The sequence below is a fragment of the Schistocerca americana genome, chromosome 4 (assembly GCF_021461395.2).
Source record: "Schistocerca americana isolate TAMUIC-IGC-003095 chromosome 4, iqSchAmer2.1, whole genome shotgun sequence".
Classification (NCBI taxonomy): Eukaryota; Metazoa; Arthropoda; class Insecta; order Orthoptera; family Acrididae; genus Schistocerca; species Schistocerca americana.
Genome location: NC_060122.1, coordinates 105,502,573 through 105,646,751, shown reverse-complemented (window position 1 = coordinate 105,646,751; position 144,179 = coordinate 105,502,573). Strand labels below are relative to the sequence as shown.

Genomic DNA, 144,179 nt, shown 5'->3' with positions numbered 1-144,179 from the left:
TACCAGAGAGCGTCATATACCGATGCTGGTAGGTGATCTACATATTTCCAGCACATAGTGTGGAATTTACGATTACGACTGCCTCTCTTCCCCTATGTGCATGGCAGTCACAGAGCATTCTCATATTCATAGGATACTGTCAGAGACTGAAAGAGTTCCTCCTTGCAACACTGTCGCCGATTTAATTTGCGACTGACCAGCAGTAGGGGGGTGCCATACCCCGCTGCATTCCACGTCTCATGAAGGAACATATCGAGCTGAGTCTGCAACTGCTGTTCAGCGGACACTGTTCCCCACCAGTCTGACTTATGGCGCCCATCCAAGTGCACAGGATCTCTCCATATGCGCGCATGGCGAGGAACTTAGCACCCCTTATCTCTGTGATGTAGATATGAGATTCTTGTGGTGGGTGATGTAACGGATGGTTAAGAACGAATGTGTAGCTTAGGCGTGACGGAGCTCCAGACGGTTGGAGTTTGAACAGTGTACGTAGATCAACTGTGCTATCATCACTGGAGTCGGTACCAGGAAAGTTCTGGGAAGGGAGGGGATGGATTCTCCATGCATTATACATGGAACAGTGTCTAGAGCAACTTCCACAGTGGGCTACTCCGAGGTAGGGTTCTAAGGTGGATCCACCAGTTAGAGGACTGTTGATGGGAGCCTCCACAAGACAATCACAGACTCAGCTATACAGAATGTAAAAGAAACGCTCTGTATCTGTATAATATGTGGGTGTAAGTGACTGGATGCATTCCAGTAAAGTGCAATACTACACTACTGGCCATTAAAATTTCTACACTGACGTGCTACAGACGCGAAATTTAACCGACAGGAAGAAGATACTGTGATATGCAAATGATTAACTTTTCAGATCATTCACACAAAGTTGGCGCCGGAGGCGACACCTACAACGTGTTGACATGAGGAAAGTTTCCAACCGATTTCTCTTACAGAAACAGCAGTTGATCGGCGTTGCCTAGTGAAACGTTTTTGTGATGTGTAAGGAGGAGAAATGCGCACCATCACGTTTCCGACTTTCATAAAGGTAGGATTGTAGCCTATCGCGATTGCGGTTTATCGTATCGCGACATTGGTCGAGATCCAATGACTGCTAGCAGAATATGGAATCGGTGGGTTCAGGAGGGTAATACGGAACGCCGTGCTGGATCCCAATGGCCTCGTATCACTAGCAGTCGAGATGACAGGCATCTTATCCGCATGGCTGTAACGTATCGTGCAGCCACGTCTCGATCCATGAGTCAACAGATGGAGACGTTTGCAAGACAACAACCATTTGCACGAACAGTTCGACGACGTTTGCAGCAGCATGGACTATCAGCTCGGAGACCATGGCTGCGGTTACCCTTGACGCTGTATCACAGACAGGAGCTGCAGCGATGGTGTACTCAACGACGAACAGGGGTGCACGAATAGCGAAACGTCATTTTCTCGGATGAATCCAGGTTCTGTTTACAGCATCATGATGGTCGCATCCGTGTTTGCATTTAATATACAAAACAGCGGAACTGGGATGATCATGCATCATCATCGTGGATCTTTAATAGTATAAAAGGAGGTGTGACGGGAGCAGCAGGATACCTTGTTTTGTTATTACTGGAGAATTTTGACAATCTTGTTACAAATACTGGTAATATAACTTTCCTCGAAGACGTTATGCTCTTTAGCAGGATGAATTTAAATGTGCTTGCGTCCCATACAGAACCGTTTTGGTAAGAGTTTTTCGCTGTTTTCAGGGCTGTAGCACTGTCGAAAATAACATAAAAGTGGTTTAAATTGAGTCTGGGCGATCGGTAATATTCATGCAGTGGCTGTATGTAGAGCAGTCAGCGGCGGACAGGTGCAGTTCGAATGCATAAGATAATAACTGATCATCTATAAATGACGCTGCAGGGGAGAAGCATTCTGACGGTTGGTAGGGAAAAGGGAAACTCTCATGGCCAGGATGCTATTTGCAGTCAACACATTGACAAGTAACGAATAACTTTTTACTAGGGTTAAAAAAGTACCCGAAACCTAAGGTTTGTAGATGGCCCGTCAGGGTTGGGAGTACATACCATAGCTGCACGGTATAAACAAAAGTAGCGAAGCACATCTGATAAGAAATAAGAGCATATACTTAAGTGAAAATATCTGAGCAGCAACATGAATCAACTCTGTTCACATGTCAACTCCCTGTTGCAGATTCCTACACGATGGAGTGGAAGTCAGACGTGTAGAAGTGTTTGCAAATTTGAGTTTCCGTCAAGTGCATCACTACAGGAACCTGCAGACAAGCTCTCTGATGCATCTTAGCATCACACGGAAATTTTTCCAGACTTCGAGTTTCCGATGCATCAATCATCTGCACCTCACGTTGAGCCTGATCTAGGTATGAAGCGTGTGATACTATGCATTTCACGAGGGTCATATCCAAATTGCATGCATGTAGATCATCGGGAAGTGAGGAATTCTTCTGATTTTTTAATAGTATGGTGTATAAGACACGCAAATATCCTTGCATAAAATGAAACAACAGCAATATGATCATTTCCAAATGCAAAAGTTATAGAAACAAGCATGAAAAAATGACATAAAATTGATAGAATTCTAGGAAAACCTAATATAACTATGACAAATTAATAGGAACGTAAATTGAGGGTAATACGTAAAATCACAGAAAACTTTCAGAATTACGTAAATTGATTGAGAATACATAAAACTTGAAAAAAAAAAACGTAAAATGTGGTAACTGAGGCTGCCTGGTGTTACCTGGGCACTCAAGACCAAGAAAAGCTTAAAAATTACGCTCTGTCTGCATTCATTTTTAATTCCCCCCTCTCACTGTAAGTTATGTGTCTGTTCGTAACACATACTTCAACAAAGACGATATAAGTATTATACAGAAGCGCTATATTAAAGTAGGCGAAACACGGGTATCCCAATCCAGGGAAGAGTTCTCAAAAACGCAGTAGAATATAGATATTACCGAATCAGGGGTGGTTCTCACAAGCTATGTTATCCATAATATTAAGGAGAAGAATCAGCTGCCGGCCGGGATAGCCGAGCGGTTCTAGGCGCTACAGTCTGGAACCGCGCGACCGCTACGGTCGCAGGTTCGAATCTTGCCTCGGGCATGGGTGTGTGTCATGTCCTTAGGTTAGTTAGGTTTACGTAGTTCTAAGTTCTAGGGGACTGATGACTGCAGAAGTTGAGACCCATAGTGCTCAGAGTCATTTGAACCATTTTTGAACCAAGAATGAGTTTGTTTAGTGAGTTTAACGGACTTAAGGGATTTCCTAGCGTGTTCTGTAGGAGAGTGGACTGATGCCATATGTATATGCCATAGTAGTGTAAATAGCGGGTACACGAGAGACGTGATGTTTGGACGAAATGGATATATTGTCCTACACATGAGCGAAACTGCCGAACATCAGACTATGACTTCATTGTGCAAGAGGAAGGCTACCAGGGCCGTGATAATGCTTCTGTAAACATAAATAAGACAGTTAAATCTCCCTTGGCTGCTGACCATGGTGTTTACTCCACACTATGTTCATTGCGCTGGAAATAAGTAGGTCACTTACCACATCGGTATATGACGGTCTCTGGTATACTTTAGTGCATATGTCCAAGTGGATGTACTGCATAGTCATCTAACTACTTCCGCAGTCTAGTATATATGGTACTGCGAAGTAATGGCGGGGGTAGGGGGGGGGGGGGTGTTAGCGATGATGATGTTATTGAGAAGAATTCTGCTGTGCCACTGGCTGGCGTTGAAATTACGGAGAAACTGGAAAAATTGCTAAAATTGATCGCGCTATCAACTGTGGTGCTTATTACAGTACATCGTCGTATATCAGCACTGACTTTTTCACAGCATCTGTTCACTGGTCCGCTGTTGATTAGTATATAGTGATTGACTGACAACACTGGTTTTAAATGGACAGATCCTTGGTGGAACATGGACATTTGCTTCTTGGTACTGAGAAACCTGTGGTAACTCAATGCATCAACTAAGCAATGTATTCATTTAGTTTTTCTTCGTTCCACTTCCTAGTGAGGCACGGCCGCATCCGTCAAAACCGCTACTACTGCAAATACGCATGACTGACGCGGGAAATGTGACAGAGGGCACTTACGTGGAAGACTTAAAAAAGATGTATAAACTGGGTCAATTTCCTAGGAGACATAACGGCAGTCTCCCGACTTCGTTCTACTTGGTTCATCAGCAGTTCGAGCGGCGGACACACATCCCTGATACCTTAGTATTGAGGAACAGCTCGGCCACATCTTAAAACACCAGAATAGTGTAGAAACAGTGATCGTTATGACAGGGGCAGAAAACTTGCGGGGTGGTTGCATGTCTGATGTTGGTTATAATCACACTTTCCCCATTTAATAAGTTATGGTACGGAAACTAATTACTGTATGAAGACCAAATTTGGTAGCATTAATGTAAGGGACATGGGGAAGAGAAATCAATTCAGCCAAAACACTTTTAATATGCTGCTACTGTATATCTTACCATTACATGCTGGTACCATTACTGCTTCAAAAGGGACTCAATATGGCTCCCTTCAGTGTCCAGAAGAGTCTGAAAGCGCACGATTGCATTCTGCACTGCAGAATGAAGCATATCTATAGGCATGTTGACTATCTCTCTTTATACGCTGCGCTTCAGGTCAGCACATGTGTGAATGTTCCTCAGGTAAACCCTTACCTTCAGACAACCAGAAATCCCAGGGAGTGAGGTCAGGTGATCATGTCGGCCAACGATTGGGAAACGATCGGATGACAATTCGATCGGTTCCAAATGTGTTTCGGAGAAGCAGGCTAACTTCAGAAGCGATGTGCGGTGGGGCCCCATCTGGCATGAAAACTGTTAAGCTCAATGCGTCTTTCTTCCTGTAGGGCAGGTATGAGATGCTGGCGAAGCATATCGCAGTAGCGCTTGCCAATCACATTGCACGTCTTACGTTCTTGAGTGCCAACCTGTTCAAAAACAATGGGCCAGTAATGAACATAGCCGTGAAGCCACACCATACGGCGACACGTTCACCATACAGAGAAACTTCATGCACAGTGACTACTATACGTGAAAATCCCCATGCTCGGATATTCTGTGTGTTCACCTCACCCATCAGAGGAAAACTTCATCTGCCCATAGGATAGTCCAGGGTCAGTCCTCGTCAACTTCAATCCTTGTGAGAGAGTGGAGAGCGAAGTCAACACCTCTTTGCGAATCCTGTGGTGCAAGCTTCTGTACCATATGGATCTTGTATGGATATCATTTCAGGTGGTTCGAAGCACTTTCCGTACAGTGGATCAAGCAATGTTCAACTGTCGTGACACAACACGCGCACGCCCGACGATCGGGAACTGCGCGCAGCGTTGCCTGCCATAGCAACAGCGATTTCGTCAACCACCTGTGGTGCTGTTGTTGATACTTCGTCCGGGTTACATGGCCGTGGTCCATGGAATTCTTCTATTCCTAACATTTCGTCCAAAACTACGTTGGACATCTTCAGAGGTATGGCTGGTCCTGCTGAGTCAAATGGTTCAAATGGCTCTGAGCACTATGGGACTTAACTTCTGTGGTCATCAGTCCCCTGGAACTTAGAACTACTTAAACCTAACTAACCTAAGGACGTCACACACATCCATGCCCGAGGCAGGATTCGAACCTGCGACCGTAGCGGTCACGCTGTTCCAGACTGTAGCGTATAGAACCGCACGGCCACATAGGCCGGCCTGCTGAGTCAGTCGGCAGGACTCAGCAGGACCGGCCATACCTCTGAAGATGTCCAACGTGATATTGGACGAAACGTTAGTAATAGAAGAATTCCATGGGCCAGTTCTCCAGCTGATTCGAACTTCTTCATCATGCTCCACACACCAGATGTGGAGGCTGCTTTGTCAGTGGCTATCGAGCGTGCAGGGTGCAGTCGTCTGCATGTTGTGGTTCATGTAGGCACCAATGGTGACCCTCGGTTCGTACAGGCGGCTGACTGACGGAGGTGGTGAAGACTGCAGGCCTTGTGCACGGGATGCAAGCATAACTCGCAATTTGCAGCATCGCTCCCAGCATTGATCGGGGTCCTTTGGTTTGGAACCGAGTGGAGGACCTAAACCAAAGGATTCATTCACTCTGTGATGGTCTCGCTGCAGATTTCTAGACCTGCGTTATTGTGGGCGGATTTGTACCATTCCCCTTGACAGGTCAGGTGTGCATCACGTTAAGGAAGCAGTTACTTGGATAGCAGGGTTCTTGTGGCGTGAACATGAGGGTCTTTTAGGCTAGGCAGTAGTTTGAGATGCCCTGACGAACATTCACTATTCGATACGCAGCAAGGGAAGTCAAACGGCTTTCAGTAAAAGACCATTCAACCGTTGTAATTTTATCAGTAAACTGTTGAAGTATTCATAATGAAGTTCCCTAATTTATTGTCCTCCAGGAAAGTTCATGAGCGCAAATTTTCCTTGTGACCAAGTGCTAGCTGAAACCTGAATTGGAAGACTGTCAGATATTTAGTGAGTCATGGAACGTATATCGGAAAGACAGATTAGTGGCCATGGTAGGGGGAGTATTCATTGCAGTGGACAAAACCATTCTCCGTTTTGAGATCGGAGTGTGACAGTGAAGTAATCTGGTCGCATATAACAATGTAGATGAAACCCAGTTAATTGTTGGATGTTTTTGCTGGCCACCCGATTCCGCTATGACAGTTCTAGAGTCCTTCAAAGAAAGCCTACGGTCAATAGCCTGTAACTACCCAGCTCATGCAGTAGCAGTTGGGTGTGACCCTCACCTACCGAGTATAGACTGGGATGTCTACGGATTCATTGCCGGAGATACAGACAGACAGTAATGAGAAATACTTTTGAACAGCTTTTCTGGAAACTGTCTTGAGCAGCTAGCTCGGTAGCCCACATGCCACAGAAATACACTCCTGGAAATTGAAATAAGAACACCGTGAATTCATTGTCCCAGGCAGCCTCGTGAAGCTATGCAGGTGCTCGCTTCCGTGAAGGAACACGCTGTTACTATCGGACTAAGCAACGTCTGGCGTCTTCGCCACATCGATCCAGCAGCTGGCATCAAGTTAAGTAAATCAAGTCCTACCAACGATTAGTGAAATATAATGATTTACAAAACATTATTCAGTATTATTCAGAAGTCATCATTCAAAACAGGAGTTAACTATTGGAATAGCATTAATGCATAAGTCATCACTCAGTATTACTCAGAACTCATCATTCAAGTGACATAGGACATATTTAAAATTTAACACATTGTAACTATTACTCAAGGTCCGTAGTCGACTAATACATAGACATAATGGATTCAATAGAACAGAGAAATTTGCATTATATTTAGAACTAGAAATATATTTTAAACTGGTAGCATTATTTGGTTGTATAGTGGTAATAGTTGGGAGTGGTAATAATTTTCTTTTTTTTTTTTTTTTGCAAGCTATGTATTGTGTTGGGATCGATAATAAATTGCTGGGGCATGAAAATATTTTGCCTTTTGACTTATTGCTGGAAATAAGGATTAATAACGTCATTCGTGATGAGTCAGCTGTAGCAAGGTTATGAAACAAGTAGAGTATATGTGATCACATTCATGAATGATACACACAAATGGGTAAAAAAAATGCAAGTATTAGAACAGGTTTAATAAGTAACAGGTTTAGTAAGTATCATGAAAAGCTTCTCCTGGAAAAAATACAAAGTGGATTATTGAGCTGAAAGAAGAAATGCATGTTATGCTGAAAAGTAGTGAACTTCGAATTAACAGGTAATGAAATGTGTAATATATATATATATATATATATATATATATATATATATATATATATATATATGTTCTCTAGCTGTCCTTTCCAAAACCTTCAGTCATCATACCATGCGACATAAGACATACTGTCAAAACGAACTGCAACAAATACCTAAATAACTACATAGCATTTCTTAACTAACAGTAAATATATGAACTTCATCATTATTTTCATCTGCAAAGAAAAACTTAATTATCCATATCACCATAATTCCATTATTATCATCACCTGTAAAGAAAAACTTCATTATCCATATTAGCATATTCTGCATTATTATTCATCACCATTCATTATCATCTACAAAAAAGTCACTTCATTATTCATTATACAACTATTCATAGTATAGAATGGCTTATTTCTACCATATTTCATCACAAAAACTAAGATGTGTAGTTCTGTCTGACAGTCTGCATCAATCGCCCCGTATTCTGATAGAGAAAAAATTAGTTAAGACTGCTATCATACGATGTGTATAGTATATTCTTGTTAATGCTTGTTAATTCTGATCCATTTACTCTTCGTGACGAGGTATTGTATCTTCTTTCGGTCATTCCGAAGGTGAAATTCCCATTTCTGTTTAATGTATTTCTTTTACACGTTATTTATTTCTGAAAATAATGAACAATGATAAATGTCTTGCATTTAAATCATATACCCATTCAATAAAAGCTGGTTTCTAGTGATATAATTGAGCATACAGGGTAGCATGACAGAAAACGTAATATGTCAAAAAATATAGACAGGGTTCAGATGGAAAAATGTACACAGATTATCGCAATGTAGCAGCAAAAGAAATGTAAAAATAGTCACGATGTTGAGATATCATAAGGCAAAATGTCAAAGTCAACTGGTGTTTGTTATATCTTAAAGATTACATAGTGCATACAAACAAAACAGTAAAACAATCATACATACATAAAAAATGGAAAATGTGCACGGTCTGATGTGTAACAATAAGAAATGCCTCTCTTTGTTCAGCTTGTATGTTGTGTAGTTGTTAGAGTGTACAACATTGGGGTGAGGAATGCTGCGAATTCGATATGGACGTGCATATAGAAGCTCAAATTTACTACACCTACCTTTTCCTCTATTAGATAAATAATGTGTGCGTACTAATATCTTCTGTGCAATGTGAAAGTCACGGCGTGTACAAACCTGTTTTTGCTGTCTTCTCCGGCGCTCTCCGGCACGTTTGATGTTGTTCAGCGCAATGTCAATTATTTCATGGTGTCGTAGTCGACGAGATGTAGGAAAGGTTACTAATTCTTTAATTTTGTTAGGTGGTTCAACATTTTCAGTATAACAGACGGAGATAGCATAGTAGATTCATTTGGTATGGAATTAATTACATCCTGGCATGAGAGTATGTGTGTGTCCCAATCAATACGTTTTTTATGGCAGTATATTCTACATAGTTTACCAATTTCTTTCATTAATCGTTCACAAGGGTTCGAAGAAGCATGGTACCTGGATATATAGATCGGAGAAATGTTTCTAGCTCGTAACATACGAGTCCATATAGCAGATCGAAACTGTGATCCATTGTCGGAAATTACTTTCAATACATGTCCTACATGAAATAGAAAATGTTTTGCAAATGCTTTAGAAACAGTTTTAGCAGTAGCTTGGCGTAACGGAGTGAAGGTAACAAATTTTGAAGTGAGTTCAACAGCGACAAAGATGTAGCAAAAACCTCTATTAGTTCTGGGAATCGGACCAAAAATGTCTACAGCGGCCATGTGTCTCAATTTAACAGGTACAGTGGGATGTAATGGAGGAATATGGGAAGTCGTATCTGACTTAGCTTTCTGGCAGATTTTACATGACGCTAAAACTCGTCGAATACGTTCCTCGATGTTGGTAAAATAACAGTTCTGTCTGAGTATAAGAAAACATTTTCTGGCTCCGTAATGTGCGTAACTTAAATGAGTATACCAGATTAATTTGTTAACAAGTTCGTCAGGAATGCATAATAACCAATTGTTGCTGTCAGGGTGAGAGCGGCGAAACAGAATATTATTGCGTACAGTATAATGGTTTCTAATGGTAACATTATTCCAATCTTGCCAAAGGTGTTTAATTTCTTTCCATACGTTGTCTTTATTTTGCTCTTGTGCTATGTCTTGTAATGACGACGGAATGAAATTTTCAAATGCAACTTGTTGAATGTACATGACCCTGAAATTTGCTTTGCAGAAGTTGGTTGTGATGTCTTGCTGATTGTTACTGAGAGAACGGGAAAGTGCGTCTGCTACAATATTTTGTGTACCAGGAATGTGAACAATTGTAAAATTAAATTCCTGTGAATAAAGTTTCCATCTGCTTAATCTGTCGTGTGTAAATTTAGCCGAAAGTAAAAACTGTATCGATCTGTGATCTGTGTAGACGGTAGTGTGTCTTCCATAAAGAAAATGCCGAAATCTCGTAAATGCCCAAACAACACATCATGTTTCAAGTTCTGTAACAGAATAATTGCGTTCAGCAGGTGACAGAATGCGACTCGCAAAGGCTATATTTTTAATTACTGTAGTCCCATCTTCTTCAATTTCCTGAAAATTGTGTACGCCTAATGCGGTGTTAGAACTGTCGGTGGCAATGGAAAAATTTCTAGTAAGATCTGGGTGTGATAAAAGTGGTGCATTCAACAAAGCTTCTTTCAGGTTCACAAATTCAGAATGTGCTTGCTTATCCCAGGACTAAATAGTGTTTTTACTTGTCAATTGACATAATCTAGGGGTGTCTAAAACAGAGTAATGAATAAATTTACGAAAAAAGTTAATTAAACCCAAAAAGCTACGTAGTTGCTTCTTCGTCATAGGAACAGTAATGTCACGTAAAGCTTGAAGTTTTTCCAGGTCAGGCGCAATGCCTTCTGCTGAAATTACATGTCCAAGAAATTTTATAGAAATTTTGCCAAATGAAATGAAGTGCACACACACTGTAAAAATCTTTAATATTTTACAAGAACTGATTACCCTAAAAAAATGAAATAAAGTGCACACGCACTGTAGAAGTCTTTATCATTTTTACATAACATATCATGGAGTGAAATAAAGTGCACACGCACTGTAGAAGTCTTTAGCCTATTTAGGACAACTGATCTTGTTAACAAATGAAATGAAGTGCACACGCACTGTATATGTCTTTATCATTTTACAAGAATTTAAACGCACTGTATAAGTGTTTACCATTTTACAAGAACTAGGAAAGGAATGGGAAGGATTGCGTCATGGTTGTAGCACTTTAGGTTGCACGCAGTTGCACTGAAAGTCCGTATCTTTCTACAGAAGCACAACACCAAGTGAGACAATCTGAAGTTCTTTTCCCTGAAGTATTAATCAGTGTAGCCAAGACACTGAAACGTCGTATTAATATTCCATGTTATCATTTTGGTAGTACATTAGGTACACCAAACAGTGGAACCATAATAATATCTCCATCGCTCAAGGTGGTGGACAGCATGTCGTGTCAACACCACGTTCTTGTAAGGTACACCAACGTAGAATTAGGGCAAAAACCAAATATAGTGCTCCATGAGCATGAGGATAGACAGGACAAATGGATATTGCAGTAATTTCTGGTAATTAGGTCAGAAGGTGAAGGACATTAAATCTTATGCCAGACATCATTGATAATTACACTAGTCTATTAACTGATTTTTAAGTAATTCGTGGCACTCATCGCCCAGTTACTGAACATTTCTGTACCATGTATGAAGTATTACAGAATAATGTTCATAAGTTATCTGTTTACAGAGAACATTGGCACTCATTGGCCAGATACAAATCATCACAAGTCATCATTCAAAACAGGAGCTAATTCATATGTATAGCATGAAAGTGACATAATATAAATTTAAAATATAAGAAACAGTGGCATTCGTTGGTATTACAAAACATTTTTCATCATTCAAGTGACATATGACATATTTAAAAATAATTATTGGCACTCATTGGCCAGTAACTAAACATGTAGCAAGTATTGAATATTACAAAACGTTTTTCATCATTCAAGTGACATATGACATATTTAAAAATAATTATTGGCACTCATTGGCCAGTTACTTAAAAATAATTATTGGCACTCATTGGCCAGTTACTAAACATGTAGCAAGTATTGAATATTACAAAACATTTTTCATCATCCAAGTGACATACGACATATTTAAAAATAATTATTGGCATTCATTGGCCAATTACTAAACATGTAGCAAGTATTGAATATTACAAAACGCTATTCATAACTCATCTGATTGCAGTAATTATTGGCACTAATTGGCCATTTACAAAGTATTCATATAGTTTTACAAAACATTATTCAGTATTATTCAGAAGTCATCATTCAAAACAGGAGTTAATTATTGAAATAGCATTAATGCATAAGTCATCACTCAGTATTACTCAACTCATCATTCAAGTGATGTAGGACATATTTAACATGTAATACACTGTAACTATTACTCAAGGTCTGTAGTCGACTAATACATAGACATAATGGATTCAATACAACAGAGAAATTTATATTATATTTAGAACTAGAAACGTATCTTAAACTGGTAGCATTATTTGGTTGTATACTGGTAATAGTTGGGACTGGTAATATTTTTTTTAATTTATTAGCAGTGTATTGTGTTGCAATCGATAATAAATTGCTGGGGCATGAAAATAATTTTCCTTTTGACATATTGCTGGAAATAAGGATTAATAACATCATTCGTCATGAGTCAGCTGTAGCAAGGTTATGAAACAAGCAGAGTATATGTGATCACATTCGTGAATGACACACACAAATGGGTAAAAAAAAATTGCAAGTATTAGAACAGGTTTAAAGACTAACTGCTTATAGCACATTAATTTCATGAATAGCTTCTCCTGGAAAAAATACAAAATGGATTATTAAAGTGAAAGAAGAAACGCATATTATGCTGAAAAGTAGTGAGCTTCGAATTAACAGGTAATGAAATGTATAAAAAAATATATATGTTCTCCAGCTGTCCTTTCCAAAACCTCCAGTCATTATAACATGTGACATAAGACATACTGTCAAAACGAACTGCAACAAATACCTAAATAACTACATAGCATTTCTTAACTAATAGTAAATACATAAACTTCATCATTATTTTCATCTCCAAAGAAAAACTTCATTATCATTACTATCATCACCTGCAAAGAAAAACTTCATTATCCATATTAGAATATTCTGCATCACTATTCATCATCAATCATTATCATTTGCAAAAAAAGTCACTTCATTATTCATTATACAACTATTCATAGTATAGAATGACTTATTTCTACCATATTTCATCACTAAAACTAAGATGTGTAGTTCTGTCTGACAGTCTGCATCAATCGCCTCGTATTCTGAAAGAAAAAATTAGTTAAGACTGCTATCATACGATGTGTATAGTATATTCTTGTTAATGCTTGTTAATTCTGATCCATTTACTCTTCGTGACGAGGTAGTGCATCTTCTTTCGGTTATTCCGAAGGTGAAATTCCCATTTCTGTTTAATGTATTTCTTTTACACGTTATTTCTTTCTGAAAATTATGAACAATGATTAATGTCTTGCATTTAAATCATATACCCATTAAATAAAAGCTGGTTTCTAGTGATATAATTGAGCATACAGCGAAGCATGACAGAAAACGTAATATGTCAAAAAATATAGACAGTGCTTAGATGCAAAAATGTACACAGAATATCACAATGTAGCAGCAAAAAAAAATGTAAAAATAGTCACGATGTTGAGATATCATAAGGCAAAATGTCAAAGTCAACTGGTGTTTGTTATATCTTAAATATTTCATAGCGCATCAAACAAAACAGTAAAATAATCATACATACATGAAAAATGGAAAATGTGCACGGTCTGATGTGTAACGACAAGAAGAGCGACCTGCTAACCTTACCTTGCCGGGCACCTGCCAAGAAAAAATACGATAATCATCAGTAAGTAATCACATAAATATAATTGCATAAGTGGTCATAAAATGTGTAAGTTTATTTGGAAAAATGTGCACGGTCTAATGTGTAACGACAAGAAAAGCGACCTGCTAACCTTACCTTGGCGGGCACTTGCCAAGAAAAAATATGATAATCATCAGTAAGTGTTTATGTGAATATAATTGCATAAGTGCTCATAAAAAAATCTGCAAATGGCATTACAGTGTGATAAATCATAAAGTATATTCATTCAACAAAAGGTTTGACGTTGGAGACGTGGTGGTCCCTTTGGTTTTTCTGGTTCTCAAAGTTTCGACGTGTACTACATTGGGGTGAGGAATGCTGCGAATTCGATATGGACCTGCATATACACTCGTGGAAATTGAAATAAGAACACCGTGAATTCATTGTCCCAGGAAGGGGAAACTTTATTGACACATTCCTGGGGTCAGATACATCACAAGATCACACTGACAGAACCACAGGCACATAGACACAGGCAACAGAGGTTGCACAATGTCGGCACTAGTACAGTGTATATCCACCTTTCGTAGCAATGCAGGCTGCTATTCTCCCATGGAGACGATCGTAGAGATGCTGGATGTAGTCCTGTGGAACGGCTTGCCATGCCATTTCCACCTGGCGCCTCAGTTGGACCAGCGTTCGTGCTGGACGTGCAGACCGCGTGAGACGACGCTTCATCCAGTCCCAAACATGTTCAATGGGGGACAGATCCGGAGATCTTGCTGGCCAGGGTAGTTGACTTACACCTTCTAGAGCACGTTGGGTGGCACGGGATACATGCGGACGTGCATTGTCCTGTTGGAACAGCAAGTTCCCTTGCCGGTCTAGGAATGATAGAACGATGGGTTCGATGACGGTTTGGATGTACCGTGCACTATTCAGTGTCCCCTCGACGATCACCAGTGGTGTACGGCCAGTGTAGGAGATCGCTCCCCACACCATGATGCCGGGTGTTGGCCCTGTGTGCCTCGGTCGTATGCAGTCCTGATTGTGGCGCTCACCTGCACGGCGCCAAACACGCAAACGACCATCATTGGCACCAAGGCAGAAGCGACTCACGCAGACAACCCAAGACTACTGTCGTCACGCGCAGACAAGCGCAGACTCGCGACAAGCAACAACTAACTGCTCTCTGGTCAGAGACTCTCCTAAGTCTTGCCTATTGCAGGCAGCGCATATAGCGCATACCTCACCTCTTACAGTCTAAAGATTGCCGTGTGGTACCTTACAGGGCCACATAAGGTGCTCCATGTGATACTTGGGTTTTAATGAGCTAGTTCCCAATACATCATTCGTGTACGTGGTTGTGCTTAGAGGAATGAAATCAGTTTTTGTCAATTTTATCGAAGTAGTTTTCTGTATAACTTTGAGTATTAAGGTGAAGGAAGGGTTGTTTGGTTCCCTGCTGTCGCTTCTGATTTGTGTTTCAGAGATCAGATGCAGTGGGCCACCGAAGTGCAGAGCCTCCCCTTTTAAATTACTAGCGGGCGTACGGGCGGTGCACTTTGCCTGAGATCGCGTGTGCTGTTTGGTTCCGATTTCGGTGTTCCGAACGGGGTGGAACTGCAAACGGAGTCCACGTCTTAATTCGAAAATAAGTACTCAGTCGCCTACACCGTTCGTGGCCAAGTCGCGCCCTCACAATCTCGGGCCTCAGTTATTGTACAAACTGCAGTTTTTTAAAACTTGTGGTGGCTCTGCAAGGTTGCCCGGGTTAAATGTTTTAAATATTTGTCTTAATAATTTTGAGGGATTTCTAGAAGAATGTGTCTTAATTGAAACCGTTTTCTAAAATTGCGGTGCAATTCAGCCTTAGTGGCGTATGTTAATTTTGATGGGGAAATGACTTGGTAATTGTTGATCAAACCGTCTATAGCCTTGTAAAGTTGTCTGGTAATATCTTGCCCGGGCGGAGCGGTTTTCAATCTATGTGGAAATAATAATTGATTTCCTGGTTATTTGATGTAAAGTTTATTTTAGATGATTTACTTGGCCCGAGTGGCGGTTTTTTTAAATGTTTGCAAAGACATTAATTCACTTGTGGTTTCATATTACAAGCAGTTTGTGAAATTGGCCTGAGTGGCGGGTTTTTAAATGTTTTTAAAGAGATTAATTCATTTGTGATTTTATATAACAAGCAGTTTGTAAAGTTTGCCTGAATGGCGTTTCTTAAAGAAATTATTATCTGATTTATGATTTTAATTCTCTTAATGATTTATCTATGATGCAAATAAATATGTTGAAATGAAATGGTCACTGTATGGGTCAAGTCCTTCCACTCCCTTTATAGTAAAGGTTAAGGAAATTGCAGTTCACAACAGAAATAACGTACCAAAAGCGGAAGTGTGCTGGGCCCATAACCCAGACGTCCGTGGATCTAAACCACGCTCTGCTGGCCCAGGCTCCAAAGACAAACTTCTGCCAGAGGGAATCTATAGTGCCTAACCAAAGATAGCCCTGGCACCACTCCCGCCACGGCTCAATGATGTCATTTTTGCAAGTATGATTAGGAAAGTTGACAAATCAGCCAAGAAAGCTCGGAGAGTGTTTCTGCTAGACAGAGCAGATAAGCAGTTATTATCATCTCATTTAGACAGTGAATCGGCCTCACTTAATTCCAGTAAGATGGATGTAGAGGAACTGTGAGCAAAGTTTAAGCAGATTGTAAATCGTGGTCTGGAGAGCTATGTGCCTTGTATGTGGATAAAGGATGGTAACGACTCACCATGCTTTAACGACTTTCGGGTGATGCTGAGGAAACAATGGCTATTGCACTATCGGTTCAAAAAGAAACGCACAAATGACGACAAGCGAACGTTGGTTGAGATTTGTGTGTATGTGAAAAGATCTATGCGCGAAGCATACGACTACTGCCGTCGTCACACCTTAGCAAAAGGTCGGGCAGAAAACCCGAGAAAATTGTCGTGCTGTGTAAAACGGCTAAACGGATCTACGTCCCTTATTGACCAGTCTGGTGTGGCAGCTGAAGATACCAAAACGAAAGCTGAAGTTTTAAATTTCACATTCAAGATATCGTTCGCACAGAATAGGACAAACATACAGTCATTTGACCATCAGACAGACACCAATATGGACGACATAGTAATAAGCATCCTTGGTGTTGAGAAAAAAACTGCAAGATTTGAAAGAAAATAAATCACCTGGTCCGGATGGAATCCCAGTTCGATTTTACAAAGAGTACTCTACGGCATTGGCCCCTTACCTAGCTTGTATTTATCGTGAATCTCTCCCCCGTCACAAAGCCCCAAACGGCTGGAAAAAAGCGCAGTTGACTCCAGTACACAAGAAGGGTAAAAGAACGGACACGCAAAATTACAACCAACGTCCTTAACTACTTCTGGTAAACCTTCCGGGATGTAAGGTCGTGGTCCATGAAACTCTTCAGCTCCTAACGTTTCGTCCAGAGCTGCGCTGGACATCTTCAGAGGGGTGTTTCTCCTCCGGTGAGTCTTGCCGTCATGGACCACGACCTTACATCCCGGAAGGTTTACCAGAAGATATGTCATCCGGTCGTGAAAGCCTTCATCCTTAACTTCTGTTTGCTGCGGAATCCTTGAACATATTCTCAGTTCGAATATAATAAACTTTCTAGATACTGTGAAGGCCGTCCGGTGTGGCCGTGCGGTTAAAGGCGCTTCAGTCTGCAACCGCGTGACCGCTACGGTCGCAGGTTCGAATCCTGCCTCGGGCATGGATGTGTGTGATGTCCTTAGGTTAGTTAGGTTTAATTAGTTCTAAGTTCTAGGCGACTGATGACCTCAGAAGTTGAGTCGCGTAGTGCTCAGAGCCATTTGAACCAGCCATACTGTGAAGTTTATGTCCACGAATCAGCATGGTTTTAGAAAGCATCGCTCTTGCGAAACTCAGCTTGCGCTTTTCTCAGATGATACACTACTAACTATGGATGAAGGCAACAGGCTGATTTGATATTTATAGATTTCCAGAAAGCAATTGACACGGGTGGCCCACAGCAGGCCGCTAACTAAGGTACAAGCGTATGGAATAATTTCACAGATATGTCACTGGCTGAAAGACTTATTAAGCATTAGAACACAGTGTGTTGTCCTCGATGGCGAGTGTTCAACAGAGACAAGGGTATCGTCAGGAGTGCCACAGGGAAGTCTGATAGAATCTCTGTTGTTCCCAGCGATCAGGTGTCGAATATGAGTAACAGTAACAAGATACAAGATTACTTAGACAAAATATCCGGTTGGTGTTATGAATGGCAGCTGCCCCTAAATGTGGAAAGATGTAATTTGATGATCATGAGTAGGAAGATCACAGACGTTATTTGTTTCAGACACATTATTACTAGGGTCCTGCTTGCAATGCTCACGTCGTTCAAATATCTGGGCGTTACTAACGTCTCAAAGTGATTTGAGGTGGAACCAGCACGTGAGAACTGTGGTAGCGAAGGAGAATGGTCGACTTCAGTTTCTTGGGAACATTTTAGGAAACAGTGGTGGACCTATAAATGAGACCACATACAGGACATTATTCTTGAATGCTACTCCAGTGTTTGGGATCTATACCAGGTCGGATTGAAGGAAGAAATTCAGGGACAGGATGCTAGATTTGTTACTGGTAGGTTCAAATAACATGTTAAATGTTACTAGGATGCTTTGGAAACTCAAATGGGAAGCTCTGCACGGAAGGCGACATTCTTTTGGAGAAACACTATTCAGAAAATTTAGAGAACCAACATTTGTAGCTGACTGCTGAACAATTCTACTGCCACCAACAGACGCTGTGCAGAACCACCACGGAGATAAGATTCAAGAAAGTAGGGCTCATGCGGAGGCATGTAGACACTGGTTTTTCACTCGTTCTACTTGCATGTGGAAGAGGAAAGGAGACGGCTAGTAGTGGTGCAGCATACGCTCCGCCACGCACGGTTCGCTAGTTTGAGTATCTACGTAAATCTAGATGTAGAGCAAATTGCTTACGAAACTACAACACGAGAATCTGCTTCTATTGCAAATGATGAACTGTTTTGTGCTGTCTTCAAGTATGGGTGACAGAAACTACTTAGCAGGTCGGTAGAGGCGAGTTATGGAGCAAATATGTCAGCACACAGACGGTATTTGTTTTCGACGTATCTGTGAAATCTTACAAGGGATGCTCTGACGACATATGTTGCTTCATTTTTTTACATTTCGTAAACGCCAGCAAGATGTACCATTCCATTTCTAAATCCTGCCACAGTGTACAAAACATCAACTTCCTCTTGAATTGTTGCTTCTTTTGCCGAATGTAAATTAATCGGTTTTACTACATGTGAACAGATAGCGTGAAAGGCTATATTCCGTAATGTTATTTCTCATATCTGAAAAGTTTGTAATACTCACATCCATGACAATTTATTTACAAATACTGATCTGAATGGTCTCAAACCGTGTCATTTTGTCCATCAACCTGAAAGGCATCGGTTAACATATACGTTACGTTCGACTGTATATTTTCTTTCTTTGGAATTTAATTTTTCGATTCTTCTTTTCTCTAATGAAAGTTTCGAAATAACGAGAAGTTTTTCGATTTTTTTACGCAGGGTGGACGTATAGGATAGAAGTTAATACATCTCTCAGACGTATCGCAGTGGAGCTCATCTGTAATTGTCAGCAAGTGTGTAGTTTCTTTTTCGTCGCTGGATGACATAAAATAATGGGAGTTGGGGACAGACAGAGACAGAGAGAGAGAGAGAGAGAGAGAGAGAGAGAGAGAGAGAGATACGTCAATTGTATCCTCCAGTCAAACAAAAATGACTCAATAGATGCTGTTATATACTGATAATTCAGGCGTCTGAAATGAGTGTAATGCCCTCGTGCATGAGGAATGCTCTCAATATACACTCCTGGAAATGGAAAAAAGAACACATTGACACCGGTGTGTCAGACCCACCATACTTGCTCCGGACACTGCGAGAGGGCTGTACAAGCAATGATCACAGCGGACACACCAGGAACCGCGGTGTTGGCCGTCGAATGGCGCTAGCTGCGCAGCATTTGTGCACCGCCGCCGTCAGTGTCAGCCAGTTTGCCGTGGCATACGGAGCTCCATCGCAGTCTTTAACACTAGTAGCATGCCGCGACAGCGTGGACGTGAACCGTATGTGCAGTTGACGGACTTTGAGCGAGGGCGTATAGTGGGCATGCGGGAGGCCGGGTGGACGTACCGCCGAATTGCTCAACACGTGGGGCGTGAGGTATCCACAGTACATCGATGTTGTCGCCAGTGGTCGGCGGAAGGTGCACGTGCCCGTCGACCTGGGACCGGACCGCAGCGACGCACGGATGCACGCCAAGACCGTAGGATCCTACGCAGTGCCGTAGGGGACCGCACCGCCACTTCCCAGCAAATTAGGGACACTGTTGCTCCTGGGGTATCGGCGAGGACCATTCGCAACCGTCTCCATGAAGCTGGGCTACGGTCCCGCACACCGTTAGGCCGTCTTCTGCTCACGCCCCAACATCGTGCAGCCCGCCTCCAGTGGTGTCGCGACAGGCGTGAATGGAGGGACGAATGGAGACGTGTCGTCTTCAGCGATGACAGTCGCTTCTGCCTTGGTGCCAATGATGGTCGTATGCGTGTTTGGCGCCGTGCAGGTGAGCGCCACAATCAGGACTGCATACGACCGAGGCACACAGGGCCAACACCCGGCATCATGGTGTGGGGAGCGATCTCCTACACTGGCCGTACACCACTGGTGATCGTCGAGGGGACACTGAATAGTGCACGGTACATCCAAATCGTCATCGAACCCATCGTTCTACCATTCCTAGACCAGCAAGGGAACTTGCTGTTCCAACAGGACAATGCACGTCAGCAAGTATCCCGTGCCACCCAACGTGCTCTAGAAGGTGTAAGTCAACTACTCTGGCCAGCAAGATCTCCGGATCTGTCCCCCATTGAGCATGTTTGGGACTGGATGAAGCGTCGTCTTACGCGGTCTGCACGTCCAGCACGAACGCTGGTCCAACTGAGGCGCCAGGTGGAAATGGCATGGCAAGCCGTTCCACAGGACTACATCCAGCATCTCTACGATCGTCTCCATGGGAGAATAGCAGCCTGCATTGCTGCGAAAGGTGGATATACACTGTACTAGTGCCGACATTGTGCATGCTCTGTTGCCTGTGTCTATGTGCCTGTGGTTCTGTCAGTGTGATCATGTGATGTATCTGACCCCAGGAATGTGTCAATAAAGTTTCCCCTTCCTGGGACAATGAATTCACGGTGTTCTTATTTCAATTTCCAGGAGTGTACGAGGCGGTCTTAGGCGATCGCTTCTGTGGTTCTCTTTGTTCAGAGAGCCATCATTTACCTCGCTTTTTTTCTGTAGCCTGATAGAGGTACGGCATATTGTGTATGTGTAGGTTTTGTCTACATCAATATTACTGATTATCCAGGCCGCCTGCTTCGCTGGAGAACCTGCGTCCGACCGCGGAAAGTCTCCGTGTCTGCTTGCAGCTAAGGCAAAGGGTAGCGGCGGATGGTGGCCACAGCGGTCCCTTCCCACGACCAGCCGCATTACAAAAAGCGGTTTGGAGAGTTCTCTGGAATTTCTTTGTTGTTCCAGGGATTGAAAATCAGATTCACTGAACAAAGCACTCCATCTGACGCTGGGGTAATTCTCGTCAGATACTAGGAACGGAGCAGAAAAACACTTCTACCTCTGCCAGGGCTGGGGTAGGCAAGTCGCTCTTTGTCTGCTAATATACGCTGAGGAGATCAAATACTTACGGTGTCGAGAAAATTTCTCTCGATAGCTATGTGACGACACTACAATGCTTTTTCATTAATTTCCAATGTATGCTGCAATATGGTTTATTGCTTACGAGTAGTTCAAATGGTTCAAATGGCTCTAAACACAATGGGACTTAACATCTGTAATCCAGTCCCCTAGACGTAGAACTACTTAAACCTAACTAACCTACGGAAATCACACACAGCCATGCCCGAGCCAGGATTCGAACCTGCGACCGTAGCAGCAGCGTGGTTCCGGACTGAAGCGCCTAGATTCGCTCAGCCACAGCGGCTGGCGGTCTTACGAGTGGAAGAGGGTGGGTTGTGATTTGTTTCACATTAATTTCGATGTCTTTTTCGTATGAGAGCAGTTAAGCATTTACCACGAATTTCGCCGGCCATTGTGGCCAAGCAGTTCTAGGCGCTTCAGTCCGCAACCGCGCGACCTCTACGGAAGCAGGTTCGAATCCTGCCTGGGGTATGTATGTGTGTGATGTCCTGAGGCTAGTTTGGTTTAAGTAGTTCTAATATGTTAAGATCCATAGTGCTCAGAGCCATTTGAACCATTTTTGAACGATGAATTGTGTATGTGCACATCTGTCTGTGTGTGTGTGTGAGTGTGTTTGAAGCGTTAATGCTAAATAATATTATTTTCTTCCGAGACGAATGAAGCATTCTCCATCAGTTCTGGTAGCATATTTTGGTCTTCCTACACTTCAATGATGGTTTGCTGCCCTATCCATTCTTACTGTGTATCAGTAAACAAGCTACTCAGCAGTAATACCAAGTAATCTCTAGGGAGCAGTGAAATAGGACAAAGTTGCCGAGAAATAAAGACAGCACTGTTTATCTGAATTCCAATGACCAGGGCTGCAGGGTGTTTGTCGAGGAGGGCATACAACAATGCAGCAGGAGCATTCCGTCCAACACTCTGATCATCACATGTGCAGTTACTGTTTATTTTTTAGTATATGTCCTAATATTTTCGGGTGATATTGTGGATTTTTTTCCAGTGGGATAACACCAGTGGTATGACATCGTTAGTTTTTGAGATCTATTGCGATTTTAGGAGTTCCTCGTGTAGTGCTATGTATATTGATATGTAATTAGGAGCGATCATTATGATTGATTATGTAATTAGGATCAATCTTTACTTTGTTTCCCCATCCAAAATAAATAAAGTACAGTAACCTAATCTTCCTATCCTGCATTTGGACAGATACTGACCATTTCTCTATGTATGGGGATGGACTTGGGCATTCTGCACAGATGGACTGGGGTTTGCGTCCTATAAAGGGCGACTGCCATTTTGAATTATCTGCCACACAATGATATCCACTATTTACATGTCTAACTGTAAACAACACATGGTTAAAAATCGAAACCACAGTTATATTCATTGGAGGAAAGCTAACGTTCTTCCCCCAGTTCCCCAATGGGTTGTAATGTCTGCACAGCCTTGGGACAAATACATTCGCGCAATTTTTTTAAATTCCAGTCATTTCTTGAGTTCTAAATTCCCGCGAATAGGGGCGGTGGGCAGGGGGGAGGGGCGAGGAGGGGAAGGTGAGGAGGCAGGGGAGGCCAAATTTGTGTAATTAAATTGATTAAGCTGTGTAATTAAATTGTGACATTGCCACATGTACCACTACAACCCTTACCAGGCTGGCGGAGAGGTATAAAATTTGGCAACAATGCAGACTGCACTCATATCAGATTTGCTGTACTACAATCGGTACCTGAACATGCCACTATTTTGCGGGATGAATGGTGTAAGATTCTCTTAAAAAACACGCAGCATCATTATTTATCGATTCCGGGACGACTGCTATCGGTTTTGAATGGCAACGATTTTCCTACACCATATTACACGTGGTACTGTGCTTTGTTTTTGGTGTTTCCATATTTGTGTCGACCCCTTTGTAAGTAGAAGTTGAAAAATAATTTTAAATCATTCTTAAAACATTTGTACCAAGCTGTCGGCAGTTTAGTTCAATTAAAAAATGAAACAAAGCTTTTTCTTTCTTCAGGCATGATGTATTTGCGAGTGGACCTACTGTAACTGACTAATTTGTTTCTGTTTTTGAAGGCGGCATGATGGTCAAAGTCGCCTTTCACGTGTCTGTTGAGTGTGTATCGCCCGCTCGCTCGTCGAAAGACCCGCACCTAAAGACTAGTAAGTTGCACATGTTACACCAGTACCCAAGAATGGGAATAGTGATCCGCCTGAATCACATATCCATATCGAAAAGCTTCAAATGGCTCTGAGCACTATGGGACTTAACATCTGAGGTCATCAGTCCCCTAGAACTTAGAACTACTTAAACCTAACTAACCTAAGAACATCACACACATATCCATACCCGAGGCATGATTCGAACCTGCGACCGTAGCGGACGCGCATGTCCAGACTGAAGTTTAGAACCGCTCGGCCACCACGGCCGGTTATCCATATCGCTAACGTCAGTTTGCAGTAGGGTTTTGGATCAAATACTGTGTTTAAACTTTTTTAATTACCTTGTAGAAAACGATTTATTTACAAACGGCCAATACCGATCCAGAGAACGTCGTTCTCGCGAAACGCAACCAGCTCTTTATTTTCGCGAAGTAATGAATGCAATCGACAAGGGATGTGAAATTGATTACATATTTTTATATGTCCAGAAGGAATTTACACCGTGCCTCACAAGCGACTTCTTATCGAGTTGGGTGCCTATGGAGTATCGTCTCAGTTGTGTGTTTCGATTCTTGATTTCCTATCAGAAAGTCAAACTTCATCGCAATTGACTGGAATTCATTTAGTAAAACGGAAGTAATATCTGGCGTCCCCAGAGAAGTGTTATATTCCCTCTGTTGTTCCTCATTTACATGAACAAAAGTAGGAGACAATTTGAGGGCGCCTCTGATTGCTAGCAGATGATGTTGTCATTAACCTTCTTGTGAAGTCATCAGATGATCAAGACCAATTCTGTATAGTGCGAAAAGTGATTATTGACACTAAATAATTAAGTGTAAAGCACTAAAACTACCATAAGGAATCCGCTAAATTTTAGGTACACAAAAATAACAAAATCTGAACGCTGTAAATTCTGCTAAATACTTAAGAATTAGTATTATGAATAACTAAAACTGGTACAATTGAACCGTGGATTTAATTTCAAAATATTTTTTCTTAAAGAATTTACTTTATTTACTAGCGATTCATCAAGAACATTAACACATGTAATCACACTATGTGAACTTGGAAGTAGTTTGCCAATGGGTAACTGATGAACACACTTACCTTCAACAAATGGAAATTTTATTCCTAAAAACACTTTTCTTTAAAAAAAACAGATTTAAAAATTATAATCAGAAAGCACCCTCTAAATATGAAGTTACAATTTATTCAGAGGCAGAAATAACATTTTTAAATTAATAATATTTTATTTTATTTTATTTTATTTTATTTTTTTTTTTTTTTTTTTTTTTACAGTATGAACTTTCGAGCTGAGAACCTTGCCGCTCCCATTTAACACGGCCATAGTCACGACCGCTCACAACAAGACTACATTGGTGCAAATCTGCAACACACCAGATTACTTTAAACTAAAAATTTTAACAACTGACACAAACACATAAACTATGTACCCCGTCGGAGGGGTGAAAATGGTACAAAACACTCACATTAAAAAAAATTACTTGCCACCGAAAGTGCAACTTGTGTTCAAAAGAAAACTCTTACGGTGGAAGGGTGGCAACTTTATATACTAAAATGACCATTATATAAAAACCCATGAAATGCAGTCTTCCATAAAATGTACAAACATGCTCTACATTACACATATACCGCCTCTCAAGATGATAGGCAAGATATAAACATATTTCAGGACTTCGGCTTTTACACCTTAAGCAATAAATTCGTTAGCACCGAATCCAACAAACATGACAGAGGCAGCTATTGACGTATCGCAGATTGACAGGTGGATTACTGAACAACCCGAACCGCAGATTACTCTAACCCGCCACTACTCCACAAGGGAAAAACGGACCACCCAATTCATAAATAACCACCTTCCCGCGGGTGGGCAAACGGAGAAGAATGGTGAGACGACCCCAAAACAGAGCGGCTGCTGACCTCACCAAGAAAACAAGTAGAATTTAACGAGTAAATGAAACAACATATCTCCAAACACTTAACTTCTAATAAACTGCGATTTCTGGCTAAGACCTGGCGCAGCACCCCCAAAACGCTTTCCCGAACCGTCCGCTGCCAGCCGCTTGAACGGACGAAGGTAGGCGCGCCGATCTCCCGTCTCACGGCGTCGCAGCTCGCACCGGCGAGCCCGATGTCGTGGTTTGACTCCTGTTGCTCTCGTGTCGACCGTGAAGCCACTACCCGTTTCTATAAGGCGCGGCCCACTGGACTCACGTGGGGACCTCACATGCGCCGACGCTCAAGGCGGACAAGTCATTTTGTGTCTCAGTGCGCGACCGACCAACCTATCGATCCAGCCGCCAATGACCGTTACCCGAGCAACTCGAGCACACTGGCGGCCTAACGCACAGACTCAGATGCAGGAACTCAGCCCGGACCGGGTGACCACTAGCTGATTTCTGTTACTGGTGGAGTGGAAAGACTCTCTTTTCCTGGCTTTAAAGTTTGATCCAAACGACAGACATACTAGCACTCCGACGACGGACAGACAGTAACTGCCGGACAAATGTGAACGAGAGAGACCAGCAAATGGTGACGCGAGACTGACCCAGACTCACTCCGACGGACCAACCGCCACTGGCGAGCTTATAGCGCCCCTTAAATGCACGTGAACAGGCCACCTTTCCACTTTTCCACCAGAGGGAGACACCAAAGCTGCGATTGCCACAGTGGCGCCACCGCCAGAAACGGAGGGCGACTGCTTTACACTACGCGCTGCAGCGCGCTCTTCAAAACAGCAATTTTTACCACGGCTCAACGATCACATATGAAATGTTGAGGGGAAAGCTAAGCAAAGAGTGCGATTTATTAGCAGACAACTTAGGAATAGCAACAGGTCTACTAGAGAGACTGTTTAAGCTAATCTCGTTTGCCCTCTTCTAGACTACTGGTGTGCGTTGTATCCGAATCAGATAGGCCTGACACAGGACATTGGAAAAGTCTAAGGAAGGGCAGCACGTTTCGTATTACCGTGAAATAAGTCAGTGAGTGCTACGGATATGATACGCGAATTGGGGTGGCAGTCATTAAAACAAAAGCGTTTACGTTGCAGCAGGATCTTCTCATGAAATTGCTATCATCAACTTTTTCCTAAGAGTGCGAAAATATTTTTTTGGAGCCGCCTACACAAGGGAGAAATTATAGTCATAATAAAAGAAGAGAAATCGGAGCTCACATGGAAAGATTTAAGAGTTCGTTTTTCCAGCGCTCTCTTCGATAGAAGAACGGTAGAGATATTCATTGAGGAGCCAAAGAAACTGGGAGACCAGTCTAATATCGTGTAGGACCACAGCGAGCATGCAGAACTGTCGCTACACTACGTGGCATGGACTCGACTAATGTCTGAAGTTGTGCTGGAGGAAACTGACACCATGAATCTTGCGGGACTGTCCATAAATCCGTAGGTGTACGCAGTGTGAGAGACGGTGGGGGGGGGGGGGGGGGAGAGGGGTGGAGAACTCTTCTGAACAGCACATTGCAAGGCATCTTAGATAGGCCCAATAATGTTCATGCTGGGAAGTTTTGTGGCCAGTAGAAGTGTTTAAACCCAGAAGAGTGTTTCTGGTCCCACTTTGTAGCAATTCTAGACGCGTGGAATGTCCGATTGTCCTGCTGGAATTCCCAAGTCCGTCGGAATGCACAACGGACATGAATGACTGTAGGTGATGTCTCACCTGTCGAAGCAGTATAACGACGTATCTGGAGTCCCGTATCACTCCAACTGCACACGCCCCACCCCCACACCATTACATGGTCTCCACCAGCTTTAACAGTCCCTTGCTGACAAGCAGGGTCCATGGATTCATGAAGTTGTCTCTATACCCGTACGCATCCACCCACTCGATATAATTTGAAACGAGACTCGTCCGACCAGACAATATGTTTCCAGTCATCAATAGCCAAATGTCGGTGATGACGGACCCAGGCGAGGCTTTGTGTCCTAGGGCTGTCAAGAGTACACGGGTGGTTCTTCGGCGGCAAAAGCCCGTATCGATGACACTTGTTGACGGCCCAGCATTGAAATATGCAGCAATTTGACCTGTCGCGTTGACCTATTCGCTTCAATCGTCGTTAGTCCCGTTCTTGCAGAATCTTTTCCCGGCCGCTGTGATGTCGGATATTTGATGTTCTAACGGATTCCTGATATTCACGGTACACTCGTGAAATGGTCGTACGAGAATATCCCCAGTTCTCGCTACCTCGGAGATGCTGTTTCCCATCGCAAGTGCGCCGACTGTAACACCAAATTCAGACTCCCTGAAGTCTTGATAACCTGCCATTGTGGCAACAGCAATCTGTCTAACCACAGCGCCAGGCTCTTGTTGTCTTATACAGGCGTTGCCGAACGCAGCGCCGTATTCTGCCTGTTTACATATGTCTGTATTTGAATACGCATGCCTGTTCCAGTTTCTTAGGCGCTTCAGTGTAGCTTGAAGGTGATTCCATGTACCCTCTGCCAGGCACTTAATTTTGGATTGTAGAATTCTCATGTACATGTAGATGCAGACAAATAAAGCAGACTGCGCTGTGAGTGATGATCTGCTATGCAAATTCCTGTTGTGGATTTCCCGTCCTAAGTACAACTACGTACATCCACAATTGACAAACCACTATGAAGTGCGTCGCAGGGGTATGTACGAGTACAGTAATACCACAAGTTATGATTCTTTTCCTTTTCCGTCGCAGACTGTGCGTGTGAAGAACGATTGCTTAAATAACGCTGTGCGTGCTGTTATTAGTTCACACTTGTACTCACGATACCCGCGAGAGCGGTAAGTATGGGTATGAGGTGTTTTCTGGATTCTCCACTTAATACTGGCTGTTGAAATTTCGTAAGCAGGCTTTCTGAAGGACAATTTACGTCTCTCTCTTCAAGGGACTGCCAATACGGTTTCTACAGTATGGCGTGGCGATCGCCCTTTAGCCAAACCTGTGACCATCCCTGCTGCTGCCGCCGTTGTTTCTATGCGGTCAGTACTCCCGTCAGTCCTATTTTGTTTGGGTCTCATAATGCGTGAACAATATTCCGGCATGAGAGGCACAAATGATTTACAAGCAGTCCTCTCTGCAGATTGACAGCGTTTTCCCAGTATTCTGCCAATAAACCAATGTTTTCCATCTGCCCTACCAACGACTGTGCCGATGTGATTGTTCCATTTCATATCATTACATCTCGTTACCGGGAAATATTTGTATGAATGGGTTCATTCCAATACTGAGTCACTAATGTTGTACTGTTAGGATACTGCGTTTTCTTTAGTTTTGTGAAATGCATAATTTTACATTCCTGTAAATTTAAAGAAAGTCGCTAGTCTTTTCACCAGCCTGAAATCTCATCAAAAGTGGAGAGAATATTTTTTCAGCTTTTTCTCAGTCAGTGCTTCTTTATACACTCCTGGAAATTGAAATAAGAACACCGTGAATTCATTGTCCCAGGAAGGGGAAACTTTATTGGCACATTCCTGGGTTCAGATACATCACATGATCACACTGACAGAACCACAGGCACATAGACACAGGCAACAGAGCATGCACAATGTCGGCACTAGTACAGTGTATATCCACCTTTCGCAGCAATGCAGGCTGCTATTCTCCCATGGAGACGATCGTAGAGATGCTGGATGTAGTCCTGTGGAACGGCTTGCCATGCCATTTCCACCTGGCGCCTCAGTTGGACCAGCGTTCGTGCTCGACGTGCAGACCGCGTGAGACGACGCTTCATCCAGTCCCAAACATGCTCAATGGGGGACAGATCCGGAGATCTTGCTGGCCAGGGTAGTTGACTTACACCTTCGAGAGCACGTTGGGTGGCACGGGATACATGCGGACGTGCATTGTCCTGTTGGAACAGCAAGTTCCCTTGCCGGTCTAGGAATGGTAGAACGATGGGTTCGATGACGGTTTGGATGTACCGTGCACTATTCAGTGTCCCCTCGACGATCACCAGTGGTGTACGGCCAGTGTAGGAGATCGCTCCCCACACCATGATGGCGGGTGTTGGCCCTGTGTGCCTCGGTCGTATGCAGTCCTGATTGTGGCGCTCACCTGCACGGCGCCAAACACGCATACGACCATCATTGGCACCAAGGCAGAAGCGACTCTCATCGCTGAAGACGACACGTCTCCATTCGTCCCTCGATTCACGCCTGTCGCGACACCACTGGAGGCGGGCTGCACGATGTTGGGGCGTGAGCGGAAGACGGCCTAACGGTGTGCGGGACCGTAGCCCAGCTTCATGGAGACGGTTGCGAATGGTCCTCGCCGATACCCCAGGAGCAACAGTGTCCCTAATTTGCTGGGAAGTGGCGGTGCGGTCCCCTACGGCACTGCGTAGGATCCTACGGTCTTGGCGTGCATCCGTGCGTCGCTGCGGTCCGGTCCCAGGACGACGGGCACGTGCACCTTCCGCCGACCACTGGCGACAACATCGATGTACTGTGGAGACCTCACGCCCCACGTGTTGAGCAATTCGGCGGTACGTCCACCCGGCCTCCCGCATGCCCACTATACGCCCTCGCTCAAAGTCCGTCAACTGCACATACGGTTCACGTCCACGCTGTCGCGGCATGCTACCAGTGTTAAAGACTGCGATGGAGCTCCGTATGCCACGGCAAACTGGTTGACACTGACGGCGGCGGTGCACAAATGCTGCGCAGCTAGCGCCATTCGATGGCCAACACCGCGGTTCCTGGTGTGTTCGCTGTGCCGTGCGTGTGATCATTGCTTGTACAGCCCTCTCGCAGTGTCCGGAGCAAGTATGGTGGGTCTGACACACCGGTGTCAATGTGTTCTTTTTTCCATTTCCAGGAGTGTAGATAATGGATTACCTGTGTCTGAGGTTTATATTAATATCCCTTGACAGGTTATTAACATGTCTTAGGTCCTTTAGCGCCAACCTATTCAAATACAATGGGCCAGTGATGAACATAGCCGTGAAGCCACTCTATACGGCGAGACGTTCAGCATACAGAGAAACTTCATGCACAGTGACTATACGTGAAGATCCCCATACTCATAAATTGTGTGTTCACCCCACAAATCAGAGAAAAACTTCGTCTGCCCATAGGATAGTTCAGGGCCAGCCCTCCTCAACTTCAATCCTTGTGAGAGAGTGGAGGGTGAAGTGGCTTCACGGCTATGTTCATCTACAGCTACATCTACACACATACTCCGCAATCCACCATACGGTGCGTGGCGGAGGGTACCTCGTACCACAACTAACATCTTCTCTCCCTGTTCCACTCCCAAACAGAACGAGGGAAAAATGACTGCCTATATGCCTCTGTACGAGTCCTAATCCCTCTTATCTTTGTCGTCTTTCCGTAAAATACAAGTTGGAGGCAGTAAAATTGTACTGCAGTCAGCCTCAAATGCTGGTTCTCTAAATTTCCTCAGTAGCGATTCACTAAAAGAACGCCTCCTTTCCTCCACAGACTCCCACCCGAGTTGCTGAAGCATTTCCGTAACACTCGCGTGATGATCAAACCTACCAGTAGCAAATCTAGCAGCCCGCATCTGAATTGCTTCTATGTCCTCCCTCAATCCGACCTGATAGGGATCCCAAACGCTCGAGCAGTACTCAAGAATAGGTCGTAGTAGTGTTTTATAAGCGGTCTCCTTTACACTGGCCCATTGTATTTGAATAGGTTGGCGCTAAAGGACCTAAGTTACACTGTGAATAACAAAGGACCAAGTAAACTTCTCTGAGCACGCCTGAAATTACCACTGTATCTGTCAATGACTTTCCAAGCTAACATTATGATGTGTCTTGCCTACCAAGAACTACTCAAACCAGCCAAAATTTGTATTTGTTACTCCCATATTCCTATTTTTGTTGATAAACGGAGATCGTGATACAATCCTACTGGTGTGGTCCTGAGTCAGGCGGTTGCCGGAACTCACGAAATACTGAATCTATCCTATTTCCGTAATCTATGCCTTTTGACGACATTATATGACAAAAGCACAAGTTGGGTGTCGCACGATCGATGTTCTCTGAATTGTTACAGGTTGGCTTGGAGGACGGGCCGTGTTCCGGCCATGTTTTGAATACGCACGACTGTATCGACTTGTTCGGCTGTCTTTCCATTGATTCGCGACGAAAGATCGACTGAGAATACTAAGAGTCGTTGGATTAGAGGTGTCTAAACTAATAATGTTTGGTGGTTTCGGAGTTTATCCTTGTTTATTTCGAGCAATAAGTGAGTCCAGTGAAGCATATCATATGGTAGAAGTTCCCATTCTGATTCATTTCTCGAAATCTTTTTCGCCTGCCATTTGCATTCTGGCATGGTATGGTAGTGTAATCAGCACCTATAGTATAATCCAGTTTGAGAGGTCTTTCTGTCCGCACAATGGCATACTTAAAATATAATTATTTATAGTTAATATGCCCGTATTATTCCGTGCGAGTCTGCCATCATGTACATCGTAACAGTGCCTGACGAGCCTCTTAGGAAATAATAGAAACAAAAATGATTTTGAACTCAGAGTATACATGTTCTTCTTCCCCTGTTCCGTTTCGCAGATTGGACTTACATTCATAAAAAGTTTTGCAAGTGATAACCGAGGATACATTCATTCATACCCCTTTTCTGTACGCCAATTGTGGTAGCACACCAAAGTAACGCATATGGTTAATGAGCCTTATACATACACTACACATTCTAGACACAATTTTACGACCTTTGATGTGGCCGGCGGTGAAGAGTTGAGGACCTTGGTAAACGAAGACCTAAATTGCTTGGATGTAGATAATAGTTAAAAAAACTCAAGGTACACTAGATCCTATGTGATGCAAGGTGCCTGATGCAAAGTAGTCGTGTTTGTGGTAATATGTACGTCTTGGCCACAAATTTATGATCTATGTAAAGGACCATGCATTCACCTCAGTTTCTAGTGAATACCGCAACATAACGTAGGATCTCGTGTCCAGCTATGAATATAACATTTCGACCGTTACAGACGTGGCTCTCATCACTTGCCATAAAAGATTTTCCAACTAGACCGAAATGATCGCATCAGACAGGCAAATTCATAGCACACCAGCAGATAAATATACTACAAAAATGAATAAAGTGCATCAAAACATAGAGAAAATATACAAATATCTATTACACAGCAGCTTGGAGCCACAGTCACAAACGAGATATCAAACTGTAGTTGTAGATGTCACTGCTTGTCGCCTTGTAACAAGATATCAAATATAACCACTATTACAGATTTTAACTATGTCTATTCAATCAAATATGCAACAATTCTGAATCCTCCACTAATACAAAACTTATGAATATAGTATTATCTCCTGATGCACCACATTTTTAAAATTGTAAGTTAGTAAATGAAGCAGTTACTCTTCTCAGCCATGAATGAGGACGTATCTCATTCGCATATGAGGCAACCAGCGCTGAAAGCACCATCGGAAAGAACTCAAAAACACACTGAATTTAAGCAGACCACAGTCATGCATACTTAAGTATTTAATGATGTTCTGTTACTTAAAGCGAGTATCGTGTGCGTGCGAAATACGCATTTTTACTATCTTTTAATCAACCAATATTTGTGGCACAATACGTTAAGTCAGAAACTGACCACGCAGAGGGATGATCCTCTCATCACGTGTAAATTTGAGAAACGTTCTGCATTCAGCGTGGTCAAAAGAATCGCTTTTAAATACGAAACGTTGATAAAGAGTAAGTATAGTTTAAAATGTTCCGTCCATGTGCTGCTCAGTCTCCATATTACAACTTCGTCTTGTATCTGATACAGCTTCTCTGTACATCTTTAATCTCGTGAATGTCTGCAGATTCACCTCATTTGGGCAAGAATATACGGATTGACTATTACAAAGAAGAAAACGGCAGCCAGCCACCGTTAACAGTGCTATGTATGCATATAAATAGCGCCGTTACCGGCTTCGAAATGATAGGTGCAACTAAACGTGAACAGGTATGTGAAGAAGAACCGATCGGTTCGAAACCATCTGAACGTGGATAACAATCTGAACCTAAACATGTCGCTTGGAAATCAGTAACGACGTTATTTGTGCGAATAAACAGCATTATTAACCGTGGCTGGTTGCTATTTTCTTCTTTGAAAGAGTCAACCTGCATTTTCTACGCTGCCACGGTCCTACAATTTCAGTTTTCAACAGAACAGCACAAAGAAACAAAAATTCTTTACTTTGTTCACTTTCAGAAGTTTTACTAAAATTTAGTTACCGATTTTCTCTGTTGCCCAGTCAACCAGCGACACAGTTAAAACAGTCACCCAACAAACTCATGTAAACGTTAGCTTCTGCACCAACGGTTACAGGTAATGTTAATACCTTCCGATATGAATACACCATAAGGTAATTTTCCAGGAAATCGACGTTTCTATTTTTCGTCAACATGTGGGTTACAGTTCTTACCAACATTAGCAACATTAAAATTCTCTTTTGTAAATGAAAGTCGTCGAAGTATAACAAAAAAAGATAATTAGGTTTTTACTTTTAACTCTTCTCAAAATTAGTGTCTTTCATATGCATTTAACTAACTGATTATTCTTCCATATTAAGTACAACTATAAAACTTCATCTTTGGTGTCCAAGGTAGTATGCATCATATAATGAATATTAGTTAAGTTTCCACATCTACATTTACATAACGAACTAACTAACTCCGTCCGAAAAGGCCTTGGAAGGCCCAACGGTACCGGCCGGCCTTCCTCAGCCCACAGGCGTCACTGGATGCGGATATGGAGGGGCATGTGGTCAGCACACCGCTCTCCCGGCCGTATGTCAGTTTACGAGACCGGAGCCGCTACTTCGCAATCAAGTAGCTCCTCAGTTTGCCTCACAAGGGCTGAGTTCACTCCGCTTGCCAACAGCGCTCGGCAGACCGGATGGTCACCCATCCCATTGGTAGACCAGCCCGACCGCGCTTAACTTCGGTGATCTGACGGGAACTGGTGTTACCACTGCGGCAATGCCGTTGGCCTACATCTACATGGATACTCTGAAATCACATTCAAGTGTCTGAGGGTTCATCGAACCAGCTTCTCAACAATTCTGCCATTCCCATCTCGAACAGTGCTTGGAAAATACGAACACCTATATCTTTCCGCACGAGCTCTGATTTGCCTTATTTTATTATTGTGATCTTTCCTTCCTACGTTAATCGGCGTCGCCGAAATACTTTCGCATTCGGAGGAGAAATTTGGTGATAGAAATTTCGTGACAAGATTTCGCCTCAATGAAAAGCGCCTTTGTTTTAGTGATGTCCACCCCATATCAAGTCAGTGACACACTCTCCCCTACTTCGCAACAAGACAAAACGTGCTGCTCTTCTTTGAACTTTCTCGCTGTACTCTGTTAATGCCATCTGTAAGGATCCCAGACCGCGGAGCAATACTGCAAAAGAGGACGGACAAACGTAGTGTATGTAGACAGTCTCCTTAGTAAAATGTTCAAATGTGTATGAAATCTTATTGGACTTAACTGCTAAGGTCATCAGTTCCTAAGCTTACACACTACTTAACCGAAATTATCCTAAGGACAAACACACACCCATGTCCGAGGGAGGACTCGAAACTCCGCCGGGACCAGCCGCACAGTCCATGACTGCAGCTCTCTAGACAGCTCGGCTAATCCCACGCGGCAGTCTCCTTAGTAGATCTGTTACATATTCTGCCAATAAAACTCTGTCTTTGGTTCATCTTCCCCACAGCAATTTAAGTTGTTCGTGGTTGTAATTACTAGGTATTTAGTTGAATTTACGGGCTTTAGATTTGACTGATTTATCGTGTAACCGAAGTTTAACGGATTCCTTTTAGCACTCATGTGAATGACCTCACACTTATTTAGGGGTCAATTGCCAATTTACGCACAATACAGATATCTTTTCTAAATCATTTTGCAATCTGTTTTGATCTTCTGATGACTTAACTAGACGATAAACGACAGCATCACCTGCAAACAACCTAAGACGACTGCTCAGATTGTATCGTAAATCATTTATATTTTTCATAAAACATTTCAATTTCTTGTATTTCCACTAGCGAGGTATAGTGGTTGGCCACGTAATACATCATTCCGTGAAAAAGAATTTCATTCGAGGGTGACCAAAAATTAAAATGGACGTTATATTCGTTATTAATTCAGTTGTTTTACTGTAACACCATAGACGTCCCGCAGTAGTCACCGCTCACCAGATCTTCGCGACATACATACAAGAAGTATTGATCAGCTTCGTAGTTGAGACTAAACAAAAATTTTAATACAACTAAAGCTGAACTTTGACCAGGTAAACCTTATGTAGTGACGTACAGGTACCGTAGAGCTTTATGTAGGGTGCTTGTAAAAATTAGCACGAAATCCACGGAAGGAAGCACTCGTAATTTCCGAAGTACTACCAGCAGTAGAGCTAACATAATGACTGTGCGTAAGGACTGACAAAGAATGAATTGTCAGTGTCAACAAAATTCAACAACAGCGGCGTGCTTTAAGATATTACTTTATTTTATTCTGAAGGCTACCAGTATCGGCATTTCATTATGCCATCTTCAGGACGCTTATGAATTTTATTATCATTGACAATTACTTAATCAGCTGATGTCCCCTAGCACTGTAATCAGTGCTAAGTGACACCACCGGACAGGGGATGACCGGAAACTAGTGATTTGGAATCATAAGTCAGCTATATCCTGGGCAATGCGATGGAAGGGTTTATGTTTGACAAATATCTGGAAATCGTTACCTGCCATCATGTTTAGTACCACCAGTTTAGTAAGGAGGATGTGGTGCTACGGTATGGGCGTATTTTGCTTGGTTACGGTGTGGCCTCTCTACTCCGCTTAATGAAACATTATATGCGGAGGAATACGAACACATTTTACAACATTATGTACTTCGTATGCTAGAGGAACAGTTCGGAGACGTTGTTTGTTTTTATAAGCATGAAATAGCACCCTGTCATAAACCAGAAACTGTGAGGTATAACAAAATCGCCGTTCCTATGTGAACTTGATGGAACCTCTTGGGAATGAGACCACAGCATCCAACATCGCAACCCTCTCTCTGGTTTCAGTTCAGCTGAAAGGAATCCGGATACTTTTGGTCAGATAGTGTACACAGTGTCACAAAACATGTAATCTGCAAAAGTTTGCTGCAATGCTGTGCAACCTCTGTGTCACTGCACTTGTTTATTGTTAGGACCAGTTTTTTGTAAATTTGAATGGTGAACCATTTCGTTAATACTCAGTTGCTTCGCTGGAACGTCATCCGATGCTCGCTTGTTTAATGGTGAGCGACGAGGAGTCTATGGACTTACACAGTAAGTCACTAGTAGTAACGCTGCTAAGATCCTATGGGACCAAACTGCTGAGGTCATCGTTGCCTAGGCTTACACACTATTTAATCTAACTTAAACTATCTTACGCTAAGAACAACAGACACGCACCCATGCCCGAAGGAGGACTCGAACCTCAGACGGGGGCAGCCGCGCAAACCGTTTCAAGGCGCCTGAGACCGCGCGCCTTCTCCCAACGGCGGTAGTAAGGGATTTGTCCCGTTGTCGTGTAAGCTCTAATCGGCTGCGCCGTTTATATAGTTTACTTTCTGTGAGTGGTAGCCTCTGAACAACGCTTCGCGAGTTGGAAAAGTATACTGTCGCTGTGGCGATGGAATTCGGCCTTAAACTGATCCACAAACATAGAGCTAGTCACTGAATGGATTCCTCTGTGAATGAAAATTGTGTGTAGTTGAAGGAGAGAGGAAGAAAGGAAAGGAAAGGGAGGGATCACTGGTGTCAACTGCATCTGGACTCTAAGCGGAATCAGCGGCGGCGAGTGGAAAATGTGCACCGGACTGGGATTCGAACCCGGGATATCCTGCATACTAGACAGGTGCGCTATGCACTGCAACATCCGGGGAACAGCGTTATCGTAACTCCGTGGACTATGTCGGCAAGCCTCATGGCCAATTCACATTCCCATCGAGCGCCACCATATAGTTTGATTGGCCTAGCTGGGCAATGAGTCCACCTTTTTCAGCGCGGATGCACAAATATGTCTGAACTTGTGTGGAAATCTCAGAGAGCTAACATGGAGGAAATCGACATGGGTGCTCGGTGGCGTTGTGGATCGACCATGAGGCGTGTCGAGATAGTCCGCGCACTTACGATGACGCAATCTCACGGATGGCGCAGTGGTTAACAAGCAGGACATCCAGGGTTCGAATCAAGATGAGGAACACATTTTCACTTGTCGCTGCTGATTCCACGTAACGTCCCATGCATCTGACAGAAGGGATCTCTTCCCTGTCCTTTCCATTTTTCTCTTCTCCACCTTCAGCTTACGTCTAATGTGATGTCTATTCTTTCGGACATGTCCGAAACAAAAGACACCACGCACTCATATAATACACATTGCGTTGCATTTCAATTATGCCCTCTGAGGTGATCCGGTTGTATAGGTGACGGGGTAATCTGAAACAACAGGCCCAAGTGATCTTGGGTTAGCGCTCCTTCCTCAAATTCGGCCTATATTTACATCTGGAATGATAAAGATATTTTTAATCTATTTTTATTTCGCCGTATGGTCACTATGGACTCATGAAGAAACGTGTTATCATAGCCTTGTTGAGCACCAAAATGCAGATATCAAAAACGTGGTTTCAAATGAAACTTGTGGTCCTGTGGTTAAAGAGTAGCTGTTATTGTTGACTTCAGCTGCTCCTTAAGCATTCTCCATACCACAGTACAATGCAATATATGTAATTCTTCATTACTAAAATCATTGTAAACAGTGAATAATCAACAAGCAACCAGAAATTAAATGAACTACTGCTCATGTGCTAATATCCTAGTCTGCACAAACGTTTGATTCAACTATCAATATCCTTAAAATCTTCAGAAGATAATTGAAGTTCTTCTATATCAACGAAGTATTTTTGCGGATTGTATCATCAGGTTGCAACTGGTGCATACTCAACCCACCAGAAGAGTATAATGAAACCTAATTGTAAGTACAAGTTTGATACTGATTTCTTCCCAGACCTACGATATACCCAGATCACTGTTTATTGCACACTCACACACACACACACACACACACACACACAAGCACGTATAAATTATGACCATCTTAAGGGGATGTATGTCCTATGCCGCCAATTTTAATTTATCCAATTTTGTGATCCATTATCTTAGAAACTTTTTAAGACACCAACTTACAATTTTCCATAATTATTGAATGCACCTTTCTAGATAAACTGAAATAGAATTATTACTAAAATCGTATTATGGGGCATGTCATCTTTTTTTTTTTTCACTCAACTTTTTGGCAGAATTTCGTAAATAAATGAACATAAAAACAATACAACTCAGAATATTTTAATTATTCTAGTTCAATGTGTGTTGAATCTCACACTTGGAAGTTGTGAAAATTTCATATCTCTACCGTCAGTACTTTTTTAGAAAATGGTTCATTTTTTGAAAAAAATGTGGTTCAGAGAAGTTTAAAATTTTTTATTACAAATTCTTATACAGACTTGGATTTCTGCCTCTTTTATGTACTAGATTTGCCCTGGCCCAAAGTCTGTGTCTTCTTCAGTGTCACAACATTCCAGTGCTTTCCTCGTCCTTTTCTTTCTTGCTCCTTTTGTCATTTGCTGATAAGCTAACTCTGCCTCACATACACGAAACTCATCCAGTTCCTGTAGTCCTTTATCTGTGTTCTGTCCAGATATTACCCCTAACTTCTCCAGAACCTTACGTCTTTCATAGTTCCCACCATTAAAAGTTACTACAGCATCAGACACTGCTAACTTTAGAGTCATAAGGCCAACAAATACACTCCTGGAAATTGAAATAAGAACACCGTGAATTCATTGTCCCAGGAAGGGGAAACTTTATTGACACATTCCCGGGGTCAGATACATCACATGATCACACTGACAGAACCACAGGCACATAGACACGGGCAACAGAGCATGCACAATGTCGGCACTAGTACAGTGTATATCCACCTTTCGCAGCAATGCAGGCTGCTATTCTCCCATGGAGACGATCGTAGAGATGCTGGATGTAGTCCTGTGGAACTGCTTGCCATGCCATTTCCACATGGCGCCTCAGTTGGACCAGCGTTCGTGCTGGACGTGCAGACCGCGTGAGACGACGCTTCATCCAGTCCCAAACATGCTCAATGGGGGACAGATCCGGAGATCTTGCTGGCCAGGGTAGTTGACGTACACCTTCTAGAGCACGTAGGGTGGCACGGGATACATGCGGACGTGCATTGTCCTTTTGGAACAGCAAGTTCCCTTGCCGGTCTAGGAATGGTAGAACGATGGGTTCGATGGCCGATTTGGATGTACCGTGCACTATTCAGTGTCCCCTCGACGATCACCAGTGGTGTACGGCCAGTGTAGGAGATCGCTCCCCACACCATGATGGCGGGTGTTGGCCCTGTGTGCCTCGGTCGTATGCAGTCCTGATTGTGGCGCTCACCTGCACGGCGCCAAACACGCATGCGACCATCATTGGCACCAAGGCAGAAGCGACTCTCATCGCTGAAGACGACACGTCTCCATTCGTCCCTCCATTCACGCCTGTCGCGACACCACTGGAGGCGGGCTGCACGATGTTGGGGCGTGAGCGGAAGACGGCCTAACGGTGTGCGGGACCGTAGCCCAGCTTCATGGAGACGGTTGCGAATGGTCCTCGCCGATACCCCAGGAGCAACAGTGTCCCTAATTAGCTGGGAATTGGCGGTGCGGTCTCCTACGGCACTGCGTAGGATCCTACGGTCTTGGCGTGCATCCGTGCGTCGCTGCTGTCCGGTCCCCGGGTCGACGACCACTGGCGACAACATCGATGTACTGTGGAGACCTCACGCCCCACGTGTTGAGCAATTCGGCTGTACGTCCACCCGGCCTCCCGCATGACCGCTATACGCCCTCGCTCAAAGTCCGTCAACTGCACATACGGTTCACGTCCACGCTGTCGCGGCATGCTACCAGTGTTAAAGACTGCGATGGAGCTCTGTATGCCACGGCAAACTGGCTGACACTGACGGCGGCGGTGCACAAATGCTGCGCAGCTTGCGCCATTCGACGGCCAACACCGCGGTTCCTGGTGTGTCCGCTGTGCCGTGCGTGTGATCATTGCTTGTACAGCCCTCTCGCAGTGTCCGGAGCAAGTATGGTGGGTCTGACACACCTGTGTCAATATATTCTTTTTTCCATTTCCAGGAGTGTACATTTTTAGGCAAACGCCACCACACAAAACTATTGAAGGACATTCGGGGTCTTCCCGTGTAAACACTTCTTTAGTAGTTCAGGATTTGCCAGATCTCTGTAAATAGGTTTGATTGCCTCTATTACTGCCAAAGGAAGAGAACGTTTATGTGTAAATTAATGCAGGGTGCCAGAAAATTCAATTTTATTGTCGCATTTATCTCTTTATTTACGTATAAAAAGTTATAGAAGTTATTTTTCTACAAAAATAGCCGGTAATCACACTACTTTCAACGAAAACGTATCAGAAGCAAACGATTTATTAGTTTATTCGTAATGCCAACTTCTGAGATGTAGAAGTAGGCACAAACAAAGCAGTTCACAGCCTTCTAGACTATGTACTTCCCACGACATGACTGCTCAACTATGGCAGTGTATGCATAGCTGCAAAATTTGACATTCACACGTCAACATTCAAAATATTATTTAACGGTCTCACAATTATCTGATTTTACTACATTATATATCAAAATGTTCAGGAATGTCCAAAGTACATTATGGAGTAGAAAACAGAAACTGTCAATTTTCAACGAATTTTTTCCGTACAATGTCCCCTTAAAGCATGTTGGTCCAGTTTTTGAACGCAACGCAGCAGCAATTCTGCAAGACATGGATTCGAGAATCTCTTGGTGGATTTTCGAAGGTATCTGGCGCCACATGTCTATGCACCGGCCACGAATTCACTTTAATTACGGTCCGGCTGTCTGTGGGCGTGAAGCTGGCGCCCAATAGCGTACCTACTGCGTCCCATCGGGTACAGATGTTGTCTTTGGTGGCCAAGACATCAATCAGAGGTCACTAGTGCGCTCCTTAAACCACCTGGATTTTGTGACAAAGTCGAAAGCAAACCAGAAAGCTGCGGAGGCTCATAATGTATCAACAGGAGCCTTATATCGACTTGGGGGTCATTTTTATGTGATCGGTTTATTGGCAGATAATATACAAGGTGTTTCTGTAAGATCGTGCAGGAATTTAACAGGACAGAGAGGATGCTCCTCCGTTAAATTTATTTACATTAGCTACAGTTAACTGCAAACACAATCACTGACACAATGAACCTGCTGTTTGTACTATATGTTACAAAATGTACAGTAACTGACGGCCATCAACCTCAATGACTCCTCGGCCCTAGTCAGCCTATCTGGACGTGACCGCCGACCGACCAGCGCCACCCAGTGTGTCTGCACAATGAGACCGGAGGAAGTGTGGCATGGGCGAACAAGATTATGACGCACCCCGACGAATATCTCTGGTGTGTTTCGAATCACATCACAGGTAGATACAATCCTGGCAACTAGTTCCATCGCAATATCCACTGGGGTCTCATACACAAGTGACATTAGGTGCCCTACAGGAAATAATCGAGGGGATTCAGGTCAGGTGACCTCGCAGGCCATGGAATAGTACCTCCCCTTCCAATGCAGCGACCGGGAAATACAGCTTTGAGATGGCTGCAGTGCACCGCCATGTTGAATCCACATCCTCTCACGAACAGCCAAGGGTACATTCTCCGACAACTCAGGTAGAATGTGTTGCACGAACCTCAAGTACGTGTGTTCATTCAGACGGCTAGGTAGGTTTCCTAGTAATCAGGCTCGTCTTCCTTGTTTCCTTGCAGGAAATAAAAGAATATGCATGTAAACAAACAGCACAATACGTGTAAACTTGTACGCATGTAAATAAGCTCGAAAACAGTAATGCTAGACAAAGCGGTAAGCAATATCTCCTTAAGCTGGTTTCTCCCACCCCATGTTCTCGATCTCAAATTCTTGAGTGGAGCATTCTCCATGTCCTGTTACATTTTTGTACCCTCTTATGGAAACACATTGTACAAAGTAATACTTCATTCTACTGAAAATCGTTTTAAATGAAGGCAATGAATAAAGAAACAGTAAGAGGAACCGACTACGCAGTTAAGAGCTATATTGTCATATGCTGAAGTACTGGCAACTATCACTCTCATAGGAACAGTTGTCATATTGAGGAAATGTTCACGTTGTGCAAAACATTCTTCGGAAAATTTCCACATAGTCCATAGCTGTCAGGCACATCCGTTCATTAATGTGTTTGTGAAATGCAGATTGTTGTAAGAGTTAAAGTTAATGATCTGCTATTTAATAATAGCACTACACACTAGTGGCCACGTACATGTTTATACAGGAAGACGAACAAAAATGGTTCAAATGGCTCTGAGCACTATGCGACTTAACTTCTGAGGTCATCAGTCGCCTAGAACTTAGAACTAATTAAACCTAACTAACCTAAGGACATCACACACATCCATGCCCGAGGCAGGATTCGAACCTGCGACCGGAGCTGTCCCGCGGTTCCGGACTGAGCGCCTAGAACCGCTAGACCACCGCGGCCGGCAAAGAAGACGAACAAAGCTTCGTATTTATCGATCAGCCACTCAAAAAAACCACGCTGTGCGGAATTGTTGATCAACGTATGCTGTGTCAAATTGCAAGCCCTCATCGTTACCATTAGTGCTGCAAATGACTCACTTCAACACAGCACAGAGATTAAAGAAACCAACGACTCCACTTCGTCCGTTCTGTGGCACGCTTTGAGCGTTATTTCATGTAGAGATGGGGCACGTTTGATTTAGCATCTAGTGAGCAAAGGAGGTTCCTGTTAAACAAGGTCGTTCGCAGCTACTTCCAATCTGAACCTAATGATCGAAACTGTCAAGCATTTTCTGGAATCCGAGGTCAGGAATTCATTTTCTCGGTAAATGAACTACCCTCCCTTGAAATGAGAGTTAGCTTCAACAGTGTCTGCAGTGCACAGCCTGATACAAACTACCTGGACACCTATTAGAGAACATTAATATGTGATATGACTCTACCCTTCGCCCTTATGACCGCTTCAACTCTACTGGATACGCTTTCTATGAGGTATCTGAGTGTCTGTAGAGGAATGGCAACTCATTTTTCCTGAAGAGCTGATACCGGAGAAGATAGTGATGCTGGACGCAGGGGTCTGCAACGTATTCGACGTTCTAACTCGTCTCTAAGATGTTACAGTGAGTTCAGGAAGGGATTCTGGGCAGCCAGATATTTAAGGAAGGTTCCTGTCAACAAACCATTGCCTCAAAGATGCTGCTTTTTGACAGAATGCATTGTCATACTGATGAAAACAACTGTAGTCTCCGAACTGTTACTCTACTGCGCACTATGCTGCACAGTGTTTCTTATCCTTCTGCAGTTAGTATTTTCCTAAGCACAATAAGAGGACCATACCTAGCAGTAATAAAAACACTTATAACATAAAAACAATACCTCCATACCTCACTATTTGTATTACTCATGACGGCTGGTAGAGTTCTTCATACCATCGCAAACTCAGAACTCATTGCTACAGGGTACAGGGTGATTCATCGATCCAGATCACCCTTTTCTGTTCATCCATCATCCAGTGATGATGCTCTTTACACCATATCAAGCGTCATTTAGCACTGAGTAGAGAAATGTGTGGGTTACTAGAAGCTGCTCGATCGTTGTACCACTTTATTTATTTGTTTATTTCTTACACACAGTCGTTGTGTTAGCTGACGCTGACCTGCTGGCAGCAGTTTGAAACTCACGGGTGATTCCTTCCTTATTTGCTACCATCTTACATAATGCTCGACAGTTCCGTCAGTATATGATGTCTGTCTTTTTTGGCTTTGGTTGTATTTTCCACTTTTCCGCTTCACAATCACACGACCAACAGTCGAACTGGGCAGGTCTAGAAGCATTTAAATGCCCCTACTGACTCTGTTATTTAGGTGATATCCAAAGATCAGTCCGTGCTAGAAGGTAGAGTGCTTTCCTGGCAGAACCATTCTGCTGTCACTGCTTCCCGCCTCCGTTTGTACGACGGATCCGCTTGTCGTCCTATATAGTCGTTAATTCTTCATTACATAGGTTTATTCGGTACCTTTGATCGGACAGTTTATGTATACCTAAGCAGTTCACAGAAAAATACATTGCTTCATGTTGCGGGATCTTACTTGGAATTCAAAGCACAAACTTAGCAAATTGATTTAGACTTTATGTGAGAAACAGGGCAATTTTTCGACTTATTGTATGAAACGGGTTTAATTTCCTCCCATGATCCCAGTCAAGGAGGTACATATCATAACATGTATCACAGTGAAAGTCATCGGGCAAAATGCTTTAACCTCAAAGCGAACACTTGGAAAAGTAAGTTCACTTCCGACAGAAACTTTAGTCTTTTACAAACAGACAGAGAATTTATCACCTGGCTCTATGATTTTGAAATGGATTAGCTGAATTATTTTTTTTTATTATTGTTCTTCTGATTGCTTTGATACGACCCACGTCGTCATCTGTTCCCCTGCCAACCTCTTCATCTCTCTGTAGTACTTAACCTAACGTCGTTAATTATTTGTGAGATGTTCTCCAGATTCTCTCACGAACTACATTTTTGTCGTCTGCCGCTCCCTCTAATGCTATGGAAATTATTCACTCATCTGTTTAACTCGTGCGTCATATTCTGTCTTACGGTTTACAGATGTTACTTACCTTCCAGTGTGGGATCTCCTCGTTTTTTATTTTTTATTCGCAACATACTTGTTTAATACCACATTTCAAATCCTGAGTCCTCTTCTTTCTCCATTTCCCTACAGTTCGTAATTCACTTACATGCAATTCTGTGCTCTAAATGTTGATTCTCATCAAATTCTTCGGAAAATTAAGACCTAAATTTCACGCTAGTTTCACTTCTTTAACGAGGAATGTCGTCTTTGTCGTTGCTAATCTGCTTCTTACAGCCTCATTTCTTTGTCTGCCACGCGTTGTTTTGTTACTTCGAACGTAGCAGAAATCCTTCTATTGTTACGGAAGTGTTCACCTATTTTCACGTTATGTTCATTGTTTATCTCATTTCTGCTATCCCTCACTGCTTTCGTTTGTATCTCGCTTAACCGCAGTTCATATTCTATGCTTAGTAGATTGTTTGTTACGTTAAATGGTCCAAGCAATTTTCCTTACCATCATTGACGATGTAATGTATTCAGTGAATCTCATCACTGGTGTCGTTTCAGCCTCAGTTTTAATCGTCTGTTTTCCTTTTATTTCCATCGTCGTTTGTTTGAACAGCAGCGGAGAAGGCAGCTTCCCTTTCTTTCTCTCATGGTTTTCTTACAGTTGGGTACCTTTTAGATCACCAGTATTCTGTTGGGTTTCATGCGGACTAGAAGTAATTCCTCTTCCGTGCAACCTCTTCATCTCAGTGTAGCGTTTGCAGCCAACATCTACAAGTTCTGGCTGGATTTTTGTCTTTTTCTGCAGTTTTTACCATCTATAGTTCCCTCTGATACTTTGGAGTTACTCGTTTATGTCTTAATACGTGTACTATCATCCTGTCCCTTCTTCTTGTTAATGTTTTAGTCAAGTTCCTCTCCTCATCGATTCTGCGGATAAACTCATTTCTTATGTTAGCGGTCCCCGTAATTTTCAACACGCCTCTACAGAACACCTCAAACGCTTTGATTCTCTTCTTGTCCTGCTTCCCATAGTGCACGATTCGGTTGTAGACAGTGTTGTGCTCCACAAATTCTTACTCTGAAATCACTTCCTCAGATTAAGGCCAATGTATGATACTAGTAGGCTTCTCTTGGCCAGGAATGGCCTCTTTGCCTTTTTGATGTATTTTTCGTGTCATCTTTGCTCCGTCGATTTGTCTGTGAGGTAGCACATCTTCACTTCGTCTATTCCGTGGTCCTCAGTTTTGATGGTAAGTTCGTCGCTTGTCTCATTTGTGGCGTTCTTCAACTCTTTCGTCTTTCGTCAGTTTACATTGATAGTCTATGTACAGTTGACAGTTTATTACATTCAACAGGTCCTTACATTTACTCTCACTTTCTCTAACGATAGGGGTGTCATCAGCGTATCTAGTCATCGACATTCTTTCACGCTGTTTAGGCCGGCCGTTGTGGCCGAGAAGTTCTAGGCGCTTCAGTCCGGAACCGCGCTGCTTCTACGGTCGCAGGTTCGAATCCTGCCTCGGGCATGGATGTGTGTGCTGTCCTTAGGTTAGTTCGGTTTAAGTATTTCTAAGTCTGGGGGACTGATGACCTCAGATGTGAATCCCCATAGTGCTCAGAGCCATTTGAACGCTGTTTAACCCCAGTCTTGCACACTTCCTTTATTTGAACCACTGCTTCTTCAGTGTTTACCTGAACAGAGAGCTGCGTGCTGTAGAGCGCCACTTCCGGAGTTAGGGGAAGCGCGGCCACGTATCGAATTAATCCAGCGGATTAACGACGGGGACCGATGTACCGGCCAGATGGGAGGTGGCTTTTAGGCGGTTTCCCACATCCGATTAGGTGAATAGTGGGTTGGTAGACAAGTGTTGCCTCTGTTACACGGTTTGCAAACATTTCGAAAATGTTCTCATACTTTCAGAGGGGTAAACGTTAGACGCAGATAAGTGCTGGGTGAACCATCAATTAGGGCGGTTCACAAGCAACCACTCAAGTACACATGTTTTTCCAAAACGTTATAGTGGAAGTAGGGGCCAGGAGGTTCTGGTGAAATAACACACACTGCTAAAGATACCTTTTTATTTTAACTTTCTCAGTAATAAATTTATAAGTCTGGCATTTCTTTAAAAAAATAATTTCAAAAGAATTTCAAATAGCTTGACAATTTTGATTATGAAAGGGAGATTACCCGGTATACTAACAACTTGAGATTTTAATTTGACATATATATATATATATATATATATATATATATATATATATATATAAGACAACAATTAAAAAAACTCTTTTAAAAATATATCTATGTAAAGGATATTGCAAGGTTTGATTTTAACAATAAGAAGATTTTAAACTTGTTATATCAATAAGGGAACGATTCCAGAAAAAACTTTGAGTAGCTAGCTTGTACTAAGCAAAAATAGTTCTCTCGCCAGTTACATAACTTATATTTGTTACAAGATAAATGTGAATAAGCCAGCACACAAACTTTGAAATTACAGGCAGTTCCCCCCCCCCCCCCCCCCCAAAAAAAAAAAAAAAAATTCCTTATCTCGGTGAGGGAGTGAAACGTGTAAATGGGCCAAAATCGCAATAGGTGGAAGAGTTACTGGTGGTCTACAGAGCCATAGCAGATCAGCCCCAAAACTTCTATTACAAAACGCCACCTCCCCGAGTTACTCAAAACCAGAAAATGTAGCGAGTGCGGTGCCTGTACAGACTCTGAACCACAGAGACCCGCGACACCGACCCTAAATCACCCAATCGAGGTGTGAATGATAACAGCCAGACCAAGAAACAATTAACACATTCCCGCGATATATATATAACTAACTCTGTTACATAAAAACGGTACCCAGCTTCTCACACTCCACCCCAACGCCGGGATCACATTGCACTTCCAAATGCTCGTCAGAGTCAACCGCTGCCAGTGGTTTCAACGGCCGATAGGAAGACATAGAGCCCCACGCTCTGATCTCCTGCACCACGGCTTCTAAGCTTCATAAGCCACGTACATGCGGGTAAGGCAGACTTAGCCCCTGACAGCCAAGAGGTCGGCCAAAGCACGTGGCGAGCAGTTGATGACCCCCAACAGCAGGGCCCCGCTCGCGCCACCACCTCTCTCGGTCACCGCCCAGTACGTACTCCTCGATCGTGACGCGACCGTACACTTGCTCCACCTCCCGCCAGAGGGCGGTAGCGATACAAACAGCGCGCCAAACGGAAAGCGCCACCGCAAACACTAGGCGCGAAGCGAAAGCACTCCGCCTGGAGCGCTTTTCGAAGAGCCGGATACAGCTACGGTTCACAGGGTATATAAATTCCGTCCATGATAGGGGGAGGTGAAGGGGGGAGGGAGAGAAAATGAGTGGGATAGAGAGAGCATCAGACCACGTTCTGCTACAGACATCGGCAAATTCAGATTAAATTAACATGCCGACTTCGTGAAGATGTGGGATAAGGCGCGGGGTGAGAGGGGGGGGGGGTTGTTTAGGGGAAGAGACCAAACAGCGACGTCATCGATCTCATCGGATCAGGTAGCCGTCCATGCCCTTTAAAAGGAACCATCCCGGTATTTGCCTGGAGCGATTTAGAGAAATCACGGGAAACGTAAATCAGGATGACCAGGCGCGGGATTGAATTGTCGTCCTCCCGAATGCGAGTCTTGTGTGCTAACCACTGCGGCACCTCGCACGGTAAAGTTGGATAAGGGCAGGAAGAAGAAGAAGATTGCTTGTTCGGTGTGTAGACTGAACAGTAGGAACGAAAGAATGTACGGCGACTGGAACAGGACACGACCAGGAGATACTGGCCGACGGTGTCGATAGTGAGTCACCGAAAACCAGACAGACAACAACAGTGAAGCATGAACAACAGAGACAAACAAGACAGAATGACAAGTTTGGAGAGCGAACCTAACTGAGAGCCTAGACGTAGCAACATCAATATCCAGGCAACGCGAGTACAACGTACAGTACGAGAGCGCAGTGGGAACACGACTGAAGTCCGGGCCCCTGCGCTGCTAGCTTCACAGCGCTGGCAGCGGTGGCTCGTGCAGGAGGCGGGAGGAGGCAAACACAATCGCGATGATTGGTCAGAAGCCGTAGCACACGAACACTGGTGTTGTTATGTTCTTGTTAGTAGGTCCCACTTATGCATTACATATCTTATTACTAAGTTACGTTAAATGGAACTTTAAGATATTGTAATGCATTAGCAGCCAGTTTTTCTTAATCACGCTTTAGCTATGTAGTTCTTATCCCAAAAACTGTGTACAATCACAGTCTATGTACTATTGTGCTGTCATTGTCGTGCTGTTAAGTTAGTTGTAGGAAGAGACTTCAATCTAGCATCCATTGACTAGGAAAATTACGCGTTTATCACAGGGGGCAGAAACAAAGATTCGTGTGAAGTTGACCTTGAGCAATTAGTTAGAAAACCAACTCAATATGGGGACAAATTAGATATCTTGGCGACAAACACACCTGATCTTTTTGAGGAAGTTAATCTAAAAAAAGGTATTAGCTACCATAATGTCGCTGTGGCTTCTACGTCAGTGGAAGTTGCAAAAAAACAAAAAAACAGCGTAGAGTTTTCTTGTTTGGGAAAGCAAATAAAACTTTTGTTAAGGAATATCTTCATAGTCAGCTCCAAGCATTCACCGCTGGACACAAAGATATTGAGCATCTTTGGTCGGAATTTTTTAAAGGTAATGTCCACCATGTGCTAGAGAAGTATGTGCCTAGCAAAAGCATAGGGGAGTGAAAGGATCCACCTTCGTACAACAAACTTATTAGGAAGTTAAGTTTGTTGTACGAAGGTGGATCCTTTCACTCCCCTATGCTTTTGCTAGGCACATACTTCTCTAGCACATGGTGGACATTACCTTTAAAAAATTCCGACCAAAGATGCTCAATATCTTTGTGTCCAGCGGTGAATGCTTGGAGCTGACTATGAAGATATTCCTTAACAAAAGTTTTATTTGCTTTCCCAAACAAGAAAACTCTACGCTGTTTTATTAGGAAGTTGGGGTGTAAGGCTAGTTCGCGTCCGTAGTAGAATACTACACGTGCACCCTGGGTAACGCTAAATGAACTAGCACTAAAGGCAACCAGATAATCCTGTGCTGGATCTCCTGGTAAACACATCATGAGTGATACCGACCAAATGAACGATGAAGAATTGACTAGAGCACTCGGACCGTGCCTCCGAGTCTGCCACCTAAACATTGAAGGCATAAGTAGGAGCAAATGTGAATTTCTCCAGAGAGTTCTCACTCAGAACAAAATCGACGTAGTCGCGATACAAGAGACTCATGCGGAAAACATAGATCAGCTGGCCTCTAGAGGAAAAATCCCTGGATTCGAGATACTGGGAGCCACCTATCACCGTAATTACGGCGTGGCAACCTACATACGAAATAAGATAGAAAATGCTTCCCTGTGTAAGATATCTACAGACAACAACATACATGAAGTTGCTGTCAAAATTGGCGAGACCATTATAGTTAACATCTATAAGCCTCCCGGCTGTCCATGGCCTCCAGAAGTACTCCAAGAATATCCCCACCCTGCTGTCTACGTAGGAGACTTTAATAGTCACCATGAGAACTGGAAGTACGCACGAAACGACCAGAACGGTGAATCCCTGATGAGCTGGAGTGAGGAGACTAACACCCACCTGATTTTCGACGCCAAGGACCGCGGAACATTTCGATCAGCAGCATGGAGACGAGATTATAACCCTGATTTATGTTTTGTCACTAAAAACAAAAACAACCAACCGCTAGCCGCAACTCGTGAAGTCCTGTCTGATTTCCCACATAGCCAGCATCGCCCTGTTATCTTAAAAGTCGGAATTAACATCCCAATCATAAAATCCTTTCCTCGCCCACGATGGAATTTCCAGAAGGCAGACTGGGCCACCTTTGCAGAAAACCTTGACAAGTGTCTAGGTTGGATACCCCCGACTAGGGACAACTATGACAGATTTGTGGGAGCAGTCATCGCCACGGCTAAGAGGAATGTACCCAGAGGCTACCGGAAAGAGTACATCCCTGGCTGGAATGAGAGATGCGAAGACCTGTACCAGGAATTTACCAAAACCAACAACCAAGAAATCGCGGACGAACTGTTGCACAGCTTAGACGCAGCTCGACGGGAAAAATGGATGGACACCGTGGAGAATCTAGATTTCACTAAATCCAGTAGGCAAGCATGGACCCTACTCCGTAACCTGGGAGGCAGTAAACGTAAAATAAAAGACACCCACCCGATAACCCCTAACAAAGTGGCCACACATATAGTTAGAACCTCAAGAGCACCAAGGGACAGAACACACACCACGACCGTCAAACGTGAATTAAGATCCTTAAAACAAAGGGCATCGCCTACCTCCGAATTTTCACAGCCTATCACAGCGGAAGAAGTTGCAGCAGCCTTGTCAAAAATCAAAAGTGGCAAGGCTCCCGGCTTCGATGGCATCCACCCGGAATTCCTACTTCACTGTGGAAAATATACTAGAACATGGCTCGCAAACTTCTTAACAGATATTTTAGAATTGGGTAATATCCCACACCAGCTTAAACGAGCAAAGATTATAGCGATACTAAAGCCAGGCAAACCTAATGACATGCCCCAAAACTACCGCCCTATCGCTCTGCTGAACTGTGTCTATAAGCTGTTGGAACGTATCATCTACAACAGAATAAGCGGAAAAATTCTTGAAGTGGTACCGATTGAACAGGCAGGTTTTCGACCCAACCGCAGTTGCACCGACCAGATCCTCTCCCTAGCAACTCATATAGAGGCGAGCTTTCAGAAAAAACTCAAAACATCAGTAGCCTTTATTGACCTATCAGCCGCTTATGATACCGTTTGGCGACAAGGCCTGATATTTAAGTTGCTGCGGGTCATACCATGTAATAAGCTGGCCAACCTCATTGATAACATGCTCACAGATAGAAGTTTCAGAGTCATAATGGGCGACTTAAAAAGTGACCAAATGAAGCTCAACAATGGTTTACCACAAGGCTCCGTTCTGGCGCCATTGATGTTTAACCTCTACATATCTGACTTACCTGAAACCACTTCTCAAAAATTCGGATATGCCGACGACTGGGCAATAGCTGCAAGAGGCAGATCAATGGAGGCAACGGAAAACACATTAACTGCGGATCTAACAAAGTTGGGAGATTACTTCCGAAGGTGGAGATTACGGCCAAACGCAACAAAAACGGAGGTGACATGCTTTCACCTCGACAATGCCCAAGCAAAAAGAAAGCTCAACGTTCATTTCGAAAACAGGCAGCTAAACCATAACAATTACCCCAGATATCTAGGCGTCACCTTTGACAGAACCCTAACATTCAAGGAACACCTACGTAATACAGCCGCAAAACTTAAAACTCGAAATAATATCATACAGAAGCTATGTGGGACCACGTGGGGCTCTTCCGCGGCTGTGCTGAGATCTTCGGCTCTGGGACTTGTCTACACAACAGCAGAATATGCCGCACCGGTATGGCTAAACAGTAAACACACAGGCTTGATCGATGCTCAACTAAACTACACAATGAGGATGATATCAGGAACAATAAAGCCAACGCCTTTACACTGGCTACCTATACTGAGCAACATTCCCCCACCGGACCTGCGCAGAGAGAACGCTCTCTTACGTGAGTATGGAAAAGTGCTGAACAACGAGAAACTGCCAATCCATAAGGATGTTCTTGCCCTGGAGATGAACAGATTGCGCTCAAGACACCCCTCTTTAAAAAAGGCAAAAAATACGCATCCTCTCAACCCGGATTATGGCAACCTCTGGAAAATGCGGTGGAGAGAATCTGTGCCCCAAAACCTGCAGAATATGCCATGCATCAATGTCCAACCACCAGGATTCAATTTGCCAAGGAAAACTTGGACGACCCTGAATCGAATTCGGACAAACAACGGCAGATGTGCAGACAGCCTCCACAGGTGGGGTAAAATCACCACCCCGAGATGTGACTGCGGTGCGGACCGGCAGACGATTCGTCACATCGTGGAAGATTGCCCTCTGAGACGTTTTGCAGGAGACCCCAATGAGTTTCTGACCGCAACTGAAAGTGCAATAGATTATGTCACAAATCTGGATGTTTGTTTGTGAACTTTTGTTTGTTATATACACTATTTTTAAACACTTTTATATCTACAACTATATGTTACACACTGTGACTACTCTTTATTTCTGTGTCTTATGATTTTTATGTCTTTTCTATATGATGTGTTATATGCCATAAGCTAAATAAATAAATAAATAAATTAGGAAGTTACTGAGAAAGCAGATAATTTTTCACAGTCGTTTTAAACATAGTCACTGCCCCTCTGGCAAATAGAAATTATGCGAAATGAAAGCAGCTGTCAGAAGGACAATGAGAGGTTCTTTTAACGAATTTGAAAGCAATATTTTACCTGAAGATTCTAAAAATAGCCCCAAAAAATTTTGGTCGTGAGCAAAATCTATGAACGCTACAAATAATTCAGTACCTTCTCTTGCTGATAGTACTGGTAATGTAACTGATGATGGTAAACAGAAGGCCGAAATTCTAAACCTAGCTTTCAAAAACTCGTTTACGATAGAGGACTGAAGCACCATTCTCCCTTTCAATTATCGAACAAACGAAAGGATGGCTGACATAGTGTTTAGTGTATCTGGGATTGTAAAACAGTTAAGATCCTTAGACGCCAGGAAGACATCTGGCCCAGACGGTATCCCCATAAGATTTTATGTTGAATATGCTACAGACATAGCACCATTCTTATCCGGCATCTGTCAGAGATCATTGGAATGGCGGAATGTTCCACGGGACCGGAAGAAGGCCCATTTAAAAGCAATCTATAAAAAGGGTAGAAAATCGGATGCACAAAATTACCGGCCAATTTCACTGACATCGATTTGTTGTAGAACACGTATTTTGTGTTCAGACTAGACTCTGAGAAGCTCAACTGCAGAAACCAGCACGGTTTTAGCGAACAGCGATCATGCGAGACACAGCTGGTCCTCTTTTTGCATGATGTACAACAGGCTCTACATACCGGCTCCCAAGCTGATGCCACATTTCTGGACTTTCGAAAGGCGTTCGACTCAGTTCCGCACTGTCGCTTGCTGCAAAAAGTGCGCACTTACGGTCTATCCAGTGACATATGCGGTTGGATAGAAAGTTTTCTAACAGGCAGGGAGCAATATGTCGTCCTGAACGGGGTAACTTCAACAGAAACAAGAGCAACTTCAGATGTGCCCCAGGGCAGCGTAATAGGTCCTCTGCTTTTTACGATTTACATAAACGATGTGATTGATGGTATTGACAGCGGCCTTCGAGTGTTTGCCGATGATGCTGTTGTCTACAGGAAAGTAGTATCACACGAAAGTTGTGAACAAAACAATGAGGATTTGCAGAAAATAAATGCGTGGTGTAATGACTGGCAGTTATCTCTCAGTATTAGTAGGTGTAATCTACTGCGTATAACAAGGCGAAAATTCCCATTAATGTACGAGTACAAAATAAATGCCCAGTCTTTGGAAGCGGTAACGTCCGTCAAGTATCTGGGTGTGACTTTTCGAAATGATCTCAAATGGAATTATTAGATTACACAAGTAACGGGTAAGGCGAACTTTAGACTGCGGTTTATTGGTAGAATTCTGAAGCGATGCAGTCCTTCAACAAAGGAAATAGCTTCAATACGTTAGTTCGTCCAGTCTTGGAGTATTGTTCGTCTGTATGTGACCCTTACCAGTTGGGTCTCATTCAAGAGATTGAGGAGGTCCAAAGAAGGGTGGCAAGATTCGTAACTGGTATATTTAGCCATCGAGAGAGCGTTACAAATCTCATAGAAAGTTTGAAGCGGGACACACGTGCAGATAGACGGCGCTCTAAACAGAAGGGGCTGCTCACTAAATTCCGAAATCCGATCTTCACCAAGAATGTAGAGCATACATTATTACCACCAACTTTCAAATCGCGCAATGATCACCATTCAAAGATAAGGGAAATTAGAAGTACTGAGATGCTCAGACTGTCGTTTTTCCCTTGAGCGATCCGCGAGTGCAACAGAGAGGGGGGGGGGGTGAAATATGACTTTGGCGCGAATTGTGCCCTCCGCCACACACCGCTTGATGGCTAGCGAAGTATATATGTAGATGTAAATGTTAATACCCAGCGTAAAAATGACAGGCTGCTTCCTGCTCCGTAGTGGATCACGCGTATGGAACACGGTTAAATAGGTCGTTCTTAACTTTACAGAAAAAATCGGCTTTGAAGTTTTCCGACGGCCTGTTTTTGGTACAGTTCAAAAATAACAGGCGCTCGACGTTTAGCGGAATCAATATCGTACTAGATGGATAACCTACAGCAGTTCAGGGATTATTTGTTCGAGTCTCACCTTATTCATTTTTTTCGTTCAATTTGAAACACCCACATCTCGTAACTATAAAATTCATCATCATTATTTATGAATAACGCAAGTCTGCTTGGTTCTAATTACATTTTCGACGCGAAATTCCTGTTTTCATTTCAAATATAAATTCTTTATCATCGATACTTTATGAAACATTGTTAATAATGGCTGCTTTAATTAAGAAAACATAACAGTTAAATTTTTTAGGACAAAAATGAAAAATCAAATACTCTTTATTTGGACTATGTCCATTGTTTTATACCACACATGAACCAGAGTGGCAAGTGTCGAAGAAAGATGAAAAAGAATCATTTTCACAACATCGAGCGCACCACACATATGCTGCACTTTTACATTACAATATGAACACAACAGAACTTATCTGGACATTCAGTCCGAGAAATAACAAGACGGTTAAGCTTCCAGACGAACTGGAACTAACGCACGCAGCTTTTTCACATGTCACTGCCGAACGCTGGCGGGATATAGAACGGTACGTCGCAAAAGAAGAGGAGAAAATGTGGCGTCTTGGTGGCTTCGTGGATTCCGTTGTTGATCGACTCGTTATCAACGTAGCAGATGACAGTGGTAGAGCTGAAATGTATTTCTCGAATACGGATAAGGAAGGAGCTAAGAGATTACCAGACGACTGATTGTAATTAATACTTTCAGTAGCTTCAGTATTCTCCGAAATCTCTGCAGTGTGCTTTTGCTTCACACACATATCGCTCAGAAAAATCACCCTACATATAAGTTCAAAATTTTCATCACTCTTGTTATTAATTAGAATAATATGTTAGGTGAGAACGAAAACATTTTATACTTTCCGTATCGTCACCTATGACGTGTGATGTATTGCTGGAGTTTTGCTGAATATTCTTTCATTTTTTTTTTTTTAAATTAAATGACAATCGAAGCTACACTGAAGCCCCAAAGAAATTGGTATAGCTATGGGTATTTAAAATCAGAAATATGTAAACAGGCCGAATACAGCGCTGCGGTCAGCAACCAACGCCTATATAAGACAACAAGTGTCTGGCGCAGTTGTTATCGCTTACTGCTGCTACAATGGTAGGTTATCAAGATTTAAGTGAGAATCAATGTGGAGTTATTCTCGGCTCACGAGCGATAGGACACAGCATCTCTGAGGTACCGATGTTGGCTTTCCCCACCGACCATTTCACGACTGAACCGTAAATATCAGGAATCTGGTAAAACATCAAATCTCTTATATCGCTGCGGCCGGAAAAAGATTCTGTGAGAACAAGGCCAATGGCGACTGAAGAGAATCGTTCAAGCTGATACAAGTGCAACTCTTCCGCAAAATGCTGCAGATTTCAATGCTGGGCCATCAACAAGTGTCAGCGAACGACCCGTTCAACAAAACAACACCGATATGGACTTTTTTACCCTTCATGAGTGCACGACACAAAGATGTACCCATCGTCTGGGCCCGTCGATACGGACGTTGGACTGGTGAAGACTGGAAAGGTGTTGCCTAGTCGGACGAGTCTCGTTTCAAATTGTATCGAAGAGATGGTTTATGGCTATGGAGACAACCTCATGAATCCTTGGTCCCTGTATGTCAGCAGGGACTATACAAGGCGGTGGAAGCTCTCTAACGGTGTCGGGCGTTTGCAGATGGAGTGATATGGCACCCCTGATACGTCTAGATAGACTCTGACAGGTGACACATAAGCAAGCATCCTCTCTGATCACCTGTATCCAATCGTGTCCATTGTGCGTTCCGACGGACTTGGGCAATGCCAGCAGGACAATACGACATCCCACACTTTCAGAATTTCTACAGAGTGGTTCCAGGAACATTCTTCTAAGCTTGAACACTTCCACTCCCCAGACATGAACATTATTGAGCATATCTGGGATGGTTTGCAATGTGCTGTTCAGAAGAGGTCTCCACTCCCTCGTACTGTTACCGATTTATGACCAGCCCTGCAGGATTCAAGGTGTCAGTTTCCTCCGGCACTACTTCAGACATTAGTAGAATCCACGCCACGTCGTGTTGTGGCTCTTCTGCATGGTCGCGGGGCCCTTACACGACATTAGGCAGGTGTACCAATTTCCTTGGCTCTTCAGTGTACACTACTGGCCATTAAAATTGCTACACCAAGAAGAAATGCAGATGATAAACGGGTATTCATTGGACAAATATATTATACTAGAAATGACATGTGATTACATTTTCACGCAATTTCGGTGCATAGATCCTGAGGAATCAGTACCCAGAACAACCACTTGTGGCCGTAATAACGGCCTTGATACGCCTGGACATTGAGTCAAACAGAGCTTGGATGGCGTGTACAGGTACAGCTGCCCACGCAGCTTCAACACGATACCACAGTTCATCAAGAGTAGTGACTGCCGTATTGTGACAAGCCAGTTGCTCGGCCACCATTGAACAGACGTTTTCAATTGGTGAGAGATCTGGAGAATGTGCTGGCCAGGGCAGCAGTCAAACATTTTCTGTATCCAGAAAGGCCCGTACAGGACCTGCAATGTGCGGTCATGCATTATCCTGCTGAAATTTAGGATTTCGCAGGGATCGAATGAAGGATAGAGCCACGGGACGTAACACATCTAAAATGTAACGTCCACTGTTCAAAGTGCCGTCAATACGAACAAGAGGTGATCGAGACGTGTAATCAACGGCACCCCATACCATCACGCCGGGTGATTCGCCAGTACGGCGATGACAAATACACGCTTACAATGTGCGTTCACCGCGATGTCGCCAAACACTGGTGCGACCATCATGATGCTGTAAACGGAACCTGGATTCATGCGAAAAAAATGACGTTTTGCCATTCGTGCACCCAGGTTCGTTGTTGAGTACACCATCGCTGCCGCTTCTGTCTGTGATGCAGCGTCAAGAGTAACCGCAGCCATGGTCTCCGAGCTGATGGTTCATGCTGCTGCAAACGTCGTAGAACGGTTCGTGCAGATGGTTGTTGTCTTGCGAACGTCCCCATCTGTTGACTCAGGGATCGAGACGTGGCTGCACGATCCGTTACAGCCATGCGGATAAGATGCCTCTCATCTCGACTGCTAGTGATACGAGGCAGTTGGGATCCAGCACAGCGTTCCGTATTACCCTCCTGGAATCACCTATTCCATATTCTGCTAACAGTCATTGGATCTCGACCAACGCGAACAGCAATGTCACGATAGGATAAACCGAAATCGCGTTAGGGTACAATTCGACCTTTATCAAACTCGGAAACGTGATGGTACGCATTTCTCCTCCTTACACGAGGCATCACAACAACGTTTCACAAGGCAACGCCGGTCAGCTGTTGTTTGTGTATGTTGGAAACTTTCCTCATGTCAGCACGTTGTAGGTGTTGCCAGCGGCGCCAACCTTGTGTGAATGCTGTGGAAAGCTAATCATTTGAATATCACAGCATCTTCTCCCTGTCGTTTAAATTTCGCGTCTGTAGCAGGTCATCTTCGTGGTGTAGTAATTTTAAAGGCCAGTAGTGTATATTGTTTCTCTGGTCGTCTCTTTCTATGTCTGAACTGCAACCGCTCACATCGTCGCAGGTTAGTAAGACCAGCTGGCTGGCCAGTGCTGTTCAGGTTCAATGCACTGGCAAAGTTGTTGTCCCGCATTTGTCGCTCAGTCTATGTGCGTGAAACACAGCATGAAACGTAACTTTATGTTCGTACTGGACTGTACTGGACACAGCTTAGCTTCCGCTCCACGCGAAACAAAATCCAGTGGGATTCAAGCCAACGCGGAAGAATAAATGGCGTAATTTGTACATCAGGATTACCTTAACGATGAACGTAGTACAGGAGCGTCGCCTAGCGCCTGTCGTCTACGTCCATGCGCTCTGGCGGGGTGTCGAACTCATCGTGCCAGGATGCAAGTGGTAGCATCCCTGGCACACGCCATTTATAATAAGAGCTCTCCGTTCTTTTCTTTATTTGCAGCAATGCGTCGATTGAAAGCTGGGGAATAGTAATTGTGGAAAGAGGCACGTGGACGCCACTCAGTCGTCGCGTGGCATGCCGGGAGCGGAGGCTCGCCTGCACACAGCGCGGCGACCGCAGCTGACGTGTTGCGCACGGTAGCTGCCCACGCAATTACTGGCCCATTAATTAGCGCCGCAGCGTTTCCGGGGGCGGCGAGCGGCAGAGTGGCAGAGTAGCAGAGTAGCAAGGTAGCGGAGGACTCGGGGCAGCGTCCGGAGGAAGTGCGACCCGCCCGGGATTAAAACCCGCCTCCACCCACGCGCTGCGGACTCCGCTCTCCTTTCCGTTCGGTAATTAAAGCGGCTCCTCTGAGTGGAGGAGCCGTCCGGCGGAAGGAGAGGCGGAAACGGCGGATTAAAAGCGCGGCCACCGGTAACGCGCTCCCAGCTACGAGTTGGATGCCCGCGTGTCTCACCTCGCGGTCAGCGGCCGGGCGGTGGACACCGCGTCACGACCTCAATCCACGGTAACCTCAGCGCTTCAGGAGCGGGCCCCGAATTCGGTTCTGAGGGGGTCAATGTTCACTCTTCTTCTCGCCTACTGCCCACGCAAATAACTTGTGGTCACGCTCATTTTTACAGTACTGCTGGTGTCAGGTTTTTAATGATTAGAACTACAAAATATGTTAAAGGTTTTAATAAAATAAAAGCAACAGTCACCTCCGTGCTTAGTGCATTACATTTAAATAATCTACACGAAGACATAATTCAGGGAAGTAGAGCATTTGAAACATGTTCTTCCAAAAAAATGTATACAGGGTGCGTTAAAAAAATGTATACACACTTTGAACTGTAGTAGACAATTTATTCCCCTTCTACAAGATTAAATATGTGCGAGAAAATAATGTTATGTTTCTTCAACAGGTGGCAGCAGTGGAAAGGAAGTAACTGCAACATGGTGGACGTGCGTTTGAGCTTTGAAGCGCGGAAGCCGATAATTGGTACTGGAAGTTTGATAATGTAGCTGCGGTTCGAAGACAGTGCAGAAGTGAGTATGGTACAGAACCACCTTCAAGGTTAACAATTACAAGTCTACGAGACAAATTGGAAATTAATGGAACAGTGTGTGATGTGCATAAAGGTCGATCAGGGCGACCTCGTACAGCTACAAGTGATGATTCCACAACTGCGGTCTTGGAATTGTTTCAGCGTTCGCCTCAATAATCTTCAAGGCAAGCGGCAATGTAAGTGCTAGTAGTGTGATACGCATTCTGAAGAAAGGCAAGTTTCGTGTGTACATTCCAAGGCTGGTGCAACAGCTAAGTGACGACGACCCAGATCGAAGGTTAGTATTTTGTGAATGGGTTCAGGAGATGATGAGACGTGAACCGGGATTTATGGGTAGCATAATTTGTCGGATGAAGCCCAATTCATACTCAATGGAACTGTCAATAGGCACAATTGTGTGTACTGGGCTGAAAATAATCCTCACATTACAGTTGAAAAGGCTGTGAATTTGCCTGGTGTAAATCTGTGGTGTGGCTTGTCTGCAAGGGGACTCAATGGGCCTTTCCGCCTTGAAGGCACTGTTACTGGAGAAACGTACCTAACAATGCTTGCTGACTCCACATTCCCTGCCATTCGTGCATTATACGGTAATGACGAGTTTTATTTCCAACAAGATGGCGCCCCGCCGCACTATCATAGGGACGTACGAGCATACCTGGATCACAATGTGCCAGGCCAGTGGATAGGACGCAGGGGACCAATTCAGTTTCCTGCACGCTCTCCAGACCTCATGCCGCTGGATTTCTTCTTATGGGGTACAGTAAAAGATGAGGTGTACAAACGTAAACCACGCAACCTGGACACACTTTGGAATGAGATTCAGGTGGTGTGCGCAGAAATCTCATAGGACACTTTGTTACGATGTACAGAATCAGTGGTGACTCGTACTCAGAAATGTATTGATGCTGAAGGCCACCAGTTTGAACATTAATCACATTTGCAAACTACATTTATTTTTCCAATTGAACTTTAAGCTTTCCATTTCCAGAAATTTAACATTGTAGAACGGAAAATAAATTTTCTATGACGCTTCAAAGTGTGTATACATTTTTTTGACGCACCCTGTATATTCAGGTTGTTTCCGTAAGAGCGTGCAGAACTGTAACAGGACATACGAGGGTGAGTATATGAAAACCTTAAATATCTTTTAAAATATTATTTACTGTGCAGAAGTGGTACAAGGCTGTATCACTTTTCAACATAATCTCCCCCACGCCCAATGCAAGTCCTCCAGCGCTTACAAAGTGCATAAATTCATTTAGAAAAAAAATTCTTTTGGTAGTCCGAGCAACTACTCATGCACCGCGCCTCTTCATCAGAACGGAACTTCTTTCCTCCCATTGTGTCTTTGAGTGGTCCAAACATATGGAAATCACTTTGGGCAAGGTATGCTGAGTATGGTGGATGAGGAAGACATTCAAAATGCAGGTCTGTGATATTGCAACTGTTGTACGGGCAGTGTGGGGCCTAACATTGTCATGTTGCAAGAGGATACCTGCTGACAGCAATCCACGTCGCTTTGATTTGATTGCAAGCCGCAGATGATTTTTTAGGAGATCTATGTATGATGCACTGGTGACAGTGGTCCCTCTACGCATGTAATGCTCCAAAATGACGCCTTTTTCGTCCCTTAAGAGTCTCAGCATAACCTTTCCTGCTGATGGTTCTGTTCGAAACTTCTTTGGTTTTGGTGATGAGGAATGGCGCCATTCCTTGCTCGCTCTCTTCGTTTCCGGTTGGTGGAAGAGAATCGAGGTTTCGTGCCCAGTAACGATTCTTGCAAGGAATCAGTCACCTTCTCGTTCAAAGCGCCGAAGAAGTTCTTCACAAGCATCAGCAAGTCGTTCTCTCATTTCACTTTGTGAAACTGAAGCACCTCATTCACAATGAGGTGTGCTGACCCACGGCTAATATGTAAACATGCTGCAATGTCATTCAGTGTCATCCGGCAGTTTTCCTTCACTATGGATTCAACTGCTGCATTGTTTTGTGGAGTCACAACTCGTTGTGCCTGACCTAGACGAGGAGCATCTACCACTGAAGTCACACCATTTGCGAACTTCCTACTCCATTCGTAGACTTGCTGCTGTGACAAACATGCATCACCGTACCGAACCTTCATTCGTAGCCGGCCGGAGTGACCGAGCGGTTCTAAGCGCTACAGTCCGGAGCCGCGCAAACGCTACGGTCGCAGGTTCGAATCCTGCCTCGGGTATGGATGTGCGTGATGTCCTTAGGTTAGTTAGGTTTAAGTAGTTCTAAGTTCTAGGGGACTGATGACCTCAGATGTTAAGTCCCATAGTGCTCAGAGCCTTTTGAACCATTTTTGGAACCTTGATTCGTCGAAGAATTTCAATAGGTTTTACACCTTCACTACCCAAAAACCGAATAACAGAACGCTGTTCTTCCCTGGCGCAAGTCGCAAGTGGGGCGGCCATCTTTATACTGATACTGCGACGGTATGTGTGCATCTGCACTATGCTGCCACCTACAGGCCATTCTGCACGCTGTTTGTAGCACGCTTTCCAACTCACAGGATAACGGCGCGGAATTTCGACTTGTTATTAGAAAATTAAAGTTTTCGTTTGACTCACCCTCGTAGATTATGCTCCAGTGAATAACATGAGGTAGGGAACTCATTACTGCGTACATTGTGTAATATTTTATTTGTAGTTGTTACAGTTAACTGCAAATACCCTCACTGACACAATGAACGTAGCTTTCGTACTGTATCTTACAAATTGTAATGAAACTGACGGCCATCAACCTCAATGCAAGCATGACATCGGCCAACAAGATTCTGACGCACCCTGACAAATCGTGCGGTTCTAGGCGCTTCAGTCTGGAACCGCGTGATCGCCACGGTTGCAGGTTCGAATCCTGCCTCGGGCATGGATGTGTGTAATGTCCTTAGGTTAGTTAGGTTTAAGTAGTTCTAAGTTCTAGGGGACTGATGACCACAGATGTAAAGTCCCATAGTGCTCAGAGCCATTTGAACCATTTGAGCCACCCTGACAAATATCCCTGGCGTGTTTCGAATCACATCACAGGCAGATAAAATTCTGGCAGCTAATTCCACCTCCGTATCCAATGGAGCCTCATACACAAGTGAGTTTAGAGAGCCCCAGAGGAAATAATCAATGGGATTGAGGTCAGGTGTCCTCACAGGCCGTGGAATAGGACCTACCCTTCTTCGAATCCAGCGACCAGGAAATACAGTATTGAGATGTTGCGGACATCCACAGTAAAGTGAGGCGGTGCGCCGTCATGTTGTATCCACATCCTCTCACGACAATGGAAAATGTAAATACGATACAACAGAACCACCTTATGCACAAGTAAAGTAAACAGAACCTGCATCATGACATCCTAGTAAAATGCCTCGTCTTCTTTGTTTCCTTGTAGGAAGTAAAGAATGTACATGTAAATAAACATCACAGTACGTGTAAACTTGTACCCATGTTAGTTGTAAATAACCTGGAAAACTGTAATGCTAGGCAGAGCGGAAGACAAGTTTACTGCTATTGCTCCTTAAATTGGCTACTCCGGCCCCAGGTTTCCTACCGCAAAATGTTCAGTGGAGGATTCTCTATGTCACATTTTTGCACGATATATCAGGGTGTTCCCGTAAGAGCGTGCAAAATATGCGACGGATAAAAACTGGTACATCCTTCTACAGGTTTCCAGTTCACTCAAGATTTATTGTTGCAACACTGTATAAGCAGTGAATGAAATGATTACATGTACAGATCAATAGTACAAGCGTTTATGAAGTAACAATTACCGACAGACGCTGAAATACCCATGTTAGTACGTGGTGTAGCCCACACGGTCGGCAATGGAGGCGCTGACTTGGTCATCCAGTAGAATCGTACAGATGGCGAATACTGTCCTGGGATACGTCATTCCACACCTGCTCGACCTATTCTCGTAGATCTGCAACAGGTGTCGGTTGACACGTCGCACGCGTCACTTCTCGCACCATCATGTCCCACATGTGCTCGGTTGGAGACATGTTTGGAGACCCTGCTGGCCACGGAAGTTGCTGTACGTCTTGCAGAGCATGTTGAATTTCAGAGGCACTGTGTTGGCGAGCATTTTCTATTGGACCATGTGAGGTAACGGGCGAGTTGTGGCGCCCTGGAAATATTATATGTTCGGAACTGGGGCGGCCGCGCAGGGCGCTCGTCAAAGCCGCGGCCCGGCAGCAAACACGTGGCGCCAAACATTAGCCGGACGAGAGGGGTAGCCCCAGTGCATGGTCCAGCCGCGTGGCTGGGGATTCCGCTGTGACGAAGACGGTGCTTTGTGTCGATGAAGGAGATGTCTATGCCAGGAGTGCGGACTTTGTGAAGCCTTAATGGCGGACGTTGCACAGTAGCCAGATGAATCATGATACCTCAAAAAGAAACATGTACATTACTATTATTTGCACGACGTTTCTGATGGTGTAATCATATTATCAATATCTTTATTAGTTTAAAGTTTACTATCTGACGGTAAATTATACAAGTAACACCCAACAACGCATTTCCAAAATATAAACGCTTCATCCGATATTGTCGATAGTCGTGTCTTTAGAAAGCTGATAGTGTAAACCTCAATTGGTATGAATTACAGACATATAACTTAAATAGTACATGAGTTATTGGAAGTCAAAATTACCTATTACTATCGATCCCGTAAGGCCATAAGTACTCCACAATTACACGAACAAACGGTAGCAGCATGCTTATAAATATATTGATTCATCCAAATCTTTGTTAATATCCGATATATGCTATTCATGAAGAAACTGGTCAATTATTTATTCTGTTTTAGAAAGCACAGACATTAGGCTCCTGCACTACCTTGTGCTTTTTTTCTTTTGATATATTTTTGTTTAATTGTTTATGTATTTAATAAAGTGTGTTAGAGCGTGTTTATGGTCCAGCCGTAGGAATATTTATTTAACTTCAAGTTATTTAAATGTATCTCCAGTAATTCGTATGTGTTTTAATACACTACTGGCCATTAAAATTGCTACACCACGAAGATGACGTGCTACAGACGCGAAATTTAATCGACAGGGAGAAGATGCTGTGATTTGCAAATGATTAGCTTTTGAGAGCATTCCCACAACGTTGGCGCCGGTGGCGACACCTACAACGTGCTGACATGAGGAAAGTTTCCAACCGACATCTCATACACAAACAGCAGTTGACCAGCGTTACCTGGTGAAACGTTGTTGTGATGCCTCGTGTAAAGAGGAGAAATGCGTACCATCACGTTTCCGACTTTGATAAAGGTCGGATTGTAGCCAATCGCGTTTGTGGTTTATCGTATCGCGACATTGCTGCTCGCGTTGGTCAAGATCAAATTACTGTTAGCAGAATATGAAATCGGTGGGTTCAGGAGGGTAATACGGAACGCCGTGCTGGATCCCAACGGCCTCGTATCACTACCAGTCGAGATGACAGGCATCTTATCCGCATGGCTGTAACGGATCGTGCAGCCACGTCTCGAACCCTGAGTCAGCAGATGGGGACGTTTGCAAGACAACAACCGTCTGCACGAACTTTTCGACGATGATTGCAGCAGCATGGAGTATCAGCATTGAGACCATTGCTGCGATTACCCTTGACGCTGGCCGGCCGGTGTGGCCGTGCGGCTCTAGGCGCTTCAGTCTGGAATCGCGTGACCGCTACGGTCGCAGGTTCGAATCCTGCCTCGGGCATGGATGTGTATAGTTCTAAGTTCTATGGGACTGATGACCTCAGAACCTAAGTCCCATAGTGCTCAGAGCCATTTGCTCCTTGACGCTGCATCACAGATAGGAACGCCTGCGCTGGAGTACTCAACGACGAACCAGGGTGCACGAATGGCAAAACGTCATTTTTTCGAATGAATCCAGGTTATGTTTACAGCTTCAAGATGGTCGCAACCGTGTTTGGCGACATCGCGATGAACGCACGTTGGAAGCGTGTATTCGTCATCGCCATACTGGCGTATCACCCGGCGTCATGGTATGGGGTGCCATTGGTTACATGTCTCCGTCACCTCTTGTTCCCACTGACGGCACTTTGAACAGAGGACGTTACATTTCAGATGTGTAACGACCCGTGGCTCTACGCTTCATTCGATCCTTGCGAAACGCTACATTTCAACAGGATAATGCAAGACCGCATGTTGCAGGCCCTGTACGGGCCTTTCTGGATACAGAATATGTTCGACTGCTGCCCTGGCCAGCACATTCTCCAGATCTCTCACCAATAGAAAACATCTGGTCAATGGTGGCCGAGCAACTGGCTCGTCACAATACGCCAGTCACTGCTCTTATATGAACTGTGGTATCGTGTTGAAGCCGCATGGGCAGCTGTACCTGTACACGCCATCCAAGCTCTGACTCAATGCCGAAGCGTATCAAGGCCGTTATTACTGCCAGAGGTGGTTGTTCTGGGTACTGATTGCTCAGAATCTATGCACCCAAATTGCGTGAAAATGTAATCACATGTCATTTCTAGTATAATGTATTTGTCCAATGAATACCCGTTTATCATCTGCATTTCTTCTTGGTGTAGCAATTTTCATGGCCAGTAGTGTAGGTCAGTCAGGTAGGGCAATAACCGCTAGGCTGACTGTGCAGGAAATACTAGGACAGTGTGGAGCTGTTTGCGCGTGGTCGCGAGATATAGAAATACTTCTTAGTGCCGACTTGTGTACTGGCGAGATTTCCGTGTCTTCTACAGTGAAGACGTAGTGTGCGTTTATAAGTGAATGTCTCGCGAGCTGTGTTGTCGTTCATAACTAATTACGTGCAGTAGGTATCTACTGTTATCCAACTTATATTTAATTTAATTGCTGAACCATCGACACCAATAAGTGTTAGCAGAAATATATGGCATTTTCAAAAGTACTTCTGCTGTCGTACTCATCATTTAAACTCATTAAAATAGCACCAGCAGATTTTATTTAATTGCAATATTTTATTCATAAATTTCTATAGTAATTCGCAATTGCCGAGTGATAAAAACGTTTGACCATTCGATTTATGTCTGTACTCATATCGTACACTGTAGACTCAGCAGTATTTGACTTGTAATGCGGCAACTACGTATCCCTGCCCCTAGACAACGAAACCAGCCAAACTTTTAATATTGCAACTGTGAGTCTGAGGGTGCGTAGTTATTTTGGAAAGCCCGCAGTGGCGCCATACCATCTTCCTAGCGATCCTCAGGTGGCACTCTAGCAGTGCACGTCGATGCTGTGGCGTAAGTAGAAGGCGGGCTAGAGGTGTCCGTGGCTGTAGTACCATTGCTAATAACCAGTAAGCAATAGTTTGCGTTGACATGTCTAGTCTCACAAGCCCTCTTATCTGTGCTGCTGTAGCTGTATGATCTGCCTCTGCTGCCCTCACAATACAACGATCCTGACTGGAGTGTGTACTGTGTTTGCCTCCAGAACGGCGTCTACGGTTGTGAGAGTGTTCACGTGACCGCTGATACCAGCATCGTGGCACAACAGACGCAGCACTCTAAATTGTGCAGCAGTTCTCTGAAACGACCAACCAGCCACTTAGGAGGCCACGATTGGACCCAACTCCCTCAAATGCTGTAGGAAACACGTGACGTGCCTGCCTGTTTACTTCCCACGTTTATACCACACTGAGCCTTCTGGCAGTATTCCCTGTTAAAGGTTAGACACAGATGGCGCTCTGATAGCTATGGCATTATGCCATTTGCGGACAACGCTGATACCATTATCAGTACATCTACTATCCCCCAGGTGACATAGCCTAATAGCCTATGCTGTCATCGGATGAAAGTTGACGCCGTCTTTCCTGGTGCACTATTTTATTTTATTTTTTTTTTTTTTTTTCCGGCAGTACATCTATGAGGGACGTCGGAACGAAACTCGCAGTGATTTTAGCACCAAAAAGTTAAACAAAAAAAATCACAAATGAACTTACAACTTTACCTACTTTCCTACGTAATCACCGGCGTTTTCAACACGTTCCTCCCGTCGTGGTAGTAGGTTTAATATTCCCTGTTCGTAGAAGACCAACTGACTACAATTCAGCACCTGTTGCAAAGTGTTGGCAGGTCAGGAATATCTTCATGGGACGAAGCAGATGAAACTCCGGCGGTGCAAGGCCCGGACTGTATGGTGGACTCCGGAGCACCTCCCATGGAAATCTGGCAGTTTTCTCACGAACGGGAGCACCAGCATGAGGGTGAGCAGTGACATGAAGAAGTTTGACACTGTTAGCATTAATGTTGTCGCGTTGGTCACGAAGAGCACGACATAGCTTAACCAACGTTTTAGTAGTGTTCACATTGGTCCCGTGTTCAGGAAAACGCACCATGCATATCCCAGGATACTGACAAAAGCAATTTCCTGGCATACAGAATCACTCTCATATTTTTTTTTTCTTTTTCGTACTAGGAAACCTGCATGTTTCCGCTCCATAGAGGCCTGCTCGTTTTCAGGGGGTAGTGATATTCCCACGATTCATCACCAGTGCCATTTTCTACCAGAATGTCATGCCCTTCTGCAGAGGTACGCGGTAAGTGATCCAATCTTGTCATCATTCGTTGGCCCTTGTAGTTGTCTGTCAGGTTCTTAGGCACCCAGCGGGCACAAACTATACCAAATTTCAGCGTGTCATGAATAATATCACAGACAGCACGTAGGAAATATTTCACTGCTCTGATAAGGTTCGCAGTTGCACACGCTGTTCAAAATTACTGCCTCAATTTCTCCGACATTCTGGGCGTTTGCAGCTGTTACCGGCCACCCTCAGCATGGCGGATCATTGAGGTTCTCTCGTCCTTCTCGGAAGTATGCACATCACCTGGAGACGTTGCTATGGTTCATACAGTCGTATTCATACACACCACAAACCTCTCTGTCAATTTCACTCGGTTTATCCATTTGGCCCAGAAATATCGAACTACTAGCTCACGACAGTAACATGCGAGCCACGTTAGTTTCGTGGTTCAGATTCTCTCTCCAGGTCTGCATATGAAAAGAAAATAGCACAAACTACATCTTTGTGAAATTTCAACATTCCATCACATATATATTTTGCATGGGCAGCGCCTGATAGACGGAGAGGGTCCGACTGCCGATCATTTACAGTCATTCCACCAGCAAGCAGGTACACGGCACACGGCTCGTGTTGTCTATAGTTCAACCATGCCTAGACGGTCAGTACCGCTGTTCGATCTCGTCCAAATTGTTACTTTGTGCCAGGAAGGGCTCTCAACATGGGAAGTGGCCAGGCGTCTCGGAGTGAACCAAATCGATGTTGTTCGGACATGGAGGAGATACAGTGAGACGGAAACTGTCGATGACACGCGTCGCTCAGGGCGCCCAAGTGGATGACCGCTACCTGCATATTATGGCTCGGAGGTATCCTGACGGCAACGCCACCATCTTGAATAACGCTTATCGTGAGCCACAGGACGTGTTTTACGACTCAAACTGTGCGCGATAGGCTGCATGATACGCAACTTCATTCCCGACGTCCATGGCGAGGTCCATCTTTGCAACCACGACACCATGCAGTGAGGTACAGATGGTCCCAATAACATGCCGAATGGACCGCTCAAGATTGGCATCACGTTTTCTACGTTTTCTTCTCCGATGAGTATCGCTTATGCCGTCAACCAGAAAACCATCGGAGACGTCGTTGGAGGCACCCTGGTCAGACTGGAAGCCTTAGACATACCATCCAGCGAGTGCAACCAGATGGAGGTTCCCTGATGTTTTGGAGAGGGATTATGTGGGTCCGACGTACGCCGCTGGTGGTCATGGAAGGCGCCGTAACGGCTGTACGATAAGTGAAGGCCATCCTCCGACCGATAGTGCAACCATATCGGCAGCACATTGGCGAGGCATTCCTCTTCATGGACGACAATTCAAGCCACCATCACGAACATCTTTTGAATGACTTCCTTCAGGATAACGACTTCGCTCGAACAGAGTGGCCAGCATGTTCTCCAGACATGAATCCTATCGAACATGCCTGGGATAAATTGAAAAGGGCTGTTTATAGACGACGTGACCCACCACCACTCTGAGGGATCTAAGTCGAATCGCCGTTGAGGAGTGAGACAGTGTGGACCAACAGTGCCTTGATGAACTCGTAGATAGTATGCCACGACGAATACAGGCATGCTTCTATGCAAGAGTGTATTAGAGGTACCGATCTGTACAGTAATCTGGACCACCACCTCTGAAGGTCTCGCTGTATTGTGGTACAACATGCAGTCTGTGGTTTTCATGAGCAACGAAAAGGGCGGAAATTATGTTTTATGTTGATCTCTATCCAATTTTCTGTACAGGTTTCGGAAAACTCGGAACCGAGGTGATTTAGATAGCATCTGCTATTATTCGCTGCTGGATCCACGGCTTTCCAGCAGCTACACGAGGTTTCGGAACAAGATAGGTCCAAGCTCCGTTGTCTTGCCCCCGTCGCACACAGCGTTCAAGCTCCAACACAGGAGCGCTGGTGTCCCACTTCCAGCAACGTAAGGTTCGCCGAATTCCATCGAAGTTGCAGTGTGGAGAGCACGTACGGAGTCGTTCGTGGGCCGCAACAGACCTCTGATCCCGCAGCCGTTGTTCAACATATTTTTAATCCTTCTGCCTACAGGGTCGCTCAAGCCTCTTACATAAGGTAAGCAAGCAGCAGGTAGAAGTTCGTTTGTTCCTTTCTCTGTCTTCTCTCCACTGTGTCTTACTCCTCGCTGTAGGTTCTCGTTGCTATATCACTTCACACAGAAAGTTGTCCGGAGCTTCTTCAGTTCGGATTGGACGCTTTCTTCAGTGTCACTAAAATGGTAAAAAGTGTGAAGTCGTATGAAATAGTTGGCTGGCGTATTCTACTGTTTCGGTTCGGCAGCGTAGCACACATTGTGATGTGACCTAAAATACAGAGTGATTCAAAAAGAATACCACATCTTTAAAAATGTGTATTTAATGAAAGAAACATAATATAACCTTCTGTTATACATCATTACAAAGAGGATTTAAAAAGGTTTTTCTTCACTCAAAAACAAGTTCAGAGATGTTCAATATGGCCCCCTCCAGACACTCGAGCAATTTCAACCCGATATTCCAACTCGTTCCACACTCTGTGTAGCATATCAGGCGTAACAGTTTGGATAGCTGCTGCTATTTCTCGTTTCAAATCATCAATGGTGGCTGGGAGAGGTGGCCCAAACACCATATCCTTAACATACCCCCATAAGAAAAAATCGCAGGGGGTAAGATCAGGGCTTCTTGGAGGCCAGTGATGAAGTGCTCTGTCACGGGCTGCCTGGTGGCCGATCCATCGCCTCGGGTAGTTGACGTTCAGGTGGTTACGGACAGATAAGTGCCAATGTGGTGGCGCTCCATCCTGCTGAAATATGAATTGTTGTGCTTCTTGTTCGAGCTGAGGGAACAGCCAATTCTCTAACATCTCCAGATACTGTAGTCCAGTCCAGTTACAGTAGCACCTACGAAGAAAAAGGGACCAAAAACTTTATTGGCTGAAATGGCACAGAAAACGTTCACCTTAGGCGAGTCACGTTCATACTGAGTTGTTTCCCGCGGATTCTCAGTGCCCCATATACAGACATTGTGACGGTTGACTTTCCCGTTAGTGTCGAAAGTTGCTTCATCAATAAACACAATCTTTGAAACGAAAGATTCATCTGTCTGCCTAGTCAACAGCGCCTCAAGCGAACAAATGTACAACTAAATGAAACTTTATAGCTCCCTTAATTCGCCGAGAGATAGTGCTTAGCTCTGCCTTTCGTCGTTGCAGAGTTTTAAATTCCTAAAGTTGTGGTATTCTTTTTGAATCACCCTGTATAATTATTAATTAAGTCTGATCTGTAGCGTCAGCCGCCAATCGCTAGACGTACATCTGCTGAACGGGGGCTCAAGGATGCAACAATTGGAAAAAAATCGGAAACATAGTGCCGCGTTGGCCGCTGAACGCCTGCGTGGGTGCATGATGCAACCCGCTTGGGTCGGTTCGCCGGCGGGTACGCGTGCTGCTAGTAGGACTACAGCACGTGTACAGGATAACGCTCCCGCGCCGGCCCTCTCTGCGGCTAAGACCGTTATCAGCGCTCTTATGTAATCAAGGTCATGCGCTCAGTATAAAAGCGGCCAACGCAGACCAGCCGAATCATTCCGCTGTGAGCTATATCTGCAACAGCATTGAAGCACTATTCCTCGTCGACGTGTTTACTGTCAACGTCGCCATCGCATGCCAGTCTACAAACACATAATAAGCCTGGAGAACAAACTTGGGACTAATGGAACAGCACAAAGTGTCGTATTGAATGGACCGATTTTTTTCCGTGGATGTCGAGTTAATTTCAGTCTGGATGTTGCCACAGGGAGTATACTGGAAGTGGATGGTTTACTCTCGCTATCGACCGATGTGAGAATGCCTCTCTACCTGGATTGGAATCATTCGCCGACCGAGATGTCATCGCTTACATGACCTGGCATTTTGTAATAGATGCTAAGACCTAATCTAGACCTAGTTATGTATATAGTAATATGCCTTTTACATTGTATACCCGCTCCTGTCGTAAAGTTAGTAATGATGAAAAAATACATGTACGGATGAAAGGACTTGGTGTACCAGCTCCGAATATTTATTATGTCGAAAAGAAGATATCACGGATGCATATTTTTGTGTTAGGAGAAGAGCCAACACCGTGTTACGAGTGGAGGCCGAAATGCACGCGTTTTAGCTCAAGCAGGCTGGCGTGAGGAGGGGAGAACTATACTGACGTGAGGTGTGGAACATGACAAGGAATGAGAATTCAGAAAGCAGACGTAATTAGTTTGATACTTAACTTTAATCCATTAATGATGAACGTCGCTCTTGACGGTACAAGATTCACAATATTATCTGTTCAGAATACATTATTGAAGATAGTAATTATAGTAACTGAATATGGTGCCTTGCTAGGTCGTAGCGAATGACGTAACTGAAGGCTATGCTAAACTGTCGTCTCTGCAAATGAGAGCGTATGTAGACAGTGAACCATCGCTAGCACAGTCTGCTGTACAACTGGGACGAGTGCTAGGGAGTCTCTCTACACTAGACCTGCCGTGTGGCAGCGCTCGGTCTGCAATCACTGATAGTGGCGACACGCGGGTCCGACGTATACTAACGGACCGCGGCCGATTTAAAGGCTGTCACCTAACAAGTTTGCTGTCTGGTGGTGACACCACACATATACTCGACTCACCTCGATGTGCAATGAGTCCACAACCTTCAATGCGGATGCACATCTGCATTCGACCTCGAGTGGGAATTGAAAATTAGCAGGCAAGGAGGACATGGACGGGGATTATGGACAAGTGGCGCTAGGTGCCAATGTGAGTCAGCCGGGGAGCATGTTGACACAGTCCGCGCCTTTACGATAAACACTATGTGCGGGAAGTGCTTTGATTAATGAAGCAGCCTAGCAGACAGGAGACATTTGGCCCGAGCTCCATCTGGCACACATTTTCACTCATCAGCGCTGATTAAGCTTAAAGTCCCATTGCAGCTGATATCCTTCATTCATTCTCTTTCCGTTCCTGTCTCCCCCCTCCACCTTCAGTTTATATAATATGTACGCAGCTTTGGATACCGTGTGAACAGACACCATGTATTCATATAATGGATTCACCTTGATGGACAGTGAATCGACAACCTCCAGTGTGGATGCACAATTTACGTCGACCTCCAACGAGAATCGAAAATTAACAACCGTGGAGGACATGGATGGAGACTGGGGACAGGTGGCCCTAGGTGAAAATGTGAGTCGCCCAGGGATCCTAGTGAGATACTCCGCGCATTTGCGATAAACACTGTGTGCGGCTGGCGCATCGGTCAATGCAATCGCCTAGTGAGCAATCACTGTTCAAATGGTTCAAATGGCTCTGAGCACTGTGGGACTTGACATTTATGGTCATCAGTCCCCTAGAACTTAGAACTACTTAAACCTAACTAACCTAAGGACAGCACACAACACGCAGTCATCACAAGGCAGAGAAAATCCCTGACCCCGCCGGGAATCGAATCCGGGAACCCGGGCGTGGGAAGCGAGAACGCTACCGCATGACCACGAGCTGCGGACGCAATCACTGTTGAATCCACATAAAGTCCCGAAGCAGCTTTCCTTTCTCCCCTCCAACTTACGTAGTATGTGTACTTGTGGAGTGTGGATGAGTGTAACAGATACGTGTATAATGTAGTGTTATATTTGTGTTGGATGGTGATGATGATGATGATGATGATGAGGAGGAGAGGAGCAAGATGGCACACACGTAGCTTTCTCCTCTCGAATAGCACCAAACGGCGACAAAGCTTAACCTCACCATCTAACGGATGGAGAATCAAAAGTGTCACGTGCCCTCCCTTCATGAGATACTGCAGAGTGTTTCGGACTTGAAACCAGGACGTTGTTCGGAAAACTGGTGATCCGGAATTTGATGCCACCGTCTCTCCTCCCCTTAGCGGCCAAATGCTGGCAGTCATAATTATGTTCACCACTAGGATTCGAGGTGGAGTACCTCCACGCCGAGCGCCACCTCACAGGCCGCACAACGGGTTGGCATACTAGGGATCAGGCGGTCGAGCAGCTGCTGGGGTATAGCCCCCCCTAGTGACCTCACAGGCCGCACAACGGGTTGGCATACTAGGGATCAGGCGGTCGAGCAGCTGCTGGGGTATAGCCCCCCCCATTCTTGCACTAGTGCCTGTCGGAGCTCCTGAAGTGTCGTGGTGGGTTTGAAGACGTGCGGCAACATGTCGACCGAGAGCATCCCAGACGTGTGCGACGGGGTTTAGTTCTGGAGAACACTACATTCGCCTGATATCTTCTGTTTCAAGGTACTCCTCCACGATGGCAGATCGGTGGGGCCGCGCGTTATCATCCATCAGGAGGAAGGTGGGACCCACTGCATCCCTGAAAAGGCGAACATACTGGTGCAAAAACAAAACAAAAACTGTTCTAATGCCTCTGAGCACTATGGGACTTAACATCTGAGGTCATCAGTCCCCTAGAACTTAGAACTACTTAAACGTAACTAACCTAAGGACAGCACACACATCCATGCCCGAGGCGTTATTTGAACCTGCGGCCGCAGCGGTCGCGCGGTTCCAGACTGAAGCGCCTAGAACCGCTCGGTCATACCGGCCGGCCTGGTGCCAAATGACGTCCCGATACACCTGACCTGTTACAGTTCCTCTGTCAAAGACATGCAGGGGTGTACGTGCACCAACCATAATCCCACTCCACACCATCAAACTACGACCTCCGTACAGGTCCTTTTAGAGGACATTAAGGGGATGGTACCTGGTTCCAAGGGGGAGGTTACTATGAGAAAAAGATTGAATAATCAACGAAAGGATAACGTTCTACGAGTCGGGGCGTGGAATGTCAGAGGCTTGAACGTGGTAGGGGAAACCAGAAAATCTGAAAAGGGAAATGCAAAGGCTCAGTCTAGATATAGTAGGGATCAGTGAAGTGAAGTGGAAGGAAGACAAGGATTTCTGGTCAGATGAGTATCGGGTAATATCAACAGCAGCAGAAAATGGTATAACAGGCGTAGGATTCGTTATGAATAGGAAGGTAGGGCAGAGGGTGTGTTACTGTGAACAGTTCAGTGACCGGGTTGTTCTAAGCAGAATCGACAGCAGACCAACACCGACAACGATAGTTCAGGTATACATGCCGACGTCACAAGCTGAAGATGAAGAGATAGAGAAAGTGCATGAGGATATTGAAAGGGTAATGCAGTATGTAAAGGGGGACGAAAATCTAATAGTCATGGGCGACTGGAATGGAGTTGTAGGGGAAGGAGTAGAAGAAAAACAGGAGAATATGGGCTTGGGACAAGGAATGAAAGTGGAGAAAGACCAATTGAGTTCTGTAACAAGTTTCAGCTAGTAATAGCGAATACCCTGTTCAAGAATCACAAGAGGAGGAGATATACTTGGAAAAGGCCGGGAGATACGGGAAGATTTCAATTAGATTACATCATGGTCAGACAGAGATTCCGAAATCAGATACTGGATTGTAAGGCGTACCCAGGAGCAGATATAGACTCAGATCACAATATAGTAGTGATGAAGAGTAGGCTGAAGTTCAAGACATTAGTCAGGAAGAATCAATACGCACAGAAGTGGGATACGGAAGTACTAAGAAATGACCAGACACGTTTGAAGTTCTCTAACGCTATAGATACAGCAATAAGGAATAGCGCAGTAGGCAGTACAGTTGAAGAGGAATGGACATCTCTAAAAAGGGCCATCACAGGAGTCGGGAAGGAAAACATAGGTACAAAGAAGATAGCTGCGAAGAAACCATGGGTAACAGAAGAAATACTTCAGTTGATTGATGAAAGGAGGAAGTACAAACATGTTCCGGGAAAATCAGGAATACAGAAATACAAGTCGCTGAGGAGTGAAATAAATAGGAAGTGCAGGGAAGCTAAGACGAATTGGTGCAGGAAAAATGTGAAGACATCGAAAAAGATATGATTGTCGGAAGGACAGACTCAGCATACAGGAAAGTCAAAACAACCTTTGGTGACATTAAAAGCAACGGTGGTAACATTAAGAGTGCAACGGGAATTCCACTGTTAAATGCAGATGAGAGAGCAGATAGGTGGAAAGAATACATTGAAAGCCTCTATGAGGGTGAAGATTGTCTGATATGATAGAAGAAGAAACAGGAGTCGATTTAGAAGAGATAGGGGATCCAGTATTAGAATCGGAATTTAAAAGAGCTTTCGAGGACTTACGGTCAAATAAGGCAGAAGGGATAGATAACATTCCATCAGAATTTCTAAAATCATTGGGGGAAGTGGCAACAAAACGACTATTCACGTTGGTGTGTAGAATATATGAGTCTGGCGATATACCATCTGACTTTCGGAAAAGCATCATCCACGCAATTCCGAAGACGGCAAGAGCTGACAAGTGCGAGAATTATCGCACAATCAGCTTAACAGCTCATGCATCGAAGCTGCTTACAAGAATAATATACAGAAGATTGGAAAAGAAAATTGAGAATGCGCTAGGTGACGATCAGTTTGGCTTCATGAAAAGTAAAGGGACGAGAGAGGCAATTCTGACGTTACGGCTAATAATGGAAGCAAAGCTAAAGAAAAATCAGGACACTTTCATAGGATTTGTCGACCTGGAAAAAGCGTTCGACAATATAAAATGGTGCAAGCTGTTCGAGATTCTGAAAAAAGTAGGGGTAAGCTATAGGGAGAGACGGGTCATATACAATACGTACAACAATCAAGAGGGAATAATAAGAGTGGACGATCAAGAACGAAGTGCTCGTAATAAGAAGGGTGTAATACAAGACTGTAGCCTTTCGCCCCTACTCTTCAATCTGTACATCGCGGAAGCAATGATGGAAATAAAAGAAAGGTTCAGGAGTGGAATTAAAATACAAGGTGAAAGGATATCAATGATACGATTCGCTGATGACATTGCTACCCTGAGTGAAAGTGAAGAAGAATTAAATGATCTGCTGAACGGAATGAACAGTCTAGTGAGTACACAGTATGGTTTAAGAGTAAATCGGTGAAAGACGAAGGTAATGAGAAGTAGCAGAAATGAGAACAGCGAGAAACTTAACATCAGGATTGCTGGTCACGAAGTCAATGAAGTTAAGGAATTCTGCTGCCTAGGCAGTAAAATAACCAATGACGGACGGAGCAAGAAGGACATCAAAAGCAGACTCGCTATGGCAAAAAAGGCATTTCTGGCCAATAGAAGTCTACTAATATCAAATACCGGCCTTAATTTGAGGAAGAAATTTTCTGAGGATGTACGTCTGGAGTACAGCATTGTATGGTAGTGAAACATGGACCGTGGGAAAACCGGAACAGAAGAGAATCGAAGCATTTGAGATGTGGTGCTATAGACGAATGTTGAAAATTAGGTGGACTGATAAGGTAAAGAATGAGGAGGTTCTACGCAGAATCGGAGAGGAAAGGAATATGTGGAAAACACTGATAAGGAGAAGGGACAGGATGATAGGACATCTGCTAAGACATGAGGGAATGACTTCCATGGTACTAGAGGGAGCTGTAGAGGGCAAAAACTGTAGAGGAAGACAGAGATTGGAATACGTCAAGCAAATAATTCAGGACGTAGGTTCCAAGTGCTACTCTGAGATGAAGAGGTTAGCACAGGAAAGGAATTCGTGGCGGGCCGCATCAAACTAGTCACTAGACAAAAAAAAAAAAAAAAAAAAAAAAAAAAACCCTGGTTCCTGGTTCACGCCAGATGAAATCCTGGCGAGAATCACTGTTCAGACTATACCTGGACGTGTCCGTGAACATAACCTGCGACCACAGTTCCAATGGCCATGTGCTGTGTTCTTGACACCAGGCTTTACGGGCTCTCCTGTGACGAGGGGTCAGTGAGGTCTCCGGGCGAATAAGCCATTTCTGTTCAGTCGTCTGTAGACTGTGTGTCTGGAGACAACTGTTACAGTGGCTGTGGTAAGGTCCCAAGCAAGGCTACCTGTAGTACTCCATGGCCGTCTGCGGGCACTGATGGTGAGATATGGTCTTGTTGTGTTATACACTGTGGACGACCCGTACTGTAGCGCTTGGACACGTATCCTGTCTGCTGGAATCGTTGCGATAATCTTGAGGTCACACATTGTGGCACACGGAGGGCCCGTTCTACGACCTGCTGTCTTTGACTAGCCTCCAGTCGCCCTAGTATTCTATCCCTCACAACGTCATCTATATGTGTTCTTTGAGCCATTTTCATCACACAGTCACCATTATCACGTCTTAAAACGTCTGCACACTTACTCGCTGCACCGTACTCTGACATGCACCAATTCACCTCTGCGTGTGTGGACTGCTGCCGTCGCCACGCTGCCGTGGGACGACCGCTGGTTAAATGCACCGCATGGCCATACCCCGACGTGATTTAAACCCGCAAACCGCCCACAGCGTTGTTTCACCATGTATCAGCGTTATCCTTAATTTATGAGCATGGGTGTATACTAATAACGTGATTACTATGTGTAATGTTCCACAATAATATTTATTAGCTCGTTATCAACCGGCTTTCTGCTTCTTAGGCCATCGCCAGTCAACTTAATGCTGAACAATAGTCCACACAACTTCAGCGAGAATTCATAGCTGTACCAAGAATGCTACACATAGATATGTGAATTTTACGGCCATACCGATACAAAAGAGAAGCATGATTTAGTGCCTAAAGAGACACTGAACAAATAAATCTTACATGACAGTATATTCAAATATTAAAACAGAATTGTTCTCCAAGTGAGTAATGGTACGGGCTACTATGTCATATGGACAAACTAGTAAAAGTAGTGAACAGACCGAATAAAGGGAGAGGAAGAAAGACGTTTGTAGAATGTGGGTGTGGGAATAGTTGTAACAAGCTTATTAGCTAATGGTGAGAGTAATAATAACTGTCTGTTAGTTTAATAATGGTGAGTAGTGGAACTGTGTTTGGTCATTAACGACCAGGTCAGGATTCTCTGATTGATGTTTATTATTAGCCAGAATTTCAAGTAATGTCAGTTTTCGCCCTTTAGTTCGCTTATGGAGGACATCACATTTCGCGTCATATGAATCACATTTATTGAGATCATGTTAATCTATGTGGCAAATTATGTGTGGGCCAGTCATGTAGGGCTATAACCACTAGACTGACTGAGCATGAAAGGAGTTGGAGACTAAGAAAGAAAGATTCCACCTGTGCTGAACATGCTCTGAATAAATGTTATTCATATGTTGTGCAATGTGATGATCTCCATAAAGGAACTGAAGATAGAAAACTAAACTTGTCTTGAAATTCTGATCGTTAATAAATACCAATCAAAGAATCCTGACCTAATCGCCGGCCGTGGTGGCCGTGCGGTTCTAGACGCTACAGTCTGGAGCCGAGGGACCGCTACGGTCGCAGGTTAGAATCCTGCCTCGGGCGTGGATGTGTGTGCTGCCCTTAGGTAAGTTAGGTTTAATTAGTTCTAAGTTCTAGGCGACTGATGACCCCAGAAGTTCAGTCACGTAGTGCTCAGAGCCATTTGAACCATTTTTTGACCTAATCCTTAATGTCCAAACTCAGTTATTAAAGTAACAGTGAGTCATTATTCTTCTCACCATTAGCTAATAAGCTTGTTATAACTGTTACACACCCACATTCCATAAACGTCTTTCTTCCCCACCCTTTATTCGGTCTGTTCATCACATTCACTAATTTGCCTGCATGACAAGGTAGCCTGTACCATTACTCATTTGTAGAACGCTTCTGTTTTGTACACTCACATAGTTTTAATATTTGAATATACTGTAATGTAAGATTTACTGGTTCAGTGTCTCTTTAGGCACAGCATCACGCATATGTTTCGTATCGGTATACTCATCAAATGTCACATATCTTGGTACAGCATTTTTTGTACAGTTATGAATTTTCGCTGACGTTGTGTGGACCATCTGTTCAACATTAAGTTATCTGACGACGGCCTAAGAAGCAGACAGCCGGTTAGTAACGAACTAATAAATATTACTGTGGAATATTAATACGCTGTATTCAAGTTATTAATATTCAGGTATTTAGCTTGCCGGTACAGTAAAACCAAAGTTGATTGCTACTTGCAGTGTCTCATTTCCTAATCTAATAGCTTTGCAATCGGTCGCTTTAATAGTATTGCACTGTATCACACATTCTTTTTTGCTTTTCTCGATGTTCTCGTTGTAAGCTCGCGTCTTCTGATATTAGCTGGCTGTTCGCCCTCGAGTAGCGAGAGAGATTCGCGTTCCGCCGTGCCGCACGCAGTTCGCTGCGCCGCCGGCCTCCCGTGCTGCCGGGATGAAAAGCGATGGCGCGCGCGCAGAGTGCCGGCTGCATTATTAAACGGCCGCTCGGCCAGCGACTGCTGCTGCCGGCAGTGGGCGCGTTCTGTAAGGAGGCGAGGCGCCGAAAGCGGCCGCTGTCGCAGTGACGGCGGAACGAGGCAACCCGTGAAACTGCTGCACGACCGTCTCGTATCTTGCCCTTTTACGTGAAACTCGGAACATCGAACATTTGCATTAATATTCGGAACTGTTTGTCTCAGTACTGATCTACAGGTAGAGCTAAACTGTAGAGCTTGTAATGTCCTTGCATATTCTGTCGTAATTTCCAGTTCAGTCATCATCATTTGCTCTTTCAGAAATATGCTTTACCTGCCTGTTTCGTCTAACAAGGTTACTCTAATGCTCATATCAATTTGAGGGATGACAGATTTCGTCTGCCTCTGACTGTACCTCAACAGGTACCTTCTTCTTTCTATATTTCTCTGCTCTGTTGTCTGTCCCTTCAACATTCACTTCTTCTTTAATTTATAGTCACTAACTCTATTATTATTTTCAAATAATTAATTTTCTAGATCTTTATCCATATCTTTAAATTCTGCACAAACTTTTTTGTCTTTAATTACGAATTATATCCAGCAGCTTTTAATAATCTGTACCGAATATGTTTTTCCATGTGTAGTCCTATATGATACTCATTACTTTCTCTCATTCTCCTTTTTGCTACCTTATACACTCCTGGAAATTGAAATAAGAACACCGCGAATTCATTGTCCCAGGAAGGGGAAACTTTATTGACACATTCCTGGGGTCAGATACATCACATGATCACACTGACAGAACCACAGGCACATAGACACAGGCAACAGAGCATGCACAATGTCGGCACTAGTACAGTGTATATCCACCTTTCGCAGCAATGCAGGCTCCTATTCTCCCATGGAGACGATCGTAGAGATGCTGGATGTAGTCCTGTGGAACGGCTTGCCATGCCATTTCCACCTGGCGCCTCAGTTGGACCAGCGTTCGTGCTGGACGTGCAGACCGCGTGAGACGACGCTTCATCCAGTCCCAAACATGCTCAATGGGGGACAGATCCGGAGATCTTGCTGGCCAGGGCAGTTGACTTACACCTTCTAGAGCACGTTGGGTGGCACGGGATACATGCGGACGTGCATTGTCCTGTTGGAACAGCAAGTTCCCTTGCCGTTCTAGGAATGGTAGAACGATGGGTTCGATGACGGTTTGGATGTACCGTGCACTATTCAGTGTCCCCTCGACGATCACCAGTGGTGTACGGCCAGTGTAGGAGATCGCTCCCCACACCATGATGCCGGGTGTTGGCCCTGTGTGCCTCGGTCGTATACAGTCCTGATTGTGGCGCTCACCTGCACGGCGCCAAACACGCATACGACCGTCATTGGCACCAAGGCAGAAGCGACTCTCATCGCTGAAGACGACACGTCTCCATTCGTCCCTCCATTCACGCCTGTCGCGACACCACTGGAGGCGGGCTGCACGATGTTGGGGCGTGAGCGGAAGACGGCCTAACGGTGTGCGGGACCGTAGCCCAGCTTCATGGAGACGGTTGCGAATGGTCCTCGCCGATACTCCAGGAGCAACCGTGTCCCTAATTTGCTGGGAAGTGGCGGTGCGGTCCCCTACGGCACTGCGTAGGATCCTACGGTCTTGGCGTGCATCCGTGCGTCGCTGCGGTCCGGTCCCAGGTCGACGGGCACGTGCACCTTCCGCCGACCACTGGCGACAACATCGATGTACTGTGGAGACCTCACGCCCCACGTGTTGAGCAATTCGGCGGTACGTCCACCCGGCCTCCCGCATGCCCACTATACGCCCTCGCCCAAAGTCCGTCAACTGCACATACGGTTCACGTCCACGCTGTCGCGGCATGCTACCAGTGTTAAAGACTGCGATGGAGCTCCGTATGCCACGGCAAACTGGCTGACACTGACGGCGGCGGTGCTCAAATGCTGCGCAGCTAGCGCCATTCGACGGCCAACACCGCGGTTCCTGGTGTGTCCGCTGTGCCGTGCGTGTGATCATTGCTTGTACAGCCCTCTCGCAGTGTCCGGAGCAAGTATGGTGGGTCTGACACACCGGTGTCAATGTGTTCTTTTTTCCATTTCGAGGAGTGTATTTTGCGTATGAATATTTTCCCACGTAAATTACACAGGGTGTCGAAGGATGAATGATTAATATTCAGGAATATGAGATGAAGCCTCATTTGAAGCATAAAAGTTCATACGGACATATGCCCTACTCCGAAAGGTTCCCGTGATAGAACACACTTAATGTCACTTTTGTACGTTTTTCTGGAATAGAAGCAGCGGCTTCTATTGAAAACACGTCATACTGGAAAATTAACCTACATTAAATTTGCTACAAAAACATCCCTGTTAATTTATTCCCTACGACTACTGATTCGCACGAAGAGGGAAAGAATACACTGAAAACCGCGAAAGATGCGTATGCGCTGTAACGCAGGGAGGTTTTGTAGGTCAATCGATGTAGTTTGCCGAATCGATAGACCACAAGTGTACTGCATCAAATTGTTCGTCTCGACTTATCCGACACTACTGTGGTACGTTTTAAACAATGACACTGTACTGAACAATACCGAAAATAAGGCATTATATGTGTTCTCCACTGCCCAATAGGGTGGCTCTTAGCTATGTGTAATTTTATGGAAGTTATAATTTTGCTTCTCTCTCCCTCGCCCCCTCCCACTTTTCTTCCAAATGACAGAAACCAGCCGGTGAAACTTTTCATCTCAATCCAACATATTCTAAACAACCCACAAACGCCTTGAAATTGGAGCATAGGATCACCAGCATCTATTTCCGTTATAAAGCACTGTACAATTCCTTATCTCCACTGCATCCTCGTCGTTTGTGACAGTAATGTATGTCACATATTCAAGCAAACCCAGCAGTTGTTTGAAATAATTTTGACTCACTACTGAAAAGTTAATTCGAAGAATTCAGAAAGACAACACAAGAAATATTAGAAATATCAAATTTATTTTCGTTAATGCACGCATTTTCAGTTTGAGAAACTTTTTTATTGAGAGCATCGTCTTACAACATTCATTTCTGTAGAACCAAAAGATAATTTGATTGAATGAGCACTGAACGTTATACATTGGTGTATTTACCTGACCTGCCAGAAGGAGAGACATCTCCACATCAATGCAAAAAAGCTTCGGAAAAGGTAGTGGGCGGAGCAGATGTGCTCTATCTTATGTATTTGACTCCTCTGTGCCTTCCTGATGCAGTTATGGCTTTTATTTTAATGCAGCTATTGTTGCACGGGAGTGTCTTGATGTGAGCTTACCTCCATGTTTCCAATAGCCAGTTGGCAATGAGCCACACATCGGCAATATAACTTTGCTGAAACTAGTAGCTCGGTATTTTTTACGGTCTTCAGGAACACTCTGTTAAACAGATTGTTTCTCACTTTCCTCTTTTGTGAGAATGTTTTTGTGGTCCTAAACAAGTCTGGCACCTCTTTCTGCGTCATTCACAACAGCCATCTCCAGATCTCAAGTTTTTGGATTACACTTTTGCAGCGGGAGTCATCTTTCATTGTTGAAGGGTCTTTGTGGAGAAAATCGCTACTGGGAGGAAATCTCGTGATGCAAGTTTTCGTAAAAGGTGTTATAAAAGATGAAAAGACAATATTCGTAAAATAAAAAAGACAATTTTTGTGTACAATATATCTTTTCATTCGATTTTTTTCTTTTTCCTCTTCCTCACCTTTTCCTAATTCTAAAACAATTTGAGCTGTATTTGTCTTGTCTTTTATTGGAATGCTGTCATCAAAGAAAGCTAAAGCCACGTTTTCTAGAACTACGTACCACGCATTACCCGAAAATTTTCTTGTAGCAGCCTTACGAATTGCCGTAAGGTGCATTAATTGCTTCTGTTGCCAGAACAAAGGCTCAGATGAAAAGGCATGCAAGAAAAGAACATATATTTGTTAATGAATTTCTATAACAGGTAAGTGAAACTGATCTTGAAACATGTGTAAGGCGAATGCGTAGGTGGCCCTTGCCACCTACCTCCAACGAGTTACAGCTCTTGGGATACGAAGCGATGTCCCACTACTCGTTATGCCAGGAAGAAAGTCACCGTTAGCTCCAGCAGTTCACGGTAAACATCTCGCTACTGTTTCTGCGTAGGAAGTTGGTTTCCTCTAAATCCGAGAATAGTAGACCGCGCTTCATCTGATACTTTACAGCTACCAGTTATGTAAGCGTTCTTATCGAGTTTGGACCAAGTTACTCTATATTTCTTGAAAAGTTTCGTGTCTGCCCAGAAGTTGCCCCATCAGTGAGTCGAAACCGGTCCTCTATACCAAATCAAGAACGTGATTACGGCTAGGGGATAACAGGTCACGACTGAAAAAATTTTCTATGTTCCTACAGCTGTCATTTACTCAACCAGCATTGCTTGTTGTCGTATCACAGCAAAGTACCTGAACTTTGTCAGCTACACCCCGACATCTCTACTGCCTTGTAAACAGCAATGACTTCATCGTATCCAGAAGATTAGGGATTCCAGTGACTCCCAACAATTGTTTCTTGTCTTGAAACGTTATTAATGCTGCCAATCTATCTACCCTTTTTTCAACTTTGAGTGCTGGCAACAACTTTCCATCCCAGTGCGACACAAACTCTTAGCAATCATTTAGGTTAAATTTGTGATGAATTTCTGCATTTCTCGCTTCTCTAAATTTAAAAGGAACCTCGAGTAACAATCAGATTTTAAATTTCATCACCGAAAACTTCTGCAGCAGCCTCTAATACCTACCACCAATACCTAGACGCAAATTCTATCACTAATTTTGCACCACTTCAGAGAGACGAAGAGTGAGAAACTGCGGAGTTCATCGAGTTTTTGTTACCGCTACAGTTTCTACTCTTGATGGTATTTGCTGAGTCACGACATAGGGATTTTCGCTGGCGACACTACTATCACTTTCTTGCTTTCCTGATGTTTAATGGCCACATTTTGCCGAAGAAATCTCGTAGCAAACTTTTGTTCTACGCTTACATATGTCCTTTTCCTTGTGGTGATTTGCATAAAAGTTAGCTTTTGTGCTTTTTTTTGTGCTGGCCGCTAGCTGCATCACTCTCCAAATCAGTAAAAGGAAGAGGTCAGTTTCATCCCCGCTGGCTACTGCAGCCACCTATACTTACACTATTTATGCAGTATTACGACATGGAATATCGTCTCAGTTATGTGGCTGGATTTGTAATTTCCTGTCAGAGAGGTCACAGTTCATAGTAATTGACTGAAAGTAATCGAGTAAAACAGAAGCGATTTCTGGCATTCCCCAAGGTAGTCTTATAGACCCTTTGCTGTTCCTTATCTATATAAACAATTTGGGAGACAATGTGAGCAGCCGTCTTCGGTTGTTTGCAGATGACGCTGTCGTTTATCGACTAATAAAGTCATCAGAAGATCAAAACAAATTGCAAAAAGATTTAGCAAATGTATCTGATTGGTACGAAAAGTAGCAGTTGAGGTGACCCTAGATAATGAAGAATGTGAGGTCATTGCCGGCCGGGATGGCCAAGCGGTTCTAGGAGCTGCAGCCTGGAACCGCGCGACCGCTACGGTCGCAAGTTCGAAGCCTGCCTCGGGCATGGATGTGTGTGATGTCCTTAGGTTAGTTAGGTTTAAGTAGTTCTATGTTCTAGGGGACTTATGACCTCAAAAGTTAAGTCCCATAGTTCTCAGAGCCATTTGAACCATTTGTGAGGTCATCCAAATGAGTGCCAAAAGGAACTCGTTAAACTTCGGTTACACGATAAATCAGTCTAATATAAAAGCCGTAAAATCAACTAAATACCTAGGTATTACAATTACGAACAACTTAAATTGGAAGGAACACATAGAAAATCTTGTGGGGAAGGCTAACCAAAGAGTGCGTTTTATTGGCAGGACTCTAAGAAAATGTAACAGACCTACTAAGGAGACTGCCTGCACTACGCTTGTCCGTCCTCTTCTAGAATACTGCTGCGCGGAGTGTGATCCTTACCAAATAGGACTGATGGAGTACATCGAAAATGTCCAAAGAAAGGCAGCATGTTTCGTATTATCGCGAAATATGGAATAGAGTGTCACAGAAATGATACAGGATTTGGGCTGGACATCATTACAGGAAAGGCGTTTTTCGTTGCGACCCCATCTTCTCACGAAATTCCAATCACCAAGTTTCTCCTCCGAATGCGAAAACATTTTGTTGACACCGACCTACATAGGGAGGAACGATCACCAAGATAAAATAAGGGAAATCAGAGCTCGTACGGAAAGATACAGGTGTTCATTCTTTCCAGGCGCTGTACGAGATAGGAATAATAGAGAATTGTGAAGGTGGTTTGATTAACTCTCTGCCAGGCACCTTAATGTGATTTGCAGACCATTCATGTAGATGTAGATATGTATTATGTTATATTACAATATTTGGATTAAAATCGTAAAACCTGGATAGTAAAAATAAGTATCTATTATAATAATAAAATGGTTCAAAAATGGTTCAAACGGCTCTACTATGGGACTTAACATCTGAGGTCATCAGTCCCCTAGACGTAGAACTACTTAAACCTAACTAACCTAAGGACATCACACACATCCATGCCCGAGGCAGGATTCGAACCTGCAACAGTAGCAGCTGCGCGGTTCCGGACTGAAGCGCCTAGAACCCCTCGGCCACAACGGCCGGCATAATAATCATGAGAGACTGGGTAACATCATGGTCGTCGAGGATCCTCTTGTAGTTGTCCAATTGAGCAAAAATTTTGCATTTAGTCTATTTTTTATTTTTTTTATTTTGGCTGATTGGAACAAAGTGGGGGGTGGGAGCTAAACTTTTAGGAAGATGAAATATAAGGGACGTCCTGCTGTCCAGTCACATTTGTGTGGCCACCTGCCAAAAGCTTGAATAACCACATTTTACAGCGGGGAACGGTGTGACACGTGAACGGATAGAGTGAGTAAGGTTCTTGAAGCTACCGAAGAGGCTGTGGCGTCGTGCCGGCTCCGGTGCCGTGTCCAGATACGCTAGGTTTCTCTGTTGCGGTTCCATGATGCGAACGGCCCGTCTCATAGAGTCTCTACTGGGCTTAAATTGGGGGACTTTAATGGCCAAGGGAGTACGGTAAACGTATTCTGGTGCTCTTCAAACCATGTGCGAACACTGCGGGCTGTGTGACGCGTTGGACTCTCCTGCTCGTAGATGGCATCGTGCCGAGGGAAAACAAACTGGGCTTGATCTCCCACGGTAGACCTTTACTTGTCTTGATCCATTGTGTCTTCGAAAATAATAAGATGACTTATGGAATGCCATTAAAACATCCCCAGATCATAACGTCACGTCGTACACGTCAAGGGTAATACGTCCGATGGAGCATGAAACGTGGTTCATCTTAAAAGGGTACCTTCCCCATTCAGTGGACGTCCAGCTGAGGTACTGGCGCCGGCCGGGATGGCCGAGCGGTTCTAGGCGCTACAGTCTGGAACCGCGTGACTGCTACGGTCGCAGGTTTGAATCTTGCCTCGGGCATGGATGTGTGTGACGTCCTTAGGTTAGTTAGGTTTAAGTAGTTGTAAGTTCTAGGGGACTGATAACCTCGGAAGTTAGGTCCCATAGTCTTCAGAGCCATTTGAACCATTTTTTGAGTTACTGGCGTGCAGGCTCCAACCATCATCGCAGTGGGCAGACAGCATGGATGCATGAACCACGTGCCAGCTGCGGAGGCCCTCATGCAGCGACGTTCAGTGAACTGTCGTTAAGGTGAACTGCTGGTGTCCCCTCTGAGCTGTCAGGTGCTCAACAGTTCCACATCCCTTCATCCGCACACATCTCCACTGCCGTCGTTAGGCCCTGCCATTTACGGCCAGTGGTGCTTCGCAATTGCCTCGACACTGGTATTAGATAGCGTCATTCTGCCATGCACAGTATATTTTAAGCATGGCTGCACGCTAACGGCTTCAGCCCTTGGTCCGAAAGCAAATGGTCACGCCTTGTAGACGTGAGATCAATCGCTCCGTTTCCGCATTGCGACACGCAATATATACCCTCCACCGGTAGTGCTGCAGCCTGTGATTATTGCACATTCAAGTCGAACGTAGGTGGTGATCACATTAGCGTACCTGGACTGTGTATGTTGGAAACCATTCTTAATAGGGCATATGCGCATCAAGTTTTTTGCTTCAGATGATTATTCCTATCATATACCTGAATACTGACCATTCCTCTTGGGTCACCCAACACGGTTATGTACTTTGTCGCCTCTGACGTAGCATAAAAGCAAAATACATCGTTAGTTTTCTGTGAATATATTTCTGAAAGACATAAAATTCTTACTAACGTACAGAAGATACGGAACAGTTTTCAATATTACCTTAATGCTTTTACTTTCGCTGCTTCATAATATTATTCATACTACACACTTGCACTTAAATACACACATCCAAAAAGTTTTCCATAACCCCGATTCCCAGAACTCCTGAAGATAGACATTGACTGTGGATATTGTATCACAGACACAGTCGCTTTGACTGTTCAGAGATGTCACTAAACCCGCCCAAAGATATATTCAACCACGCATGAACAGCGTCTATTAGACGGAGGGGGTCCGACAGCCGATCAGTTCCAATCATTCCACCAAGGAGGAGGAACACACCTTGTTTTGTCTGTAGTTCAACCATGCCTAGACGGTCAATACCGTGGTTAGATCGCGTCCGAATTGTTATTTTCTGCCGAGAAGGCATCTCAACAAGGGAAGTGTCCAGGCGTCTCGAAGTGAACGAAAGAGATACTCTTCGGACATGGTGGAGATACAGAGAAACAGGAACTGTCGATGTCATGCGTCACTCAAGCCGCCCAAGGACTACTACATGCCGAATGGATCGCTTAGGATTGGCATCACGTTCTCTTCACCGATAAGTATCGGATATGCCTTCAATCAGACAATCGATGGAGACGTCTTTCGAGGCAACCCGGTCACGCTGAAGGCCTTAGACACACTATCCTGCTAGTGCAGCAAGGTGGAGGGTCTCTGCTATTTTGGGGTGGCATTATGTGGGGCCGACGTACGCCGCTGGTGCTCATGGAAGGCGCCGTAACGGCTGTACGACAAGTGCATGCCATCCTCCGACCAATAATGCAACCATATCGGCAACATATTGGCGAGACATTCGTCTTCATGAATGACAATTCGCGCCCCCTTCGTGCACATCTTGTGAATGACTTCCTTCAGGATAACGACATCGGTCGACTAGAGGGGCATGTTCTCCAGACTTGAAACCTATAGAACATGCTTGAGATAGACTGAAAATGGCTGTTTGTGGACGACGTGACCCAGTAACCACTCTGAGGCATCTACAGCGAATCGCCGTAGAGGAGTGGGACAATCTGGACCAACAGTGCCTTGATAAACTTGTGGATAGTATTGCACGATGCAGCAATGCAAAAGGTCGTGCTGCTGGCTATTAGAGATACCGGTGTGAACAGCAATCTGGACCACCACCTTTGATGGTCTCGCTATATGATGCTACTACATACAATGTGTGGTCTTCATGAGCAATAAAAAGGGCGGAGATGATGTTTTATGTTGATCTCTATTACAATTTTGTGTACAGGTTTCGGAACTCTCTGAACCGAGCTGATGCAGAACTTTTTTGAGGTATGTACATTTCTTCTCTTACATTAATACATTCTTGTAATCGTGTGTATCTGATAACGGTGGACCAGTAGACAAAAAGCACGTTATTGCTATCAATGGCGAAGTAGAACTAACTTCTGTGCCATTATCTCCGTCTTTGAAAAAAGGGAGACAAAAATAACACACAGAGAATAATTTGGTAAAATCTGTTTGACATAGAAACTGACATGATTTATTGTTTTGCTGCAGGCAAAAGACACAGAGATCATACTCGTCGTGAGCGCAGGGTGACTCCAGCCCACCCCTCATTACGTAAGGACAGTCACCCTATCAGACTATCGGCTTCCGAAATACACACTGGGAGCGTTCTCGTCGCTGACTCTTTACTACGGAGCATGGCACCGCAGTCTTCACACAGTATAGTTGCAGGGAAAAGTTCTACGTAATCAGACATGTCTGATTATATGCAAGTTGCCCGCCCGTCTAGCCACGCGGTGTATCGCGCTGCTTCCCTAGCGATGAGGCGTGCCGGACCCGGCACGAATCCACCCGGAGGGTCATTGTCGAGGTGCCGGGCAGCCAGTGGATGGTTATTAGGCGGTTTTCTGTCTGCCTCGTCGAATGCGGGTTGGTTCTCCTTACTGCACCTCAGTTAAACTGTGTCGGCGATTGCTGCGCAAAGACTGTCTCCACGTACGCGTATACCATAATTACTCTACCACGCAAATCGTTTCTGAGGAGGGGGGGGGGGGTCCACTGGGGGTAAGGTAGGTGGACTGCTATGGCATGTTGTGGGTTTGTGAACCATTGAGGGCTACAATGGAACAAAGATCCCCGGTTCAACACACAATATGCAAGTTAGTCGGAAGAGGAAAAGGAAAGAAGCAAAAATGTATTATCAGATCCTGCTTCAGAAGACTTCAGAAGGCAGTAGCAATTCCAATCCCTCAATAAAGAGAATAAAGCATAGCTAAAAGTAGGGGGGACTGAGGTAACGGAGATCACCTAAGGAACTTTGTGCTGTACAAGTCTATACTGAACAGAAAGAACACTATGAGCACAAAGCGATAAGAGCGTCACCTGGCGAGGAATGACTGCGGGTAGGCTGTGATGGTCCGGAGGCCCGGCAATACCATTTCGGAAACTTTTCGACTTGTCGGGTATTCGAGCAGTGCAGTGTGTCTTCAACACGTGGAAAAAGCAGGGTGAAACCATGTCCACAGGTCGAGTTAGTTGGTTACCCCTCATTACAGATGTCGGACGTCGTACGCTGGGGAGACTGGTAAAATAGAATAGGCGGTGAACTGTGGTGGAGCTAACATCAGACTTCAATGCTGGACAGAGTACGTGTGTCTGAACACACAGTGCACCTAGCACTCCAACGATGGACCTTCGAAGCCGACGACCCACGCATGTTTCAAAGTTAACACGATACATGCACAACTGTGACTGAACTGAACATGTTACTACCGTCACTGGACGTCGGTGCAGTGGCAAAGCGTTGCGTCGTTGATGAATACCAATACCTTCAGCATGCCGATAGGACGGCGCGAATCCGTCGTCTTCTAGGGGAACAGTTGCTTGGCACCTGTACCGGGAGAAGGAGACAAGCTGGCGGCTGCTACATTATGCTCTGGGGAACATTCACGTGGGCATCCATGGGTCCAGTGGAGCTCGTGTTAGAAGAAATCAAACTGAAAGGATACATAAAATCTTCTGGTAAACCTTCCGGGATGTAAGGTCGTGGACCATGAAACTCTTCAGCTCCTAACGTTTTGTCCCGAGCTGCGCTGGACATCTTCAGAGGGGTGTTTCTCCTCCTTCTTTCCGAAGAAACTTAGTGATATTCGGACAGTAGCACTACAGAATTGCTAGACAGTTTTATCCGTGACGTGATTACGATCGACAGTTAAGTTTTATCTCTGACAAAGATTATCTCTGCATATCACGTGTAACTCTGGTCATGCCTACTTTCTACGATATATAAGTCGCTCTCAGACGTCCGACCCGTCAGTCGGCAAGACTTACCGGAGGAGAAACACCCCTTTGAAGACGTCCAGCGCAGCTCTGGACGAAACGTTAAGAGCTGGAGAGTTTCATGGTCCACGACCTTATATCCCGGAAGGTTTACCAGAAGATATGTCATCCGGTCGTGAAAGCTTTCATACTATGATACATAAAATGTGATTGATAAAAAGAAGCCGCATTGCCTGTACTCTCTGCAGGAGTCACACGCTATCAGAGCTATCCCGTCCTGAACATGCCACATGAGCCCATATTCCACAAAATGTACATCTAGACCAAAGATCTATTTCAAATCCTCCCACAATAAAAACAAACTTTTTCATTGTCACCGAAATTTTAATCATTTTCAGAGCCATCTAGACACAAAATTTTTCCGTCTGTAGGATCATCGGAGTCGAAAAATTCACCGCACAATTGTTTCCTAGGCCTATTATTCCTTCTCCTTTTAGTTTTTCAGCGGGAGTCAACATTTTGAGGATTACTTGGCTTCTTCAGGATAGCTTTTTTCTTATATTCCAACCTTCTTTTTCTCTTCATGCTTGTTCTTCACTGGGTTTGAGGTGACAATTTCTGAGTGCTGTATTTGTCTCGGTGTCTCGGAAGTCGATTTATCCGCCCGAGTGTTGCAACCAGATAACGGAGAAATTTCTTTTATTGCCACTACAATGCTACTCTTCGTTAGGCCTACTGACTCACACGTTGTTCAATATTTTCTGAAGAAGGCCCAGGCGTAGGTGAATCGCTGATCTGGTCATTTCCATTTGGTTCTCTTGTACTCGACAGAGAGTCACCTGACGTTGTGTTTAGGCCTACTGGATCATCAATTGCAACTGTACGTCAGCTGGCATTTGAAAAAAAAAACACCAAGAAGTTGTCATCTGTTAAATGTCCTTGTACTGAGAGGATGGATCCTTGTTGTTACAAATCCGCTAGCGGCCTTACAAACAGTAGCTACTATTGAGTACGCTTCGTTAAAAATCTCAGCTGCCTTATAGGCAGTTATTTTAACAAAGTTTCTAGATTTAGAAGAAGGTCACAATCTCTGCGTCAAACAGCCTGCAATGAAGAGAAAAGAACGTAGCCTATTATTTGCTGGTGGTTAAACAGATACAAATAATTTTCTTTGTATTTATACAGTGGTTTCCAGCAATATAAACATGTACATGAATGCATTAATACCTGAGCACGGGTACAAGCCCGAAACCGGTCGTGTGACAAATAAATAATCTTTTATTGTGACTAGGAGCTGTATTTGCTCCTGTCGATATGTATCAGCCTTGTGACTACGATTATTGGCGGTGATACCATTAAATTTTTCCCACACACTTGCCCCTTTGGAGTCACACAACTGAGATGATGATGATCATGATGGTTTGTGCGGGAAATCCCTTAAAGGATAATTAATGATTGTAGTTCCATAATTTATGTACCAACGGTGTGTAATATTGTACATCTTAATTGTTCAAAATGGCTCTGAGCACTATGGGACTTAACTTCTGAGGTCATCAGTCCCCTAGAACTTAGAACTACTTAAACCCAACTAACCTAAGGACATCACACACATCCATGCCCGAGGCAGGATTCGAACCTGCGACCGTAGCGGTCGCGCGGTTCCAGACTGTAGCGCCTAGAACCGCTCGGCCACTCCCACCTGCTTACTTGCTCAACCTTAAGATATATGAATACATAAAAGACTAGTGTACTTTCCGTAGATATTATAGTCCCCTACCTTTTAAGCAAATGGTTTCAGCGACATCTCCACTAGAAATTTCAGAAATAATAACCTATTCAGATAATCCAGACCTCCCTAAAGACGATAGAAATGGTAAAATCCTTGCAGGATTATTGACATACATATGTCCCTTCTCCATGTTCACCAGTATCAATAAACAGTAAAAAATGCTATGAATAGCATAGGATTTCATTAATCGTAGGGATTTTGTGATAAGTGGGCAGACGCAGTAAGATGTCTAATTAATGAATTTATTCCAGGGAGTTATACAATACCGTTTGTGTCCAGCAGCGTTGCTTGAAATGTGCTGAATTAAGTTTTTATGTGTCTTGTATTTTAGAGCAAACTGTGCAAGTCCAATGATGTTTTTGTGTGTTTTTTTAGGGACCTTGCGTAGTGCATCAGTAATTGGAGAACTTTAACATTTATGCAGCTGATGAAAAGTATGTTTGCTGTGAACTAGTATTAGGCTCCTTATGGGTGTTAACATTTTCTCTATTAATTTTTCTGAGTGTAACTTCGTTAGCGTGATTCTGTGCACCAATAAAGTTCAATATGATTTGTCGTACTCGTTCCAAGAGCAGCTCAAGAAGGGCTAAATTGGAAATGAGAATGCGCAAATAGACACGCGAGAGGACGAATCTGCTGTCGAATTTGAGACAATGGACAGTGGGACCGTCATACTTGCATAATGAACAGCGAATAGGTCATTCTAATGATCTCCAGGGGTCGGTGTTTGGGAACCCGGAACCAGATTTCACTAGTGTATGTGATGTACTAAACTTAGGCAACTCACAAGCCACTCCACTGACAGTTAACGAAAATGCAAATAATTTGTTTGGATTTCCGGTAAGGGTATCGTTGCTATAGAGACGCAAGTGCGTGAACAGTGTGTGCAGGTTAATAAGCCTAATGGACATGAGGCCATAACGGCGGGAATAGGCAGTGTAATTTCCGGTTTAAGTGACCAGCTACAGAAACTGCAGAAACAGTATGACAGGCAGAAGGAGGGATTGCGAGAAATGCAGAAACAGTATCAGAGTATGTGTCAAAAACTTAGAAATAAAATCTAAGAGTTGGGGAGAAAAGGTCGTGAAACTGGAGAGGAACTCGCGAACAAAATTGAAGATAAACCGAGGAAATTTGATGAGTTGAAGAATCAGATGATTCGACCTAGGGAAGGAGCAAATGGCAAATCTGAGTCGAAATTTGAAAACGACGAAGAGAGAAGCAAGATTCTAAATGAGGTATTATGCAAAAGTTAGCAGTCACACAGTAGAAAAGTAAGGAGCAAATTATGAAAGAAGAGAACTCCACAGCTGCTGAGGAAGTTGTAAACAAATTCGTGAGTGCAATGTGGTGAAGGAGGATGTTACAGAAGCTGAACCAGTCACTACCAGCAAACTGTTAGCATTTAGCAAGCTCAGAAGACTAGATACCAATCAATGATTGTGAGTTAGAAGTTAAGTGTCGTGTGAATCGACCTACAGCCCACACTGTACACGTTACCAAGTACTAGAGCGAAATTTTAAGTCCGAATCTTTGGTAGTAACTAAACGGCTTAATGTGTTAAAAGAGAAGCAGAAGGTAACAGGTTTTTGGAGGGTTACACAATTTAAATGTATCTGAAAAGCAGCCGGCCTCGGTGGACGAGCGGTTCTAGCCGCATCAGTCCGGAACCGCGCGACTGCTGCGGTCGCAGGTTCGAATCCTGCCTCGGGTGTGGATGTGTGTGATGTCCTTAGGTTAGTTAGGTTTAAGTAGTTCTAAGTTCTAGGTGACTGATGACCTCAGATGTTAAGTCCCATAGCGCTCGGAGCCATTTGAACCATATCACAAAAGCGTCAGGAAGACAATGAAGGACAGTGTATTAGTTAAGTAAATGCAGCTGTTCAAGAGCGCCAGGAAAGTAATGAAGGAAGATGTTTCATTGAAGTAAATGTGATTGTGAGTACTGGACGTTCAAATCAGTTGGTAGAACGTGCGATATACCATGAATCACCTGTTCAAAATATGGAGCCAGGACTGACATCTGACAAGTGTGTTTCTGAAGAGGAATTAGTCAGAAACCGAGAAATAGCGAATGAGATTTTAGCGTGTAAAGTTAAAATTAACAACTGTTGGGGCTCTGTCCGTTGGGAACAGTGAGCTTAATACTCCAAGTATTGCTCGGACAACAACCAAAATTTTTTAACAAAAAGAAAATCAAAAGCACAGTATTAAGGTCATGAAATATAATAAAATCTAAGCTCTTCCTTAAAATGACAGCAATCTGTATAATTCACGTATCAGGCAGGTGTCAAGTTTGTAATATAACGCCTCAACCCTACAGTTAAATGAATGAACACCAACACTTCAATATGTGGTGTCACCGCCAGACACCACACTTGCTAGGTGGTAGCCTTTAAATCGGCCGCGGTCCATTAGTATACGTCGGACCCGCGTGTCGCCACTGTCAGTGATTGCAGACCGAGCGCCGCCACACGGCAACTCTAGAGAGACGTCCTAGCACTCGCCCCAGTTGTACAGCAGACTTTGCTAGCGATGCTACACTGACACATACGCTCTCATTTGCCGAGACGATAGTTAGCATAGCCTTCAGCTACGTCATTTGCTACGACCTAGGAAGGCGCCATTACTAGTTTATATTGAGATTGTTATTAATGTATCAACAAGAGCGATGTACACCAATTATGGATTAAAGTTAAGTATTCCAGCAGCAACGTACCTTATTGGCTGTATTAATTACATTGTCCTGTTCCAGACCTCACGCCAGTTTGCGTGAGCTTAAACGCGTGCCTTTCGGCTACTTCCGAGTGGCTTGGCTGTCTTGCCAAGTCACTACACAATAATGTCTTGGAAAATTTACAATCGAACAACAACTTCCTAATTGGCCACAATTTGTTGACCAAGCAGTAAAATATAATCGGAAGAACAGATTATTAATCACACTCGAACTAGCCTTGACCCAGAAATAACGTCATTAAGAAGATCCACTTAATATTTGGTGTAAAACGATATCACTATTCAAATAACCCTCTGAAACAGTTATTTAACACTGAAAACAAGAACGAAACTCATTAGCAAACATTCATCACGAGAATCTGAGCTGTACTCTACACCAAACGAATGAACATTTGAATAAACCTGTATCGATTTTAAAGCATTCAAACAGCACACAGAACCGCAGGCTAACGTCGCTGAAGCATGGGTACAATTCTAAAAAATGACTTGTTGTCAGTCTCACAACATCCCCACCAAAACGAAATACCAAATTGTAGTTACTTCATTCCGGGTCACACAAAACAGCTAAGCGCCCGTGATGTGAATGAGTTCGAAAACGCGCTCACCCCGTCTAGTCTTTTCGCAGGAGCCTGTCACTGGTAGAAGACTGGCATGGATCTGGTGGCAGTGCCTTCGCAGGCAATGAAATGAAATGAAGTGATAGTGTGGCATTGATGGGCGGGATGCCCCATTCCGGGAAGGTCGGCCGCAGGACTGCAAGTCTTATTACAGGTGACGCCACACTGGGCGACCTGCACGTCGGCGATGAGGATGGTAGGGACAACACAACATCCAGTCCACAGACGGAGAAAATCTCTGACTCAGTCGGGAATCGAACCTGCACCCCCTGGATAGTAGGCAAACACGTTACCACCCAGCTAAGCAGCCGGACACTGGCGACGGTTCCCTGCCTACACCACATCCTGTCCGCGTCTCGCCCAACTGATGTACTCCAGGGGTCGCGTCGGTGCCATTGGCCACGCTCAGCACCAACCCATGGTGCACGTTCGTGGCCTCCTGCCTCGGCTGTTAAAGGCGGACTATCCTTGTGGTCAGCTCCTCGCTGCTCCACCTAACTAACTGCAATCTGCCGTCTAATTCCGCACGCCAAGCAGAATTTGGACGGCGAACCTCGGACACAGTTGGAAGAAGCGACCTCGGACCATGGCGCACTCGTCTTCAGGCGAGCTAGTAATACCCCAGACTGACCCGCTCTTCGGTCTCCCAGCACGGCAGGGGAGCCCGGCGAATACACTCGAGAGTAATATCTGTGGAACTCTGGAGCGTGAGTCGAGCTGTCGATCCTCGCAGCACGGTTAATTGGAAATGGGCTCATATGAGGTGAAGTTTGCTGTTTTATTAGTCTTAATAAATATTTTTTTTTCAGATATTTACATGAAGTGAGGCTGTTATTCTTGTTTGTCGAATGAATTCTGGCTTTTCTAATTGTTTTGTGCATATCGTAAGAAGTATGTGACGAGATTATTGTGAGTTCCCTGTGAGGATGACAGTCAATGTGAGATGAAAATAGAATTAGTTCTGTGTTAACCAGAAAAATTTTATGATATAGTTTTTGAGGCTGATTGACTTCATGTTATCTTTTGAGGAATACCTTGTATATAAAAATGTATGTGTACATAACAAAAGTAAAAATCCTTGAGGTGAAGGTCGCGAACCATTAGTAGTTATCAGGGAATGAATATTGGTGAATGATACCATGAGTTGGGTTTTGTCCAGTAAAGGCGATTGATGATGTCTCCAAACTGTGGTGAGAAGTGCGAAGATTCTGTGGTAGATGATGTGACAACTTCGTTTGTGACTGTGCTTGAGTACTGTGATTATGTCTTTATTTGAAGCGAGTTTTGCATAGTTATGAATTCCCTATAATCCAGAGGTTGATAAAGGGTAGTTTTATGTGTTGAATTGTAGGTCAACGAGGAATTTGAGAGGATTATTGGTTTTATCAAGGACAAATGTTGCGTCAGGTAATGTGTATTGTTGTGGTTTATGTTAGGTGACTATCTTGAGGAATATGTGGTACTTGGCTCTGTTCTTGTTCAGAGTGATGAGTATCTCCAAGCAATGTGTAGGATTTCAACCGGCGCCAAGGGAGAGTAGGTGTTGTTTCCTCCAGTTCTTTTTTTTCCTGGTTCCTTAAGAAAGCTTTGAGAGATTTTCCAATGGAGGTTGTTGTAGTATTTGCCCATGGATGTTGTTGTAGTTCTTGCCCATGGCGGGTTCATTACGAGAGAGCTTACAGGAGGAAATTCGTTTACATGAAGAGGCGGATGCAGAGAGAGTATTATACATTGTAGGAAGAATAAATAACCCATTTCTACAACTTAAGCTCCGCCACTAATCAAAGTATGTACAACTGTAAGTTTGTAAGAAAGCTAACGGATTTAATTTCCAGAGTGTAGTCACGATGTCTTAAATATGAGCAACAGAAATTGAATTTGTAGGAGGATAAGTGTAGCCACCACAGAAAATATCGAACATTGGCTTGGAGAAGCACAACAGCAATATGACGAAACCCCGACATAAGAACCTGGACCTGAATGAGACGTGAAAGTCTTATTTTCTTTATCGCTGAGTTAATATTTTGACTCTATAATAATCAGAGTATGCAAATGGTGAGTACTACATTTAATAACTTGGAAGGACCCTTCTCTCGTTGTAGTGATGCAGTATTCTAATGTGTGCACGGTTAGTGAACCAGCATGTCAGGCTTTGCGTGTAAGCGGAAATTCGAGGATAAACTTATCATGAATACTGGTGTGTCTTTGCCTTAATGATGTTTAGATGATAATGTACCTTCATTAAAACACTGAATTGCCTGTTGTTATGGTATTGTACATATCACTGTGCTAGCTTCAGGCCAAAGTTTGACTGAGGCAATATGTGAGAAGATCAAGTTGGGAGTTGGTCAAGGCCATGAACCTATAAGAATGAGATGGAAGGTGTGGTAATTTTTAACACATTACAGGTATGGTTATTTGAGTGAGCCTGTGTCTTTTTCAATATAGTAATTAAGTGATGCTATATAGAGTTGATTTGTATATAGTTTGACCTTACGACTGAGGGACTAGGATTGTCGGGTATGGGATATTTTTGTCGGTGGCTATTGCACGTGTGCGATTAATCGCGTTTATAAACACTGTTATAAGTGTCAGGAGTCAATTGAAGACCCAACAAGAAGCAATTGTATTGAAAGGGAGACTAGAGAGACCAGAACCCAATGAGGATGATCTGGAAGAAGTTATTTTGATTTGCAAAGGCAATTAAAATACGTAAATAACCTACACACTTGGTTACGTTAAGAAATGGTACGGTAACACGAAGTTACTCAAAATAATGAAAATTATTTTACTCTTCTCTCGTATTTCGTTAGAGCATGTTGCGTTGTCAGAGAAAGGTTATGGTGGAGCTAAGTAAGTAGAAATTAATAATGGACAGTTTGAGCAGTTGTTGCCCTAAAAAAAGTAATGCAAACTTTGAGATGTAACAAGGGATGCGTTATGGGTAGTGCTAATATTTTCATAATGGACAGTGATAAGTACAGTCTTTATTACCTTTGTTACAAATTACGAAGAAAGCAGTTACGAGTTCTAGGATTCTGCGCGTCAGTCTGTAAAACGGTAACTCTTACCCCCAGCGGTCGGCCACTGGCTGGACGCGGTTCTCGTCCGGACTGCGGAAGGTCAAAAAATATTTTGAAAGTATAAATTATGTACCCGAATTATTTAAAAAACTATTTTTTTGTGGACGAAGAATCGTTTGAGCGCCACCCTTATTACCTTTTCTGGTAGTGTAAAATTAACTGCTGAATAATTACAATTCTTAATGGTTAGTTACAGGTAGAGTAAATACACAGCTGCTATGCTGTGCAGCGCAGGGCAGTGGCCTGGAGAGCGGCCGCGGAAGGGAGCAAGCTGGAAGGCCGGCGCTGCGTGTCATGTCGATCCACATGTAAGCTCTCCACACAAAGAGGAACACAAGACTTTTATTTAATGGACAAGAAAATTTTATAAGTCGATTTCACAGTCTAGCAACATTTGAAATACACATTAAATTGGAGAAGGCATGTTCATTTAAAGACAATATTTTTGTGCTCGTGACTCGAACAACAGCTTAAAGCTACTCTATGAAACTTTGGGCGGCGGCGATCTTTGACAGCGAAGCGCCCCCTTCGCGGTGCGACTCCTTTGGTGTGCGGCAGCACGCGCTTTGACACACAAGTGGCTTCTCTGCAGTGCGTCGGCACGAGATGTGTGCTAGGTGCTGGTATTATTTTTTTTTTTATAAAGAACATGTCTAAATAAACTACACAAATTTTTCACTACTTCGTCAGAATTTGTTGCGATGACGTACGGAGCATTTCGTTATTAACGTTCCTTTTGCACCGATAACGATCCTAAAACGCGTAAAGTTGATAGTGAAAATATGAAGTTTTTGGCTGAGTGGGCTGAACAGTATTGTTTAACGCTGCCTGATAGGCCTCGAGCTGTTCCAGATTGCCTCATATGCAACAGGAGTGTCGCTCTTGTCGAAAGTGCCAATTTAAAGCGACACTACCAAAAAATTCATCAGCAGGTCCATAAAAAATTTTCTGTGCGCAGTGAAGCTCGTCAAGAACAACTCCAGGCATATCTAGCTTCTTACAAAAAAAAGTACGGCCTTCCTAGTTGCCATTATGAACAAGCAAGAAAAATCTGCAGATGCAGCGGTGCGTGTGTGTTGGACGCTTATCCATTTTCAGACTCTAAGATAGTAAAAACAAATGTATGCTGGAAGTGGCTGTGGCATGTTTTGAAGCGAAAAAGGTGGTTGTTGCCGCAGTTCAGGGTATTCCATTGTCGGAAAGAAGTAATACAAGAAGAACCGAAATTTTGGCTGCTGACAATAAAAGTACAGGATGGGTCAATTAAAAGTGGCCCGAGAAACAGAGTTCTGGGGTATAAAGAAACAGCAGAGGAAAGAAAATACAGCACTAACCTTACTATTGCAGATGTTGAAAATGACCACCGTTGATTCCTTCGCAGTTTTTGGCCCGACCAGTAATTTACTCAAGGTACATCGAAGCTTGACAGTTGGAATTGTTGCAGTCTCATCCGAAATCTACTGCGGTTCTTGAAGACTGTGAGGGTTGTTGCGATAAACCATACACTTCAGGGCCGTCCACACAAAGCTATCATACACACAAAGACCGGGTGACCAGAGTGGCCAGGTGAAGCCGAGACCACACTGACCTCTGATAACAGCTCCCGAGTTCGAGTCTCGGTCGGGCACACAGTTTTAATCTTCCAGGAAGTTTCATATCAGCGCACACTCCGCTGCAGAGTGAAAATCTCATTCTGGAAACATCCCCCAGGCTGTGGCTAAGCCATGTCTCCGCTATATCCTTTCTTTGAGGAGTGCTAGTCCTGAAAGTTTCGCAGGAGAGCTTCTGTAAAGTTTGGAAGGTAGGAGACGAGATACTGGCAGAAGTAAAGCTGTGAGTACCGGGCGTGAGTCGTGCTTCGGTAGCTCAGATGGTAGAGCACTTGCCCGCGAAAGGCAAAGGTCCCGAGTTCGAGTCTCGGTTGGGCTCACAGTTTTAATCAGCCAGGAAGTTTCATATCAGCGCACACTCCGCTGCAGAGTGAAAATCTCATTCTGGAAACATCCCCCAGGCTGTGGCTAAGCCATGTCTCCGCTATATCCTTTCTTTCAGGAGTGCTAGTTCTGCAAGTTTCGCAGGAGAGCTTCTGTAAAGTTTGGAAGGTAGGAGACGAGATACTGGCAGAAGTAAAGCTGTGAGTACCGGGCGTGAGTCGTGCTTCGGTAGCTCAGATGGTAGAACACTTGCCTGCGAAAGGCAAAGGTCCCGAGTTCGAGTCTCGGTTGGGCTCATAGTTTTAATCAGCCAGGAAGTTTCATATCAGCGCACACTCCGCTGCAGAGTGAAAATCTCATTCTGGAAACATCCCCCAGGCTGTGGCTAAGCCATGTCTCCGCTATATCCTTTCTTTCAGGAGTGCTAGTTCTGCAAGTATCGCAGGAGAGCTTCTGTAAAGTTTGGAAGGTAGGAGACGAGATACTGGCAGAAGTAAAGCTGTGAGTACCGGGCGTGAGTCGTGCTTCGGTAGCTCAGATGGTAGAGCACTTGCCTGCGAAAGGCAAAGGTCCCGAGTTCGAGTGTCTGTTGGGCACACAGTTTTAATCTGCCAGGAAGTTTCATATCAGTGCACACTCCGCTGCAGAGTGAAAATCGCATTCTGGAAGCATCCCCCAGCCTGTGGCTAGGCCATGTCTCCGCTATATCCTTTCTTTCAGGAGGGCTAGTTCTGCAAGGTTCGCAGGAGAGCTTCTGTAAAGTTTGGAAGGTAGGAGACGAGATACTGGCAGAAGTAAAGCTGTGAGTACCGGGCGTGAGTCGTGCTTCGGTAGCTCAGATGGTAGAGCACTTGCCCGCGAAAGGCCAGCGTCCCGAGTTCGAGTCACGGTTGGGCTCACAGTTTTAATCAGCCAGGAAGTTTCATATCAGCGCACACTCCGCTGCAGAGTGAAAATCTCATTCTGGAAACATCCCCCAGGCTGTGGCTAGGCCATGTCTCCGCTACATCCTTTCTTTCAGGAGTGCTAGTTCTGCAAGTTTCGCAGGAGAGCTTCTGTAAAGTTTGGAAGGTAGGAGACGAGATACTGGCAGAAGTAAAGCTGTGAGTACCGGGCGTGAGTCGTGCTTCGGTAGCTCAGATGGTAGAGCACTTGCCCGCGAAAGGCAAAGGTCCCGAGATCGAGTCTTGGTTGGGCACACAGTTTTAATCTGCCAGGAAGTTTCAATCTTACCACAAATTCACCTCCAAAAGTATCCACTCGTCCGGGCCACTTTTATTAGCGCCATACTGTAGTTTGCTCAAATTTCTGCAGAAGGTACCTTGCTACGTCATAGCACTAGAAGAATTTTGCTACGTTGTTGATGAAGAACGAATGCCCATTTTCGTGCTATTTTTGGATATTGAAAGTAAAGAATTTAGGAAAGAATTGCTAACAATATTGCCGTTCAGAGGCGAGACTCGCGGAGAAGATTTAGTCAAGATTTCTGATGACTCATGAGAAAATCTTCCATTAGTTAGCAATGACAGGCAAAGAAAAAGCACTAGTAGAAACTATCTTACCAGTGAATAATTCACCAGGCAGCCCTTTGTGGAAAACTTAGTGTGACTCTGGATGAACTAATGAACTTTCTGATAAGTTGATTTGTTTTATGAAGTTTCGTTCTGCTCTTCAGCATAGACATTTCAGAGAGTTTCTTTCTGAGTGTGATTCGGCGCATTCTGACTCACTGCAGTGCAATAATGTTCGTTGGCTAAGTAAAGGTCAAGTGATTGAACGGTTTTGACAAATAAAATAAGTAATATCCTTATTAAAAACCTAGTTTCAGAAGAAGCGAGAAACCAATTGGAGTTTCTAGTCAACGAACTCAACCCGCTAACTGGCTTCCTTGAAAAACATTCTGAAACATTCAGATACGCTCAATACCGAGCTACAAGGAAATGGAAAATTAATATTATGTCGTCTGGTATGAAGTGTGTCTTCTTTCCGTCGCAAGCTGGATATCTTTGGAAAAGACATTGCAAGTAAAGAACTTTTTCTCTTTCCAACAATTTCTGGATATAAAAAAAATTGTGAAACAGACATTCCAATATTCTCAAATGTTGTGTCAGCTCTTAAGAAGGAATTTGCAGCAAGAGTTCTTTTCAGAGGTACAGAACCTGTCGTGATTCTTAAAATCGCCTATTGAAGTTCCTCCAGCCGCAGAATGGACGAATGTCGCTGGGAAGTTTATCTGACTTTCAAAACCTTTGATGCAAATGAAATGCTGAAGAATTTTGGAGTGAACATGTCTCAGAAAAATATGTAAATTGCAAAAATTAGCCATATACCTGACTGCTATATTTGCCTCCACACATATTTTGGAAATTTCATTTTCAGAAGTGAATAACAAGTGTCACTTAAGATTAACGGCCTCACACCTCGAAGACACTAATCGCATAAGGTGCTCCCCACATGAACCTAACTTTGAGAAAGTGGCTCAAGACCGCAAATGCAATTTTTCCCATTGATTTTTTAAATAACTATATGCCGGTCCGTTGTGTATCATATTATCGTGTGAGTGAAAATTAAAATAAAAAATTAGTAATAAAGGTGAGGTTTTTCTTCTGCACCTCGGTAAAAAAGTATCCGGACACCGTCTAAAATTACCTGCCGACCCTCCCCTTATACAATCGCTGTGCTCTCAGTCTGTCTGCCAGACTGTTCAAAGTCCTTTTTCTCAGGAACTGGTAGACGCACCACTGGCAAATGTATGTCGATGTTAAGAACCATGGCCCCTTGGCCCTGTAAAGATTTTAAGCTTCTAAGTCACTTCAGTCAAAATACACGGCCATTTTTGTTACATATTTCTCTACTCGAAAAGTCATTCATTAAAACCGATAGATGCCTCCCGTTGACCTGGAATCATAAAGTTTGGCAAGAAGCAACGTTTCGTGGTATAAATAAAAGAAAAATTTCGAAAATTATCAATTTTTGATTATTTCACACAAAAAATGTCTTTTTAGTTTTTTAACGTATGCTGCATTCATTATTCGTCAAAAGGATGATAGACGAACATTACTTCTCTCTTTACATACGTAAACCGAAGTCCCATGCTCACTTGTTTTTGTACTACTGGCTAGTCTGAGGAATTACTGTGAAAGTTTTGATATGGTCTTACAATTCCCAGGACCAATATCTTGCCAGCGTCGATAGCGAGATCAGGCAAACATACACTCCTGGAAATTGAAATAAGAACACCGTGAATTCATTGTCCCAGGAAGGGGAAACTTTATTGCCACATTCCTGGGGTCAGATACATCACATGATCACACTGACAGAACCACAGGCACATAGACACAGGCAACAGAGCATGCACAATGTCGGCACTAGTACAGCGTATATCCACCGTTCGCAGCAATCCAGGCTGCTATTCTCCCATGGAGACGATCGTAGAGATGCTGGATGTAGTCCTGTGGAACGGCTTGCCATGCCATTTCCACCTGACGCCTCAGTTGGACCAGCGTTCGTGCTGGACGTGCGGACCGCGTGAGACGACGCTTCATCCAGTCCCAAACATGCTCAATGGGGGACAGATCCGGAGATCTTGCTGGCCAGGGTAGTTGACTTACACCTTCTAGAGCACGTTAGGTGGCACGGGATACATGCGGACGTGCATTGTCCTGTTGGAACAGCAAGTTCCCTTGCCGGTCTAGGAATGGTAGAACGATGGGTTCGATGACGGTTTGGATGTACCGTGCACTATTCACTGTCCCCTCGACGATCACCAGTGGTGTACGGCCTCGGTCGTATGCAGTCCTGATTGTGGCGCTCACCTGCACGGCGCCAAACACGCATACGACCATCATTGGCACCAAGGCAGAAGCGACTCTCATCGCTGAAGACGACACGTCTCCATTCGTCCCTCCATTCACGCCTGTCGCGACACCACTGGAGGCGGGCTGCACGATGTGGGGGCGTGAGCGGAAGACGGCCTAACGGTGTGCGGGACCGTAGCCCAGCTTCATGGAGACGGTTGCGAATGGTCCTCGCCGATACCTCAGGAGCAACAGTGTCCCTAATTTGCTGGGAAGTGGCGGTGCGGTCCCCTAAGGCACTGCATAGGATCCTACGGTCTTGGCGTGCATCCGTGCGTCGCTGCGGTCCGGTCCCAGGTCGACGGGCACGTGCACCTTCCGCCGACCACTGGCGACAACATCGATGTACTGTGGAGACCCCACGCCCTACGTGTTGAGCAATTCGGCGGTACGTCCACCCGGCCTCCCGCATGCCCACTATACGCCCTCGCTCAAAGTCCGTCAACTGCACATACGGTTCACGTCCACGCTGTCGCGGCATGCTACCAGTGTTAAAGACTGCGATGGAGCTCCGTATGCCACGGCAAACTGGCTGACACTGACGGCGGCGGTGCACAAATGCTGCGCAGCTAGCGCCATTCGACGGCCAACACCACGGTTCCTGGTGTGTCCGCTGTGCCGTGCGTGTGATCATTGCTTGTACAGCCCTCTCGCGGTGTCCGGAGCAAGTATGGTGGGTCTGACACACCGGTGTCAATGTGTTCTTTTTTCCATTTCCAGGAGTGTAGTTGAAATTCTCGATTCGCACGATGATATTTTTTTTAAGATTACTTTCTTGAGAATGTGACAGATTTAACAGCTGAGATGTAAAGTTCAGACGCGTCTCAGACCATGTAACTGTTTGTACCTTTTATGTAAACTCAGAGGTAGAGTTAGATTTGAAGTGTGTATGCATATACTGTTAAAATGTTTTAACCTCTTATGTTAGATTACTACACTATGAAACTGTCTGTATACCTTTTATACAAAGGGAGAGGTGGAATTAGATTTGTTCTGTGTATGCTCAAACGGCTCTGAGCACTATGGGACTTAACATCTGAGGTCATCAGTAGCCTAGAACTTAGAACCTCTTAAACATAAGTAAGGACATCACACACATCCATGCCCGAGGCAGGATTCGAACCTGCAACCATAGTGGCCGCGCTTCCAGACTGAAGCGCCTAGAACCGCTCGGTCCCAGCGGCCGACTTCTGTGTATGCTTAGACTGTTAATATGTTTTAATATCTTATGTAAAATAACTACACTGTTGAACCAAAACATTATGACCTTGGCCGCGCAGGGTAGCCGTGCGGTCTTAGTCGCCTTTCCGTGATTCGCGCGGCTCCCCCCGTCGGGAAGTTCGAGTCCTCCCTCGGGCATGGGTGTATGTTTTGTCCTTAGCGTAAGTTAGTTTAAGTTAGGTTAAGTAGTGTGTAAGCCTAGGGACCGAAGGCCTCAGCAGTTTGGTCCCATAGTAACTTACCACAATTTTCCATTATGACCACCCACTTTATGGGGAGACGGAAGACAATTTTTTTATCCCTATTCAGCTAATGCTATTTTACCCTTTGAATAGGTACTCTTTTCAAAATAACTATTATATATATATATATATATATATATATATATATATATATATATATATATATATATATGCCTCAGTTCACGAGTAAAATGAACATAACACCTCTCATGGTTTTGAACAAAAAAAATTTATTCTTTCACTAGTAAAATTAAAATTTTTGTGCATTAATTATTATAAAACAGTTTCTGATTGCTTGGTGGTTCTCAATTTACTTGTAATAACTTATTACCATCTGCAGTACAAATTGACCAAATTTCGTGTTTCTGACCCCATTCGTTTATCAAGTAATGGTAGCTGAAAGCAAAAAAAATGTAGTTTTGAGAAAAATTCGTTTCAAGTTTAATGTTGCAATTCTAGTATAGTTATTGATGAGGATTACTTACCATAAATATTTTCCTGCACCATAGCCCATACTGAGCATCATCTGAATCATACTGATCTTCTTTTCTTCTCTTGGTCCTTCTTTTCTGTCTGGCTCCTTTCCTGCATTTTAAATTAGCAATATCTGCTTTGCGTATTCTCTCTTTATCTATTTGCACCAAGAATTATGCAGTATTTCCACTAGATTTTATGCCCAATAATTCCAAAACATTCCGTTTTGTAATTGCACCATCACCGAAGCAGAAAATAGCATCATAAACACCAAATTTGTGGGTTTTAAGCTAAAGAAATACAGTTTTCTGTATCTGGTTCCAAATGACAGAATTCACACATTCATTTAAATTTTCGATTTTCCCATATAGGCATTTCTTCAACAAGATATCTTTACAAAGGTCTCTAAATATGGGTTTAATTTCATTTTATTTAATTAAATGCTGTGCATTATCTCTGCATGGTGCAAAAAAGAAGGCGTGGCATTTAAATGCCAGATTGCACAGAGCATCAGGAAAACCATTATCTCACGAAAAAATTGTCGTATTTATATAAAAAAACTGTTTCATGCAGGAAAGACCAAGCATTTCAAATATGATAAAATCTAAAAATCGAATTTTTGAAACCAACTTGCCTTCCGTCTCCCCTTAAACCCTGTTGGTCCACCTCTGAAAAGCAATTCAGCAGTGGTTCCGCGCGCATGACAGTACCTGATAGGTTTCCAGCGGTTTGTGGCACCAGATACCTACTCACACATCACTCACTTCCAGTAATTTACAGGCGGTTAGTCTGTGGGCGAGGAGCTGGCATCCGATATAGTCCCAGTTGTGTTTCATCGGATTCAGATAAGCCAAATTTGACGGCCAAGACATTAACGTGTGTTCCCTATAATGCTCCTCAAACCACTGCAGCAGGTTTCTGGCACTGTGACACAGGCAATTATACTGCTGGCAGATGCTATCGCTGTTGGGGAAGACACCAAGCTTGTCCCTGATGATGTTCATGGAGTACGCAGTTGTCACAGCGAGCTCGATTACCACCGCAGGTCCCACGAAACCCCTATCTTGGATGACGGAGTATCTGGACACAACCATCGACCTGGTTGAACAATAAACGCGAGTCATCCGATCAAGCGAGACGATTGCAGTGATCTGTGGTCCAATCTCTATGATCCCGTGCCCACTGTAGCCATAACCGACGATGTTGTTGGGCCAACATGCGAACATGTAGGGTGTTCTCAGATGAGCAACACCACAGTCAACCCTGTGGACTGAACACTGTGCCGCGAAACGCTTTTGCCTGCACCATCTGTCCTCTGTCTGACCCTTAACATAGACAAATGTAATGTATTGCGAATCGATAGAAAGAAGGATCCTTTATTGTATGATTATATGATAGCGGAACAAACACTGGTAGCAGTTACTTCTGTAAAATATCTGGGAGTATGCGTGCGGAACGATTTGAAGTGGAACGATCATAAAAATTAATTGTTGGTAAGGCGAGTACCAGGTTGAGATTCATTGGGAGAGTCCTTAGAAAATTTAGTCCATCAACAAAGGAGGTGGCTTACAAAACACTCGTTCGACCTATACTTGAGTATAGCTCATCAGTGTGGGATCCGTACCAGATCGGGTTGACGGAGGAGATAGAGAAGATCCAAAGAAGAGCGGCGCGTTTCGTCACAGGGTTATTTGGTAAGCGTTATAGCGTTACGGAGATGTTTAACAAACTCAAGTGGCAGACTCTGCAAGAGAGACGCTCTGCATTGCGGTGTAGCTTGCTCGCCAGGTTTCGAGAGGGTGCGTTTCTGGATGAGGTATCGAATATATTGCTTCCCCCTACTTATACCTCCCGAGGAGATCACGAATGTAAAATTAGAGAGATTGGAGCGCGCACGGAGGCTTTCGGACAGTCGTTCTCCCCCGAACCATACGCGACTGGAACAGGAAAAGGAGGTAATGACAGTGGCATGTAAAGTGCCCTCCGCCACACACCGTTGGGTGGCTTGCGGAGTATAAATGTAGATGTAGATGTAGATCTGCCACAGATCGCCACCTATCCTGCCGCACAGAGTGGGTAACCGTATGATCCCCATGTGCCCGCGATGTCCAACTTCTTGTCGCCTAGTCGTGATTTTACCATTCTTCAGCCACTTTCTATAGACGCTCGCGATAGTAGCAAGAGAACAGCCGACTATCTTCAACGTCTCCGACATGCTCGCTCCCAGACACTGGTCCACAACAATCTGGCTTTTGACAAAGTCGCTCCCCATTCGTATCTGCTCTGCTCAAATACTTCTGTTGCCGTCTCACGAGCCTTCAGAGCCACTGGGTAGCTTACATCTTCGCGGTGGACAGTGGTCATAATGTCTTGGCTCAGTATATGTGCAGAAGCGTGAGCGTTACAAGCAGCCCGTCGAACGAAAAGGCACGGGACCTCATCAAAAGACACAGCAGGCACGATTAATGACCTGGATCCTCTGGTGGAGTCTCAGCCTTTCCGCAAACGGTGACAACAAATTGACAGTCTACCGCCACCCGGTCGTAGAGCCGAGAGCTGAACAAAACTACTCAGACAAGGACTTTGGCTCCTGTGGTAAGAAGCGAGTCGTTGACCAGACATGCAGCCCGTTTCGACCGAGGAGCGGCTTGATGAGGTTCCACCCACCTGCCAACGACTAGGTCACACGCTGGACCACTTGCGTTCACCTCAGGAGAGACTGGTCAGCCTCAGGAAAGACTGGTCTCCAGTTCACTGTAAGTAGACGCCCGATTATGCTCTGCCCTCGACCAGTGCCAGACTGTATGCGACGGTCGTCGTTTTGGGGAGGCTTCTTTCAACCCACGACCGACACCCACATGTCCTGTGGGATGCACGAACAGGTCAGCTGTGACAGGAAAGGGTAGGCATGTAAAATAGCGGTACCTTTTCATTAATACACTGGCATTCCGAAAGAGTGAATGGTCCAGCGTGTCAATGAACCCATCCTAAGCAATGCCTGTATCTCCACACAATGACTTCGAGTCTTGTGATCAACTTTTGAGTACTGGGTCAACGACATCAATGTTCTGCAAAGCTGTCTATTGCCAACGCCTTCCTTGCTGGAAACTAAATTACTGGAGAATGGTACACATCCTTTCCATACGCTCAGCAGACTGCCAGGTTAATCTTTTGTTGTTGTTATAACCATGACCAAACGGCGGTGTCACAAATCGATACCACCCCACCGGCGTCTAATTTGCCAATCGGATTGTAATTTTGTGACAGACGCCGACAGCAGTCATGTGGTATAGGGGGGACCCAATGGAGCACATCCACTGAGCCACACCTCCAGTGACTCTGGACAATGAGCGTCCTCTGCCGTCACAGTACAGGACGGGCGGTGGCAGCCGAACAGCCCATCGGCCCATTGGCACCTGGAGCCTCTTTACTATGTGTTGCTACGAACACAATGCCAACGTGCGGCTCCAGCATCACGGTTCGTACTTTAGTTCAGAGAGCCTCCTCCTTGTTTCTGTCGTGTATGACCTGTGTATGACGTCGTACATATAAGAAACCAACAATGATTCCTGTTCCCCATCGCCAAGGTCGATGTTCCGTGCCACGAACTTATGTGTAAGTGCTGCCTGAACAGAAATTCATGACGGAACTTTCTTTTGTGCACAGTAAAATGTAGTAAAACTCTATAGAAAACTAACAGTTATGATATTTGCCCTACAGTTAATATAATCTTTGTGTTTCAATTTTCATAGTATAAACATTGCTTATTTCGATGCAGGCCACACTTGGTTGTAACAGGTATTACTAACTACTGTAATGAATCATTACAAAATCTTTAATATTACATAATATGCAATCGCCACTGCTTAAATTTTGCATAGAAGTAATCAGAAACTGAAGTCGAAGATTTCCGAAATAAAGTCACCTTCCTTGACCAAAGCTCTTGTCAAAAAAGGCGAAGAAGCAGAGCTTCGGGACACTCTCTTGACCTATGAGTGGGAAACAGCCTCTAAAAGGCGGAAGAATCAGCAGTGATCAAGGACATGAGGTAGCAGAAGGCAAAGGGAATCACTGCATTAAAGACACATAACTTGTATCAAACAGGACGTAAGTGGAATGTAATTGAAAAAGCTGCATGATGATCAGTCCAACTACAGAAGATTCCAGACTAGCCGTCATTCAGATATCCAGAAGGGGACTGCCAAGGGGGAACTATTGATGACAAAAAGCTTGAATAATCGAGTTTGAACGTGACAGGAAAGCTATAAAATATGAAAATGTAAATGAAAAGCCATAATCTAGATATACTGGGGGTCAGTGAAGTGAAATGAAAAGAAGACGACTATATCTAGTCAGATGACTGTAGCGTATATGAACAGCAGTAGAAAGCGGTATAATGGAGGTAGGATTCGTTATTAATAGGAAGGTAGGACAGGGAGTGAGTTTGAACAGTTCAATGATAGGGTTGTTCTCTTCAGAGTCGATAGTAAAACAACACAGAATAATTGATTTCTGCAACAAGTTTCAGCTAATAACAGCAAGTACTCTCTTCAAGAACCACAAGAGAGCGAAGCACAGTTGGTAAAGGCCGGGTGATGTCGGAAGGTTTCAGTTAGATTGCATCATAGCCAGGCAGCGATTCCGAAATCAGATATTAGATTATAAGGAGTACCCAGAAGCACATACAGGCTAAGATCACAATTTAGTAATGAGGAAGAGTAGGCTGAAGTTTAAGAGACACCTCAGTAAGAAACAATGTGCAAAGAAGTGGATACGGAAATGCTAAGCAATGAAGAGGTACGCTTGAAGTTCTCAGCTCACTAGACAAATCATTTGAAGAAGAATACACGTCACTAAAAAGGGCCGTCACAGAAGTTGGAATGAAAAACATAGGTACGAGGAAAGTAACTGCGAGGAAACCATGGATAACAGAATAACTACTTGAGCTGATGGACAACAGAAGGAAGTACAGAAACGCTCAGGAAAATTCAATAATACAGAAATACAAGTCACACAACAATAAGATATATAGGGAGTTCAGGGAAGGTAAGTCAAAATGGCTGCACGAAATAGGTGAAAAAAGAAAAGAGTTGATTAACGGAAGGACTGAATAAGCATAGCAGAAAGTCAAAATATCCTCCGGTAATATTAAAAGTAAGTCCAGTAACATTAAGAGCGCAATGGGAATTCCACTGTTCAATGCAGAGGAGAGAGCAGATAGGTGGAAAGTGCACACTGAATGCCTCTATGAGGCGAAGGAATTGTCTAACAACGTAGCAGAAGAAAAACCACGAGTCGAAAGGGAAGATATAGTGGATTTAGTATTAGTCAGAATTTATGGAAGCTTTCCAGACTTATGATCAAATAAGGGAGAAGGGGAGGAAAACTTTCCATCGGCATTTTTAAAAACATTTTGGAAGACGTGTAGAATGTATGAAACCGGCGATTGACCATCAGACTTCTGAAAAAATATCATCCTTACAATTCCGAAGATGTCAAGGGCTGACATGCACGAGAATTATAGCATAACCAGCCTAACAGCTCATGCATCCAAGTTGCTGAAGAGAATAGCATACAGAAGAATGGAAGAGGAAACTGGGGATCCGTTAGATGAAAATCAGTTTGGCTTTAGAAAAGGTACATGTACCACAAAGACAGTTCCGACGTTGCATTTGATAATCATAGCAAGACTGAAGAAAAATCAAGACACGTTCATATACTAAGTCGAAAAAGCGTTCGACAATGTGACACGGTGCAAGGTGTTTGAATTTATGAGACAAATAAGGATAAGCTACAGGGAAAGATGGGTAAACATGTACAAGAACTAATGGTGAACAACAAGAGTGAGAGAACAAGAACGAAGTGCTCGTTTTAAAAAGGGCGTAAGACAGGGATGTATTCTTTAGTTTTATTACGGTTCACCCTCTGTATTTCATGAACCTTGTTTTATAACGTCGTCATTCTTAACCAAATAAGTAATAAATATCGATAGGTTTTATAACTTAGTCATCCTTAGTCAAATAAGTAATAAAGACCGAGAGGTGGACCAATTTCAACAGCTCTAAAATACGTTTCTGAGCAAAACCATTTAATGCATTGACTAATGTACACAAAATCAATACATTCCCGCAGCGACCTTTTTTCGCGCTAGTAAATTACTGTTGCGGTAGACGTACAGCTAAAATGCCATTTCCGTAACGAATATTATTTGTGCTTTTTTCCGAGACTCAGTGTGGCAATATAATACAAACGCGAAGGGAAACATAAATAAAAAAAGGGCAACATCTGCGTTTAGTGGTCTATTTTTAATGCCGGCTAGTGCAGCGCTCCTGGCGTCAGATTCTGTAATTAACCGAGAGCTGCATTCCGCCCAACTGCGGGTTATTTCCGTAGCGGAATTGTGGCCAACATATTGCGGCAAATGCCAAGTTGCACCGCCGCAGCGTGTACGAAAATAGGCTAAGCCCAGAGGGGAACATCGGACCAGACGGAAGTCACAACGCACATTACGGTTCGACACAGGAATAAATAGCGTAAAGAATTCTTACGTATTACTGTAACTACTGATCCTCCTAATGATTTATTTTTTAAAGAAAAATACAGTTTAACATATGTGCGTGATGGATGTGCTGTCTACACCTTATGATCACGAGCTACTTAAACTAAAGGGATCTTTTTCTCGCTTACTTAATAAAATTGTGTTAAGGGTATCACTTGATAAGATTTAGACAGATCGTACTTTTCCTGAACGAACCAACTCATTTCATTGTGTAAATTCCGTTTAGTTAAAAAATTGATATTATATCTATTTTTGTATACAATTAATTATCCATTTATTGATGGCATTCATATTTTATAGACAGAATAGTAATTGTAAGAAAATATTTCTCACACTACAGACAGCTAATGGATTTCCTCAAGATTCTGTCTTGGATCCTCCACTGTTCCTCATTTCAAATGAGGCATATATATGACACTTATTGAGTAGGTAATCGTTTTTCATATGACAGTAAAACTTTGGAACTGATGTGTAGAGTATTAACACATTTACTGCTTGACACCACTGGCTACGAAACAGATAACAGATTTAAACCGGATCAATAAGTAATTGTGAAGCAAAAGTGTACAGTGTTCGATGAGACTTAATATTGTAAAGATACAGAGATTCTTAAACAACTTTCGCTTGCTGCTTCTGTACAGAAACTTCAGCAATTGGACTTATTGTAAAATTCGGATAAGTGAAAATCAAATTTTTATATTTTTCATTCAAGAAAGAACGAAACTTTGCATTGAACATGTCTTAAGCGTAACACGAGGTACTCACCAAAGTAATTTTGTAGAACGTTGTTTAGGAACTTCTGTATTTTAACAGCACTATCATTGTAGGTATATTCCTTTATGGAATTCACTGTAAACAATCAACTGTATTTCAGAAGGCATACCAGTAACTCAAATCACAAAATTTGTAGAAGAAATATTTTCATTCTCTATTACTGAAACTGGTCTTAGCACATATAGGCTACTAAATAATATCGGTAGTCAAATGTTTCAGGACTTAGTAAATGATAGAACGTCCGAAAAGGACTCTGGAACATTGTTTAAGTGGAATAGATGATTTAGAAACTAAACACCTTATTGTATATAATTTCATTGCTCTTCCACTGGGTGTGGTCGAGAGAAACACTTGCTACTTGCATACATAATTTTTGGAAGTCGAAATCACAGGAGCCTTTTGCAAGATCTAGTTCAGCTTTCAGCTCCATACGTTTTGTCAGCATTGCATACTTTAATCACCTTGTTAACGAGCTGGAACTATATTCCAAAAATTGAATGCCAAGTTAGGGTCAGTACCACCACTCAAGGACTGGAGTCCATTCCACGATGATGATGATGATGATGATACTTAGGACACTCTGCGCCATACTTATCAGTGCCCTTGCTGAATATGAATGTACGCAATCTGCCAATGACGATTTTTCATGGCCACATATTAGCAGCATTTTAGAGAACGTCCTCCATTTTCTATGTCTGAAACGGCTAGGACAACTGCGTCTCCAGCTCTGTCAATGGCAGCACTGCTTTTCCTACTATCGTCGCTGGCTAGAGCTTTCCACATCCATACTTATCTTTAGGGGTGGACAGTATTTAAGATGATAAACAATACAGATCACTGCAGCAGGCTTTAGCTTCCACTGATTAAAAATTATTTAAAAACCCTTGACAATTTAAAAACACCTGACAGTGTCAACGTTCAGAGAAATACAGTCTCCACCAATCCCAACAGTCCCTATCCCATTGCTGAAAGAAACTATAATCGAGTTGGAGTATTCTCTTTCGTCGTTGGAAAATAAATAGACGCTCTAACCCGCGACGGGACTTGCTTTGTATACTTGAGTACATTGATATATCCAGAACATACCAAAAAGGCATCGAATGGTCCACAGTATTCAAGAACATACCACATCGTTCTGAAATGTACCACAATGCTCTGGGATGTTCTGGAATATCCCAGAACGTTCTGGAATCTTCTCGAATGTTCCAGACTGTTCACGAACATTCCAGAACGTCCCACATCCAATGTTCCACAACATTCTGGAATGTTGTCGAATGCTCTCGAGATCTCTCCGATGTTCTGAAATGTTATCGAATACTCTCGATAGTTCTGGAATGTTCTGGAAATTTCTAGAGGGCGAAACTTCCCAGTCCTTATAAACTTCAAAAGCACGACCTTCAGGTAACAATGGGAACCTTCTTCAAGGATAGGAAATAGACGGGTATCACACCATATAATTCCCTTGATCGTTCTGGTGTCATCTCTGAATTTTAGCTGCACACACGTTGTACACTTACTTGTGTAATATACATTGATTAAGCTGTACGATTAGTGATGGTGGTAGTTGTTGGGTCAAAGGGGAGGGGGTGGGCTGGGCTGGGGCGGAGGGAGAAGCGTACCTGATTGGTCAATTCAGCGGCGTAGTCTGCACAAAGGAGGGCGCAAATTCCGACTGCTTCCTGATAGTCCATGCTCCTGCTGTGTCTACTTCAGGCTTAGCATTTCAAGCAAAGCTTGACTTTTTTCTGATGGAATAATCGTAAGCTGTTGTGGATGAGCTAAGTTTCGGAAACGCTTTATTTTCAGTATAGGAGCAACACATGGCTGTAATTACGACAGACGTACATTTCGAATTATGTACTTTAAGTTGTGCTAGTGCTACTTTCGTTACGAATGAGAACTCTTTACAGAAATTAATGCACTCGTGTCATATCACATGTATCATTTACAACATTCAGTGGTTTCCAAATTAGAGGGCTCGGTGGCTATCGACAAGAGACCCTGACTTGCACCAAACCTCTATAAATGCCCCAGTTGAGCAGCAGAGGATGGTACAGGAGGCGTACAGTTTGACTGACCGTGCTGGTCCATCCGATTTTTCCGGAGAACAGGACAATCCGTCCTGGGACTGTCTCAGAGAGTCAACGTGTAGGATTCTTCCTACCTGTTTTGTCGAGACGCTCTCGAAATTTACATGTCTCGCAGAAGCAGTAGAACGCCGTCTGGTTCTCTGTAAAGTGCAGTTCTTCCTCGTGTTATTCTAAGTGATGAAGCGGGGAGCTACATTATTCGGAATAACGTTCAAAAGGAATGCCATTGCGACGGATTTATTTCCGAAACTTATAATATCAGCACAATTAATAATCATTAACAAGAAGCAAACGTTTTCGTAAGAGCATGGCCTATATTATCAGTTTCTTTCTGTGGTTATTAATTATTATTATTATTAAGCGAAACACAAGAAAGGGATAATATATATATATTGATTTGTAGGTGGCCAAAGATAAATACTAAATTATGTTTCAAATGAGCGCCAGGCTCCCTACAAATTATTTCAAATGCTTTCGGCGAAATATAACGCAGGCTAAGTTCACTGACCTAGAATAAATAGTATCTTTGAAAGTGTGAATTTTTTGACAAAATAAAATTAGTGAAGCTTTGCGCTTTAGTTAATTGAATTACTTTAAATGATTCTTTCTGCTCCGGCTGTGGTGATATGCTATACAAAAAAATAAATTTAAATGCGCCGCGTAATGGCGGCCAGTTGTTGCCAGTTATAGATCACCGCTGCTCGCTTCGCAGAAACTGAAAAAATGCAATGTTTAATTCAGGAAGAATTGTTTGCATGGGTTCTTTAAGTAACACAATGCAATCACTTTTTGTAAGTATATTTCCACAAAGCACAGAATACACACTTGAATTATTCGCTACGTACGAGGACAAATAGAACAAAAGCTACCGCAAGTGTACCTTACATACAGCAGAAGAAATGATCTGACTCGAAGTGACTTTAAATATCTTTATTCTCTTATATATAATGACAAAGATAATAATGTTAGTTTCGAGAACGTTATGCACTACGATCTCATCTGGTATAAATAATGTCTTTTTATAACATTGCAACCGATATAGTCTTTCTTTGAAGGTAATTTAATACATTTTCATAATTAATTTGTCGGTTATGTCCACATAATATTATTCAGAGTCCTTTTAATATTTACCTCAAATATATCGGCTTGAATATTTCAAAAGGGACGCTATAGGCCTTTCGAGAGAATTAGATCGGAAAGTATCCTACCAGCGACTGACGACTATGGCGCACAGCCTGCACCTCATACATAAATCGTGATATTTCGTAACTCTTCGTACATTTTCGTTAGCTTAGTCATTATTCATTTATTTATTCAGATAATCGATTTCTGACGTTGTAATATTGTTGTAAGTAGCTAGAACCTGTTGGCTTCTCCTAGTATATGTATTGGAAAAAGCGACTTTTATTTGAAAATATTTATTAAGCAAGATTATTTGCTTCACACCAGAATAACTATACTTGCGTACGTACCTCGCTGCTGACGTAATGCGCGTTCTCATGTCAAGCCACAGCGCCTCTCACCACCGTCCATTGACAACGCCGTATGGTCCACCGGCCCCTGCAACCAGCGTAGGAGCTAAAATCTGAACTTTTGACTGTGCGCTTTCTGCGTGTTATTAACTAAATGCTACATGATACCTGCAGAAGCGATACAAGACCATAAAACTGAAAAATAAGGTACTAAACCGTAAACAGAAGGGCTACTTTACGGACCCAATAAGAGTAACTATCTTCAATTTATGTGTGACTAAAGTGAACCTTTGCCGGAGGCACTGTTGCACCAGAGGAACATCAGGAGAATAACAGACAGCGACATTACTCCTACAGAGTAGACAAAAGAATGGATTGGGTTGTTTTGGGGAAGGAGACCAGGCAGCGGGGTCATCGGTCTCATCGGACTAGGGAAGGACGGGGAAGGAAGTCGGCCGTGCCCTTTCAAAGGAATCATCCCGGCATTTGCCTGGAGCGATTTAGGGAAATCACGGGAAACCTAAATCAGGATGGCCGGACGCGGGATTGAACCGTCGTCCTCCCGAATGCGAGTCCAGTGTGCTAGCCACTGCGGCACCTCGCTCGGTCAAAAGAATGGAGAAACCAATATAATTTAGTAATCTTTCCAAGAGAGCGCTTGGCATCACTGCTTACAAAGATGGCTCAGCTGAAAACTGGAAATAGCCCATTTTTGTGACACGTTTACGCGAAATGCTACAAAAATACCACTTGCTAGCACTAGATGCACTTATGAGAGTGCGCTTGTGAATCTCCAGACACATGAAAAACCTGGTTGTGTTTGTAAAGGAGGGTGCTTTTGTGTATTATTTCGATAGGTTTTGCAGTAAAGGCTACCACCTACACTAGAAATCATCAGGTGTCTGGAAAACTGTACAATGTTGCTTTTCAATTTGCTAGGACTCAGAACTGTGGCCACTCTTGTTTAAAGTTTATAAATCCATTGCAAATTACAATGAAAACAATAACTTATGTTTATTGAGTGAACTGGGTCGAGAGGAAATACTGGGTAGAGATATTTTAAACGTGGAACCTGTTTATTGACGGAAGAAAATAACACTATAAATATCAATACAGGCGCTCTTGCAAATACAGTAACGTAAAACTGCTGACCATCTACAACAAACACCTCGAAAGGCGCAAGTTCCGGGGTAATTTATCCGCTGAACAATGTTATTGCATCATTTTTAGGTATTGAAATAAAAACGGAACTGAAAATGAAATCCAGAAGATAGCAGAATATCTAACAACATTCACGATGATGCCGTTTTATTCATTGAAGGTAGCATTCTGGAGGTTCATTCATCAATAGTGACACTAGACAATCTTCGCAACAGTTTCGTACTGCATTTACGCACGAATATAATACTGATGATTAATCACACTCGTCCATCAATCAGAGATCAAGGGCAACTGCCAGATTACACTTTTGGAAACCTAAAATAAATGATCATGATTCCTAACGTGATGGTGGAAGAGAAACATCTACTGTGAGTACACAGAAAGAAATTAAGAGAGAGAAGACAACATGGAAAATACTTCGACCTCTCACTTTCGGCAAATCACTGAGATAAGCCGTGTTATAAATATAGATGCTATCCGCTGGTAGCTTTCATTTATATCTGCACTGCTTTACCACCAGTCGTTAATAATAATAAGGATCTGGTAATATTGTACTCTGAATGCGGGTGAAAAGCATCTGGTTAGTGATTCTGTCAACTGTCTTGAGATTCATTAGTAGCAACTTACTATCAACCAGCTTTTGATCACAATGACCCCGCGAAGATAGTGATTTAAACTGTCAAATGAATTGCAGTATCTCTTGATGAAGCAGGACAGGCGAAATCTGTCAGTATCGTCTCAACTGAATACAGTAACGTTTCACTAGTTTTCAGAAATGTATTAACCTCTCAACTACCTAATTACAAAGCACTCGCTGGAGACAAGAACTATAATAGCTAACTCACAAGGAAGTTTAAATTTTTGCATCCAGTTGAGAATGATATTTGGGTTTGCAAGGTTTCACAATCATCGAACTTGCACAGACTGAAAGCAGAAAATACACTACTTGCATTATATAGGATAAAACAGGATGGAAAAATAAGGGAACCTAAATTTTTAAAAATTTCACGGTTTCTGTAAAACAGGTGTTCTACAATAAATTTGCAACACTGATTCAGGAAAATATCTTCAGCTTGTTCTATAATTTCACTATTTTTCGGAAAATAACGTCACATATTTTAAAAATTTAAGTAACAGAAGCACAAATATTAAGATACAATTTCGGTCACATTCTACATTTTTATAATTATATATTTTGGGCATAGCCAAAACATAATGAGCAACGTTGTAAGTGTTATGTTAAATTTAATTTTCAAACTTTCTTTTCTTTGATTCTCTCGCAGAACCATCATATTTATTGTCACTATTCAACATCCAGCAACAATTAGCCATCATATTTTCATTTCATCTTCCCTGGTACCTCTTCTTTCTCCTTGTTCTTAATGTCCCGGTGAATGTGTTCTTCCTCCTCTTTTCTACAGTGTCCCAGATTTTGAGGAAAGTAGTTAATATGTGAGTGTACGAAATGAACTTTTCACTCATGTGGAACTCAACTAGTTTTGAACACTGTTTCCGTAATTTTGATGTATTTTAGTCTATATAAGGTTTTCACTAACAGGGCTTAAGGTAGTCCACGCATTTGTTTCTCTAATAGTCATTGTATTCTCAAATAGGTGATACTTAATTTCTGCGTCTGAAGACCAATAAAAATTCGACCTGTCAATATTTCTTGTTGACGAAGAGAATTTCCTACGTAGGTACTTAAGCAGGATCCATATTGAGGAAGAGCTCTCCCAAACTTCTTCGTCAAGTCCAGTTTGATATATTGTGGTGAAAGAAATTTTACTTTTTTGTGGTCTACAAGCAGTTCCTTTTAGTCCCGGGCACAAGATGTCATTTACTTCCCCAAAACTTTACACTCCAGGGATTCTGTTTTGATTGGCTACCCCACTAAAAGAAAATGCATGGCATTTTCGTGTACCCAAACTTGTGTCCTAATAACATTCCTACAACTGAAAAATGAAATAAACTTTATTCCACTATGAAAAAACTGCACGACATAGAAAAAACATTAAGAAGTTTTGTAATAAAAAACTAATGACATCCAAAAATGAGATATAGTACAACCAGTTCATGGAATTCATATCTGCAGCAAAAAGAAACAACAAAAATTACATTCAGTGGAAGTATAAAATAAACTGACCTGTCACATATTGCGTGATAAGGGAAACGAAGTCATAGGGCTTAGTCAACAATTAAATGATATGTATAAATTAAAAGAATTTGTCCGTTAAAAATTCAGTGGATTTGATTAACAAGTTGAAAACAATCACATGTTCTCCTCAGGCATAGCTATCGTTTTTTGATATCACTAGTTTATATGACAATGTCCTACTTGATACTATTTTGGAAACTGTATAAAATAATTTGATTTCTTCACAAAAAGTTAACAGTTCATGAAATTTCTGGACTTATGTCGTTACTTCGAACTGTGCTTAAACACAATTACTATGTGTTTAACAACAAATTATGCACGCAACCATTTGGTTTGGCGTTGCGTAGTCTCCTAGCCGGCATTTTAGTTGGCATTTTCATAAATTCCCGTCGAGAAGATTTCTTCAGGACAATCCTGATATAAAATAAATAAAATAAAATAAAATAAAATAAAATATTAATTATTTTTATCTGTATGATTGGCTCTCCTATGAGTCGTCAGGTTTTGATTATTCGGTATCAGACGCTTGACAATGGCTTTTTCGTAAAGGCAATGTTACTCGTACTTGACCGTGAAATAAAACTGAAATAATCGGACTTCGTAATTAAATCGTTTCCAAAGACTGCTGCGGTAGGTGCGGACTCATAAACTAAATCTCAATATTACAATAATTTGCCAGCCATGCCAAAACGTCGTACAGAGGTGATTGTCTACTAAACAAAAAATTACACAGTTAGTTAAATCAGATATATTCAATGAATAAGCCTACAGTTCATAATCCTACTTACTTTTATAAATATAAATTCTTTACAGAATCGAGTGCCTAGTATGGTTGCAACTCGCAGTAATTTTCTATATCATGAAATATGGCGGTGTGCCAGACAATAAACTAAAATACGTGCTTCTCGCACCACTTCAACGAGAGCTCTTTCTTCTTAATCAAACATACGAGTAACGTAAATGTACTTTTGTTTTATCAGCGACACAGCGCTGCAGTTGTGTGCCATAGGCTTTATTTATTTGTCACTGATTATTTATTTAATTAATATCTCGCGTTTCCGAGGAAACTCACGCTCGGCATGCAAATGTGCCTTTATACTGAGATAAAAAGTAACGTCAACCTTCAGTGCTTGGTATACTGACGACTTACTTTTTGTATTCAAATGCACTCATACTTCAACTGTTGCATACTTTCAGTCAGTTTCATGAGAAATTAGTGTTCACTAAAGAACTACATATCGAAATACATAGCTGAATTTTCTTGATCTTACTTTGGGTGTAAAAAACAATAAAACTGACTTCAGGATCTTTCGTAAGCCACGTTTTTCAAATAACAGTATCTCGGTTGATTTGGCTCACTCCGAAGCACACAAATTGGCCTTCCCCGATTCTAATATTCATCGTGCTTTGGTTAACCCGCTATCCCCGGAGAATTTTCGGGAGGAGATAAATTTGATTAAAACCATAGCCAGTAATAACGGCTACGAGCCGTCATTACTACTCCGTATATTGGATGATAAAACCGCTAAAACTATTTCATTCTAGGAAATTATAAACTGGGAAAAGACGGTAAAGATAAAGGGTATTTCTTTTCTGAACCGTTTCTAGGAAACATTTCGTATGAGATAAACCGCCTTCTTGTTAAGAAATATGGCTGTAAAGTTTAGTTTTCAAGTAACAACAGTCTTGCGAAAAATTTGATTCTGCCTTAATGCGTAATGACGAACTATTTTCTCATTATACCGTCAATAAAATACGGTGTAATGATTTTCCACGTTTCTACTCAGGCCAGACAGGAAAAGCAGCCCAAGTTAGATTCAAAGAACATTTATTGGGTAAGGAAGTCTCTACTTACGTCGAGCATCTCATACAATGCGCACTTTCTCCTTTTAAATTGGATGACACGGTTATTTTGCATAGGGTAGAGGAATTTCAAATTTTTTTTTGCAAAATTTCAGTTATAGAGGCTTTATTCTTAATGATCAATTACAGCTTAAAAAAAGAAACATTTTCGGTGGCTTTCAATTTGTTTTTAAATTGACATAGCAGCTGCATCTGCTATCGCGCTGTCTCGAGATGTTACTTTAATCAAAAACACATGGGTCATTATCGTATTTTAAGCAGCTTTTGACGTGCAACTGGTTGGCTGTACGATTTTCACAATTCTATAGTTGCTGACTGCTCCCATGATCAAAATTTTAAACTGATTTAACGCGTCAGACAATGTTTTCGGTAATGTCGCAAGTTCAGATGTTCTGCCAATAACAAATCTCATAGAAAATATAAAAGCTATGTCGGCAACAGTGTGGACAGGAAAACTCGCCTGATTTCATTCCTACCTCGTTGCCAACGTCAGCAAAATTATGCGTTTATAGCGTTTCATATTACAAAGATTACGATACAGAATGAAAAACATGACTTTGTGAGATGTTTAGTGGCTTTTCCTAAAATCCTACCTTATTCCTCGCCCGTTTGTCTATGTCTAGTAGTGCAATAACAGGCTTGCATACATTTCTGTCATATTAATCGCTATTGTGAGACGATCGTAAAACAGGGACTTTTGCGTAACTGAAACGGGATTACGCTACACTGATTAACTATTCGGAATATTGACGTACAAACATTCCACGAATAAACTGCAGGTGGAAACACGTTCTTTTTCGATTATTACATCAAAACAAGTTACTTGCGTAATTTCAAATGCAATTTCTGTCCATTTAGCGATGCTCATAACGTTCGTAGACCCGTAAGATTTTAAAGACGACGCGAATAATCTGATACCGTACCAAAGATGGCGGATGCCTTTCTCGCAAGCGGAGAGTAAGATACCAATCAACAAAGCATCACGACTGCACAGTTTATCAAGACGCAGCAGTCTCTAACCGAAAGTTGGACAATCAAGTCGTGGTGACGCGTAATTACCATTACCAAGTTCAAATGTGTGTGAATCTTATGGGACTTAACTGCTAAGGTCATCAGTCCCTGAGCTTACACACTACGTAACCTAAATTATCCTAAGGACAAACACACACACCCATGCCCGAGAGAGGACTCGAACCTCCGCCGGTACCAGCCACACAGTCCATGACTGTAGCGCCCAAGACCGCAAGGCTAATCCCGCGCGGCAATTACCATTATCAAGAGTGCAGGAAGATGAACTATCACTACTTAAGAAAAAAGAAAGACTGAAAAAAATGTGACAGTTATGCAGATGTTGTTAACATGTGCCGCCCGGGGTGGCCGAGGGGTTCTAGGCGCTGCAGTCTGGAACCGCGCGACCGCTACGGCCGCAGATTCGAATCCTGCCTCGGGCATGGATGTGTGTGATGTCCTTAGGTTAGTTAGGTTTAAGTAGTTCTAAGTTCTAGGGGACTGATGACCTCAGAAGTTAAGTCCCATAGTGCTCAGAGCCATTTGAACCATTTTTGTTAACATGTTATAGTGTGACCAATCTAGTGCGGCAGCTGAATTTTACGTTCAAGAAATCGTTCACACAGGAGAATCGTACAAAGATATTGTCATTTGACGATCGGACAGACTCCTCTATGAACGTCATAGTAATAAGCGTCCCTCGCGTAGAGAAACAACAGAAAGATTTGAAAGCAAATAATTCACCAGGTCCGGATGGAATCGCAGTTCGATTTTTCAAAGAGTATTTTACGGCACTCGCCCCTTACCTAGCTTGCATTTCTCTTTCGCCCAGCGCAGGCGACTCCAGTATGTAAGAAGAGTAAAAGAACGGACACGCAAAATTACAGGCCAAAAGCCCTAACGTCTGTTTGCTGCACAATCCTTGAACGTATCCTCAGTTCGAATATAATAAACTTTCCTAAGACTGAGAACCTTATCCATGATTTTAGAAAGCTCACAAGATGAAGGGCAACAGGCAGATTTCTAGATTTCCGGAAAGCATTTGACACGGTGCCCCATTACAAGCTGCTAACGAAGGTACAAACATGTGGAATAAATTCACCCATATGTAAGTGGCTGGAAGACTTCTGAAATAATAGAACCTAGTATGTTGTCCTCGACGACGACGATCGTCAGGAGAGACCGAGGGAAATGTGATAGCACCGCTGTTGTTCCCAGTATACACAAATGATTTGGCTGACAGGGTTTTCACTGATGATACCGTAGTGTACGGTAATTTGTCAAACTTGAGAGACTCTACGAAAATGCAAGACGACGTAGATAAAATTTTCAGTTAGTGTGATGGATGGCAGCTAGGCCTAAATGGCGAAAATGATAAGTTAATGCGGATGAGTAGAAAGATAAAACCTGTAATATTTGTATAGGGTATCACTAGTGTCCAGCTTGACAGAGGCAAGTCGTTTAAGTATCTGAGCACAACGTTGCAAAGCTATATGAGGTAGAACGAGCACGTGTGAAGGGAAGGGGAATGGTCGACATCGATTTATTGGGAGAACTTTACGGGATTGTTTCACTGTAAAGGAGACCGCATATAGGACACTGGTGCGACCTGTTCCTGAGTACTGCTCGAGTGTTTGGAATCATTACCAGGTTAGTTCGAAGGAAGACATGGAACCAATTCAGGGCCGGGCTGCTACATTTGTTACCGGAAGGTACCAACAAGGCTGATACTTCCGAAAATCTAATGGGAATCCCTGGAGGGAGGGCGACGTTCTTTCCGAGAAACACTATCGAGAAAATTTGGAGAACCGACATCTGACGCTGACTGCAGAACGATTCTGCTGCCGCTAACATACATCTCGCTTAAGGACAACGAAGATGAAGATACGAAGAATTAGGGCTCATACCGAAGCATACAGACACTCGTTTTTCCCTCGCTGTATTTGCAAGTGGACAGGAAATGAAATGACAAGTAGTAGTACAGGGTAACCTCCACCACGAATTTTACCGTGGCTTGCGGAATATCTATGTAGAGGCAAATGAAGATGTAGATGCGACTGGATGTTATCTTGATTATAGTAGCAAATACCGAAGTCTAAGATCGCCCACCGTTCATAATCTTTCAGTGCTGTTGGAGACATATTTCCGTCAAAAAAAAAAATTGTAATATTATTTCCTGTTTGCCTGCAGTCCAGCTCTATTGTAGTTACGAAAACATTTTCCGCAGGGGTTCTTAGCAGTTTTATTTATTTACAACCGCGATTTCTGCTGTGAAAAAAACACGGTTAAAATGTGAAACAGACAAAACTCAATTACGGATTCAGTATTTCAGAGAGTATTTTCTCTCTACTAATACAAGATTTCTCCTGCTCATGAACTATGGGCCTCGCCATGGTGCGATGGTTTATGGGCGTCAACAACATAGATAGTCACAGATAGTCTTAGTAATAATTTCGGTGGGGTATCTGCAAAGAGGTCAGATTAAAATATTGTTATGATGAAGGGCAGCAGCCCTTTTGAATAGTTGCAGGCGCAGCACTCTGGACAACCAGCTGATCTGACCTTGTAATGTTAGCCAATATCACCTTGCTACGTTGGTACTGAAAAGAGATGAAAATAAGGGGAAACCAGAAGTGTTATGTTTCCCGTGAACATTCAGGTCTACCATATTGTGTAGTGATGGTGGCATCCTATTGAGTAAAATATTCCAGAGGTAAAACAGTCTTCCATTATGACCTCTGGTAGGGGATATATATATATATATATATATATATATATATATATATATATATATATATATATATATATATATATATATGGCATTCTGTGGAGCGGAATGTGGAATCACTGTTAGCTTAACCAGGTTCGCAGGTTAGAGAAAAGAGAAATGTGGACCCAGTAACTGATCTAAGTTTATAGGAGCCGAGGCACATGAAAGGGAAACAGCAGTGGAGAAGTTATTCAGTCCGTAAATTGAGCAAGCTGTAAAGCAAAGCAAAGAGAAATTTAAAAAGGGAAGAAGAATTAAAAACTTTATGGTTGAAACCTGACTGGTAGGTACTCAGACAGCGCACAGGATAAGGTTACGATTGTGGATGGGACTGTAAACAGTTACTGTGAGTTGCACAATCAGACACACAACTTAATTTTTCTGAAAACCACTTATATACACATTGCTTTAAAATATAACAATTAGACAATATGGCTGAAGGCCTAGTTAAAGAAAACTTGAGATGTTTCCTGGGCTGAGGGCCCAAAACCACACCAAAACCAATAACGGTTGAAGACTGGGCTTAGAAATCAAATCACAAGCAATTAAAAAAAGAAGGTAAAAAATTAAAAAAAAAAACATGCCAATGAAAACAATTAGCAACTGAAGGCCTACACTACACATCTGAAGGACAACTATAATTAAAACGCATTATTAACCAATTTTTCTAACCAAGAAATTTGTTTTTAAACTTACAACAGAACGGCCGAAAGCCGTATATAAGAAATATTAACTTCGCGCACGGCTGAAGGCCACAAACAAATTTGAAACAATGGCTGGAGGCCTGATCAACAAGTCAGGCAAACAATTTAAAACAGACCCATTCCTTCTTGTACAAAAATTTCCCTTTAAAGAATACACATGGCTCAAGGCATTATTAAAAGGGGTTCACGTAAATCCTCCGCTGAAGGCCACACGACACGTCGAACAACTAAAGTCTTAGGCCCTGGATTACAAACAATTTCAGATAGAACGAATTTTAAGGAATTTTTTAAAAACAAAATCAGTCATCAAAATTTTAATTTAACACTGTTAAAGGCCTTTATGTAAAATTTAAAAGAACTGAATTAATACGCAGCCGAAGGCCTCACACAATACTTCAAAGTAAAATGAAAATCACAATCCAAAACAAACAGAACAAATGGTGCTTGGAAGTGTTCCAAGGGTGGGCCTGAGAAGGTAGCTCAAATGTAAGGTGAGGTGAGACAGGCAGCCAGGAGTTGAAGTTAAATAACTGGATGGCACCCAAAAGTAGGGACGGGCCAAGGACCGACCAACAACTTAACCAACTCCCTTCCGTCCGACCAACGGCACAACGATGGAAAATATCGACCGAGGACAAGGATATGAACAACACTACATCTTCAGAAATTGCTGTCTAAAAGTAGCCAAGGGAACAATAACCATTCCAAGCAAAATATGAACCAAACAACTTAAAGACTGTCGAACTACACGCTACGCCGGACAGCATCAACATGACGAGGAAAGGCACACTGCCGGAAAACTACACTAACGACCAGGGCAGGTAACTGGGGCGTTAAAGGCCACAGGTCAGAAAATATCGCTGGTGCTCTTCACTGGCACGTAACAGTTAACTTAATAATTAATGACAATATAGGAAGATGGTTGCAAGATTTCGCCGAATCCAACACATCATACGTTGCTGCTAGCCCAAACGGCCCAGGGAGAAACAACCCGTAAATGAACGAAGAGATGTCACAATAGTTGAGGTTTCATAACAGGTTAACTGATCACTCAGCTTCAGCGTCTACGTTCCGTGGGCAACGCTGGCGTCTCACGATCCGACAACGTGTGCATGCTGCCAGCGGTCCCGGCCTGGCCTCACGCCACAGAGACTTCCTCGCTGCTCAGTCCCAACCGACTGACCACCACACACACCCCCACCACCTGGAAATACTAGTGGTCACACCAAAGACAGTACTAGTATCGATAAGCGCTGCTGCCACTCAAGGAGTGAAGCCAGCACCTTCATTACGCCAGTAAGTAAGGAAGAAACAAGCCGCCATTCAACGTGACAAAATGCCGGAAAACAAACAACATGAAGGCTAGCCGCACACGGCTAAATGGTGTATTGATGTCATTGTATTTTTGAGTGAGATGGTAAAGGAGTTCAGTTAAGGGGAACTGATGGTGTCTTGTTGAAAAACGTTTGTTATAAGAACCGTCACAAAAGCGAAAGAATGGTAACACGGTGTAATCGAATTAAACTGACTGATGCTGAGGGAGCTACGATAGGAACCGACACACAGAGTACTAGATTATTCTTGCTATCTGAGCAACAGAATTACTGACGATAGCCGAAGTAAAGAGAATACAAAAAGCAGGCTTGCAACAGCAAAACAGATGTTCCCTGATATGAATTTATGATTTAGAGATACTTTTCTGAAAATATATGTCTGTCTCGAGTGTAGCCTTATCTGGAAGTCAAACGTGAGAGATAATCAATACAGATGAGACGTGACTTCGTCCGAGACAACCAGAGCGCGTTGGACAGGGACACCTGGCTTGATGCTCTGCTCTCTTTCTCCAGGAAAGATTTTTAAGGACCTGCACTGTAGTTTTGACGACAAAATACAAGCTTAATGAGTATCGGACTTCATTTGTGACAACATTCAGGACTTCCCAAGAGATAGAAGTCAACATGACATAAAACTGAGAGATGGGATGGTAATTTGAGAAGAACCCCAAAGGACCTTTTTGTTTACATTTTAAACCAATCTGCATTATTAATGGTTAAAGCTCCAAAATAAAAACTGCGAGTGCCACCCACACGTCATTACGATAAATGGCTTTGCGTATTACTCAACATTCCGTTAATAATTTGGCGACTGTGCACCACGGAACACCATCACGCTGAAACAACCGCTTAGTTCATTGCTGATTATATTTGTTAAACAACGATAGCCCAATCGTGGAAGTAGTTGTAGGAAGTCAACACCACAACTCTAAACATTTATTTAAATTCAAAACCAACATGAAATCTCATTTCAATGTTCTCTTGAAATACAAAAACGCAGAAACTAACATGAAATACTGGGGTTAATTAGAGGGACATCGACATCATTGGGAAGACTGAAAGAAGAAAAAAGTTCCTCATCTGCACAATTCGCACTTTCAAACTGGAATAATAGAGAATTGTGAAGATGGTTCGATGAACCCTCTGCCAGGCACTTAAATGTGATTTGCAGAGTATCGATGTAGACGTAGATGTAGATGTAACAAGAGAAGGAATCCCATGAACTCCGAGCCGGCCGAAGTGGCCGTGCGGTTAAAGGCGCTGCAGTCTGGAACCGCCAGACCGCTACGGTCGCAGGTTCGAATCCTGCCTCGGGCATGGATGTTTGTGATGTCCTTAGGTTAGATAGGTTTAACTAGTTCTAAGTTCTAGGGGACTAATGACCTCAGCAGTTGAGTCCCATAGTGCTCAGAGCCAACCATGAACTCCGAGTCCAAAATTCACAAACAGCCAGATGAATGGGAGCTTCTCAGAGAACGGACTCTGATATACATGAAACTAACATCTCAAGCTACAGCAAAAAGCGGTACTTAACATCATGAGCGTCCAGCGTTAGCACGGGACGACAACCAGGAAGTGAACAATCAGAATGTCAGGAAGCGAAAGGTCAGAATTCAAGGTTCCCTGTTCTCAGCCCAAACTCTCTCTGCAGGGGCGGCATCGGGCTTGAAGTCAATGTGACGAACGTAAATGAACATCGAAGCACGAAAACAGAGGGGAATGGTGCAAAGGTTTCCTTCATATGGCGTACAAATATGCTAATACAATTTCCAAGATTGGTACCGAGGTTCAGTGGTCTCTTGTAATTGATTGACGAAGTATACACAAGTGTCTACTAGGGAAGGCAATTCACAGCAGCTAAAATTACTTTTCAGAAGGCGCTAATTTTCTCATCTTACATGGGAACAGAAAGTCTGGATCTTTGTCGACGTCCGTGCTCAACAGATTATTGATACTTTTCAAGTGGGCACTTGGAGACCAAGGCAACTCTGGGGCTTATCTTTTGGGAACCACTACTTCAGAATAGGCCATGGGAACCACCTCAGAACGCCACCCAGCTCTCAAGCAAAATATTTATGTCACATACGACACGACCACGGGTGATCATGGAATCAGCTTGCTTTTGTGAGAACCGTTCAGCCACCACCCAACAGTTGCACTGCTTTCATTTGAGACATGAATGTAACTGAACTGATACAGAATCATGAAGCCATCTGTACTAGCCGTGTTACACACTTTATAAACGATCTAGTAGACAATGTTGAAAGCCTGATAGAGTTTTTGTCTGTAGGAATGTTACAATGTCATTCGAATGCAGCAGAAGACGTGCTGAGGTTAAATGATTGGTGCGGAGACACAGAGTTGAACCTGAACGAAAATATATGTGACTTACCGCCCTTAAATAAACCAGGATACCCATTGAAGAGCACTTGCCCGCGAAAGGCAAAGGTACCGAGTTCGAGTCTCGGTCGGGCACACAGTTTTAATCTGCCAGGAAGTTTCATATCAGCGCACACTCCGCTGCAGAGTGAAAATCTCATTCGGGATACCCATTATTGTTCGATTTCGATTCGGCGTAAGATAGCTAGGAGTTGTCGTCTGGAACGCCCTACTACAGAATGGCCGCATAAAGTTAACAGTAAAGGAAGCAGCTTCGAGACTGAGGTTCACTACAAGAATCTTAAAGAGGTGTTATTTATCTACGATAGAAGTAACTCGCAAATCAGTTGTAAGACCAATTTTTGAGTGTTCCGTATCAGTCTGAGACACCAGATTGGTACGTGTCTCGTTTAACGATCCCGTGACGGTACAAGTGTAAAAGCGTTACGCCGATGCCCAGCGATGTCCACTGGCATAGTCCGCAGGAAAACCGTTGCATATCACGGTCAGGTTTGCTCTTGAAAATCCGAGAGCCTCCGTTCCACATATGGAAGGAAGGTAGTGTTGAACGCCCCGTCGACATCGATGTCATTACAAAAGGAGCACAAACTCGTATTATGTCAAGGATGGGGAAGGAAATCGGAAATGCCGTTTCAGAGGAACCTGGAGCGATTTAGAGAAATCACAGAAAATCTAAATCTGAGAGCAAGACGAGGGTTTGACCCGTCGTCCTCCACTGTTCGAAGAGGTGTCCAAAACATATCTCCTCCTCCCACATGCTTACTGCGAAATGACTGCGACGAGAAAATCGGTGAAATTAGATAATGATGACTCCTGATGGTGATGATGTTTGGTTTGTGGCGCCCTCAACTGAGAGGTTATCAGCGCCCGTACAAATACCCAACATTTTCACTGTCCAATCGCGCAATCTTTCTGAATGATTATGAAATGACGGGAACAACACAAACACCCAGTCCCCAGGCGGAGAAAATGCCCTACCTGGCCGAGAATCTAACCCCAAAACCTGAAGGCACCAACGCTAACCGTTAGACCTCGAGCCGCGGATGAGGAATTTGAACCTCGGGAACATAACAGATAAGGGAAGAAGCGGGAAAGTGGTACGAAACTGTGCTCAGTTGCACACCGTAGGGTGGCTAGGCTAGTGTGGATGTACATGTTTTGTAGAATAGAAGCTTTTGAAACGTGTGCACCAAGAGAAAGTTAAGATGGACTGGTGGACCAGAAAACTATTGAAGACATATTGAATCGACTCGGGAAGAAAATAGAGTCTTGGCACAACTACACAAAAAGATGGTATCGGACGTTAGACATATGGTGTCATTAACCCGCGGAAACTCGCGCCTTTGAAAGTTAGGCGATTGTCGAGCATTTTTCTCACACACAACAAGCAGTCTGAAATGTACCTAAAATGTGTAAATTAGTATGTTTTTGATATTTTTGCAATAAAATACTCATATTTTAGTATTTAATACATTTATTTGCAGTACGCAACAATGAATTTATCTATATTGTTGGTAATTATCTTAGAACAATTACAATCGCCAGTCTTCTGAGGCACTTGTATAGAAAATTAAAAAAACAAATAAAACCAGTATTTGTTATTATTTAACTTTTGTGACTTAGCCTTCGTTATATATCTGAGCTTTGCACATATCGCATAATATTACAGCATGTTCATTACACATAAATTTTTGCGGGAATACAAGGCTTTTTTATCTCCCGATTTTTGCGTCTTGGTCAGACCTGACACATACCGCTGGGTTTTTCAGCGCCTGAAACTTCAGTTTCATTGGTAAACCGTTCTATCACTTGCTGCAGAGGATGAGATAAGAGTACAGTGCAAAACCTATGCACAATTTGTGGACATGCTAGCTCTACTGCCTCCTAGGAATAATCACATTTGCATTGCCTTTATATATTATTTGACTGTTCATGCCAGTAATACTTAAAATCTAGAAAATAATTTGAGTGGCCACCTACATACTCCTCGAACCACGGAATATTCTTCTTTCAGTCGATCCACCACATAGATACCTTCTTTTGTCCGATTATAATAAATGATCTCGGATTTTGCGTGTTCCCCAGTTGTTGGATCAATCTGATTACTGTCATGGTGTATACTTATCATAAGCACAACTTTTTCCTTTTTTTCGTTCGTATAGAGCCTATAGGAAATCAGAACCTTGTTTTCATGAAAGCAAAAGATACTGCTCGGTGTTGGTCTTATTTTAGTATCCAGGAACAAAGGAGGGCTTTCTTTTTTATTCTTCCTGAGAGTATCAACTAAAGTTGTTTGTTTACTCATGAATTCATCAGCCAATGGGATCGAGGTTAAATAATTGTCAGTCGTTATATTTCTACTAGTGTATGTCTTGTGATAAACGACGACGACAACAGATGCTATGTTATCGAATTTGTATAGACCATTTGGTTGCTTGTCTGGGTAAACTTCTACACTATAGTGTAAAAAAAAATTGAGTCAAAAATTTGAGGCATACATCTTCATTCCATACTTGGATAGTTTATTTGCTGGGTACATATGGGATTTACATCGGCTTCGAAAGGTTTCTAACATTTGATCAAGTGTTACATTCTCTCCTACCTGATAATTCGATCGACACTTTGCGACAAACGAATCAAATATTTCACGAATTTGGGCTAGACTGACATACTTAGACCTCTGGAGCAGGTTTGAATATCGTCAAATCTCACAGTTGTCACCAGAAAAAGAAATCTAGTACTGCTCATAATGGCCTGAAAAATACCAGGAACTGTGCCGTCTTTGTCCCACATTTCCTGCACTTTCAAATGACGCACTTTTTTAATACCAGCCATGTATAAAATGCCAATAAACGCTTTCATTTACATAATATCATTCTCATTACAAGCTCTCTCTTGAAAATCGAGCCTTGATTTTTCTAATATGAATAATCGTATACGTTACTATGTCAGTCAGCATTTCTTCACTTACAAAAAGGAAAAAACAGTCTACAATATCTTTGGCGTCTTTTGCCACAGCTTTTATCTCTTATCTACCAGTAACAGAATTATGAGCTGTTGCCTCACACTGGAACATCCTGGATTGTAACTGCACATCGTTTGCCTTTGCCTACGTAAAATAACTGACCTCGTGCTTGTATGGAAGAGATTTCCACCTCTACTTCATCTGATGACTGTTCCGTTTCTAAACGGCAGCAGCTGTGTTCACTGTCTGGGTTACTTTTCGGTACTATCGGTTCTAACAGATGCTACTGCAACATCTTCCAGCCACGTCAAAATTCTTTCTTCTAGTATATCCATCTGTAAAAATACACGATAATGTTACTCATTATATAGATACTTATCTACTGTAAATGATAAAAAAACACAATAAACCGAGAGAAATGCACATAAAATGACATTTTAAGAAATATGAATAACAAAATATATACTTACATCGACATTCGCACTATGAGCAAAATTCCGCAAGGTGATAATCGGCCAACCAAATAATATCTGCGAGCGACACCCGCGTGCCGGCGCAATGACAACAATTTGCGCGGGTAGGGGAAAGTACAAAACCCAACTACGGAGCGAACAAGAACGCTGAAGGCATTGTTGCCAAATTGCCGATTGTTTTAAAATTTGTGTGAGCAAAATGTTGATAGCGCGAGTGCTCCCTGGTTAAGAAGTGGTTAAGCTGGTAATGAAGAGAAATATTTAGGGTAATAATTTTAGAGGAACATCAAGACCAGACCACAGTAAGCAGGTTCAGCGTGGAGACCTGTGTCGAAACCAGTCTTCACACCGATGGCCCAGACAACAACAACAAGAACAACAACAACAGGACTTATCAAGTGCTACAGTACCTATATAGGCTGCAAAAAAGTATTCCACATTTTTAGAGGTGTTAGTATGGATCAAAACAAAAGGAAACATCCAGTAAACACGAGCTCTAGAATGTTTACCTTAGGAACTATGAACATTACTGTGAAACACATCTCTTCTACTGGAAACTCTTTGTCATCACCAACGACGTACAGAATGTAGTAAACAAATGAAGACAGTAGAGATGGGCAAACTGAAACACGTAACTGTTTCGAAACAAATGAAACAGTACAATCTAATGTTTCGATACGCTGTTTCGAAACAGTGAAACAGTTTGTGTTATGTAATCTAATAAATCTACACATTTTATTATCTTGAATGTCTACTGTATAAGTATGTCCATATAAACACAAATGAGGTTCGTATTGGTAGTTTCGTATTTCCTGCAGCAAATGCACTGCTTTCGTGTCGTGTGACTTTCATACTTTTCAATTGGCTGAGGACAGCCATAGCTGAAGACAGAAGAACCACCACGAATGGAACTGGAGGTGGGAGCAAACTGCAGAAACTACGGATATGCTACTGGGATTACCACATTCCGTTAGTATAGGTAATGTACCCATCCTTCTAATTTCCATGCACACAAAGGGAATCACTGTGGATAATAGGCATATTGACTATAGACTCACAAATAACGCCAAATAATTCGAATAAATAACAAAATATAACAGAAAAAAATTTGGTCTTTCAAGGTGTTTCGAACCGTTACTATAAATTCACCGTGCTCCCCAGCCCTTCCCGTTCACCATTACACTATAAGTGATATGTCAAACAGATTGCTTGCAATTATACCTACATCAAATTTATGTATATGTCTAATAACTGTCACTCTACGCCTTTTTTACTCAAAATGTTGTGGCTTACTTGCGTTTCTTAATATGATTACTGTACATTAAGAGAGAAGCGTATGTTATAAATAAAAAATGTGTAATTTAACTGAATGATTTTCACATATTTATTATTTTGAATGTGAATATATGCGTTGTTTTATTGTTTGGTTAGTGTTTATAAAGCAGATGTTACGACGTTTCGGAATAGGACAGTCAGCTAGAAACGAAGCTTTATTTTCGGATATCTTAAGCTTCATGCTATTGCCTGTCAAAAGGATTTCCACATTCTTAAAAGTGTTTCATGAAGTGGTATGTTGTGTTTCAGTACCTGTGCCGAGCCCGAATCTCGTCCGACACAGAGCGGAATGAATCATCACTGTTTCGATACAATTAGTCCGTTCCAAGCACAGGTGGACTGAAACAGTTTTATCTTGAAACAACGATACAGTTTCTGGGTCTGGCTCGAGATCGAATCTGGTCCGGTTATCCGAGACAGGGGCGGAATGAAACACCGCTGTTTCGAAACAGTGAACCACAGCCGTTCCGAAACACTGAAACAGTTCCACGTATCGATACACTGTATCGAAACATAGAAGCAGTGGCCAAGTCTAGAAGACAGATTCCTCTGTTACTGTTCCATGGATACAGTATGCAGTAAAGACCTGTTAGTGTTGTTGTCGTAAATCGCCTTCACCCTTTTGGGTAAGGTCCAGCGCATATGTTACTTCCCATGGCACCAGTAGTGTTTTGATAAGCTTGAGAAATGCTTTAATAGTTTAATTTTACCTCTGCACTCAATACCATAATGAAAGCCTATTATTTCACGCGCGAAATGTCAGACATGACCTTCTGTTACGGTCTGGCAAATGGTAACAACTGCAGAGCTGACAACACCTCATAAAAATATTTAACAGGCAACGGATACTGGAGCAAGTGCGTTGGCCAGCTTCTGCCACCTATGTTAATATCTCCGAATTTCGGTTCTGGGGACATTTGCAGCCTTTTGAGTATGCAAACTCCACTAATGACGTACAAACATTACGTCAATGGCTGCCAAAGCATCCGTGGCCAATTTTGGGTTTTCAGAGAGTGTGTTGTTCCCTAAGGCGTCGGACAGAAGCGTGTCTGACTGTGGGTGGACACCGTATTGAGTACCTGCGTTAGCGATAGTTCACAAGTGCAGGGCGTATGCACTAGCAAGCACATAGCATAAGAACCTCTGCTGTTTCACTGTAACAGAGCAATGTGAATAATTTGTTTAGTCTTTTGCTTGCTGGAGTCCATAGGTCGTCTGTAATAGCAAAGAGCTTGCAGTAGAACGTGTGTGTCCCACCGTAGCAAAGATGGACAAGTGCTGGTAGCTCTTGAGGTAGCTATCAACCTTAGCGCCCAAGTTCAGTGGATAATTTTATCTTGTTTTGTTTCGCACTACTGAGGCGATGCAAGCGCTGTATCACTGAGAGATACAGAGGCGACCGAGTGTGCCGGGACTTACCCCAGTTCACTGCTACTAGCACCACGTCACCACAACTCGTATGTACTAGCATACAAAGGATTGCTCCGTAATGTAAGAATGAAACTAAAAATTAAAGTAACTTTTCTAAACTTTGTCAATATATGCTTCACTACATTAATGTTAAAAGTGTTAAATCACAAAACGATCAGTCGAATATGTCTCGCTAAATACATTGTTTTAAGAAAAAAATAAGTGGTGCGAAAGAATGAAGCTAGAATGCCAAAAATTGTTGAGAATGTGCAAATTTATGTCACAATCCGAAGTTACGAGTCTCAATTTAATCGGTGCAATATTCTGGTCAAAATCGGTGTTTTTACGAAAAATAAAAAGCGCTAAATATTAAACTCAGGAAGATCAAAATTCGTAGATATCCTGGATTTGATACAAAACATTAACCAGCTGACTCCATTAAACTACCGCCAATAGTTTTCAAGTAACTAACTAAAAACTAAATTTGGAACAAAAATGTTCTTCTTCTTAATAGATTATGTAACATTTGTATTTGTGATATAAAGTTCTAATCACAGCACTCTATTACATTCAGTAATTTTACATCTGTAACAAGTTTCAAGGCTTTTGAGTAAATAACAATGAAGACAAGGACTGTTAAAGAAGTAGTTCAGACGTCATGCTTCTTGTATCCCTCCTCGAAGGCGGCGTGTGGGTCTGCTCCTGAAATCTGTAACATAGGCCGAATGTAAGAAGCGAGTAGCAGCAGGTGAGGTTAAGCATTCCCTACTGCAGGGCTTCCCAACCTTTTCAGCTGGCGGACCCCTTCTTCAGCCGAAAATCCATGGCTGACCCCTAGTCAGTCATGAGCACAGTAACTTAAGATTTCAGTGCGAAACCCATGGGAGCTGAAAGCTTCTTAATGCAAGACCCGTGTTCCCAATGACCCCTCTCCCCCGAAGTATCAATAGTCTACGGTTTAGAGATGAATGAAAACAACAAGAAATTAACGATCCACTGGATCCAGACACTTACCAGTGGATTTACTCCCTTTGTTCAACACACTACAGCCTGATTAAAATTACTTGGTAATTGACATTTCACACGTTGGAGCTGCCTTCCTCCAAGAGCAATCAACGTCACAACCAAATTGTCCGCTGTTGACAAGCCGCCACTTGTGGTCTGTTCACTTCCACTGTTTGGCTACTGTTGTGAAATTCACATGCACATTTCGTAACAGTCGTGTGTCTATGTGTGTGTGTGTGTGTGTGTGTGTGTGTGTATGTGTGTGTGTGTGTGTGTGTGTGGTTTTTCGTGAAATGCGAAGAAAAATATTCAAATGTATGTAAAGTCTATGGGACCTAACTGCTGAGGTCTTCCACACTATTAACCAAAGGTTAACTTACACTAAGGACAACACACACACACACACACACAAACACACACACACACACACACACACACACATACATACATACATACATACTCACTCACTCACTCACTCACACACACACTCACTCACACACACACACACACACACACACACACACACTCACACACACACACACACACACACACACACACATGACTGAGGGAGGACTCGAACCTCCAGCGGGAGCGGGCGTGCAATCTACGACGACATGGCGCCTCAGACTGCGCGGCCATTTCCGCGGCTGTGAAGAAATGTGGCACACCCATGATTCGGGATACAAGCACATCACGAAAGAAAAGAAGCCAAGGAATTGCCTTTAAAGGACTATTGTCACATCTGTTGTGCAATGTGTGGGAATACATTCACCCAGTTTACATGCGTTTCCAAAACCGAATTTCGTAAGCCGATGTACCTGTTCCGCTTTTGGTTGGACAGGTAAACACTTCAAACTCGATTCTGGAGATCTGCTTTTATAAAGCCGTTTTCCAGTTCCACAATCGATTTTCGTGCCCATGTAAATAGCTCAGAAAGTCTAGTTATTTTTACGTCTTTGCGTGTCTACTGAACGGCAGTTGTCAGTCCATAGCCGGTAGCTAGCAGGCGGCGTTGCAACAGTGTACTGTCAGTTGGTAGCTGGCAACTGGCAGGCGGCGTGGCAACAGTTTAGCCACAGCTGACAACTTCAACTACTACTTGGACACTATATCGTGGCAGTCAGCGTCGACTGTGAACAAATTAGGAAAACAAACAAACAGACTCTCTTATTTCTATATAAGAAGACAAAGCATTTCACAGATGGTAAGACTTTTTTTCTCAAAGGAAACAATTCTGGCAGAGGACGTTTACCTTTTACATGGTGGAACGTGAAAAGTCCTCAATTGTTTATGCTCGCAGCCAGTTGCCACTATATAGTGTCAGAGTACCAGCAAGTAAATGTAATTGAAGTATAGGAGGCCACATTTTTAATTGAGAGGACGGAATATATTACAAAGAACAGAAATTAGCTTTAGAAATCATTTTAATTTTCGTAACAAAAATATCACTGCCAACAGAATTCAATTAATAATTATTTTGTAAATGATAGAAGGCAGAAACAAAATTCCTACGGAGTTATAGTTTAGGTACGTTCACTGAGCATCTATGAAGAAAAATGCTTTCTTCTTTACTATAGATGAGTCTGTAGGAATAATAATGGAATCCTAATGTGATGGTTGAGTGTGCTTCTGCTGACACAAAATGGTTCAAATGGCTCTGAGCACTATGAGACCTAACTTCTAAGGTCTTCAGTCCCCTAAAACATAGAACTACTTAAACCTAACTAACCTAAGGACATCACACACATTCATGCCCGAGGCAGGATTCGAACCTACGACGGCAGAATAGATCGAGAATCCAGATTCACACAGGTTGTGGAAAATGGAAGAAGTACACGTTTCGCCTTTTCAACAAGGATTTCTTGTTATCCAAACGGACCCAAAAGTGTGAGTAAGTGCCAATGTCAAAACTTGATTTCAAGGTTGGGTCTGTGGCAATTTCAATCAACAACTCATATTCATTTTATGTTAGAATGTTCGGGTTTTTGGATACAGTGAATGGGTTGACCACCCATTCTTATTTCTGCAGCTTCTCATCTTCAGCTGTTGGGAAATAATGCTCCAACAATGACATCAAGCTTCGGAGATGTTCCAGGATTTGATGAAACAAATTCTTCCCAAGCGCCAATGTTTTGTTTTTCAAGAAGTCCTTGAGAAGAGAACATTCGACCTCCCCCTACTAGACACTCTCTGTCCCAAAATTGATTTTCCTCTTGAATGCTCGAACTTTGTCGATAGAAATGTCCTTTGTTTCACTTTGCCCTTGGAGTGAAAACGCATTTCGTTCATTTTGGAGAAAATATTTGACAAATAGGCAAGTATACACTGCCAATTTTCGTCATTAATAAGGTCTGCTAATTTGGTGTTATGCTCCAAAAGAAAAGCTGAGACTTCCAATCTTAATTCGTAAAACCGAGAGAGTGCATTCCCACGTGAGAGCCACCTCACTTCCGTGTGCAGAAGCAGGGAACGATGAAGGCTTGCTGTATTTTCACACAGTATTGTGAAAAGTCTTGACTTCAACGGCCTGGATTTTATGTAATTAATGATTTAAATGGATTCGTCTAAAATTTTCTTGAACGAAACAGGCATTTGTTTCGTAGCTAAAGCGTATCTGTGGAGAGCACAATGACTACTGCTGCAAATTTTGGCCTTTTCTTTTATTTTCGTTATTGCTCCGACTGTGGGACCCTTCATAGCTATGCAATTAGACCATGAAACTTCGTTAGTCCTTAAAAAATCATCCAATAGACGGAATATTTCAGCACCTGTTGTGTTGGCAGGTAGTGGTCTGCCAATAAGAGGTCCTCCTCAAAACATCCACCATATTCATAACGGACAAAAGCCAATAAAATCGCTAATCGTGCAACATCAGTGGATCCCCATCTACCTGCAGAGAAAATGAATTGTGTTGGATGCGAGAAACAAGAGTGTCTTTCACATGATTTGACATGTCAGTAATTTTTGATAATGGCACCGAAGATACAAGCTTTACTGCCTTTTCGTTTTGCATGGAAGAAACAATATCATTAATACACGGTTTTATGAGATTTTCTGCAATGGTATGAGCTTGACCTGTTTTTGCCTCTCGATAACTATCCAAGATAGAAGCTTTTAATGAATTTTCATTACTCGTTCATGCATGAGTTTTCATGCAATGCTGAGAAGCAGCTAGTTCAGCACTCTTCCTTTTGAAAAAATCGGTGTCTTTAGCCTGGAAATCCGGGTGAGTACCTTCA

General features: G+C 43.3%; 1 pseudogene; it reads right to left on the bottom strand.

Moving 5' to 3' along the window:
* Nucleotides 1-34,636: 34,636 nt before the first annotated feature.
* Nucleotides 34,637-34,754, bottom strand: LOC124614642 (annotated as a pseudogene).
* Between the last annotated feature and the right edge of the window lie 109,425 nt (nt 34,755-144,179).